The 139,899-nt window shown below is 38.7% G+C and overlaps 9 protein-coding genes and 3 pseudogenes across 18 annotated transcripts; 3 read left to right on the top strand and 9 right to left on the bottom strand.

Annotated features, from left to right (window-relative positions):
* Positions 1 to 933: 933 nt before the first annotated feature.
* Positions 934 to 4,800, bottom strand: LOC104433006 (serine/threonine-protein kinase BRI1-like 2). The gene has a single exon (XM_010045613.3). It carries the CDS (start codon positions 4,570 to 4,572, stop codon positions 1,144 to 1,146), a length of 3,429 nt encoding a protein of 1,142 aa, XP_010043915.1. The 5' UTR covers positions 4,573 to 4,800; the 3' UTR covers positions 934 to 1,143.
* Positions 4,801 to 11,706: 6,906 nt separating this feature from the next.
* LOC104433005 (non-functional NADPH-dependent codeinone reductase 2) lies at positions 11,707 to 18,026 on the bottom strand. Of its 2 annotated transcripts, XM_039306157.1 has the most exons (7): positions 17,988 to 18,026; positions 16,334 to 16,352; positions 14,077 to 14,347; positions 13,965 to 13,981; positions 13,104 to 13,330; positions 12,239 to 12,433; positions 11,707 to 11,931 (listed from the first exon to the last, which is right to left on the bottom strand). In XM_039306157.1, the coding sequence occupies exons 1-7, from the start codon at positions 18,024 to 18,026 to the stop codon at positions 11,707 to 11,709; spliced, it is 993 nt and encodes a 330-aa protein (XP_039162091.1). The 2 variants fall into 2 exon arrangements, with proteins under 2 accessions (XP_039162091.1, XP_010043913.1); XM_010045611.2 differs by lacking the exons at positions 16,334 to 16,352; positions 17,988 to 18,026 and having other exon boundaries at positions 14,077 to 14,414.
* Positions 18,027 to 22,434: 4,408 nt separating this feature from the next.
* LOC104433003 (non-functional NADPH-dependent codeinone reductase 2) lies at positions 22,435 to 25,815 on the bottom strand. The gene is made up of 4 exons (XM_010045610.3): positions 25,460 to 25,815; positions 25,125 to 25,365; positions 24,339 to 24,518; positions 22,435 to 22,908 (listed from the first exon to the last, which is right to left on the bottom strand). Exons 1-4 carry the CDS (start codon positions 25,777 to 25,779, stop codon positions 22,684 to 22,686), a joined length of 966 nt encoding a protein of 321 aa, XP_010043912.1. The 5' UTR covers positions 25,780 to 25,815; the 3' UTR covers positions 22,435 to 22,683.
* An 8,740-nt stretch (positions 25,816 to 34,555) lies between these two features.
* Positions 34,556 to 50,309, bottom strand: LOC104433002 (non-functional NADPH-dependent codeinone reductase 2). 2 transcript variants are annotated; one of them, XM_039306156.1, is made up of 6 exons: positions 50,157 to 50,309; positions 43,843 to 44,099; positions 42,020 to 42,373; positions 41,682 to 41,925; positions 36,255 to 36,434; positions 34,556 to 34,896 (listed from the first exon to the last, which is right to left on the bottom strand). In XM_039306156.1, exons 3-6 carry the CDS (start codon positions 42,337 to 42,339, stop codon positions 34,672 to 34,674), a joined length of 969 nt encoding a protein of 322 aa, XP_039162090.1. In that variant the 5' UTR covers positions 42,340 to 42,373; positions 43,843 to 44,099; positions 50,157 to 50,309; the 3' UTR covers positions 34,556 to 34,671. The 2 variants fall into 2 exon arrangements, with proteins under 2 accessions (XP_039162090.1, XP_010043911.2); XM_010045609.3 differs by lacking the exon at positions 43,843 to 44,099.
* Positions 50,310 to 52,644: 2,335 nt separating this feature from the next.
* Positions 52,645 to 53,420, top strand: LOC120290283 (annotated as a pseudogene).
* A 1,375-nt stretch (positions 53,421 to 54,795) lies between these two features.
* LOC104430919 lies at positions 54,796 to 56,257 on the bottom strand (annotated as a pseudogene).
* A 5,184-nt stretch (positions 56,258 to 61,441) lies between these two features.
* Positions 61,442 to 64,919, bottom strand: LOC104430918 (non-functional NADPH-dependent codeinone reductase 2-like). Its single transcript, XM_010043634.2, has 4 exons — positions 64,556 to 64,919; positions 64,219 to 64,462; positions 62,320 to 62,499; positions 61,442 to 61,784 (listed from the first exon to the last, which is right to left on the bottom strand). Exons 1-4 carry the CDS (start codon positions 64,873 to 64,875, stop codon positions 61,560 to 61,562), a joined length of 969 nt encoding a protein of 322 aa, XP_010041936.1. The 5' UTR covers positions 64,876 to 64,919; the 3' UTR covers positions 61,442 to 61,559.
* A 6,440-nt stretch (positions 64,920 to 71,359) lies between these two features.
* Positions 71,360 to 75,640, bottom strand: LOC104432999 (non-functional NADPH-dependent codeinone reductase 2). 2 transcript variants are annotated; one of them, XM_010045606.3, is made up of 4 exons: positions 75,217 to 75,635; positions 74,880 to 75,123; positions 72,164 to 72,343; positions 71,360 to 71,759 (listed from the first exon to the last, which is right to left on the bottom strand). In XM_010045606.3, the coding sequence occupies exons 1-4, from the start codon at positions 75,570 to 75,572 to the stop codon at positions 71,535 to 71,537; spliced, it is 1,005 nt and encodes a 334-aa protein (XP_010043908.2). In that variant the 5' UTR covers positions 75,573 to 75,635; the 3' UTR covers positions 71,360 to 71,534. The 2 variants fall into 2 exon arrangements, with proteins under 2 accessions (XP_010043908.2, XP_039162160.1); XM_039306226.1 differs by having other exon boundaries at positions 71,655 to 71,794; positions 75,217 to 75,640.
* A 24,407-nt stretch (positions 75,641 to 100,047) lies between these two features.
* Positions 100,048 to 103,011, bottom strand: LOC104432998 (non-functional NADPH-dependent codeinone reductase 2). The gene is made up of 4 exons (XM_010045605.3): positions 102,577 to 103,011; positions 102,220 to 102,460; positions 100,875 to 101,054; positions 100,048 to 100,693 (listed from the first exon to the last, which is right to left on the bottom strand). Exons 1-4 carry the CDS (start codon positions 102,891 to 102,893, stop codon positions 100,469 to 100,471), a joined length of 963 nt encoding a protein of 320 aa, XP_010043907.1. The 5' UTR covers positions 102,894 to 103,011; the 3' UTR covers positions 100,048 to 100,468.
* Positions 103,012 to 103,421: 410 nt separating this feature from the next.
* On the bottom strand, positions 103,422 to 105,157 carry LOC104435399 (annotated as a pseudogene).
* A 5,212-nt stretch (positions 105,158 to 110,369) lies between these two features.
* On the top strand, positions 110,370 to 112,498 carry LOC104432997 (D-galacturonate reductase). Its single transcript, XM_010045604.3, has 4 exons — positions 110,370 to 110,734; positions 110,893 to 111,139; positions 111,351 to 111,530; positions 112,050 to 112,498. Exons 1-4 carry the CDS (start codon positions 110,415 to 110,417, stop codon positions 112,260 to 112,262), a joined length of 960 nt encoding a protein of 319 aa, XP_010043906.1. The 5' UTR covers positions 110,370 to 110,414; the 3' UTR covers positions 112,263 to 112,498.
* A 1,559-nt stretch (positions 112,499 to 114,057) lies between these two features.
* LOC104432996 (sodium/hydrogen exchanger 8) lies at positions 114,058 to 130,569 on the top strand. Of its 7 annotated transcripts, none has more exons than XM_018868905.2 (22): positions 114,058 to 114,325; positions 114,620 to 114,670; positions 114,794 to 114,885; positions 115,703 to 115,780; positions 115,881 to 116,008; positions 116,642 to 116,743; positions 116,821 to 116,938; positions 118,224 to 118,276; positions 118,359 to 118,424; positions 120,861 to 120,905; positions 121,650 to 121,702; positions 122,771 to 122,955; positions 123,609 to 123,656; positions 123,772 to 123,879; positions 125,882 to 126,110; positions 126,338 to 126,640; positions 127,884 to 127,981; positions 128,116 to 128,247; positions 128,717 to 128,935; positions 129,080 to 129,286; positions 129,678 to 129,945; positions 130,179 to 130,569. In XM_018868905.2, the coding sequence occupies exons 1-22, from the start codon at positions 114,181 to 114,183 to the stop codon at positions 130,274 to 130,276; spliced, it is 2,826 nt and encodes a 941-aa protein (XP_018724450.2). In that variant the 5' UTR covers positions 114,058 to 114,180; the 3' UTR covers positions 130,277 to 130,569. The 7 variants fall into 7 exon arrangements, with proteins under 7 accessions (XP_018724450.2, XP_039163601.1, XP_018724449.2 ...); XM_039307667.1 differs by having other exon boundaries at positions 114,059 to 114,325; positions 114,827 to 114,885; positions 115,851 to 116,008; XM_018868904.2 differs by having other exon boundaries at positions 114,059 to 114,325; positions 115,851 to 116,008; positions 118,380 to 118,424.
* Positions 130,570 to 139,899: the final 9,330 nt, after the last annotated feature.

The raw sequence follows: 139,899 nt of genomic DNA, 5'->3' as shown, positions 1-139,899 counted from the left end.
CTTGCTAAATATCCTTATTAAAACACTTAGACTTGAAAGAGCATGAATATCAATTTGACCCAACTCTTAATGAGTTTTCACTTTTACTACAATGAACATTATGAGGTAAAATTTACTTAAATGGAATAGATTGAAATGAAAAGAAATTCTAAAACCATGGTAAAAATAGAATTATAAAAACTTGTGAATAATATCAAAGGAATAATTTGAAATTGTTGTAGGAAATTGATCTATTAGATTGAACTCATGTCCAATGATGAGATTGCAAGTCGGGTCAAAAAAATTTGAAAATTATTAATTTTTCCTTTCTTGATAGCTTGAAACTTTTAGAAAAGACATTTTCGAATCAAATCTTTTTCTATCGATTTGATGATGCTAAATCTATGAGTTCTCTTTTATTGCGTAAAATGAGTTTCCACAAGAATCTCTTGAAATCTTTCCGTGGTACTCTGAAATTGCCTCAAATTCTCTCCTCCTTTTTCCTTCGCGTTTTCCAGCTCTGCTTATGGTTTGGTGCACTTGTTGGCAGCCAAAGCCAGATCAACCCTTTTCGACGAATGCCCGAAACTCTTGCTCCCTCCCAAATCTAGTTAGTTCGCAAGAAAATTGTCGCTCCCGTCTCATTCTACTGCTGATTCCTATTATCCTGATGGAAATTTCAGCTGGACCATCATGTCTATTGTTAAGGTGCAATGTCCTGCTTATCATAACTTACAATTGTTAAAATCTCAACCGGTCATCTTCTTCCAGTCCATATGGGTAATGGGTTAGTGCTCATCGACCTCTTCATGGCGATCCACCAACATATGTTTGTTTGGTTCGAGTGACACCTGCTTTCTCGGCGTGTTACTCTGTGTTCTTGACAATGACCTTCACCTGTTTGAGTGAATGCCGCAACCAAGGGTCCAATCGCCCTTTCACTGAATAGAGGAATTCGTGGAATTTAATCTTTCACTACCCGATCTAGATAAGTACATGACTTGGATGTACAAAGGCACTCAACGTTGATCATCAGATTGGAATTGCTGTGAATTCGATACATAAAAGATCTTATCTTAATTCTTAACATATGAATAAAACATACAGGCGCTATCTTCTTACCATAAACAATAAGAAAGAGAAACATTAACAGTTCATGATGTTTCAGGTGCTGTTGCTGCTTACGGTTGTGGAGCCAGGCACAAGCTCTCTCAACATGGCCACTACCTGCAACATGGTTGGCCTCCTGGAAGGGAAATCATCCACACACTGCAGCGTTATCTCCATGTATCTCACCATCTCCTTCACTACTTCTGCTTCTGCTTCTGCTTCCGCTTCCTCCTGCACTTTGGTTGTCGATAGCATTGCCGGGTCTATGACTTCCATCTGCTTCCCTTCTCTCACCTTCATCTTCACCCACCCCACCAAGTTAGTGTCCCCAAAATCCTCCTTGTCGGTAGGGCGCTTTCCGGTCAATAGTTCCAAGAGGACGACGCCCAAGGAATACACATCCCCTTTTGCTGTGCATCGGAAGCTTTGGTAGTACTCCGGTGGGACATAACCTGGTGTACCGGCTAGCGTGCTTACACTTAGATGCGTGTCGAGAGCACTTATAAGCCGGGCCATTCCGAAATCAGAAACTCTTGCTTCCATATCATGGTCCAGCAATACATTGCTTGATTTCATGTCCCGGTGTATGATGTGGGGGATGCAGTTATGGTGGAGGAAGCACAGTCCTTTCGCTGCCCCTCGAGCTATCTTTTTCCTTTCCTCCCATGTAAGTATTCTCCGATCTTGAGTTTTGACTCTCCCGTGGAGCATCTCTTCAAGGCTACCGTATTCCATAAACTCGTATACTAATAGCCTCTCCTCTCCCACCTTGCAGTAACCCAACAGAGGCACTAGATTTTTGTGATTGATTTTCCCCAATGTCTCCATCTCAGCCATGAATTCTCTGTCGCCCTGGTAACTCAATCTTATGAGTTTTTTTATCGCAACATTTGAGCCATCTTTCAATGTAGCCTTGAACACTTCGCCGAACCCACCGCAACCGATGAGGCTTTCTGCTGAGAAGCCATTAGTGGCTTCAATTAGCTGGGAGAATTTCAGCTTCCTCAGCTGCCTCTGGAAGGTTGCGACATTGATGCTCAGTGGCTCTTTCTCCTTGTCAATTTTCCACGTTGTGGTTGCATGTGCTGCTTGTAAGCTTTTCAGCATCTTCATTTCCTCTGCCTCTTTTCTTCTTGAACGCATTGCTATCCCCCATACAGTCAAAATACAGATGGAAGCAATGGAAAGTAGAATTCCGAGGACGATGCTATTAGCCCATGATGCAGTCCCTGGCTTTGCTCTTCCTTTCGTGCCCATGGCCACGTCTGGGTTTGTTTCTGGTTCGTTATTCCGACATTCGGGTAACGGAACCCCACAAAGTCCTGGATTGTGTTCGTACTGGCTAGCAGGAAGTGTACTTAGTTGCCCTCTCTGTGGGATTTGCCCTGTCAAATCATTGTAGGAGAGATCTATCTGGACCAGGAAAGATAAGTTTGAGAAGGAATCTGGAATTTGGCCTTGCAGTCGATTGTGTGATGCTTCGAACACCCCTAAATCCTTTAGTCTGCCAAGCGATGAAGGGATTTCTCCAGATAGCTGATTGTATGATAACTCGAGAACCTGCAGAGCTACCATGTCCCCAAACTCTTCTGGGATCTTCCCTCGGAGCTGGTTGTCAGAAAGGTCCAAGTATTCCACTGTCTGGTATGTTGTGAACTTGCTAAGGATTGGACCTGAGTACATTCTTGCGAAGTTACAAGTTCTCAATGACGGCACTTGCAACAACCTTTCAGGTCTAATCCCGGCGAATTCCAACAGACCTCCCACACCTTTGCAAGTATTGCCCACATTTCTTACGAACACAAGGGTGTTTCCAGAAGGAATACCAGCCGGTCCTTTTGCTCCAAGCTGCCTCCCCAGTCGCGGCGGTATTTCTCCTGTTAATTTGTTGCTGCTCAAGTCTAACCACATCAAGCTACTGCAATTTCCCAGCTCCCATGGGATCTGGCCGCTCAAACTGTTATTCCCCAGCTGCAGTACAGCCAATCTTGACAAAAGCATGACCTCACGTGGGACTTCACCAGTCAGTTCATTGCTTGTGAGCGATATCCATTCAAGATTGCTGCAGTTGAACAGCTCTGTTGGAATTTCACCCTTAAGATGATTATTGTTAAGGATGAGATTCTTCAAGTTCCTACATTTTCCTAATTCTGGTGGGATTTCGCCTTCCAGGCCATTGAACCATGCAATTAGCTGCTCCAGATTCTCAAGCATCCCAATCTCTGCTGGAATTGAGCCAACTAGATAGTTCAAGCTGAAATCAATCTTCTTGAGTTGTGAGCATTGAGATAATTGAGGTGGGATATTTCCAGTGATGAGATTGTCTGGAGCTCTTAGCTCCTCAAGCAAGGCAGCTCCAAGACATAAATCAGGTGGTATGATACCTGAAAACTGGTTGGAACTGAAATCTATGATTCTCAGCTTTTTGCAATATGAGAGGGAAGCTGGAAATGGCCCTGAGATGGTGTTGTTGCTCAGTAGCAAACTCTCCAGGGAACCAAGATTCCGAAGGATAGAATCTGGAAAGGGGCCTGATATGTTGTTGGTAGACAAATCAATGCTCTGCAACCATGAACATGATGAGAAAGACAATGGAATTGGCCCCGAGATGTTGTTAAAGGAAAGCGTGAGCTCGATTAGCGAGTTGCATGCAGTTCCCAGCTCATCAGGAATCCACCCCGTAAGATGGTTGTGAGAGAGGTCGAGTTTTTGCAAACTAGCAAGTCGCCCAAATGAGTGGGGAATCTCTCCAGTGAACATGTTATTTGCTAAACTCAATGTGTGGAGGTTGGTGCAGTTTGAAAAGGAGGTTGGAATGGACTCGTTGAGCTGGTTGTAGGAAAGATCAAGTTGCAATAGAGAACAAGAATTCTCGATCTTCAGTCCTGAAATTGACCCGCTTAGATTATTATAAGACAGGTCGAGAACCTGAAGCTTATCAGCATTCATAAAGAAATTCTCAGGCAACGAGCTTTTTAGATAATTGAGAGCTAGATTGACATCGACGAGATTGGGGCACTTGGAAAAGAAATTCTCAGGGACCGGGCCAAGGAGGCCTACAAAAGAAAGGTCAAGATGTTTCAAACCATAGGGGAGTTGAAGCAAGGAAGTTGAATTGATGGCGAACGAGTTTGATGACAGATTGAGTACAGTTAACATGTCTAAAGAACTCAAAGGGTCGAAAGACATGGTCGCTTCAAGACTTTGGCCGTGAAGATCGAGTTGAGTGACCCTCCCTGAGTAACATGTGACTCCATACCAAGCGCAGAGATCCTGATCGAGCTGCCACCCAGATAGCACTCCACTCGGGTCCTTCTGGATCATTTTCTTGAACAGGATCAGGGCTTCCGCATCCGTTTTCCTGGAGGAAGCACTCTGTTCGGCTGCAGAAACAGAGACAAGCCCTATGACGATGAAAAATACATGGTAGATTAGATGAATTGGGTTGGTCTCCATTGAAGAAACAACTCTTCTGGAACACATTGAAAGAAGGAGAGTGAGAGTGGCAGAGAAAGCAATGTTGGGTTCTCCGAGAGAGAGCGAGAGAGAGAGAGAGAGAGAGAAGGAGAGGGGAGAGGGGGGGTTAAGAATGATGATACTTTGTTGGTGCAAAGCAGAGGAGGGAAGCTTTAGGAAAAGGAAGGCTTAAGAACCCTTTCTTTCCTCCTTATATTTTTTGCAAATGCAAAAGAAGGGAACGTGCAGAGGAATAAGAAAAAATACTGGGGTTGAAATCTGGTGGGGGATATGTATTCTGAGAGAGAGAGAGAGAGAGAGAGAGAGAAATTTGAGTGAGGAGATCAATCTTGATCTGATTTTTGGTCAAAAGGGTTTGGTGGGCTCCGCAGACAAAGCCTTTTATTCAAGGATCCGTGCCTTCAGGGCTAAACCGAAAGTATGTGGCAGCTTGTAGTGCTTGATCCAAGACTCAAAAAGAGTTATACTCAGTCGGTGTCCTGTCAGCGAGCGTGAGAATGTCTTTCTTTTGTGGGTCTAATCTACCAAGGCGTGAGCGTAAGTGACTGAGCGAAGAGGGAATAAGAATGGGATGCTAGCTACTTCGTGCTCGCCTTTATGCTACAGTGGTCCTCCCCAACTCATATGGAGGAATGAGTTTGTCTCTGATTGGAGACATCAGTCATGCTTGTATACGACAATCCTTCAGCAAAAGCAAAAGGGCCTCTCCATGAAAACGAATATATAGTTAAGAGGGTCATACAACTACTGTGTAGGACAGGGTGGAGAGTGCTGAGGTTTGATTATTATCGGTTCCACGTGAGGATCAACTTTAATTTTGCGATCAGATCATGAACCGATCCACTAGAGACATATGATACTTCCTCAAGCTAGGGCACTGTTGGAGATTATTGGTGAGGGAGATGATGTTTACGGGTGTGGAGCGGAGCCCACATGTTGAAATTGGAGGGGGAATCTATGATCATGGAGTTCAATCAGTAAATCTGAAGCTGGATTGTTTGTCCACTGAAAATTAAAGTGGGAAAAGGTGGGGAAAAAACTAATGGAGAAGAGAATAATAATTATTATAATAATAACGTATTTGGAGGAAAAGGCCCACAAGGAGGAACACCATCAATGAGCTCTGTTGTTAATGGGATGGGGGGTGATGATGCCTCCTCAAATGCTGCCTTTTCCTCTCTGCTCTTGCTCTAAAAGAACTCTTTGGTTCATCCCTATCTTTAAATCTTGACGTGAAAGTTTTCACTTTATAGCTGGTTTTTGGGTCCACCTCCGTTTTTCTTTCTGGGAAACCTCCGATGGAACTCATTGCCTTCTTTGGATATTAACGTTGTAACTCTTTGAATGGTAAATGAACAAACACAATATATCGGTTTGCAAAGTAAAGTCATCCACTTCATGAACTATTTACTTAAGAAGCTTAGCAAAGAAGATTTGAGCCCGAAATCATCGAAATGAGTCATTTCTCCATGTCTGCGGATTGTGCTTAATTTGGGATGAATTGTTAAGAATAGATAGACCAAATTATATTGTCACATCCCTTCTAAATAATTGTTGAACTAGGTTGCCATGTTCATTATCAATCTCACAACTACATTAACTATAGTAGTGGTGTGGGAAAATAACACAAATACTTTCTAGATTTTAGCCCAACATGCAATATCATTTTTTAACTTTTAATTTGTTCATTGTGGTACTAAAACTATTCTTAAATATTGATTTTTCTTTGGTAAGGCTTCTTAAATATTAATTTAGTCTCTAAATTTTCTAATTATTCAATCTAGTCTCTCAAATTTCCATGACAAAGTCAGAAGTTTCTCATAATTAAATTATTGCCTGGATTTGAAATATATCTTGATTCTAATCTATTTCCTAAATCGACAAAAGTATGGCTGTCTTTTCATTACTTTTTTACCTATGGCTATCTTTTCATTACTTTTTAACCTTTTTGGTCTTTAAAAATATTTTGATGATTCCATTTAATAATATTTTAACTTATGATCTCTACAGTAGTAAAAGTAAAACCTTATTAGGAGTTGTATCGATTGACATTCTAGCTATATAAATTTCTAATTACAAATTTAATTAAATTTAATTAAGAAAATATGAAAGACAACAACTCGAAAATTTTATCTATATAAAAAAATTAGGAACAATATTTTGATTAATATAAGTTCGACAAATGTATAGATAGATTGATATCAATATTAGATATACTTACGAAAACACTAATTTTTAAAAATTAAAGGACTATGAATCCAATAAAACTCTAAATGAGGTTGTTTTTTTGCTGTTATAATGATCATAAGTTAAAACATACTTGAGTGGAATTATAGTAATATTTATAAAGCGAAAGATGTAATAGATAGGTAGCATACCTTTTTTTTTCTTCTTTTTTTTAGGGAATTGATTTGAAATGATAGGTGTGTTTGCTTCAAGGAAAATTCCATGGTAAGGGAAAATACTTTCTATGAAATCATTTTTGAGGAAAGTGGATAATTTTCCTTTGTTTGGTGATATGTGATGGAAAATGTTTTATAGTGTTTGGATCTCCATTGGAAAGTAATATTAATCTCATGAGTTTTTCTCATGAAAAAAAAATCGAATTTAAAAAAAAATTATTTTTTCTTATCTTTATCTCATTTTATTCTTCCCCTTTGCCAGTCATCGAGCTCGGCAACTACTTGTTATTGGTCACAAGCATGGGTTGGCGAGCTCGAGCCTTACTTTTGGGCAGTCGCCAATGTCGCCGATGTCGCTGGCCTTTGCCGTGGCTAGCGATTGACAACTAGCCGAAGAAGGAGGAAAATGAAAAAAAAAAAAAAAGGAAAAAAATTAAAATATTCAACATAAACAATTCCATAAAGTGTTTTCATCTCTTTAGATTTAGGGATTTACTTTCCTAAATGTATGCATTAATATTTTCACTGAGCAAAAAGTGTTTTAAGTTGGCTAGTCATTTTCTGCAAACCAAGCAGGTGAAAGTTTAGAATATCAATTCCTAAAAAATACTTTCCTCCGACCAAATGCACTCAAAATGATACTTTAAAATCTAGATGATAGTATAATTATGAAAAATCTTGAATAATATAGAATAACCGATCTGACTTTGTTATGAAAAAATTGAGGGATTAGATTGAACAAATTGAAAAATTATGGACTAGATTGAACATCTAAAAATAATTCAAGAATCACATTTAATGAATTTAAAGGTTAATGATAACGTTGAATATCGAGTCAAAATTTAAAGATTATTTGTGTCATTCTTTCTAACAATATTGTGAAGATCAAGTATTCTTTATCTTCTGTTAAGAAAAGAAAAGAGGAGTTGCTTGAGAACGGTGTAAAAAAGATCAAATATAACTCTCCAGCGGAAGAAAATGATCAAATATGCGCTTGTACGGTCACGTAAATTTCATGGAAATTAACATTAAATTCACTACTTTGCCAACTGCAATTCAGAGCGTCGTATCACTGAAGCTTCTCAGAATTCTTTCCCGGCTATCCACAGTTTAGATGCGCCTTGAGTTGGATTTACGAAAAGCAAACGATCAGATTGGATTGTTCACGTCTAGTTTCTTGGCAATATCGTCGGATGATCAATTGGAACAAAGTACTCGACTGACGATGCTAACGTTATCGAGGAACATAACGACAGCACTTGAGGATCTTTGCAGTTTAGTTGAACAAAAAAACATTCGGCCGAAGCATTGTCATGTACCTAAAGAAAATCACGAAAGTTCTGTTAAAATAAGGAAAAAACTGCGGTACAAATAGGGAAGCTACACGTGCAACAAAAGGCGCGAACTAATTCGTGCTTACATTTGTGTCCTTCCGATTTCTTAAAATACAAGAATGGGAAACTTTTGACTTCAACTTTAGCATCTCTCTGAATGATAAAGCAAAGGATGAGAGGAGAGGAGCGGTGAGAGATATATGAAATGGTTGTTTACCTGCGCACTAATTGAGGTCATAAGTTTCGCAATTATTCTTGTAACGATCTGCCGTTTGACATGGGCCAAGCCCGTTAATTTTCTATTATTATGCATGTTTGGTGACTTCGATATTTGAAATCTCGATTTCCATAATTTTTGTAGTTGTTCATGATGTCATTTAAATAAGTGAAATCATTTCGACGTGTTCAACTTGTCTTCGACTACACTCGTTATATGTCGAGAAAAAATAAATCTGGGACACCTGTTTTTAGGCAAACGACTTAAACCTCGGTATTCGAATGGCAAATGAAGGTGATGTGGTGGGTTTTCGAATCGATCAATCATTTTGTGCTTCATAGAGGAATCTCATTCCCCATGGGTATTCGTGCGATCCAAATCGACTTGGCCTTGTTCACGACATCGACGATTCCCCCAGATTTTTCTCGCTCATTTGCGGAAAAGAGACAAAGAAGATGATTGCAAAACCCGCACTGATTGGGGGCCTCCTCTTATCATGGTGGTGGATTGAACTTTGACCACAACAAAAGTCGTTGCCATCATTCGTTTCGCGTAAGCTTACTTTTCACCATGATGGCCCGGGCTGCCCCTTTCTATGATAATCGAGACCCAGTTAGAGATTTACATAGTTTCCTCGTCTTGAACATTAAAAAAAAAAAAAAAAAAGTTATTGCACCAACAAGTTAGTATGATGTGACAACCGCATTCGGTGAAAGACAAATTAGAAGAGGTGCTAGTGATGGTTGAAGATAAATCAAACCCCAATTGGAATCACGATGGTATCTTTTTGGCCAAAACTATTATGTCTTATTAATTAATTTTTCAGCAAATTTAAAACCTTACGTTTTCCTATTGCAGAAGCCTAAAGATAACGTTTTGCCAGAATTTACTGTGACCTTATAGTTAGAGAGAAGAAAAAAAGTGAAGGAAAATGTGCTCCAAAAGTAGACACCGCCATCTTTTGTCCGAGTTTTTGGTACTTTGCAAAGATGCCAAGTTTAAATATGTCTTAATAAATTTGGGAGTTAAGTACAATTTTAAACCACTATTTTTCCATCATATATGCAATTTGGACTCTTAGCTTTCAAAAAATCAAGTTCTCTATTTGTTTCACTTAATTTGTTCAATCAAATCAAGTTTGTTGGCTAATCCCCATTACAACACTGTTAAATTAATGACATGAAAGTGCTGATGTGGAACATGATGGACGTGTTGTGCTATTATGTCGCCCAATAAGCACCACATTAGCAAACATCAAGAACACAGAAAAAAAGAAAAAGAAAAGAAGGGAGAGGACCTACAAGGTAAGAGAGGAAAGTGGGGCAGTGAGGGAGAGAAGGAGAGAGAGATAGCTTGATCAACGAGCATCTAGCAACCCCTATCATACTCAAGCAAGGTACCGAGGACATTGGACCTTACACATAAGATCGCACACCCGCTAAGGGAGGTAAGACAAGCGGTAAAGCCCCAACGACCGTTGGCAAGGGTCACTTGCTCCTGCAAGAGTTAGGCACACATTATCAGAAGGGGTAACACCCCCAGCTGCCGCCCCTCTCTCGCGGTGCTCCTCTCTCACTAATTGTAATAGTAATTGATGGAAGGACTAGAATGGATAAAGTGAAGGAGGTAGAGGATTTGGTTGTATAAAAATAAATTTAGAGGACCATATTGCACAAGCAGTAAAATTTAGAGGACCAAAACTGTTTTCATCCCTGAAGATGAAAGAATCAGATTCTGAACTTTTCATATTGCGGTGGTCCTAACTTTTAAACCTCTATTTTCAAAACTTGATATAGTCTAAAGCCTTTATGCTTCAAAATATCCTTTGTCGAGCCTTTGCATTTTTATCTACCGGTCAATTGTCCAAAGACAATGGAGTAGATCAAATGGCGAAAAGATTCTTATCCACATTTTTTGGCCGCGTGAGTTTCCCATTGTTTTCGTAAAGGCGAAATCCTATGATTAACTTTTGCAGATTTTTATTCCATGAATTTGGAGAAATGCGAAAGACCGAAAGAAGGGGTGCGACTTTTGAGGCTAAGGAGGAATAAAAAGGTGTGACCAAATTGCCGTCCACGGCACGCCTATAGGCCCCTCTAATATCACAGCCTACTTATTGCAGCATTTTCTGCTTATTCCAAATGATTGGATATGACCCCGAGAACAACAATACCTGCAACTTTTTTGTCCATCAAATTCCGTATTTCCCATCTTGCTTTCTTTCCATTTTGCATAGTTAGAGGCGTCAACGATCTGATTCGATTCAGGTATTTTTGACATCCCTACAAAGCAAATTATTATCTTAACATGGAGTCATTCGTTGCAATGACAAAGGAAGAATTTAGATGAAGGAGTGGAATTTTTTTTAACTTACTTGACTCAGTAATTCGATACACTTTTCTTATTATTGCAAGCAAGAAAGAATGCTGTGTAATATATATTAGTATAAAATGGCAAAATCTCAAATGCCATTCTTTTGCTAAGATGAAAGATTCCATAGTATTTACTACGCTAAAGTGAATTTTTCTAATTAGTTTTAGATAGTGAGTATTTTAAGTATGCTTTATGAAATTTGATTTTCTTTGAACACACTAAAATTTTTAATTTATCAAAGGTCATGATTATTTCTTACTTTTGTGTATTTATAGAATGACAATATTCAGAAAAGAACGTTTTCTTACCCAAAAGTAAATATTTTTTTTATAGAGTAGTATATAAAGACAGATAAGTTATAAGGTAATTAAAGAAAAGGGAAAGGAAGCTGGTATTAGTAGTCGATGGAACTCTATTTAAGGTCTTTTAAGGGTAAATTGAGGTAACTAACTTGTAAAGATATGAAACATTTTCAAGTATTAAAGTCTAGAAGATTAGAATGAATATGAGAAATCCTGACGCCATTGGCTCAAGCATTTGCCACTTAATCATCTACTTATTCCATCCACCAAAATCTGAAAAGAGCAAAAGCCGTCATACACGAGCGTGCATGATGGCTAGTTTATTTTAAGTCAAACAATACACATTGAAACACCTCCCTATTACACAGCTAAAGGAAGGGCGAACATAATTACGTTGTTCTAAAATAGAAGGGAATGGCTTTCATTTGGCATCGAGGTTCAACAATCTAGGAACAATTCATTCAAAACATCTCAAGTTGAATGAACTTATTGGAGAAATTGATAATTCTTGATTAAATCTCCTCATCCCAAAACTCTTCGGGAGACTTGTAAGGACCATCTGGGGATATAAATTCAAGTCCGGGAAATCCTTTCTTTTGTGGGATCTGACGAATTTTGTCTAGCTCTTCAACGCTCAAGCTCCAGTCGAATATGTCAAGGTTCTCTTTCATCCTCTCTATCTTGAAGCTTTTCACTAGCACACTGACTCCTTGTTCATGCACCCACCTTAGACAAATCTTCATGCAAACCAATGATATTGTCAAAATATGAAGTTGACCATTTATATGAAACCCATTCACGTACGTAGGGAGAAAAGAGTAAACATGCTTCCAATTTTAAGGAACAGTTATGTGCTGTATAGAAAGTGAGTACGAGGGATGGTGATTGATACTCATATCTTACATAACCATAACTGATCGCCGCCTAGCTGCATTGATTATGGATTTAACAGGACCGAGTGTCTAAATTAATCATCCTCAATATTTGCACGCATAGCATCATCAAATTTGAGAAGGATAAAGTGCATAGAAGATCGATAACAACCTGGGCAAGCGTCTTCCCTTTGGCTTTGGCAATCTCATGCAGCACCTCGCATTCCATCACTCTATTGGTCCCCCAAAACGATCCTTTGGCGCCTAAGGGAGAGTAGCCTAAGGGAGAGTAGGCGGTGATGTGTATTCCCTTTTCCTTGCAGAATTCCCTAAGCTTCTGTTGCTGCCACAGAGGGTTCATCTCCACCTACACAATCAAATCACACCCATTCAAATCATAATAAAAACTCACACCCCCTTGTTGAAGTCTGAGGAATCACAACTCATCTGATTTAAGATTAAAACTAGCCACTTCGGGAGAAAAATGTTTTTGGTTATTGTATATTTCACATGGGTTCCTGTAAAAAGGTCACGATGATACTTAGCTTTTTTCTGTACCATAATGAATTTTGTCCACCAAATTACCCGTATAATCTCAGTGCCTCCACTTTTTTTCCTTTTCGTGGTATGTTAGAAGATTGCCTGCGGATGACGTTCTTGGGCAGATCTCATGTTACCAATCTTGACTTTATCGATAATTAGAAGACTCGTTCATCCTTCACTATTTGGATTCTTTTGAGGGGCGGCCTAGGAGCCTGGGAGATTAGATTTAGGTTGATCTAGGATTACGGCCGGTACTCCTTTTTTCAACACATAGAGAACTTCAACTATTGAGGGGTCATGCTCGCACATCTGTTGTGGAACGGCGCGAAGACTTAAGGAGCATAAAAAAGGAGCAATGCCAGACTTTCAATAAAAGTGTTTTTTGGAAAACATGTTCTCGGTAGTTTTTCTTTGTTACGACAAACAAGTTTTTTTTTTTTTTCCAGAGTAATTTTAAGAAAACATGAATTCCAAGGAGCCAACAATAAACTCACTTGGTTGACGGCAGGAGGAATCTCAGCGATGCTGAGTAACTTCTCAAGCTTTTTGCATGAGAAATTGCTCACTCCAATTTGTTTGGCCAAGCCCAGCTTGTGACACTCTTCCATGGCCTTCCATACACTGTCATAATCAAACGGAAGCAGATCCTCCTTCAACACTGGAAGCTTACACTCACCTGGCTTCAAGGTCACCGGAAAATGCAACAGATACTGGTCAACATGTTAAGTATAAAGGAACAAAGATGCTCAATGCAGAAAGAAACGAAGATGCTCAATGCAGAAGCAAAAACAGAGGACTTGGATCGCTAGTCATAAAGTCAAATCAGTGGCAAAGATCTTATAAAGAAGATCAACCTGGATCGATGATCAATGAACGAAGATGCTCGAGGGATTAATGACTCGGATCGCCAAAGTCTTAAGCATAGTCAAATAGATTCTTTCTGTTAAAACAGTTACTGTATTCAGTTTTTCCTTTGTAACTAAGTTCTGTTACATAACCGGGTATAAATACTCTGCTTTGCTTTACATAAGAAGAAAGGAAGAAAGATAGAAACAGAGTAAGAGAGAGAAGTCGCAAGAGTTGAGAGAACAAGGTATCAAGGTCATCGACGAATGCAGCAAGGATTGCGATACTAAAGAGAAGAAAGTTTCGGAGGATGAAGAATAGCTCAAATCCGAAACACTGAAGCAAGTTAAGTACATTTGATCTTAGAAGATAGAACAACAGAAGTATATTCAGAATCTATCTTTCAATTGTACTAAGATACAGTGATATGATCATCATTCGGAAATACAAATTGTCTTCAGAGTTGTTCACTTGATCTTGTTTGAAGTTCTTCATCTTTCACACAACATACTCGAGCCCGAGATTCCTACACTCAAAAACCAACCAGCGCCATGAAAATGAGTATAATGAAAACATATAAACATGGTACTACACGATTCATATGTTTAACTGAAATTGTACTTGAGGGATCTCCGGAGCGCAGGGACGACGCGGTCACCATGTGCATCGCTGCACCAGAGTTTCGTGGAGATGAACAGCGCCTCACGCGAGTTTATGAGGCCAAGTTCAAGGGCCTCAGCCACGGCTTTTCCGAGGGGCTCCTCGGATTGGTAAAGTGAGGCCGAGTCGAAGTGTCGAACACCTAATTGGATTGCGTCAAGAAGGCGTTCCTTCACATTCTCAGCGGAGCCAAATGGGTACTCGGCTGTTCCAAAGCCGAGAAGCGGGATCGCTTTGCCGTTTGTAGTGAGTTGAGTCTCGGGAATCATAATATTGGCCATATTTCTCTGTATATTTTCGCGATATAGAGGAGACCTAAGCTTGAGGAATCGATCTTTCTTCATCCCATAAATAGATCCCTGTTGTAACCGTATCTCAATCGGATTCGAACATTTGCACGTGAAGAATCCTTGCATTATGGAAAACTAAATGTACGATGAATGCATGGGAAGTGAGTGGCCACTAGAATATTGGCTTCTGTAATACGTGTGCATTTCAAAGTAAGTAATGCGAGGAATTTGCGCTGTGTAAATAAAATAAAAATACAAGTGAAGAATCCTTGCATTATGTAAAACTAAGTGTAAGATGAATGCATGGGAAGTGAGTGGCCACTAGAATATTTGCTTCAGTAATTACGTGTGCATTTCAAAGTAAAGCGAGGAACTTGCGCTGTGTGAATAGAATATACATGCATGTGAAGACTCCATGTATTATGTAAAACGAAATATACAATGAATGCATGTGAAATGAGAGGCCACTAGAATATTAGCTTCTATGATTACGTGTGCATTTCAAAGTAAGCATTTACGTCAAACAAAACATACAATGCGAGGCACTTGCGCTGTGTAGAATAAAATACACATGCATGTCCTTGCATTATGTAAAATTAAATAAAACAATGAATGGATGTGAAGTGAGTTGCACTAGAATATTAGCTTCTATAATTACGTGTCCATTTCGAAGTAAGTATTTACATCAAACAAAACATACAACACGAGGAACTTGCGCTCTGTAAAATAAAATGCACATGCATGTGAAGAATCTTTGCATTATGTAAAATTAAATATACAGTGAATGGATGTGAAGTGAGTGGCCACTAGAATTTTAGCTTCTATAATTACGTGGGCATTTCAAAGTAAGTATTTACATGAACAAGATATACAACGCGAGGAACTTGCCCTCTGTAATATAAAGTACACATGTAATTATATTGGCCATATTTCTCTTTATTTTTTTTGCAATACATAGGGAACCTAAACTTAAGGAATCAATCTTCCTTCATTCGCTAAACTTAAGTTATAAGAAAGTTCTTTTTTCGGTTGAAAAGTTATAAGAAAGTTAAAAATGAAGAAAAGGGTGCTGGTATAGCTATTCAACATGAAATTTAAGGGGTTAAACTCAATCGGCTCCTTGAACTTGGAAGGGCTTGGCGTATGGTCCAGTCTCAAGGTTTCAACAATTGGCCGTTTCAAATGGGCCATTGTTCAGCTAAACGAGATGCACGTACTCTCAAGTGTTCAGTTTAAAACGGCGTGATCGCCCAGCTGCACGGTTTCTTGTGGTCCAACGTTGAGTACAGGGCAAAGGAGTAGGCATGGAAGGTGGGAGGCGGTTGTAATGGATAAATGTACATGATATTTTGGGATAAGAATCAGCAACATCGAAGTCACCTGGTAGGGAATGGTCTCTTCAGTTTGATATAGTTGGGACGAATCATTTGGGCTAGAGCCTAAACTCAAAGCATTTCATCCCGCTATGCAGATGTCTTGAATAAAATATTTCGCCCTGTTATCATGCATGCACCATCCCTAAAAGAAAGGCATTCTATGCAACCATTGCATTACTATTCTAACGTGAAATGGCTACTCAATCCTTACGAATATTATGATAAAAATTATTTGACTGGTGCTGTCAAATAATTATTAGTCATGTATACATTTTAGAACACCTCTCTATTACAGTTTGAATCACCTTTCATTGCATTGCTCAATGACGGATGAGCACTGGAAAATAGAAGGGACTAGCGTTCCTTTAGGATTAGGGCTCAACTATCTTGGGATAGATAATTCATTCAATAAGTCTCAAGTTGAATGGACTAAATGAAGCAATTAATGATTCTTGATCAAATCTCCTCGTCCTAGAGCTCTTCAGGTGACCTGTAAGCTTCTATAATTACGTGGGCATTTCAAAGTAAGTATTTACATGAAACAAGATATACAATGTGAGGAACTTGCGCTCTGTAATATAAAGTACACATGTAATTATATTGGCCATATTTCTCTTTATTTTTTTGCGATACTTAGTAGACCTAAACTTAAGGAATCAATCTTTCTTCATTCGCTAAACTGAAGTTATAAGAAAGTTCTTTTTTTGGTTGAAAAGCTATAAGAAAGTTTAAAATGAAGAAAAGGGAGCTGGTATAGCTATTCAACATGAAATTTAAGGGGTTAAGCTCAATCGGCTCCTTGAACTGTTAGCTGGGTTCACTCCTATGTGGAGGAGGCCCAATGAGTTGCAAGCCCAAAAAGGGCTTGAGCGCATATGATAAGTTATATGAGGGAAATATGGTTTCTCACTATCTATATAAAGTGATAGTTGCAAAAGGAAATAGTAACAAGAGAAAAAAGAGAAAGCAGAAAATCTGGGGTTTTGAGCAATATCTGATTTACATCAAGCTGTCATTGAAAGTCAATTCGTGGTCCGATTAAGCTGAAATTTTGTCAGCATGTTCATGGTGCAATTTTCTCAAATCTAAACGGTTTAATTTTCGTTTGAAGCTCCCTACATTAGGTTTTTCGTGGATTGATCAAAACCTGCGTTTTTGGTCAGATTTATTCTTGATCTGTTGTGAAGTTTATGTGTATTGCCAAGAATTATGTTCTTGAGGTCTTTACTGCTATATACCACTAGTATTTGCTAGAGAAGAACAATGTTGTTGATAGTGAAGAATTTTGGGTGGACTCTAGTCTCGTGGTTTTTGATCTCCTCACATTGAGGAGGTTTTCCAAGTAAAAAAATCGTCTTGTGTTCGCGTGATTGGTATTTATTTTACTCTACTATATCGATTCCTATTAGGTTTATATAAGAGGGGAGATTATTTTATTCCGCTGCGTTGATTCGATATTGTTCGAATTGTTACTGTTCTCCCATCAGAGTGGTATCAAAGCTTCTGGTTATTGTTTGATTTTTCTACCTTGTGTTAAACAATGTAAACGAATATGAGTAGAATGGTTACACTGAATGGTTCGAATTATCATATTTAGAAAGGGAAGATGGAAGATCTTTTATATGTGAAAGATTTTTATTTGCCCGTATTTGCTGAGGAGAAACCAGAGAATAAAACTGATGCTAAATGGTCTATATTTCATCGTCAAGTGTGTGGTTATATCAGGCAGTGGGTAGATGATAATGTTTTGAACCATATTATTAAAGAAACACATGCACACAGTTTATGGGATAAGCTTGAACAGTTATATGCTCGAAAGACTGGGAATAATAAGTTATTTTTGATAAAATAGATGATGGCTCTGAGATATCAAGATGGTACTCGTTTGACTGATCATTTAAATTCTTTTCAAGCAATTATAAATCAGTTGGCTCCGATGGGAATCGAGTTTGATGATGAGATACAAACACTATGGTTGCTTGGTACTTTGCCGGACTCCTGGGAGACGTTTCGAACATCTTTGTCTAATTCTGCCTTAGATGGTACAATTACCATGGATTTGGCCAAGAGTAGTATTTTGAATGAAGAGATGAGAAGGAAGACACAAGGATTGTCCTCTTCACATTCTGATACCTTGGTTGTCGAGAAAATGGGGAGAAGTGAGTCTCGAGGTCTGAGAAATAGAGATAAAAGTCGAGATAAAAGCAGAGGTAAGTATAATAAATTTGCTAATGTTGAGTGCCATTATTGTCATCAGAAGGGACGTATTCAGAGGTTTTGTCGCCAGTTAAAAAGGGAGAAACAAAAGGAGAAAGGTAAAGAGAAGAAAAGTGATAATGATAGTGATGACAATCGTGTTGCTGCCCTTAAAGAAGACTTTCTCACTATTTTTAATGGTGATGTGGTGAATTTTGTATCTCATGAGACCAATTGGGTAATTAATAGTGGTGCATCCGTTCATACTTCTTTACATCATACAGGTTAGGTGACTTCGGATCTATGAAGATGGGAAACAATGGACTAGCTCAAGCTGTAGGCATCGGTGATGTGTGCCTAGAAACTAGCAATAGCACAAGGTTAGTATTAAATAATGTTAAACATATACCTGATATCCGCTTGAATTTGATTTCTACATGCAAGTTGGATGATGAGGGGTATTGCAGCACCTTCAGTAATGGTCAATGGAAGCTCACCAAAGGTTCTCTTGTTGTGGCTAGAGGTGAAAAATATTCTTTATTGTATATTATGCAGGCAAAGTTGTCCACAGACAAAATTAATGCAGTAGACAACAAAGATGCAGCTGAATTATGACATAAGAGGCTCAGCCACATCAGTGAGAAGGGTTTGTCAATATTGGCTAAGAAGAAGCTTCTTTCAGGATTGAAAAGTTCAGCGCTAAAAAAATGTGCTCACTATTTAGCAGGAAAACATAACAGAGTTGCATTTAAAAGCTCCCCTTCTTCAAAAAAGTAAGGTATATTGGATTTAGTGCATTCTGATGTTTGCGGTCATATAAAAACAAAATCACTTGGTAGCTCTCTTTATTTTGTTACCTTCGTAAATGATTTTTCAAGGAAAATTTGGATTCATACCTTGAAAACTAAAGATCAAGTGTTAGATACTTTTTAAGCAATTTCAGGCTTCAGTTGAGAGACAGATTAGAAAGAAATTGAAATGCATCAGAACTGATAACGTGGGAGAGTATATTGGACATTTTGATAAATATTGCAGACAACAAGATATTCGACATCAAAAGACACCTCCCAAGACGCCTCAGTTAAATGGCTTAGCTGAGAGAATGAACAGAATACTGGTTGAAAGGGTAAGATGCTTACTTTCACAGTCAAAGTTACCTGGATCCTTTTGGGGTGAGGCTTTAAGTACAGTTGTGCATGTATTAAATCTTACTCCATGCGTTCCTTTAGAGTTTGATGTTCCTAATAGAGTTTGAACAGGCAAAGATGTTTCTTGTGATTATTTGCGTGTCTTTGGATGCAAAGCATTTGTGCATATTCCCAAAGATGAGAGGTCTAAACTTGATGTGAAAACACGACAGTGCATATTTATTAGTTATGGACAGGATATGCTTGGCTACAAATTTTATGATTCGGTTGAAAAGAAAATTGTAAGAAGCAGAGACATTATGTTTATGGAAGATCAAACAATAGAGGATATTAAGAAAGCAGAGATGATTTAAGCACCACAGGTTAGTGATAATTTGGTTGATTTGGATCCAGTTCCTCTTATAAATATCCCTACACAGGTTGATGAAGAGCAGCAGGAAGTCAATGTTCCAAATAACGCACAAATTTCCTGAACATGTTGAAACATATAACTATTCCTGAACCAGAGGCTCAATTAGATGTTCCATTGGATGTTCCAATCCGGAAATCTGTTAGAGACCGACGACCTTCCACCAGGTATTCTAAAGATGAGTATATATTATTGACTGATGCAGGTGAACCAGAGTGCTATGCAGAAGTAATAGAAGATGAGTACAAAAATAATTGGTTCGATGCTATGCGAGATGAGATGCAATCACTTTATTATAATCATACTTTTAAGTTGGTGAAGTTACCTAAAGGTAAAAGAGCTTTAAAGAACAAGTGGGTATATAGGTTGAAGCAAGATGAACATACTTCACAACCACGGTACAAAGGTAAATTAGTTGTTAAGGGATTCAGTCAGAGAAAGGGTATTGATTTTGATGATATATTTTCTCCGGTAGTGAAAATGTCTTCTATCCGTGTGGTACTAGGCTTAGCAGCTACTCTAGATTTGGAAATTGAGCAAATGGATGTTAAAACAGCCTTCCTAGATGGTGACTTGGAGGAAGAGATATACATGGAACAACTTGAGGGTTTCAAAGTGAAAGCGAAAGAGGATCATGTGTGCAAATTGAAGAAAAGTCTTTATAGCCTAAAACAAGCACCAATGCAGTGGTACAAAAATTTTGCGTCAGTTATGACAGAACATGGCTATAAAAAGACTTCATCGGATAACTGTGTGTTTGTCCAAAAATTTTCTGATAATGACTTTATTATTTTCTTGCTTTATGTTGATGATATGTTGATGATATGTTGATTGTTGGCAGGAATGCTTCAAGAATTGAGTTATTGAAGAAACAGTTGAGCAAGTCTTTTGCCATGAAAGACTTTGGGCTCGGCGAAGCAGATTCTTGGCATTAGAATTACCCGAGACAGAGATGCTAAGAAGTTGTTTTTGTCGTAAGAGAAATATATCGAGAAGATCCTTAAGAAATTTTACATGGACAAAGCTAAAGTGGTTAGTACTCCTCTTACTGCTCACTTTAAGTTAAATATGAAACAAAGTCCTATGACTGATAAAGAGAAGAAAGATATGGAAAGTGTTCCATATGCCTCAGCTGTAGGAAGCTTAATGTATGCGATGGTATGTACAAGCCCAGACTTGGCGCACGCAGTTGGCGTTGTTAGTCGCTATTTGTCAAATCCAAGCAGAGAGCATTGGAATGCAGTGAAGTGGATTATGAGGTATCTTCGGGGAACTTCAAATTTGAAAGTCAGTTTCGAGACCGAGAAACTTGAGTTAGTTGGATACACAGATTCCGACTTGGCAGGAGATATTGATACTCGTAAATCTACTTATGATTATTTGATTTCTTTTACGGGTGGAGCTATGTCATGGAAGTCAAGATTGTAGAAGTGTGTTGCACTTTCTACAACCGAAGCTGAATTTATTGCAGCCACTAAAACTAGTAAAGAGATGCTATGGATGAAGAAGTTCTTAGAAGAACTTGGGTTCAAGCAAAATAGGTATGTGCTATTTTGTGATAATCAAAGCGCAATTCATCTTGGTAAGAATTCATCTTTTCATTCTAGATCGAAATATATTGATGTTAGATATCATTGGATAAGAGATGTTCTAGATGAAAAGTTGTTGGAACTTGAGAAAATTCATACGGATCATAATAGCTCTGATATGATGACGAAGACTCTACCAAGAGAGAAGCTTGAACATTGCCAATTGATAGCAGGGATGGTGAATCCCTCCACATTGTCATGAGGAGGTGATTTGTTAGCTGGATTCACTCCTATGTGGAGGAGGCCCAATGAGTTGCAAGCCCAAAAAGGGCTTGAGCCCATATGATAAGTTATATGAGCAAATATAAGCAAATATGGTTTCTCACTATCTATATAAAGTGATAGCCGCAAAAGGAAATAGTAACAAGAGAAAAAAGAGAAAGCAGAAAATTTGGAGTTTGGGGCAATATCTGATTTACATCAAACTGGCATCGGAGGTCGATTCGTGGTCCGATTAAGCTGAAATTTTGTCAGCATGTTTGTTGTGTAATTTTCTCGAATCTAAACGGTTTGATTTTCATTTGAAGCGATGTTTTTCGTGGATTGATCAAAACTTGCGTATTGCCAAGAATTATGTTCTTAAGGTCTTTGCTGCTATGTACCTCTAGTATTTGCTAAAAAAGAACAATGTTGTTGATAGTGAAGAATTTCGGGTGGACTCTAGTCTCGTGGTTTTTGATCTCCTCACATCGAGGAGGTTTTCCACGTAAAAAAACCGTCTTGTGTTCGTGTGATTGGTATTTATTTTACTCTACTATATTGATTCCTACTAGGTTTACATAAGAGGGAAGATTATTTTATTCCGCTGCGTTGATTCGATATTGTTTGAATTGTTACTATTCTCCCATAATGAACTTGGAAGGGCTTGGCGTATGGTCCAGTCTCAAGGTTTCAACAATTGGCCGTTTCAAATGGGCCATTGTTCAGCTAAACGAGATGCACGTACTCTCAAGTGTTCAGTTTAAAACGGGGTGATCGCCCAGCTGCACGGTTTCTTGTTGTCCAACGTTGAGTACAGGGCAAAGGAGTAGGCGTGGAAGGTGGGAGGTGGTTGTAATGAATAAATGTACATGATATTTTGGGATAAGAATCAGCAACATCGAAGTCACTTGGTAGGGAATGGTCTCTTCATTTGATATAGTCTGGACAAATCGTTTGGGCTAGAGCCTAAACTCAAAGCATTTCATCCCGCTGTGCAGATGTCTTGAATAAAATATTTCGCCCTGTTATCATGCATGCACCATCCCTAAAAGAAAGACATTCTATGCAACTGTTGCATTACTATTCTAACGTGAAATGGCTACTCAATCCTTACGAATATTATGATAAAAATTATTTGACTGGTGCTGTCAAATAATTATTAGTCATGTATACATTTTAAAACACCTCTCTATTACAGTTTGAATCACCTTTCATTGCACTGCTCAATGACGGATGAGCACTGGAAAATAGAAGGGACTAGCGTTCCTTTAGGATTAAGGCTCAACTATCTTGGGATAGATAATTCATTCAATAAGTCTCAAGTTGAATGGACTAAATGAAGCAATTAATGGTTCTTGATCAAATCTCCTCGTCCCAGAACTCTTCAGGTGACCTGTAAGGACCATTTGGGGACACAAATTGAAGTCCGGCGTATCCTTTCTTTTGTGAAATTTGACTAATTTTGTTCAATTCTTCAAGGCTCAAGCTCCAGTCGAATATGTCGAGGTTCTCTTTCATCCTCTCTTTGTTGAAGCTTTTCACTAGCACACTAACTCCTTGTTCATATGCCCACCTTAAACAAACCTTCATGCAAACCAATAATATAGCCAACATATAATCTTAACCATTCGTCAGAATCATCTCCATGTAGGAAAAGTGACACAAATAGTTCTTAAACTCTGGTCCAATATGTAATGTGCTTTTTTAACTTTTAATTTGTTTAGTATGATCCTCGAATAATTCCTACATGTTCAATCTAGTCCATAGACTTTCAATTTGTTCAATCTAGTCCCTCAATTTTTCATAACAATATCAAGTCAATCATTTGGTAATATTCACGAGTTTTCATAATTACAATATTGCCTAAATTTCCAAATATTATGTCGTTTCAATCCATTTCCTAGATCAACAAAAAATATGGATTTCTTTTTATTACTATTTATCATAAATATTACTATAGTTCCATTTAAGTATAATTTAAATTATGAACTCTATTAAAGTAAAAGTAGAATCTCATTTAGAGTTGTGTTGGATTGAAAATCTTGCTATTTTTAATTTTTTAAGTTATATATTTAGCTAAACATATTTTAAGAAAATGAAACTTAAAAACTTGAAGATTTTATCTATCTAAGAAATTAGGAACTAAAATTTAAATTTATATAAGTACGATAAATTTAGAGATAAATAAATATCATTATCGAATATGCTTATGAAAACACTTATCAGCAAAGTAAAAGAAATATGAATTCGATATAACTATAAATGATGTTATATTTTACTAATATAGAGACCATCAGTTAAAAACATTTGAATGGAACTATAATATTATTTACAAAGAACAGATTACAAAAAAAAAAGAATATTAAAAAATAGCATTTTTTTTGGTCGATTTAGAAAATGGATTGAAAAAAAAAAGACATTCTAATATTCGGGTAATAGTGTAATTATGAAAAATTTTGGACTATCTTCTAGAAAGTTGAGAGACTAGTTGAACAAATTGAAAGTTTAGGCTAGATTGAACATTCATAAATAGTTCAAGAGTCACATTTAACAAGTTAATAGATCAAGGATGACATGACACGTTAGGCTAAAGTTGAAGGATTGTTTGTAATATTTTTCCATTAAATGATGAGTAAAGCGTAAAGTTGCTTACATATGTGCAAGGATAATAACCTGAGAGATAATAATAGAAATAAGTAATGTTCTAACATTTTACTTAGTTCTAACTCAATTGTTGGACTTGGTCAACTAATCCGCTAAATCTCTTATAATGTGATGGAGTGATCCAATATTAAGGAGTATTTATGTATTGTAAGGGTTTATATCTTTCCCCTAACCAAATTGATTAATTCTTTAGGATTAATGTCTTACATAACTATAATTAACTGGAGCCTAGCTGCATAGAATTTTGATTTAAGAGGACCAAGTTTCTAAATTAATCATCAGAATCAATATTTATATGCACAGCATCATCGAATTCGAGAAGAATAGGGTGGATAGAAATTGATGACAACCTGGGCAAGTGTCCTTCCTTTGGCTTTGCCAATCTCTTGGAGCACCTCGGCTTCCATCACTCTGTTGGTCCCCCAAAGTGTTCCTTTGGCACCTAGAGGAGAGTAAGCAGTGATGTGTATTCCCTTTTCCTTGCAAAATTCTCTTAGCTTTTGTTGCTGCCACAGAGGGTTCATCTCCACCTTCATCGTTAAATCACACTCATATAAATCGTTAAAAAAAAAAAAAAAAAAAAAATCACACCCTTCTCATGTCAAATCAGATAGATGAGTTTTTTTTTTTTTTTTTTTTGGGGGTGGAATCCCACAAAGCAGGGCTTGGGTCAAAGGAAATTTCTATCTCATGCCATAGGACAACATGACCCAATTTAAGAACAGCTTTTTCCCCTGAACATGTTTATTTTCTTTTTTTTAGTTGATTTCCTGAACATGTTAACGCATTGGAATTCAGATTATCCTCTTCCTGTTTTGGCTGAAGCATCAAAATGACTTCAGTCATGGTATTTCCCATCTCTTCCAAAAAAAATATAGAAAAATAAAAAAAGTTTTACCTCCAAACTCAGCAGCTCCTACTCAACATATAATGCGAACTTGAACTATGTTGAAGTCAAAATCGTACACGAAGACTGAATGAACATATAAAAGAGGAGCAACCTAGACTTGAATTAAACATTTCTTTTGGAAAATATTTTTTTGGTAGCTTTTCTTTGTTATGAGAAACATGCTTTTTTATTTTCCTAGAACAATTTTAAGGAAACATGAATTCCAAGGGACCAACAAAAAACTCACTTGGTTGACTGCGGGAGCAATCTCAGCGATGCTCAGTAACTTCTCAAGCTTTTTGCTTGAAAAATTGCTCACTCCTATGTTTTTGGCCAGGCCCTGCTTCTGGCACTCTTCCATGGCTTTCCACACACCCTCATAATCAAACTGAAGCAGATCCTCCTTCACTGGAATCTCACACTCTCCTGGCTTCGAGCTCAACGGAAAATGTACCAGATACAGGTCCACATACTCGAGCCTGAGATTCCTACACACAAGAACCGACCGACGGAGTGAAAACAAGGATCACGAAACACACGAACATGGTACTTGTATGACTCATCTGTTAACTGAGATTGTACTTGAGGGATCTCTGGAGCGCAGGGACAACGCGGTCGCCATGCGCATCGCTGCACCAGAGCTTCGTGGTGATGAACAGCTCGTCCCTCGAGTTTAGGAGGCCGACCTCGAGAGCATCGGCCATGGCTTCTCCAAGGGGCTGCTCGGACAGGTAAATCGAGGCTGAGTCGAAGTGCCGGTAACCCAATTGGATCGCTTGGAGAAGGTGTTCCTTCACGTTGTCAGAGGAGCCAAACGGGAACTCGGCTGTTCCGAAGCCAAGAAGCGGGATCGGTTTGCCGCTTGTGTTGAGCGTAGTCTCTGGAATAGTAACATTGGCCATGTTTGGCCGTACTTTTTTGTAATACAGGCCAGACCTTACTATGGGAATGAATCTCTTTTCAGTGCATTTATAGACCCCGTTGTAACAATATTCTATTCGGCATGGAATAAAATATATCAAGCAAAAATACTATATCCAATGTAAGGAACTTGAATCGTGCTAAAAAATATATCAAGGAAAAATACGGAAGAAGTACAAAAAAATTCTTAAGCATATTTTATTAGTACAAATTCAGTCATAAAATCTTCATTTGAATCAATTTAGTTATAAACATTTTCACATTAATATCAATTAAATCCATTCCATCAATATGGGTCAGCAATTACCAACGTGGACACTAACCGTCCTACATGACTTGGAGTGTGGACTTTTTAAAAAATTTTAAATTTTTTTTTTTTTGAAGTTTTTGTTAATTTTATCTTTTCTTTTTCCTTTTATTTTTCTTCTCTTATCCTTCTTTTTATAAAATATTAAAAATTATTAAAAAATTATTAAAAAATATCCTTAGCGTCGGTTATGCAAGGGACTCGTATCAGAGGTAGTCGCCTCCTACAGAATAATGCAAGGAACTCACGTCTTGCGGAAGAGAAACGTCAACACGTAGTTCCAAATCAAACGAAGGGAGCTGTTTCGTCTCATGTGCATTTGGATTGGACACGAAGAGTCCTTTAACTTCACGCAAAGTTATAGCCATTCGCATCCACAATCTAAAGTCAACAAAAAGACAAATTAGTCGATCAATTTCGATTGTTAAAGTGTTATTTGCTCAACAGCAAAAGAAAAATCTTAGGGCCTGCATGGTTATGTTCTTTTCTTTTTTTTTTTTTATGAATAAAAATCATGTTATTTTGTTCCGGGAACATTTGAAATAGAAACAAGAAACAAAAAAAACTTATTTCTTGTTTTTGGAACAATTTTTAAGAACAAATTTTCTCTCTCCTATTTTTTTCTTCTTCTTTTTTCTTTGGTCGGTTGCCGGCCTTGGCCATGGTCGGCGACCTCGCCGGAGCGTCGCCGGCCCCTAGTGAGGCTCGGCCTCGCCTTGGCCGGCGAGCTTGAGGGCCCCAGTCGGCGGGCGAGCTCTCCCGGCCACCGGCGAGGCTCGGTGTCGCCGGACCATCGCCCAGTCGGTGTCGCCGACGGTGGCCCGGCCGAGCCTCACCGCGCCGGCGACGCTCGGCCTCACCTTGGCTAGGCGAGCCAGGCGACTGGTGGCTGGGCGAGCTCGGCCTCGCCAGGGGCTGGCAAGCCTCACCGTGGCTGGGCGAGGCCGGCCCTCGTCGTGGGTCGCCCGCCATGGGCGAGGGCCGGCGACTAGCCAAAAGAAGAAAAAAAGAAAAAAAGAAAGAAAAAAGGAAAAATAAAATAAAAAAATTAAAAGAAAAAAAAGAACATAAATTTACCAAACGTGTTTCGGTTCTTTTTTTATTTCCGGAATAAGTTTACCAAATGCGTTTTTCTGTAAAAAATTGTTCTCCGGAACAGAAATAATTTTTTCTATTTCATTCTGGAACAATTTTTGAACAAAAAACGTACAAACGCACCCTTAGATGCTATCTTAATGCTCGAAAAATGTGATATGTTTAGAAAATATTTTCCGTTGTTTGGTATTTGATTTGGTTTTCTAGGAAAAATTACGGAAAAAATTCGAATTTTTTAATTATTTTTATTTTAAAATTATATTTCTTTTCTTTTCTTTTTCTCATTCCTTGACTAATTGCCCGCCATCCACAGACAAGCTCAAGTCTCACCACAAGCCGGTGAGGATCAAGCTCACCGAGCCTTGTTGTCAACACCATATACCAGCGAGGCTTGAAGTCGTAGGAATTTGGCTAGTTCAAGCCTCACCGAAATTTTATTTTGTTATGTAAGCTAGTGAATATCACCTGGATTTTGCTCCAGCTCATCGATAAAGATCAAGTAGAAATATACAATTAATTTACTTGTAAAAAGAAGTTGTCTAGCTAGAACATATAATTAATTCACTTGCAAAATAGTCTTACCAAAACATTCAACGATTCACTAGTTTATGTAGGAATATTTCAAATAATAAAATGTTCAAATAATTCCATGAAAATGATGAGGAATTTTTAGTAAGAGATCTTAGTTAAGCTTTTATCAAATTTTTAAATGAAAAAGGATAAGACAACCATTTAAAAAATTGATTAATATCCTGAAAAATCTCAAACTAGTACACATGTGACAAATTTACCAAAAACTAATTTTTTAACCACCAAAAACCCCAAACTATTACATCTTTGACAAATTTACCCCAAACTAAAATACTTATAACAAATTTATCCTCTGTTAATTTCTGTTAAATTTTACTGTCAAATTACTAAGTTGGATGAAATATGACAGTTAACTAGTGTACCCGTTTAAGATTTTATTCTCTGTTTATCATAGTTATACAATTTTGTGGTTTTTTGTGGTATTAATTCAATTTAACATAAGGCATATTTGTCATAACGTACTAATTTTGGGGTTTTGGGGGGTCAAACAATTAGTTTGGGGTAAATTTATCACAAATTTGCAAGGTCGTGAAATCAGTCAATCCATCACCTAATTATACCTAAATCACTAGGGGTGGCGGGTGTTTGAGGCTGATAAAAGGGGCTGTGGTCAAGTGGGATAAATTTTTCATAGGAGTATCAGTTTGGGGTTTTTCATGATCAAAAAATTAGTTTTGGATAATTTTGTCATAGGGGTTTTTTAGGGCATTAACCATTTAAAAAATAACATTGTTCCATAAAATTAACTCTAAGTGCATCACTTGCAACATCCAAACAAAAACTCGAAAAAAAAGGGGCCTATATCCTTTAAAAGACCAACTTTAGGTTAATAACCAATTATGCGTCAATATTCTTGCCTTAAAAAAACCTTCAACTTTCATCCTAATCCCAAATTTGTCCACACATCTAAAAATTATCATTGACTTCTTTCAGATTATTAACATCAAGAGACTATTGTTCTTCTATACAAAGGTGAGGAGGCTACTATTTTTTCATATGAAGATGACAATGCTAATGAAAGCCCATAGTTTAATAATGACCCTCTAATTGATCTTGATGTTGATAATCTTAGAGAAATTAATGGAAATTTTTGGAAATATGACTATATATTTGAGATTAGGGTGAAAGTTAGGGACTTTAACTTTTAATTGAGTTACCATAATACCATCGCCGTTCAGAGTAACAAGATTGAACGAGTATAAATCCGATACTTGTGAGAGCAATACCTTCACAAAACTCCTATGATCTCTCTCATAAAAGGACTTGTATATCAACGAAATCCAAGGGAAGCGAAACCTGAAATCATACACGCAAAAATCTTGAAACTTAAAATATACTAGAGTAGAATCCTCCCTAAAACAGAACAGGGAAGTTTCAGTGGGGGAAAACCTCCACAAAACAGAAGAAAAGTGAGTTTAAGAAAATAGATATCTAAATCAGCCCCCAAAAAAAAATGAAAAATGAAGGAAAGGGAGAGATCTAATTCAAAGCCTCCCCTCCATGGAGGTTGAAGAAGATAGTTGTGTAAAGACAAGAAGAAGAGGAGAAAACCCTAGAAAGGGGAGAGAAAAAAATCCAATTTCGGAAACAAATGAAGTGGCCATGTCTCTGTGTGTGTATATATATATATTCCTTTTGTGATATAGACGAGACCTAAACTAAAGGAATCAATCTATTTTCCAACCCATATATAGATCCCCGCTATAACCCTATTCCAATTAGCACGGAAGATTTGCAATGTTAGATAAATGGATTCTCCTTGTACATTTGTCAATCATGTGAGATTTTGGGAATACTCTATTCCTCGTAACTCAGGTAGTCTTACAATATTGGCCCATAAATGTCAAAATACACTACATGCCACGGTACTAGAAGGGACCATTCGTAATCACGATGAGAGTAATGTTGCAATATGGCCAATACCTACCTAAATGCTACTAGACACCATTAGTAATGACGGCCTATTCCATACGGGCTAAATCCACAAAAGAAGTACTCAAGTGATGATGATTCGAGGTTGGGCCACTACTAATGTATCACTCAACCAACTTTCTCCCGCTCCACATGAGACTTCAGAATCATACTCTAAGGCCAACAAGGCTAAATTATAAATGAGTGTAGCAAATTCGAAGGTGACATAGTGTCGAGACCTACCTTTTTCCATTCGGAGAAGAAAAGACACAAGTGTAAGGATATTGCCTTAAAGGTGGGTCTATAGCCCTTGTTTTAGATGTGACTTCTTTCAAATCCATACCTCGCACGATATTGAGTTATTCGAATTGACGCTATAAGAAATTTTTAAATGAGACATCACCACTAGCTTATTGGGGTTGGTTAGAAATCAAGTAAGGCACAAGAATATATCTTACTTCTTATGTAATAAGAGAATATAGGATCATGGATTTATATTTATTAATTAATCAACTAGTGCCATTTTAGTACATAATCTTATTGATTAAAGAAATGTTTGTTAGTAAATTGATTTTAAACCTATCCACTAACATATGAGATGATCATATAGGTACGCAATCGTTAAACTAACAATCAACAACCAATAAAGCTTAAATATTGCAAGGAAAAACAAGAATCTAACCCTAATAAATAATTCAAATGTCATTCATATTCCTAACTGGACTAAAAGGAAACCACAATCAACATATTGAAGGTGCACAATCACATAATAGTAGAAATGGAATTGCGCAAACGACAACCTATCATTTATATCTAAGAATACTCAAATCGTAAGGTCCCAAAAGCTCGCTCAATTTTGAGCATAATTTTTTATCAGGGATTTTCACATATTTTAAGTGAAAACTTCTCAAAAACTAATTTTTAAGCTTTTTCATAATCTTTAGAAAAAAAATAAAAAATTTGGAATTTTTTAATTTTAAATAATTTTTAAAAGGATTCAATCCGAAAATTAGACCCGGTCGGGCTCTGGGTCCGGTCCGAACATGGGCTGCGATCTGGTCTTTCCAATGTGGCCTAAGGGCGCGAAATGGGCTTTACGCATCAGGAGGCCTTAGGCTGTAGACCATGGACACAGATGGGCCTATTCATTTTAAAACCAAAATCTTCCAGCGCTATTATTACTGGAGCTGAGCCCAAGCCCAACAAACTGATCACCCTTGGATTTCACTGGACTGGAGATACAAGACTCAACGTTTCTTACTCACCCACCATCCACATTAATCCTCTACGAGACCGGCGGTCGGCCATCATCCATCACCGGGACGATGAACGCATAACACACCACGCACACGAAAGGAACCATGATAAAGAAAAGAAGGGAGGAATCATGACAATGACATATAAAACCAACAAAATGTGAACAGGGGGGTCTACGGTTTCAGCAAGACTGAGATAACTTTCGTGGGCGTCGACTGAGAGGAGGACCAAGATTCATTGAAGAGTCGAGCTCGCACCCGGATTCACAAAAATGGGCCGAAAACGCTCAAAACCAGTAGAGCACAGACGGACGAGGCCGGAACACGGGTGAACCGGACAACGACGAGAGCCCGTAACGGGACAAAACAAGACACAAACAAGGGGTGGGCCGAGGGTCCCTAACGTACTCAGCGGCGGCGAATGGAGGGCGAGTTCGATAGATCGGACCACCTCCGGTCACCTCGCACGCCTCCGATGGGCCTATTGCCGGAGGCTTCGTCGCTCTCAAACTCTCTCTCTCTCTCTCTCTCTCTCTCTCGGGGTTGCTCTCACGGTCTTTCCACTCTGTCTCTCTCTCTCCCTCTCCGAAATTCCACAGACGAGCAAGCCCCATCCTCGGTCTCTTCCTCTCTCCCTTTGACCTCTCAAGCCGGCGGCGCGCGCGGCCTCCTCCTTTGCCAGCCGTCGCTGCTGGCCTGGCCCGTCCCCGACCACCAAACCGGTGAGACGCTCGCTCTCTCTGCTCTCTGTCCTCCTCCTCGCGCAAGCCTCCATTTTCTCTTTCCATGCAGAGTCCGCGAGAGCGTGAGGGAGAGGCTGGGCTTGGGGGAAAAGAAAAGGAAAAATGGGCTGGGCCCAAAAGGGAAAGAGGAAGAAAAATGGAAAAGAAGGAAGGCCAGGCCGGCCTGCCCCTGGCCTGGTCTCGCTAAAAATAAAATAATTTTTTACAAGCTTCTTTAAAAAAAAAAAAATTAATGTTAGTTATGCAAATGCTCCTAATGCCTATATGCAATGCAATTAATGGAATTATTTTTGCTAGGATGGGAATTAAAATTAATCCATAATTTTCAATCCAATTAATAAATAATGAAATGGACCCACCAAAATTTAGGTGTCAACACATAACTCTATAACTAATTGAATTTAGGTGTGTGAGAGAAAGAATCTTGCTTTTTTTTTATATATATATTTTTAATTGGGGAAGTTTTCTTTTGTTTGTAGACCATGTATAAACGAAAGATTTCTATTACATACATCGCTAGTGTATGAATTAGGGGCCATATTTTCCTTCCTTCATTAGACTTTAATAAGTTTTTGTTTGATTGATTACCAATATAAACATCACTTGCATGCAAACTTAACAAAAAGTAAGTGTGAGTTATAACCTTGCACACTAACCAAAAAGATAATTTCCTCCAACCAGATTTGAAAGAAACCATGACCCTTATTTATTTTACACAAACAATCTTAGAATGGAAATATAAACTTACTTATGTAAATCTATTTGGTGAAAATACAAAAAGAATGACCATCTTTATTTAGATTATTTATGCAAATTGATTTTGAAAAGTAAATAATTTATGTATACAAGACGGTAACTCAATTGAAAAGTTGGTAAATATAATAAATTATAAATAACTATTGGTAAGCAACTCAAGAGATTTGGTAACGAAACTAATAAGTAACTTTGTTGGAGAAAAACTGATCACTCAAATGAAGTTTGTAATTGTAGATGATAGTTAGAAAATTTAAGCTTTTGGACAGAAAGACAAATAAGATGTTGTAATTATAAAAATTAACGATGCATTGGTAATTTACAATTAAGATGGTTATGGAAAACTAGTCAATAACTTGATTGTGAAAAAAATTGGTAAATACTCTAAATAAGAGAAAATTGTTTAAAAAGTTTTAAATCTATTGCATTTTTGTTAATTCAATCATAAACCTTAAAATTTTGCTAATTGAGTTATAAACAATTTCACATTACCAATTGAGTCCATCCAACTAACTTTGTTTGAAAATATCTCCCATGGATATTAGCTATCTTACATGGCGAGACAAATGCCAATATTGATAATTTTTATTAATATTTTGATTTTTTGTATTATTTATTTATTATCTTATTTTTCTTTATAAAAAAAAAATTATGACTGCCTAGGGTCATCGGGCCTTCATTAGCCGTAGACCAAGGTGGTCCTTGCTAGCTATGGCGAGGCCAATTTTGATATAATGCGAGAGATTGTTATCTGATTGTTCCATTTGTACTCTAATATGAAACAACCAGTCAATCCTTATAAATATTTTATGATTAGTTATGTAATTGAGTTTAGAACAGCTCTCTATTACAATTTGAAGCACCTTTTTATTACACTGCACGATGACTGATGAACACTGGAAATTAGAAGGGACAAGCGTTCCTTTAAGATTAAGGCTCAACTATTTTGGGATAATTTATTCAGTAAGTCTCAAGTTGAATGAACTAAGTGAAGCAAATAATGCTTCTTGATTAAATCTTCTCATCCCAAAGCTCTTCGGGAGACTTGTATAGACCATCTGGGAATACTACTTCAAGTCTGGCCAATCCTTTATTTTGTGGAATTTGACTAATTTTGTTCAATTCTTCAAGGCTCAAGCTCTAGTCGAAAATGTCAAAGTTCTCTTTCATCGTCTCTATGTTGAAGCTTTTCAATAGTACATTGACTTCTTGTTTATATGCCCACCTTAAACAAACGTTCATGCAAACTAGTAATATAGCCAAAATATGAGTTTAATCATTCATTTGAAACATTTCCGTGTAAGAAAAGTGACACAAATAATCCCTAAACTATGGCTTAATGTGTAAAGTCATCCTTGGATTTTTAATTTGTTTAATATGGTATTTGAACTATTCCTAAATGTTCAATCTAGTCCTTAGACTTTATAATCTAGTTGCTCAACTTTCCATAAAAACATCAAGTTAGTCATTTGGTAATATTCACGACTTTTCATAATTACAATATTGGCTAAAATTTCAAAATATTATGTCATTTCAATCCATTTCCTAAATCAACAAAAAAAAAATGTGGCTTTATTATTATTATTATTACTTGATGATTGTATCTATCCAAAAAGTTAGGAACTAAAATTATTTTAAGAAAAAGAATGTTTTCTTACCCTAAAGTAATTATTTTTCTTTTTAGAGTTGTATATAAAGAGAGATAAGTTATAAGATAGTTAAAAAAAAGGGAAAGGAAGCTGGTATTATCAATTGGTGGAACTATATTTAAGGTCTTTTACAAGTAAATTGAGGTAATTAATTTGTAAAGATACGAAACATTTTGAAGTATTTAAGTCTAGAAGATTAGCATAAATATGAGAAATCAGTTTAAGCATTTGCCGTTTAATCATCTACTTATACCATCCACAAAATTTGAACAAAGCAAAAGCTGTCATGTATGAGCATGCATGATAGCTAGTTTATTATTGGAATTTACTAACATAACAGATTTTGAGTTGTTGTGAGAATAACAATATATTGTAAGTCAAAATTTCTTAAATGAGTGGACTCCACAATTCCATTCAAAATACTAAAAGGAAGGGGGAACATAATTATGCTATTCTAAAATAGAAGGGACTGACATTCATTTGGCATTAAGGTCCAACAATCTCTGAACAAGTCATTCAATACTTCTCGAGTTGAATGAACTTATTGAATGAATATAATGATTCTTGATTAAATCTCCTCATCCCAAAGCTCTTCAGGAGACTTGTAAGGACCATTTGGGGATACTATTTCAAGTCCGACAAATCCTTTCTTTTGTGGAATTTGACTAATTTTGTTCAATTCTTCAAGGCTCAAGCTCCAGTCGAATATGTCAAGGTTCTCTTTCATCCTCTCTTTGTTGAAGCTTTTCACCAGCACGCTGACTCCTTGTTCATACACCCACCTTAAACAAACCTTCATGTAAACCAATAATATAGCCAAAATATGAGTTTAACCATTATTTGAAACATATCCATGTAGGAAAAGGGATACAAATAATCTCTAAACTTTGGCCCTGTATGCAATGTTATCCTTGAATTTTTAATTCGTTTCATATGATCCTCAAATTATTCTAGTCCCTAAATTTTCATTTTGTTCAATCTAGTTTCTTAACTATCCCTAACAAAAAGTTAGTCACTCAGTAATATTCATAAGTTTTCACAATTGCAGTATTGGCTAAATTTCAGAATATCTTGTCATTTTAATCCATTTCCTTAATCAACAAAAAAATATGGCTTTATTTTTATTTTTAACTTCCTTTTGTCTTTATAATTATCACAATTTTTTTATTCAAGTAAAATTTAACTTAGATCTCTATTATAGTAAAATTTAAATCCTCATTTGCAATTGTATTAGATTGAAAATCTTGCTATTTTTAATTTTTAATTTATAGATTTAGCTAAAATTAATTAAAAAAACACTAACACAAGAAAAATTGATGATTTTATCTATCAAAAAAATTAGGAATTCAAATTTAAATTTATATAAGTACAATTATTCCAGAGATTAATAAATATCACTATTATATTTTCTTATGAAAAAATATAAATGTAAATGATGTTATATTTTTATTAATATAGAGATCATTAGATAAAAATATTGAATAGAACTATAATAATATTAACAAAGACCAGAAAAAAAAAGAAAAAAAAATAGCATATTTTTTTGGTTAGTTTTGGAAATGTTTTGAAATTTAAAAATATTTTACCATTTGAGCAATAGTATAATTATGGAAACATTCGGACTATCTTATCTAAAGTTAAGGGAAAAGATTGAAGATTTAGCAATAGTTCAAAGATTATATTAAACAAACTAAAAGTTCAATGATGACATTACATATTAAGCCAAAGTTTAGAGACTATTTGTATCATTTTCCCATCATATAAGGAGTAAAGAGTAAACTTGCTTATATATGTGCAATGATAATAACTAGATAGATATTAATAAAAATAAGTAATGTTCTAACATTTTACTTAGTTCTAGCTCAATTAATGGACTTGGTCAACAAATGCGCTAAATATCTTACAATGCGATAAAGTGATCCAATGGTAAGGAATATTCATGTGTTGTAAGGCTTTATATCTTTCCCTTAACCAAATTTGATTAATTCTATAGGATTTATATTTTACGTAATTATAACTGACCGTAGCCTAGCTACATAGAATTTTGACTTGAGAGGACCAAGTGTCTAAATTAATCATCTGAATCAATATATGAATGCATAGCATCATCCAATTCGAGAATGATAAAGTGCATAGGAGATTGATGACAACCTGGGCATGCGTCTTCCCTTTGCCTTTGGCAATCTCTTGTAGCACCTCGCATTCCATCACTCTATTGGTCCCCCAAAAAGTTCCTTTGGCGCCTAACGGAGAGAAGGCGGTAATGTGTACTCCCTTTTCCTTGCAGAATTTCCTTAGCTTTTGTTGTTGCCACAAAGGGTTCATCTCCACCTACATGATCAACCACACCCATTTAAATCATATAATAAAAATTATACCCTTTTGTAAGAGTCCAAGGAATTAAGACTCATCTTATTTAAGATTGAAACTAGTCACTTTGAAGAAAAAATGTTATCTCATTATAGTAAGTTTCACGCTTATTCCTACAAAAAATATCATGATGATATTAACATATTTTCCATACTGTAATGAATGTTGTCCACCAATCTCAACGCCTCCAATATTTTTTTAGGCTAATATCATGAAATACCTTAAATTTGTACCTTTGTGATAATTTTACCCCAAACTAATTTTTTGATAACCAAAAACTTCAAATTGGTACACTCGTGACATATTTACCCTTCATTAGGTTACATAAATTTTATTATGGAATTGCTAAACTGGATGACACATGGCAATAAATCAATTGACATAGCAAATTTACGTAAAAATCTATATTAACATGGTGAATTTGTCACAAGTGTAGTGAGATTTTTGGTGATCCAATAATTAGTCTAGTACAAATCCAATTTGAGATTTTGTTTATAATATTGACCCTTTTATATATGAGATTTCCTACGTATGATGTTCTAGCATAGCTCAAGTTACCCTTTTTGACTTTATTGATAATTAAATGATGCATTAATTCTTCAAGACTTATGAGGGCTTGGCCCCTTGCCCATATTTGGTCAAGGCCATGATACCCTCGCCTGTTATGGCCGAGGCCGCAATGCCCAAATCTGGCGAGGATGTCTCGGCCCTCTCCTCTGGTTGTCGAGCCTTCTCGGCCTTTAGTCCCAAAAAAGTCAATGAAAAGAAAAGAAAAAAACAAAACAAAAAAAAAATCAGTTTCGGTTAGTGTTCATATAAGTAATATTGAAAATATTTAGGATTAAATTAGCACTATTAAAAGACTTAAAGCTGAATTGTCACAAATATAATAGGTTGATGGGTTTTTTTGTAATATTCCCAATTTTAGGAGATTTGACATTGTTGCCTTTGCCATCCATGTAGGCCTTAGATGTACCTTAAAACTTATGCACGAAAAAGTTAGAGGGTTGTGTGTTCGTTGGATGTTTTCTCCAACCAATCATTTTTGTTGATGAGTTATGCGAGTTATATCATACACTTGTAAATCCAGAACAAAGCACAAGAACAGAGAAAGAGAAAATAATAATAATAATAATCCAAAACCTGACCCTCTCCTCCCTTTCCCTCACATGTGCATGCAATTGCATGAAGCCTCATTGGCCTCGCTGACCGTGATGTCCTAAATTAACTCATTAAAATATTATCCGCTTTGCCATGTCTCATATTAAGCATCATAGTTTAGTCCTTTGATGTAAAGGAGGGTACCTTTTTAGAAGGTCAACTATCCTAGGAGTGATTTTTGCTCCAAAAAAAAAAAAAAAACTATCCTAGGAGTGATTCTTTAGCATTGCTATTACGTGAAAAGACAACTCTATGAATTAATTCCAATTTTCACATGCGTCCACACACATCTCGAAATCACTCCTCTTATTCGGTGCACAGTTCAATTCATTTTAACCCCGTTCAAAATCATAGATGCATGCTAGGAAGTGCTCCTTGTCCAGGCCCTCAGGCCCTAATGACTACTCCCCTCCCTCGTTTGATTGGGTCGTTATAAGCTTACCGACTTCTGCATGGTTCGTTCCCGAACTATACACCTACTGGAGGGGGATCCCACTTAGATACCATATCGCAGCACTCCGGATTAACTCACTAACATATTGTCCACTCTGACTTGTCTGATAGTGAGCTTTACAATTTTGTTATTTGGCATACAAGTGGACATTTTCTAAAAGGTCACCCATCGTAAGAGTGTTTCCCATCTGAGCATGCTTACTTCTAGAGTTCCAATGTTAAGCATTGTCATTATGTCAATTATTTTTGTAAGTTCTAGTTTTCATATATATCTCAAAATTGCTCTCCTCATATTTAGTGCACAGTTCAATTTATTTCTACTCTTTCACTATCTTAAAAGCATATCAAGAATTACTCCTTGTTTAGGCTCTCTGGTCTTGAGGACCACTCCCTATCATTGTTGGACCGGTCGTTACACTGACATCATCCCTTCCTTGGTGCGCCTCCATTGACATCTCGAGGCCACCATGAAGCCTCTCTCTTTAACTCACAGCAAAGGTCATGACCTTCCCACGAGTTCTAGAGGGGATGGGATGACATGGGCGTTGCCAGCTCGACTGACAGCGGCGGCAGCAAGCTCAGTGAGGGCAACGGCTCAGGCTTGGTGAGTGTGTTGAGAGCATTCTTGAGTCTGAGGTTGTAAAGGAAATTCAATCACAATAGGTTTCCTAGTATGACTAGGTTTTTTAGTATGAGTGCTTTCCTCGTTTCAGTAAGATATCTAAAAGTCGTTTTCTAATATGTACAATTTATTTTCATTTTGTAGTTATTTTATTGATCAATCATTTGTTTTTTTTGCAGCAGGATGGACACTGGACAGTGAGGCCGCGGTATTCATGGACACTGTAGCTCGTCGGAAACGAGGGGGAAAGGAGAGAAACAGAAAGAGAGAGGATGGGATTTTTAGGGCCTGCATGTTTTTATTTCTAGGATCTGTTTATGAACAATTTTTTTGTTCCCGGGACCAAAAAAAGAACAGAAACGCGTTTGGTTGCGTTTCTGTTCTTTTTTTGTTTTTTTGTTCCCAGAACTCAAAAATAACATAAATGAGAAACAAAAAAAAATTGTTTATTGTTCCAGAAACAATTTTGAAGAAACGCTTCCTTCTTTTTCTCTTTTCTTCTTCTTTTATTCTTCTTTTTTCTTTGGCCGGTCGCCGATCTCGGCCATGGCCAGCGACCGGCCGTCGAGGGTCGGCGACCTCGCCGAAGTGTCGCCGCCCCGGCGAGCCTCGCCGTGGCTGGGCGAGGCTGCCGGCCCCATCGGCTGGTCGCCGGAGGCCGGCGACCGGCCGAAAGAAGAAAAAAATAAAAAAAAGGAAAAAAATGAAAAATAAAATAAAAATATTAAATAATTAAAAGAAACAAAAAAGAACATAAATTTACCAAACGTGTTTCTATTCATTTTTATTCCCGAACAAGTTTACCAAACGCATGTTTTTGGTCAAAAATTGTTCCTCGAAACAGAAACACTTTTTCATTTCTGTTCTTCCTAAGCAGGTTTTGAACAGAAACGTTATCAAACGCGCCCTTATCTTTTTAGCACAATCCCACGAACCAAGGCTTGAGGGTGAGAGGAAATTTGGTATTATGCTGGTGGACGACATGACCCAATTCAATTACAATTTTTTTCAACCGAATATGTTAAACGCATCGGAATTCAGAGTGATCCTTTCCCTCTTTTGGGTGAAGCATCAAAATGACTTGGGCCGTGGTATTTCTCATCTCTTCCAAAATAAATAAATGAAATAAAATATCAATCTCCAAACTCCGCAGCTCCTACTCAACACACACATAGTGAACTTGAACTATTTTGAAGTCAAAATCGCACACAGACTAAATAAACCGGAAATGATTAATTCCTGATCTAGTCCACTTCTAAGATAAAATCGGAAATTGCATCGAGTGGACTAGTTCCCAAAATTGGGAACTTGGGACCGAACTGGTCCAATGAAACTAGTCAAATCTTTAAACACTGAAGAGAGCAGCATGGTCTCCACTTCTAAGCCATATGATGTCCTTGTCTATTACATTTAGGGTGGATTTGGTTTAGATTTGCAAATAAGCCCTTAGAAAATGCAAATGCTTTTGGCCTAAAGCTCACAGGGGAAATGTAAATTGCGTTTCGTAATTTTTTATTTTTTTGTAAAGCTATTTCATCCTAAATAGTGTTTAACAAATATTTTTTTGCAAAGGCTTTTGGGTCTAATTTTTTTTTAATTAAAAAAAAATCAAACCCTTTTAACGAAGGGCTAAGGTCGTTGGCGAGCCAGAATTGACGCCAATTGCCATCGTCCAAGGTTGTGTGACCCTTGGTGAGGGTTGCGCGACCCTAAGCGTCGCAACCCAAGCAATCGGCCGAGGGCATGTGACTTGAAACCTCATCGCTTGGGGTCACGCAACCTCAAATGGTTTTCTCCAAGGTCTCATGACCCAAGCAACCGACCTAATCTAGCCTCACCGACCCCTTGCCAACCTGATCTATTCTTGTCAGCCCCTCGCGACTTCTTGCAAACCCAATCTAACCTTGTCAGCTGCCCTTGCTGATTACCCTTGCTCAAAAAAGATGAACAGTAACAATGGACAAAATTGGAAAATTGATAAATTAGCGAGAGTTGTTTTAATATAATAAAAATTAGTTGTAGCATGTGGTTAAATGCTGAAAGCTCAATGCTAATTCCTACTAGCATTGGGTTTTCAGCATTTCCAATGTCAACTTTCAACCTAAAGCTTCTTGGGAGAATAGTTGTTAGACACTTCAAATTTTCCTTTAAGGAACTTTCAAAATACTGAACCAAATACAGCCCTAGTTTTCTTCCTTAGAAGTCTCTATCGAATTAAAGGCATTTATTTTTGTTCTCTCTCTCATCCGTCGTGTCCCATCTCCATCTCTCTCTCTTCTCTACACAAACCCCCTTCCCCTTCTCCTTCCACAAAAACCATTGTGACAAGTCCTCCATTTTTGAGAGATAAGGAAGAGACTCTACACCTCCAATTCGCTCCGAGCTCGCACTCGAGCACTTTTGAATCCTCATGTTTGTTGTCTCTCCTCCCTCCTCTCTCCTCTCTCCTCTGCATTGCCCCATTGCCATTGCCCCCCCCCCAAAACTCAATAGTGGTCAGATCAACTCCGCCTCTGTCCCCATCACCCTCCTCGACTCCCACTACACCCGGCTTGTCGAGAATGCCGTCGGCCGCCATGAAGAGAGGGAAAGAGATGTGAGAGTCAAGAAGGAAGAGCAAGCGCGAGAGGCTGCTGTTCTTTGAAGATTTTTAAGGGAAAAAAAAGTCGGTCAAGGTAGTTCCACCTCTGGAACCAGTCCAAAAATCATTAGTTCCAATTTATGAAACCACGAATCAGACTGGCCCCTTGAGAACCACCCAGAACTGGCCGGTTCAGTTCAGGCGGTCCTTGTTGCTCACCTAGAATGAATATATAAAAGAGGTGCGTGCAATTCTAGACTTGAAATAAACAATTTTTTTTTTTTTTGGAAAGTATGTTTTTGGTAGCTTTTCTTTGTTCTGAGAAACAATTTTTTTTTTCTGGAGCAATTTTAAGGAAATATGAATTCGAATGGACCAACGATAAACTCACTTGGTTGACAGCAGGAGGAATCTCAGCAATGCTCAGCAACTTCTCCAGCTTTTTGCATGAGAAATTGGTCACTCCTATGCTTTTGGTCAAGCCCAGCTTCTGACACTCTTCCATGGCCTTCCACACACTTTCGTAATCAAACGGAAGCAGATCCTCCTTCTTCACCGGAAATTCACACTCCCCTGCCTTCAAGCTCACCGGAAGATGCACAAGATACAGGTCCACGAATTGGAGCCCAAGATTCCTACTCACAAGAACCGATCGATGTAGTGAAAACGAGGATAATGAAGCGCACAAACTTGGTACTAGTATCATTCATATGTTAACTGAGATTGTACTTGAGGGATCTCTGAAGCGCAGGGACAACGCGGTCACCATGCGCGTCACCACACCAGAGCTTCGTGGCGATGAACAGCTCCTCACGTGAGTTTATGAGGCCGAGCTTGAGGGCATCAGCCACGGCTTCTCCAAGGGGCTGCTCAGACAGGTAAATTGAGGCCGAGTCAAAGCGCCGGTAGCCCAATTGGATCGCATGGAGAATGTGTTCCTTTACGTTGTCATTGGAGCCAAACGGGAACTCGGCTGTTCCAAAGCCAAGAAGCGGGATCGCTTTGCCGTTTGTGTTGACCTGAGTCGCAGGAACAATAACATTGGCCATGCTTGTCCGTACTTTTTCGTGATGCGGGGGAGACCTAAAATATAGGAATGAATCTCTTTTTAACGCATACATAGATCCCGTTGTAACCATATTCTATTCGGCATGAAAATAAATTAAATCAAGGAAAAGTACTATATCCATGTCGCGAACTTCCCCAAGATAAATTGTCAAAAGGAAAGCAAATTGATTACTTAGCCAAAGACTTAGTGTGAACTCTTTTAATCTCATACCGATTGGAGTTTTGAGGTTTTGATTTAATGAATTTAACATGTAATTTAATTCAATTAGGAGTTGCTACTAAAATATTACGGGTCAAATAGAAACTCAAGTAAAGTGTGGGAAAATATCTTTCTTTTTATTTCAAAAACATTTTGTGGATAGTCCTGGTCAATTTTGATCATAAACCACTAACATGCAATAGGTGTGCATCAATCCACAAATCAAAGTAATAAATAACTTGCTAGAAAAAGAGCAACCATAAATGCATTAAGCAAAGTAAAAGCTCATTTTATGTCCAAAACATTGAGTATTTCGCAGGATGGTCACTACAATATGCATGCCCTAACCATAATTTCTAAATGCAATGATATTTTTTTCTTTTTGGATTTTTCTTCTTGTGGATGCAATTATAATCTAAGTCCCGTGATTACATGAATTCTAATTTAACATTCACAAATCATTAGACTAATGACATGTGTTATATAGATGCAATTTATATGTAACCTAATTCTAATATGACATGCAATTTAATTTATAGGGGGCCTAAACATGCAATAATTAAATAATATTGATATGATGACATGACATAACAATGATGACATGAGAACAATTACGCGAGATCAATGATACAATTAATTCTATATAATATATGCATGCTATTTCTTTGAATTTTCTTTATGCTAGAATATGATACCAACTAATATATGTGATTACCTTACTTAAATTTAGAAATGATTTATATTAAATCTTATTCAACATTAGGCAATTTCCTAAATTACTACATGGCTCCTACATATGCGATTCTAAATTAGAAAACTGATATAAATCCAATCTATCCTATCATGCAATGCAATTTTTGTATTTTTCATAACATGAAAATTTATGGAATTAAAAACATGCGATGCAAGCCCGTATAATTCAAATATTAATCGTAACCCAAATTAGGAAATAAAAGTCATCTATAATCTGATCTTTATTCTTAAAGATCAAAATCTCGATAATGTGCGCAACTCAAACAGGAAATTTCCTAAACGGGGTAACCCTAAATTCTCAAAGAGAAATGATTGGGTGACAATCTTTAATCTAACGTGAGAATTACTACAAAAAAACCACATAACTAATAACTATAAATTGTTATGAGGTGTACTATTTCAATAATTAGTAACTCACAAGAAGTTATTATTTTCACGGTAATCCAAACATTGTTATGTTAGCAAATCTCAAAACCAATCACGGTTAGAATCAAACAAGCCCAATTAGATTGGATTTGGTTTAGGGAAATACCTAATTTGTATTATCGACTCGAATGGACTGGTGGTGAAGCTATGGATCCTAGCAAAAAGGGCAGCCGTTGAGTGCGGTGGTCACCGGCAAGGCTTGTTTACAGCAACGGGAAGCCACCGGCGGGAGGACTGATGTGGCGACTTGGTGAAGGATTGTTCAAGGCACAGGAAGGGCAATTGGCAAAGCTTTGTTGGGCTAGCACGAGATCTGGTGAAGACGAACGGGTGCAAACGTAACTGAGGTTGCTGGTGGCGGTACTGCAGGGGCAGAGGATGCGTTGGAAATTATTCGGGAACTAAAGTGAGGCCGGGACAATTTTCTCAATCATCAAAAAGTGATTCCACTTCAAATGAAGGGAGCTGTTTCGTCACACATGGACTGTAAATGATTGAGAAGAGTCCTGTTATCTTCACGCGTATCTTGATAGCCCATTCGTATCCACAATCTAAAGTCGACGACAGCACAATACAAGAAGAAATGGGACAAATTTCTCAATCGTCAACAAGTGGTTCCAATATGGAAGGAGGAAGTGAGGGGTTCGAATCCCCACTTTCTCAAAAGGGTTGGGGTGGGATGATTTCATTTTAGGAGTGGGTTTTGACTCCCACGTAAAAGTCTGAGAGTGAAGGTTAAAATAGAAATAAAGTAGAACCGATTAAAAAAAAAAAAACAAGTGGTTCCACTTCAAATGAAGGGAGCTGTTTCGTCACACATGGACTGTACATGGTTGAGAAGAGTCCTGTTATCTTCACACGTATCTTGATAGCCCATTCGTATCCACAATCTAAAGTCGACAACAACACAATACAAGAAGAAATGGACCCACGACCATTAACTAGTGAAATCAAATTACCCCACATATTTCGATAGTTAAAGTCCGATATGCTTGACAACAAATAACATTGTTCCGTAAAAGAACTTTGATTGCGCCACTCGCAGTTGCAGTACACATGTGAACTAGGCACACTAAACAAAACCTTAAAAAAAAAGGGGATAATTTTCTTTTAAAAAATGCTAACTTTAGGTCAAATCCCATTTTTGCCTCACGTTTTATTTTCTCTAAACAATATCCTCAACTTTCACTTTAATCCTAAATCTGCCTAAACTCCCAAGAATTGCCACTAGTTTCTTCAATATTAATGACATTAAGAGATTGTTATTATTTTATACGAAGGTGAGGGGGCTATTATTGTGTTTAACAATGTTGATGAAGTTACTTATTTTAATAACCTCATGTTGATAATTTCCAAGAAATTAGTGGTAATTTTTAGAGATGTGGCCAAATATGAGACTAGAGTGAAAATTAGGACTTTTTTAGGCAACTAAAAGTTTGGAAAAATTATGATTGAACCTAAAGTTGAGGTCTTCTTATGGAATTAGGCTGAAAAAATACATATACATATATATATATATTATATATATTAGCGTGGAGCCCACTTGGCGGAGTCAAAATCTAATGCAAAGTCCTCATGTAAAATCACCAAAGGAGTTATAAACTTATTTCACTTATTAACAATTCAATCTTAAATATTTTAATTTGGCCAATTTAGTCCTAAAACTATTAAAAATTTGATTTTGACCGGAAATTATTGACATGACACCACTAGTGCTGGTGTTGACATGCTATGCTGGCAGTGCCACATAAAACGACCGACATCAACATTAGCGATTTTCAATTAAAATTATTTGGATAGTCTGAATTGACAAATTTTCAAAAGGTTTATGACTAAGTTAGCTAAATTGAAAAGTCTAGAATTGTATTGAGATAAGTACAATATGCATAGGATTTCTTCTTCTTTTTTTAATAACTTCCTAGGTCCGAGTGAGATTAAGTTAATTCAAGTTAACTTTCCTTAATCTATTGGGCACACAAGCCCATGCTAATGGAATTGGGTGGGGATGGGGATTCCAATACATTAAGGAAATTGCGTGGCCCATTAATTTATTTCCTTTTAAATTTCCCAATTCAGATGTCGGAAATTAGAAGTTTCGCCTATAAGTCTAAACTCGAGTCTTATTCTAACAAATTGAGTTTGGGAGATGCTAGCCTAATGGCCACCGTTATCCAAGATGATGATGGTGGATTGTGGGCCGCAATCTCCATTTCAAAGGAATGGACAACCGATTGAAATCTAAACAATATATTATTATATTTGCTAACCTTAATTAATTCAAAAAGGAAACTAGATAAAAAAAAAAAAAAAACACTACAGATGATGAAATGAAGGTTTTGTTTTCTTATTTTATTTATGGAATAATATAACCATTATTCCTTTGTTTTTATCCGAAAATCAAAATCAAAATCATTCTTCTATCTTTAATTTTTTTTATATTAAAAAATGACCCTCAACCTTTTAGAAAATGTCATGGATTACAGAATTAATGATATAGACATTGGTGATATACGTGTCACATTGAAATACATATGTCATGTCATGATTCATTGAAAAGTATTATGAGTCAAAAAGGCACCACATCAAACAATATTAAAAAATAAATAAACAAAATTGAGAGAGAGAAAGAGAAGGAGGATCATTGTGACCGTTGTAGTCATGAGCTCTAGCTCTAAGCTTGCAACAACCATGAGCGTGGCAGCCACAACCATTGGAGTTTCGATTTGCAAAGCTCAAGATCATGGCTGATCATGGCTGCTCGAGATAAGCTCATGGTCATGGTGGCTCAATTGGTGATCACAAATGATTACAAATCATAGTTTTTGAATTATTATGGATGTTTTGTAGGTTTTCTTCAAGTTTATCATTTCTCTTATCTTATTTTTATTGTACTCACATTTAAGCAATTCCACTTAGAGGGATTAAAGGAAATCCCGATAATTGAGATTTCATTCCAAATTTCCCAAAGAAATTGGATGAATAATTTATCTTGTTCCCTTCGCTTATATTATTAACTTATTTGTTCTTTTAAAGAACTTTTTATAGCACTTTATGCTTCATATTTGACGAAGTGGCATGTCATATAATGCTTAAGCATATATAAATTACTTCACCTTTCACCTGGCCTTAAGACTTACCTTAACACTTTTTCTCTCATGCAGATTTCTAGAGAATTATGGTTCTTGAAATATAAAGAGAATGTTTAGGAAATTCCTATCATTTCCAGCAATTAAAAAACAATTTGTATTTCTGAAAATTATGTTAGAACTTTAGCTGAAGAAATTTTCTTTTTTTTCTTTTTTTTTTTTTTTTGTCCTTTTTAGGAAGCTTCAGCCTTCTCTCTAAATAGACTCGTGAAGTGGAAAAACCGGATCCAACCCCCAAAGAAAAAAAAAGTGGAAAAACCTGCTACTCAAGTTTGTGGGTTACTCGATTTAAATTGCGCGGTGGAAGACAATCCGTCATTTGATTGTAGATAACGGTGCCATTATGGTCGCTTTTCTCTTTAATGAGATACCAAACCATTATCCAAAAGTTAAAAAAAAAAATTGTACACTACAATGAATCTTGTTGTGGCATTTGTTGAACTTGGACACAATATGTACTTATCTAATTAAGATATGTTAAATTGAAATTTGGCTAGCACAGTGAAAAAGTTGGGTTATACAAAATACAAAAAAAGGAAGTGAGGCAAAAGATTTAATCAAACAAATTCAACATACTATAAATTTGTAAATAAATTTCATTTTTGGATAGCAAATTGATCATGATTTTGGTTTTTGAGTTAAGTTGGATTGCTTTGGCTCAAATTGAAGTTGTATAAATAAGAGTTCAAGTGTTAATTTTGATAATTGTATTCATTTTTTAATGATGAATATATTTTTTTACAACTACAAATATGAAAAATGTTTTACATAGTGGTGTTGTCAATAAAAATCCGAAATTTAATTGTCTTATAAAAAAATATTTTAACTAGTCTTTCTATATGAAATTTAAAATATTTCACTTGGATAATGATTTCCATAAAATTCTTTTCAATTCCTTAATATTTTTATATTTTCATTTTTATTTAATCTATTTTTGTAATGTAAAGAATCCCACTAAGTTGTCTGTTTCCTTGAAAAATTTTGTGGTTGGAGAGCACCGTTACTTTCCAAGGAGTAAGGAGTAACGAGTAACGTTGCCGTCACCTCATCAGTATTCATTGAGTTTTGGGAACGATAAAATTTGTCATGTTTCTTTATATTTTTTTGTGATACAGACGAGGCTTAAACTAAAGGAGTCACTCTTTTTTCCATCCCATATATAGATTTCTATTGTAACCCTATTCCAATCAACATGGAACGTTTGCACGCGGATAATAAGATATGCAAGGTATGGAACCTTACGTTGTGTAAAATTAGATGAACAATGCATGTGATTGTCGCAACCTATCCATCGAGGAAGGGAATATAGATTTAGGAGTATTACTTAAAAGACGAGCTTATAACCCATGATTAAGCATGAGCTCTTCCAAGCTCATACCTCACGCGAGAATTTGAGGATTTATAGGAATTTTGTAATAAAGAGTCGCCACTAGTCTATTGGGGTCGGCTAAAAATTAAGTGAGGTATGAGAGTATACTTCACTTTAGAGAGTTTAGGTTTTGGGATTTGATTACACTAATTAACAAATTAGTGCCATTTCAATACCTAATCTTTTTCATTTAAAAAAAAAGATGTTTTTGTCAGGCAATCTAGACTGATCTTATACCTATCTATTAACATGCGAAGTGATCATACGAGTGCACAATCATTAAAATAACAATTAACAATAAAAAAAGCGTTTAAATAAATTGCATGGGAGAGCAAAAATTTAACATCAAAGAAAAGATAAATACTAATCCTAATTAGACTAAATGGAAGCCAAAATCAAAGTGTCAAAATTGCACAATCAAGGGTATTCATTTTTAAGGACAACTAAAACCTTTTGAACAGGATTCTAAATTGAAATACTTCCATTTTTTTTTTTAAAGAGAAAATAAACTAAGAGATTAATTTTTAACGTTTTGAAGATTTAAAAAAAAAAAGAAGAAGAATTTTTTGGATTTTTTTAGAAAAGTTGAATTTTTTAATATTTTGATTTTTTTTTTGTCTATCTAATTACTACGGAAATTTTTAGACTTTTCCGAATTTTGGAATTTTCTGAGAATTTTTAATTTTTCTTAATTTTCTAATTTTTTTAATTAATCTTTAAAAAAACTCGAATTTTCAATATTTTCTGAAATTTTTTTTTTTTTGTTCTTTGAAAGTTGTTGAATTATCGGAATTTTTTTGAATTTTTGTTATTTTTGAAATTTTTAAAAATAATTGAAATTTTTTTAATATCATTATATTATGGTAAATGTGTGACGCAGCAGAAGTTCAATGTTTTTGAATCACAAAAAAAGTTTGAGTGGCAAAATTTAAGGTTTTTCACGTTACAAAAAAAGTTTAGGATTTTTCGTGATTTTTTCTTTCTTTTTATTTTGTTCTCTCTCCTCCCTGCTCCCTCTTTCTCTTTCCCGAAGGTTGTCTTCTCCTTCCTCGCGACGCTCTTCCTCCGAGTCCTCCCGAAGCCACGCCTACAACTTTTTCCAGAACAAGGGAAACTCGACACAACGTCTCTTCGGCCGCCGTCCATCACCACCACAGAAACACGTCCACCCACCGGTCACCCATTCCCGGCCCCAACCCAAAAAGAAAATACCGAAATGACATTTTTTTTGAAAAAAAAAACAAGTAACCTAGTGAACAACAAGCACGGATACATAACAATAGATAAGAGCAGCCTAACTAATGCGGCCTCAAACCGTTGGCATGCCGTGAGAGATGGGTTTCCGACAGGGAGCTTTCCGACGCGAAAAATGCATATGCGACCGACTCGAGTGGGATTTTTCCATCAAGTTGCGTGGAAACACAGAGAAAATACTAATATTAAATCAAATCCAACCAATACAGGACAAAATGTGAATTGATCTTGAGCTCTAACATGCATAGATATTTCGGCCTTCTCTCAGGCATTCTATCGACCGGCTAACACGCGATTTAACAAACATGTTCCAGAGTGAATTTATTGCAATCTTCGAGCCAGAGATGATGCATACAAGCTTAAATAGACATGTTTCATGCCAGATCTGTCTTATTTTGCGACGATTCACTTAATAATACTCAAGTTCGGTGTTCCTAGATGTTTAACGCTTCATCCAAGCAAAGCGTCGAGCAGTTGGTATGCGTTCATGAACTCGAGTAATGGGTTCAAACCGGATGCATTCCTCAACCTAAGCATGATGCATTAGCTTCAAAACATCATGAACCGTCTTAAACTCACTTCCGCTTGTCAAGATTTTGGTCAAAAAGTTCTAACGGTTCGAGCAAGTTCCAACGGGAGAAGCGCTCCTACCTGGCTTAATGGGAAAGGGCTGCGGCGAACGGCGGCTCTCGGGCGGATGACTGACGACGGCGAAGCTTTCCTACGAGCTCCCTCTCTCCCTTTGGCTAGTCCTCTCCTTCTCTCTTGCTCTCTCTCTACCCCAAAAAGCCAGCCGAGAACCCCCTTTTTCTCACCCATCTTCTCCCTATTTTGAGGGCCACCGACCGGCGCGCATGGGCTTCTGCCAAGCCAGCTATTGCTGCCGGTCTGTCCCCCGACCACCAACTCCGGTACGAGGCTCGTGCCTGTCCCATCAACTTCTGTACCTCCTCTTGCTTGCGTACGTTCGCCTCTTTTCTGCAGAATGCGTGAAGGACAATATGAGGGAGGGGAAAAGAAGGCTGGGCTCATTTTGGGCAAAATAAAAGAAAAGTGGACCGGCCCAGGCTAAGAAAAAGAAAAGGGAAAGAGAGGCCGGGCTGACCTGCCCCGGCCCGGTCTCATTTTTTTTTCCATTTTCTTTTCTTTTTCTTTTCTCTTTTTATTTTTGTAATTAATTTCTTTAAATAATTTTTTTTATCTTTTTTTTTTGATGACTTTTTTGGAAAAAATTATAAAAGACCATTCAATATGCGGTACAATACCTTTTAATGATTTTTTTTTTTTACTTTTCTTTCTTTCTTTTACTTTACCTTTTTTAAAATTTTCGATTCTTTTTTAAATTTTTTAAATTTTAATAATTAGTGATGGTTATGTAAATGCTCTTAATGTCTACGCATAATAGATTTTGATGAAAACATACACGATGCATTTTAATGAAAATTATTTAGTTTACTCTTTACTTCCTATTTTTCTTTGTCTCTTTTTAGTGATTAATTCCTAATTTTGTATGCGATTAAGTCCTAAATAAAATGATAAAATTTAGGTGTTAATAGTAATTTGATGTGAGGGCCACATCAAAGGCGTGAAAAAATGAAGCATCTTGCTAATGATGAGAGCACGCCCATAGTGAGAACCAATTTTGCAAATATATATATAAGATATGGTTCAAATCAAGTTTTTGATTTGACTGGTTACCAACATAGCCATCACTTATTTGCAAACTCAACAAAAAAATAAACATGGGTTACTTGAATTTAAGGTTTTGGAAAGAAAGACAAATAAAAAGTTGTCATTTTAAAAGTAAATGACACATCAATAACTTATAGATAAGAGTTGGTTATGGAAAACTACAAGTAACTTAACTGCAGAAAAAATTGATATATACTTTAATTAAGGTTGTTAATTTCTGAAAATAGTTGATTTTTAATGGGTTGGTAAGTTTATATCTCAATAGGAAAGTTGAAAATTTTTAAGGAAAAAAAAAAGGCAACGGTAAACAACTCAAAATAAGAGTTGTGGGCAGACGAAAGTTAATTGGTATCCAACGGGAGAAAAGCTAATAAATTAAAAAAATACGTCTTGTAAGTTCGTTTAAGATTAATAAATTTAAGGCTTTTATAAGAAGACAAATAAAAGTTGTCTAACGACAATAACTAATAATTTTTTTAAAAAAAAGGCAAAATAAAAAATGTTTACGAGGATGTTCTGTGACATTGAGGTTAGCTGTCTAAGCATCGTTTCTTTCTAACAGTAGTATCTTCCTCAACAAACCAATGCATACTCGCTTGATGCAACCAATTTGAACTTTGAAGTCCTCTTTCAAATGTGGGAAAATTTTAATTCGATTTGAACTTTAAAAGAAATGATGTTTACCTCTCTATAACATCTTTTCCTTTAAAAAAAGCCTCAATACACTTTATCAAATAATTGTATCAATTGAAATATCTTGGACGATTATTCGGTTCCTATTTTGAGCGTGATTGTGTATGAAAATTTCAAGCAAATCTGTTCACTTGAATTGCTTTGGAAGATCATCACGTGGGTGTTAAGTCACGGTGTAAATGGTGTTCGTGTTTCCATGCATAATTAGTGAACTATCTATTTTTGTGTATGACCTATGCGGAAATTACAACAAAAGTAAAATTGGGAAGAAAAAAAACACATAGATTTACGTGAAAAAACTTATGAGAAAAACCACAAAGAGTAGAGAAGCAAACTTCAATATGTAAATTCAAGTACTAAAAAGTTGGCTCAAAAAACCTTAAGACTCCTTATGTTTTTTCTTAAAACCTAATAACTTTAGAAAATAATATGTATACTGCTCCGTACCATGAGGCACAGCCCTTGCACCCCCGCCATGGATTGGTGTTGGGCTACGAGCTTGGGCAGCCCAAGCCATCCGCTACCAACGCTAAATATCCATTTTTTTTCTTAAGTTGGGTCACTTCAAAATTCAATTTGAGTATGAAAACTCAATTGGAGTCGAATATTTGAGACAAAATTAAAGAGACACTCAACAATTTTAGATATTATGTTGACATTTCCTCTAGATATTTAATTTCCATATGCCACGCTATTTTCGATATTTGTCTCTCTAGAATCTACTCGCTCCATCCAAAATTTAAACAGCGCACAATTCGTCGAAAAAGTAGTGGGTATTCCCGGATGACCACGTCAGTGTAGTTCCAGTCATTCAGTGATCAACACGTGGCTCGGATGGGGTTTCAATTGGACAAATCCGAGGATTCACTCCCTGTGGAATTTTCAATTATTCTCCATCGGTCATCATTCTCCTCTGAAGAAACCAAGCTTCGATCATGGAGGTTGCTTCAGCAACAGAGGCCAACAACGCCGTCTTCTCGCCATCCAGCACAAAGTGCCAAGTCCGCCTCCTTCCGTCTGCACTCCCCGAGCCTCAACTCCCTTCGCCTTTGCCGCATCTTCAACCTCCTTGACAAGAACGACGACGGCCTCATCACCCTTAAAGGAGCTCTCTCGAGCTCTCGCCCTCCTCGGCCTTGACGCTGATCACTCTGACCTCGAGTCCATTCTCCAGTCCTACATCAAGCTGGGGAGCAACGGCCTCTGGTTTGACGATTTCGTACCGCCACAACCCAATCGATCGACGAGGCCTTCTTTGGAGGGAGGAGGTGCAGGATCGCCGTTGCGGGAGGATGCGGATTTGAGCGAGGCCTTCAAGGTGTTCGACGGGACGGCAGTGGGTTCATCTGCACCTGGGAGCCGCAAGCAGTGTTGGCGAAACTGGAGATGTCGGAGTGGGAGGAGATGACGCATTGGACACAAAGTAGGAAAATTAAAAAACATATATCATAAACATATTGCATTTATACCAATTTAGTTTAATCCTTTCGATTTCACCAATTTATTCGTAAACATTTTCATAATTTGCAAATTCACTCCTCAACATTTTAATTATGTCAATTCAATTTTAAAAGTTGTGACAATTTGTCAATTTAGTCATTTTATCCAACTTTGGCTAAAAACACGCTAACATAATAGTTTAGTCAATATCGACTATTTTATGTGACACAACTAACGTTAAGTAGACAATTTAAGAATTTTTTTATTATATCTTTTTTCTTTTCCTTTCCAACCTTGGGCTAGTGAAATTGCCAATCGACCCTTGCTTGCCACGGGCAAAAGCCTTTGCGCCCTTGCTGGCTATGGGTGAGGGCCACAACCATCACCCAAGTTAGTGAGTGCCAGCAAGGCCATCCCTCACTAGATCGGGCGAGGTGCTCTCCCTAGGCGAGGTTAGCTCTTGCCTAGGGTTGGCAAGGGCACAGAGGCCCTCACCCATGGCTATTGAGGCTTGCGATGCTGTCACCCAAACTAGGTGAGGGTTGTTGTCCCAAGGTTGGAAAGAAAAAAGAAAAAAAATAATTAAAAGATTCTATAAAGATATTAAAAAAATTAGAGAGTACAAAAATTATCCATGTCAATGCGTAGGATAATGAATGTCATCTAGATCGCCATGTCAGTAATTTCTAACCAAAATTAGTTAAAAGAATTAAATTGATAAATCGCCAAAAGGTCCGGGCCATCGACAATGGCCCTAGCCAACAAGCCACTCCCCCAGCCCCTCAGTTTGGCAACTCTCTCTCTCTCTCTCTCTCTCTCTCTCTCTCTCTCTCTCAAGAAGGAGGAATGACATAGGGGCTTGCTGGCTCGAGGATAGCGGCTACAGGCTCAGTGAGGGTGGTGGCTTGGGCATGGTGGGGTGGACAATGTGGTGGTGGCCTTCACCAGCGCTATAACTTGCAGGAGTAGAGGGGAAGAGAGGAAGAGAGAGAATGAGAGGCTTTGCCAATATAATCTTTTTTGGGCTACCGCAAGAATAATAACTTATTATAAGCCACAAATTCTTGAAAGAGTGAACATAATAATAATTTATAATTATTTGTTATTTTATTTTTTATAGTTCACAACACACTGTTATTCTCACAATAAATTAAAAATTGCCACTAATTTATTTCTCAAAAACCCATGAGCTAGGACTTGGTCGGACTGGAAATTTCCCGTTCAGCCCAAATGGGAAATTTCGGCTGAAACATTAAGGTGACTTGAGCAATGGTTTTTACCGATCTCTAAAACAAATTAGGAGATGAAAACGTTTAGCTCTAAACTCAGCAGCTCCTACTCAACACATAGCGAACTTGAACTATTTTGAAGTCAAAATCGCACATCCTTCGTTGAACTACCTGAAGACTGAATTAAAATGTTGAAAAAGAGCAACGCTAGACTTGCAATGAACTTGATTTTTGGAAAACATGTTTTTGGTAGCTTTTCTTTGTTATGAAAAACATATATTTTTTTTCCTAGAGCAATTTTAAGGAAACATCAATTCCGATGGACCGACAATAAACTCACTTGGTTGACAGCAGGAGGAATCTCAGCGAGGCTGAGTAGCTTCTCAAGCTTTTTGCATGAGAAATTGCTCACTCCTATGCTTCTGGCCAAGCCCAGCTTCTGACACTCTTCCATGGCCTTCCACACACTCTCATGATCTAAGGGAAGCAGATCCTCCTCCTTCACTGGAAACTTACAAACACCTGCCTTCGCGCTCACCGGCCAATGCACCAGATACAGGTCCACTTAATCGAGCCTGAGGATTCTACGCACAAGAACCGACCAACGCAGTGAAAACGTGGTTAATGAAAAGTATAAACACGGTGCTATGTAATTCATATGTCAACTGAAATTATACTTGAGGGATCTCTGGAGCGCAGGAACAACAGTCACCATGGGCGTCGCTGCACCAGAGCTCTGTGGTGATGAACAGCTCCTCACGCGAGTTTATGAGGCCGACCTTGAGGGCTTCAGCCACAGCTTCTCCGAGGGGCTGCTCGGACAGGTAAAGCGTGGCCGAGTCGAAGTGCCGGTAACCCAATCGGATCGCATCAACAAAGTGTTCCTTCAGGTTGTCAGAGAAGCCTAATGGGTACTAGGCTGTTGCGAAGCCAAGAAGAGGGATCGCTTTGCCGTTTTTGTTGAGTCCTGGGAACAGTAATCTTGGCCATGTTTCTCTGTATTTTTTCCTGACACAGACCAGACATAAACTAAAGGAATCAATCTCTTTTCATCCCGTGAACAGATCCCTGTTGCAACCATATTCCAATCGGCATTGAAGATTTTCATGTGAAGAAACCTTGCATCGTGTGAAATAAAATATTCAATGCACGTGAAGAATCATGGTTTAATGCATGAGAAAATTGTCTAAAAAGTTCTAAATCTGTTGCACTTTACCAATTAAATCCCGAACTTTTCAATTTTGCTAATTCAGTTTCAAATATTTTTATTTCTTATTAATTAAGTCCATCTAGCCAATTGGGGTAAAAATTGCTAATATGAATGACTGTCACTAATATGACACTTTTTAATAATATTTAAATAATATTTTGATTTTTTTCGGATTCAAATCTAGCAGGCAAGGGTTGCTAGCCAACCCTCGCCAACCATAGGCGAGAACTGGCCAACCCTCGCTGGCAAAGATAAGGGCATGTGAGCCCTCACCTAGGAAGGGGGAGGGCCACAACACCCTTGCCAAATCTAAAAAATAGCCCTTGCTTGCCCTAGACAAGCACCTCGAGTGAGGTTGTCACCCTCACTTGGGGCCGAGGGTCGCCAAGCCCGCACTTGGCTATATCTAGCGAGGGCTTGTGCGCCCTCGCCCAGGGCCGACGAGGGCCACCAAGCCCTCACTTGGCAAGATCTGGCGAGGGCGTCATAGCCCTTGCTGTTTTTGGGCGAGAGTCACCAAAAAGCAAAATAAGTTAAGAGCTATGCAAATAAATATGCAAAAAATATTATTAAAAAAGTGCTCCATCAACGGTGGTCGTTCAATCAATAATTTTCAACAAAAATTGGTCAAATGGATTAAAATAGTAAGAAATAAAAAAGTTTAGAATTGAGTTGATAAAATTAAAACGTTTATGATCGAATTAATAAAAGTATAATAGGTTTAGAATTATTTGGACAATTTTCCCTATAATACACAATGCATGTGAAGAACCTTGCATTCTGTGAAATGAAATATGTGATGCATGCGAAGAACCCTTGGCCTTGGGTAAAATAAAATATGCATGCGTCTGATGAATCGTGTAAAATAAAATATTCAGTGCATGTGAAGAATCCTGGCAATGTGTACTGTGAACCGTACCATTCTGAAGTGAGTGGCCAATATAATACATGCCTCGATAAATGCGTGGGAGAGTGAAGCACTTTGCTGTGGCTGGCCATGATGAGAGTACGCCCATAGCCAGAACTATTTTGCAAAGAAGATCACCAAACAAGGTCCCAAATTGTATCAAACCAAATCTTGGAGGACCCAAAGGGTGGGCAGTGGTTCTCTACAGGCTCAGCACGGCAATTCTCGACAATCTTTGAATCTCGATAAGAGAATTTCATTTTAGTATGTAAGCTCACAATAACCCCATGTATTCCCCTGCTCATCAATAAGAATAGTGGAAAGTTTTAAATAAATATCTGATATGAGACTGTTTTCTCGAAAAAAAGGTTTAGAATGAATTTTGTCTTAAAAAAAAGGTTTAAAGTGATTAACTTAGTCTCTAATAAGGATTCGAGCTCACTAATTGGCCAAATCTTCAATGGCATGCTCATTTTAGCGGCTAGAGCAAGGGCGATTTGGTTCAAGAAATTTTTGCTTTGACCTAATTTGAAGAATTCCAAAATTAAAGTTAGGGTTGTTGAATTGATAGACTCCCGGAAGCTATAAATACATGTATAACATTAGTTCATCACAAACATCAAATGTGTGAAAGTAGTGAAGTCGTGTATCCTCTCGCATCTTTGTGAAGCTGATGAGGCCAACATGTATTTCAATAAATACTGCATGATTGAGTTTCAGATAAATGCCTACAAGTTGAAATCAAGTCAGATGTTCCGTCTCTCGAACGAATTCAGAATTGAAAATTCCCTCCAATAGTGAGTAATAAAGGATAAGTTGACTATTTAAAAAATAACATTATGTAAAATTAACCCTGAAATTGGGTTTAAAATGTGAACCGTCGCATAAAAAAGCATTTTAAATAACCTTTAATTACATGCGCATGTCAAAATAAGTTAGTATTCGTATCACATTAGATAGGTAAAAAGATCTAAAATGCATAGATTTTCAAATCATGACTTAGTTTAAGATAATGTGCTTCCATGCTTTCATTTCTGAATCTATATATCAAAAAGTGCTTTCTATAGTCGGTGACATATGCGAACTTTATCTCACAGATTAAGGAGGAGAATGTATGAAGCTGACACTCACCTTACCGGCTAATGCACCAAATGGAAGTCCGCGTGCTCGAGCTGGAGTTTCCTATGCTCAAGAACCAACCACCACATTGAAAAGTCGAAAATGAGGATAATGGAACTAAACATGATACGACATGATTCACATGTTAACTAAAATTGTACTTAAGATGCACTGAAGTTTCGTGGTGATGAATAACTCCTCATTGTTAACCCCTAAATTTTAGCCATTCTATATAATCATTGAAAATCAAGCATCAACCTCTAAATCAAAATGTCATTAACATGCATATTTATCATCATAAACTATCATACGCATGATTGAAAGAGCTCCATAAAGATGTGTTTGGTAATTAACGTATTTGATTTTTAGAGTGTAGATTGAGTTGGGTAATTTCATAATCAAAGAGGAAATGAGAAAAATCAGGAGATAATGAGGTCGGATTGTCGGAAGGGGTTAAAAGATACAACTCACCTCCGGAACCACTCAACAAGAGGGAGAGGGAGAGGGAGAGTAAAAAAGGGCAAGGGGGTTCTGTTGGAAATTAATCCAGAGAAAGCAAACTGTTTGTTGTAATCAGAACATCAATGTAAAAAAAGATGATAACAACTTTATAATATTCTTTCTTTTACCAATCTTGAAGAAGAAGAAAATAATATATCACTGAAAAATAACATATAAAATTGAAGGTGAGGTACGGATAACTGAATCTCCTTAAGGCTTGGAAGAAAATAAGATATCACTGAAAAATAACATATAAAATTGAAGGTGAGGTACGGATAACCGAATCTCCTTAAGGCTTGGAGGTGAGGTACGGATAATCGAATCTTAGTTCCTGCCAATGGTGCTCCGCAGATTCACAAACTATGCCTCCCAAGATACAACACCTCGAACCTGTTTGGATTAGCACTATACAAAGAAATAACACCTCGAATCATTTCGAACCTGTTTGGATTAGCACTATACAAAGAAGATCGATCAAACCATTCAATTGAACCAGCACACCAAAAAAAAAAATCGAGTTGAGAAATCCAAAAAAAAATTATAAATGAAGCTCTATGCTCCTATCTATTTATAGAGCTTTTTAGTTCATGTACTGAAGAGATACATGAAATAAATAAACGTATGTATCCACGAGATTCATGAATAAACAGATACGTGAATCCAAGAGATTCATAAATCCAAAAATACGTGAATTCAAGAAATTCATAAACTCAATAAATACATGAACTAAAAGATACATGGATCTAAGAAATTCATGAATCCAAAAAAGATACGTGAATAGAAAAAAAACGTATATTAATTTATTGGCTTTCGTTAATTCATAAACCATAATTATAACCATAATTACAATAGGTTCACAAGCGACAAAGGCTATTTTCAAACTTCACATGTTGACCACTCTTTACTGTGACCTCACATCACTTACATATTGTACTTCAACTGCTGCTTCTATTGAGATGTTGCTCTCACGCGGCTTAACACCATAGCCGCCGCACACCGGCAAACCAGACAAGTTGCCGCCTTCCCCGACACTGGCTCGACACCATAAGTTCCAGACGGTCCCAGCGGGTTCGTGCCACTAGCGGCTGCACCTCTCTTCAGCTGAGCACCTGGACCAACCGCCTCTCCAGCCTGCACGTCGTGCTTAGCCGAGTGACATTTCTCTCTGGCGAGCACTGGAACCAACCCGACGAGTCCAGTTTTCAATAGTCCCCGACGCTCCCTCAGCACTTCAGCCACTCCAGTCCTTACCGCGCATCCTGATTGTTTCTTTGCATAAGTCAAGAATATATTAAGGCCTTAGACCTTTAGACACTAACGTCCAACCCTTTGATATTGCTAGTATGAGTACCTAGAGGGGGGTGAATAGGTATATAAAGAATTTTTCTCAATCAATTGCACAATACTAATCAAAGTAAGACTGAGAGAAGAGAAAATTGAACACGCGGTTTATAGTGGTTCGAAGCATATCAAACCTACGTCCACTCTTCTTCACCGACCTATTGGCTGGATTCCACTATGAACAAGAGAGAGGTTACAGCACAGCTTTGCCTTGATTCCACAGTGTAAATGTTCTACCACACCTCCTCAAGATTTCTCACAAATATAGACTCTCTCTTTCGTATACAAGTATTCGCTCAAAGGATTTGTCTAAACAAAAAGAGCTTCAGACTTTGGAATTCTTCTATCGCGCACACCTTGAACAACTAAGACAAAGTCTTCCTTATATACTCCTTTATGCCATCATACCCGTTGGCACTTACCAAAGGAATTCCTCCAATCTACCCGTTGGACGGAATCAATTAGGAAGATTATCCAAGCTATTAAAGGAACGTGTTGATAGCCCATCAATCTGTTCGCCCATACAATCGGGATCTTGGTTTCCATAAGCGAACCTTCCAATAATATTTAGGCAATCACCGGATCTTCAATTTATCGAGTCAATCTTCGATCAATCAAAGGACTCCGTTATGTCTTCTCCCGGCCACGAGATCTTCTCCGGTTGATAAGGTTAAATCCTCAACGGAACATCCAGTTCTGGATAACCTTTCTACAACGGATTAGAGACTGTCAATGAGGATAGACTTTGAGTCTTGAGTCTGGCTGTTCGGAGGTCTTCAGACTTTGAACAGCAGAGTCTGCAAGCCTTCAAACTAGACTGATAGAAACGTTTTGTCAACTTCAAAACACTTCAAGAAGATTTCTCCAACACCCTTACTATCATCTAGGTGTATATTGTTTTATATAAATCGTCATGCGTGATGTATCATCAATCTTGGTTGCTTGGAATGGCATGTCTTGAAATATAATGATAAGTTTTGTGAATGATATACATTTTAAAATTCCATCAATTTCACGTGAATTTTACATGTTGCATGTCACATTATTAGGGTACATTCATAGTTCATATTTAAGGGCTTCGATAGTTGGGTAAATGCATGCTAATTAGGATGCATACAAATTTAAGGCAATTTGTAGTTCTCATTAAACAAAAACCAAATAAAAAATATCATTAGAATAATATAAATTGCACGTAAATTTAAAAGTAATTAGTCTCATATCATGCACATCATTTAGAATCAATTTTTAGAAGTCATACCATGTAGATAATATTATTTATCAATTAAATTAAATGCATTGCATAAGATGTAAATGTTAAAAAGAAAAAAAAAAAAAGAACTAGAGTTGCATCATATAATTAATATTAATCAAATAAGTTTCAAGGTAAGTTCATTAGGTCAAGTCCTAAGGTTTGGGAGAATCTACCCTAAACGACCTGAGCAAAATGCGTGGGACTTTTGAAAGGCCAAAACTCATCGCCCAAAATCCACGGTATTCATAATTTTTCCGTGCCATGAAAGAAAGGGCTCCTCCTCTGTGCGTCCCCTTTCGTTTTGCTTTTGTGCGGCTACAACTGGAGGACTTCCTTGTGTTTGTACCAGAAAAGGAAGAAACCCGCGGGATTTTTAAAGGCTTGGCAAGAAGTCCAATTCTTGATCAACTAGTCAACCTTGGATATTTGTTTTCCTTATTTTTTAACAAATCGATCAAGCTCAAAATTGAGATATAATTTAATATGGTTAGATAATACACTTTGAAACACCTTTCTATTGCGTTGCTGAAGGGCGGATGAACAGAATTACACTGTTCAAATACAAAAGGGACTAGCATTCATTTGGCATTAAGGTTCAACACACATGGAATAATTCATTGGATAAGTCTCAAAGTTGAAAGAACTAATTGAAGCAACTAATGCTTCTTACTTAAATCTCCCCATCCCAGAGCTCTACGGTAGACTTGTAAGGTCCATCTGCGGATACAAATTCAACTCCAGGGAATCCTTTCTTCTGCGGAATCTGACTTATTTTGTTCAATTCGTCAGGACTCAAGCTCCAGTCGAATATGTCAAGGTTTGCTTTCATCCTCTCTGTATTAAAGCTTTTCACTAGCATGCTGACTCCTTGTTCATGTGTCCACCTAAGACAAACCTTCATGCAAACCACTCATGTAGCCAAAATTGGAGCTAAACCGTGTATGAAACATATTCAGGTATGTAAAGAGTAATGTACACATATAATAACCAGAGAGATGTCAACAGAGATGAGTAGTGTTCTAGCAGTTCACTTGGTTCCGTGTATGAAACATATTCAGGTATGTAAAGAGTAATGTACACATATAATAACCAGAGAGATGTCAACAGAGATGAGTAGTGTTCTAGCAGTTCACTTGGTTCTAGCTTTAAGTGTTGGACTGTGGTCAACTGATCCGAATCTCTTACAGTGATCTAATATTAACGAATGGTTATGTGTTGTGTAGGAAGCTTGTACAAGGCATACGGCAGTAAATTTTAGTTTCTTTCTCCAAACCAAATTGGTTAATTCTTTAGGATTCATATTTTATTTTACGTGACGATCATGTAGAATATTGATTTAAGATGATCAAGTGTCTAAATCTCAATCAATGTTCGTATGCATAGCATCATCGAATTCGAGAAGGATAAGGTCCATAGACACTGATAACAACCTGAGCAAGTGTCTTCCCTTTGGCTTTGGCAATCTCTTGCAGCACCTCGGATTCCATCACTCTATCGGAACCCCAAAGGGTTCCTCTTGCTCCTAACGGAGAGTAGGCAGTGATGTGTATTCCCTTTTCCTTGCAGAATTCCCTTAGCTCCTGTTGCTGCCACAGAGGGTTCACCTCCACCTTCACGGTCAAATCGCTCCCGTTTAAATCATACATAGAAGAATCACACCCTTCATGTAAAGATATTAAAAGTTGATGTGGAATGATGTGAAAACTAATGAATCTTGCAAATCAAGTCAAATGCGAGAGAATGAAATTATTTGTGAAATCAACGGGATCAATAGTGAACACAAGAGATTTGCGTTATTTAGATCGAGTGTCCATACCTATTATATAGAGAGAGCCAACAATAAAGAATCCCAATCAATTGAAGAATCACAAAATTATTATCAGTCACATATTAGAATCTTTCCAACCCCGGATTATTAGCCTCACGTAATTGCTCAAACGTCGTGGCCACTTCTCGATTATCTGCGGGCAAATCACATCGACAACTGAAGCCAAATTCACGAGTAAAGTCAGTCTGACCAGCACCTAAATCTACGAGTGCAGTGCTCTTCTTCTTCAGACTAAAACCAAAGATCCATAATTCATTCATATATATAAAGAAAGTGAGTCCCAGTAGGAAAGTGGCCGAGTCTTGAATGAACCTCCTGTGTTATATTCTAAATGTACGGCCGACCGTCATTGCCTCATCAAGGACAACGGTAACTTCCTTTTTTTGCGAGCAAAAGAGAGGCAACAATTCATAATTTACTAATTGATTTGCTTGTTCCCTCAAATTCGAGACATATATTTTAATAAAGCTGGTCACTAAATGAAAAAAATATCTATTTGCTTATAGTAAGTTTTTTTTTTTTTTTGGTAAGGAATTTGCTTATAGTAAGTTTCATGCTTGTTCCTGCCAAAAAAGCTCCTAATAAAACTTACATGTTTCTGCACTATAATTGATTTTGTCCTCCAGATTATCTATATAACCTCAGTGGTTTTTCTTTTTCTTTATATGATGTAAATGCGTGTATGACGTTCTTAAGCAGAACTCATGTTGCCAATTTTGACTCCGGCGATTATAAAATGATGCGTTTATACTTCAAGAGTTGGATTCTTTTGAGGGGTGCCAGGAGCCTCAGAGATTAGATTGCGTTGTCTATGCCATCCACATTGGTTTAAAACGTGCCTAATGGATGAAAATTTCAGAGGGCTGTGTTTTGATGGGAGGAAACTTCCTCCTATCTTTTTTGTTGATGGGTTACGTGAGTTGCATAACACACAGTCAAATCCAACATGAAAAATCACGAAAAGGAGAGAGAGAAAAAAAAAAATCCCAAAACTTAATCCTCTCTCTGTCTCTATTGCTCCAGTCGGGTTGGGTTGTGGAAGGCTTAAAAAGTTGCCGTTACGACCTTGGTTTGGCCGTCCTCGTCCTCGACCTCGAGCGGTCTCCATAGCACAGGTTGTGACATCCCCATGAGTTGTAGAGGGGAGGGAAGACATGGGAGCTCACTGGCTCGACGACAGCGGCTGCAGGCTCTGTGAGGGTGGCAGCTGGAACATGGTGGGGATGGACAATACAGTGGCGGCGTTCATGGGCACTGTATCTCGTGAGAATAGAGGGGAAGGGAAAGGCGGAAGAGGGAGAATGAGAGGAGAGAGGTTCTTGTTTTGTCAAAAGTGAATAACCTAGAATGAAGTTTTTCGGAACTACAAGAAGACTGAATTCAAAGCTTGACTTGCAATAAACATGTTTTGGGTAGCTTTTCTTTGTTATGACAAGCACATTTATCTTTCTAGAGCAATTTAAAGAAAACTTGATTTCCAAGGGACCGACAGTAAACTCACTTGGTTGACAGCAGGAGGAATCTTGGAGATGCTGAGCAGCTTCTCAAGCTTTTTACATGAGAAATTGCTCACTCCTATGCTTTTGGCCAAGCCCAGCTTCTGACACTCTTCCATGGCCTTCCACACACCCTCGTAATCAAACGGAAGCAGATCCTCCTTTTTCACCGGAAGCTCATACTCACCTGCCTTCACGCACACCGGCCAATGCACCAGATACAGGTCCACGTACTCGAGTCCAAGACTCCTACACACAAGAACCGTCCGATGCGGTGAATATGAGGATAATGAAACATACAAACACGGTACTGTATGAATTTGAGGTTAACTGAAACTGTACTTGAGGGATGTCTGGAGAGCGGGGACGACGCGAACGCCATGCGCGTCACTGCACCAGAGCTTTGTGGTGATGAACAGCTCCTCACGTGAGTTTACAAGGCCAAGCTCGAGAGCTTCAGCCACGGCTTCTCCAAGAGGCTGCTCAGACTGGTAAAGCACGGCCGAGTCGAAGTGTCGGTAACCCAATCGGATTGCATCAAGGAGGCATTCCTTCACGTTGTCGGAGGACCCAAATGGGTACTCGGCTGTTCCGAAGCCAAGAAGCGGGATCGCTTTGCCGTTTTTGTTGAGTTGAGTCCCAGGAACAGTAATCTTGGTCATGTTTCTCTGTATTTTTTACTGATACAGACGAGACCTAAACTAAAGGAATCAATCTCTTTTCATCCCATCAATAGATCCCTGTTGCAACCATATTCCGATCGGCATGGAAAATTTGCATGTGAACAATCATTGCATCGTGTGAACTAAAATATTCAATGCACGTGAAGAATCGTCGTTTTGCGTACCATATAATACACAATGCACGTGAAGGACCTTGCGTTCTGTGAAATGAAAAATGTAATGCATTCGAAGAACCCCAGGCCTTGGGTGAAATAAAATATGCATGCATGTGCTGAATCGTGTAAAACAAAATATTCAGTGCACGTGAAGAATCCTGGCAATGTGTATTATGAGCCGTACCATTTTGAAGTGGGTGGCCAATAGAATACTAACTCTGATAAATGGGTGGGAAAATGAAGCATTTTGCTGTGGCCGGCCATGATGAGAGTACACCCATAGTCAGAACCATTTTGGGAAGAAAATCATCAAACAAGGTTCCAAATTATATTAAACCAAATCTTGGAGGACACAAAGGGTGGGTGATGGTTCTCTACAGACTCAACATTGCAATTCTCGACAATCTTTGAATCTCGATAAGAGAATTCCATATTAGTATGTAAGCTCCCTGACTTATCAATAAGAATAATGGAAAGTTCAAATAAAGACTTGATATGAGACTCGAGATTTCCATATTAGTATGTAAGCTCCCCTATAGCACCATGTATTCCCTGACTTATCAATAAGAATAATGGAAAGTTCAAATAAAGACCTGATATGAGATTGTTTTCTCAAAAGAAAGCTTAGAGTGAATTTTGTATCAAATAAAGATCTAAAATGGTTAACTTAGTCTCAAATAAGAGCTCAAGCTCATCTTCACCAGCATGTTTATTTTGGCAGCTAAAGCAGGGGTAATTTGGTTCAAAAAATTTCTACTTTGACCTAATTTGAAGAATTCCCAAATTAAAGGTAGGGTTGTTGAACTAATAGACTCCTGCAAGCTGTAAGCACATGTATAATATATATTTCATCACAAACATCAAATGTGTGAAAGTAGTGAAGTCGTGTATCCTCCCGCATCTTTGTGAAGTTGACGAGGCCAATATGTATTTCAATAAATACTGCATGATTAAGTTTCAGATAAATGCCTACAAGTTGAAATCAAGTCAGATGTTCCGGCTCTTGAACAAATTTATAGTGAGAATTGAAAATTCCCCCCAATAGTGAGCAACTGAGGATAAGTTGAATATTTAAGAAATAACATTATGTAAAATTAACCCTGAAACTGGGTTTAAAATGTGAACCGTCACATGAAAGAAAAATTAAATAGCCTTTAATTACATGCGCATGTCAAAATAAGTCAGTATTTGTATCACATTAGATAGGTAAAAATATCTAAAATGCATAGGTTTACAAATCATGAATTAGTTTAAGATAATGTGCTTCCATGCTTTCATTTCTGAATATATATATATATCAAAAAGTGCTTTCTATAGTCGGTGACATATTCGAACTCAACAAGGTACATATTGTACATTGTACTTCAACTGCGGAGAATTACCAAAAAGTCATAAACCTATTGCAATTGTGACATGATTCAGTCCTAAACTTTTTTTTTTTTCATGGCCAATTTAGCCCTAAACCTTTTACTTTTGTTCCAGTTTAGTCCATCCGGCCAAAATTGGTCGGCAGGTGCCGACGTGGCAGCCTGGCCAAAGCGTCGGCGTGATTTTTTAATAATATTTTATTTTCAACATTTTTTATTAATTTTTTTTTCCTTTTTCCTTTTTTTTTTTTTGCCTCCTCTTTCTTCCTTCTTCCTTGTACTCTCGCGCGGCCGCCGGCCGGCCGGTCGTCGGAGGCGATCCAGCCGGGCGAGCCCCGCCCGGATCTCAGCGAGGAGGCCTCGCGCACGCGAGGGCGAGCCCCCTCGCTGGATTCGGCGAGGCTCGCCTCGCCCGGCCACCGCGAGTCGAGCCCTCGCCCGATCCGGCGAGGGGGCTTCGCCGTCGCCGGAAGCGAGCTCGCCTCGCGGTCGGCCGGGCGAGGCGAGCCCTCGCCGGACGCGACAGAGCCCCCTCACGGATCCGGCGAGGCTCGCCTCGCCCAACGACCGTGAGTCGAGCCCTCGCCGGATCCGGCGAGGGGCCTCGCCGTCCCCGGGCGTGAGCTCGCCTCGCGGTCGCCGGCGAGGCGAGCCCTCGCTAGACATGACGGCGAGCCCCCCTCGCCGGATTCGCGAGGGCTCGCCTCGCGCAAGCTCGCGCCCACGCGGCAGGGTGAGGCAAGCCCTCCACGACGCGACGGAGCTCCCCGCGATCGCCGGGCGGGAGCTCGCCTCACGACATTGCTTTGCGCGAGGCGAGCTCGCGCCCTTACTATCATCGGCGAGGAGGGCTCACCGTCGCGTCGCGGCGAGGCCTCCTTGCCCCCGCCGGATCGCCTTAGTCCGGCGACGGAGCCCAAGGAAGGAGGAGGGAGGAGGGAAAAAAAAAAAAAAAATTAATAAAAATAATAAATATTATTAAAAAAAAACTCGCCAAGACCGGCCCAAGCACGTCTCATATCGTGCCATTTAGAATCAATTTTGGCCGGATGGACTCAACTGGAACAAAAATAAAAGGTTTAGGATTAAATTTGCCAAAAAAAAAAAGTTTAGACCGAATTGACACAATTACAATAGGTTTAAGACTTTTTAGGTAATTCTCCATTGCATATTAGCATTATGAGTATTTACATCATTAATGGTAATTTCTAAATTTTTCCCCAAAAAAAAAACCGTCATAAAAAAGAACAGGAAAAAAAAGAAGGAAAAGAGAATAAGAAAAGATATTATCGAAAATTATGATCATAAAAACAAAAAGAAAAAAAAAAGAGAAAGAAAATAGAATAGGGCCGGGTAGGGGCTGGGCTGGCCCGGCCCTCCTTCTCCTCCTCCTCTTCTTCTTTTTTCCATTCTCGTTTCTTTGCGTGGGCCGGCCCACCTCTCTCTTTTCTCCTTCTTTTTTTTTTTTTTTTTTTTTGCGCGCTTGAGCTGGCCTATCTCCCCTTATTTCAGCCCGGCCCGCACGCAGGTCATCTTCCTCCTCGCGCTAGCCACGCTTCTGACAAAGAGGGAGGAAAAGCAGAGTACGAGCCAGAGGAGCAGGGAATCGCGAGGAGCAGATGGCAGCGTAATCCGCGGGTCGGGATCAGTCCGGCCGGTAAGCTGGCGGTGGCAGAGGCCATGCGTGCCTGCTGGTCACCCTTAAAAGTGAAAGGGCTCGCTCATTTGCAGGAGGAGAGGTCTTCGGCTAGGAGAGAGAGACCGAGAAGGAGGGTGAGCGAGAGAGCGACCCAGAGAGAGAGCAAGCTCGAGAGAGTGGTTGGTCGTCGCCGGAGGTCCGTTCGTCAGCCGCCATTCGCCGCAGCCCTCCTCTCGAACCAGGTAGGCTTTGTTTCAACCGTGTGTCCCTTGTTTCTCGGGAGGCGTCGGGCCGGAGCTCGTGCCGACTAGTTCGCGCAAGTCTGGGTCCGAGCCGGTCCTCCCTGAAAGCTGCTAGCTGTTCTAGAATGCGTCGTAGGGGGTTTAGATTTGTGCTCGCGTCTCTATCAAGTGGAAAATTCCCCGTGTCAGTAGCGCGCACACCAAATGCTTGTGAAAATGCCTAAACGATATCTGAGTTCTGTAAGCTTGTTGAGGCCGGAGATAGTTGTTCTTCGTTCATATCTATTCCGACTGTGATTAACGTGTCTCTGAGCGGATCTTGAGTATTGCTTGTGCATGCTGTGTTGATTGCCCAAATCTATGTCCCAAGTGAGCATAGGTCCTCCATGCACCTGTTTGGCAAAATGTCCTAGAGAGAACCGAGAAACAACCCTGGTTTAAACTCAGTCTGATTCGCGCTTGCTCATATATTTGTTGGACCGTGCTTGTCTTTTATGTTTTCATTGCGATTTCATGCGATTTTCGTGGAGTAATCATGTATGTTTGAGCCGGGATGTTTGCATCCGAAAATGGTTTAGCCGCCGTCGGAGTTAGGTGGCCGGCGGCGGTCTGCGCCAGTCGGAGTGGTTTGGTGTTGGAAAGGACGCCGGGTGCTTCGGCTGGTGCTGTTGTTCGGATGAGTTTCGGCAAGGAGGGTCGCGAGGAAGAAGAAGACCCGCCTCGGGAAGAGAAAGAGAAAGCAGGGAGGAGAGAGAACAAAAAAAAGGAAAAAAAAAGAAAAAGAAATAAAAAGGGGTAATGAAAAGAAAAGAAAAAAAGACAAAACGGAGGAAAAGAGGTCGGAGGGGGACGTTCTGTGAAGAATGCATGAAGAAGAAGAGGGAGCAGCAGAAAAAGACAAAATGAAAAAGACAAGAGAGAAAATCGGTTTTATATCGGACGCGGGACGGATCCGGGTTTGGGTCGGGTCAATGGCCGGATTGGGTTTTACTCGGTCCGAACTCGTTTTCACGAATATAATAATATTAAATATTTAAAATGTAAAAAATTTAATTTCAAAAAAAGTTCAAAAAAAAACTTAAAAAAAAAAAAATTCAGTAAACATTCAAAAAAAAAAATGTTTAAAAATTTCCAAAAAAGATTATAAAATCCAGAAAATTAAAAAAATCAAGTTTAAAAAAAAAGTGGAAGTTTTTACACTAAAGAAATATTTAATATTATTATATTATGTTGATTTTTACTTCTCTTTAGTTTAATTAGGATTAATTTAAGTCTTTGTTATCCTATGAAATATATTTGATGCTTTCCTTGGTTGCTAATTGTTACATTAATGATTGTGTACCTAGATGATCACCTGTTAGTGGATAAATCTAAAATTAATCAAAACTACATGAAAAAAATCGTTTTTTTTAAAATAAACAAAATTAGGTATCGAAACAACACTAATTGGTTAATTAGTGTAATCAAGTCCTTAACTTAGATTTTTTGGTTGTGTAAGAATTGAGTTATACTATCGTGCACACTTAGTTTTTAATTGACTCTAAGAAGCTAGTGGGGACTTCTTCTTTCGAAAATTTTTATGGCATCAATTGGAATACTCAATGTCGCGTGAAGTGTGGGTTTGGGAGAAAGAAAAAGGGTGCCATGAAACTATACTCGTTAAATGGGTGGGTCGGGTCGGGTTTGGATTGGGTCATAAATGGTCCAAAAAACCCATAAACGGTATTGCTAAAATAATTTTATACAACGTAAATTTAATGGACAATTTTTATAATTTAAAAAAAATATTTTAAAAAATCAATTTTAATTTTTTTAAATTATTTTTTAATTATTTTTATTTTTAAATATATTTTTTTTTTTCTTTTTTCTTTTTGTTCTTCTTCTTTGGCCGGCTGCCAACGACGGGCGACTTTCGAGGCTCACCAGGGAGCTCGAGCTTGCCCAAATCGAGTCTCGCTAGATTTGGTGAGCTTCTCCCCCTCGTCGGATCAGACGAGCTTGAGGCTCGCTGCGGTGTCGGGCAAGCTCGAGGTCGCCCCTTGATTGGGGGCAAGCTCGAGGCTCGCATGGCTGGTCGCCGCCATCGCTATCTTATGAAAAAAATAATAATAATAATAATAAAGAAAAAAGAAAATAAAAATAAAATAAAATAATTATAATTTAGGTTTTTTTAAAAAAATATTTTTTTAAAGTTAAAGAGAGAAGAGAGATATTGTGAGGTTTTGGGTGAAAATAAATGGGTTCCATTTATTTTCACCCAAAACCTCACAATCTCTCTTCTCTCTTTAACTTTACCTAAATTATAATTATTTTTATTTTAATTTTCTTTTCTTTTTTTTTTTTTTCTTTCTTCTTCCTCCGATTGCCGGACGGCGATGGCCTAAGTGACCGAGCCTCGAGCTCACCCGTTAGTGAGCTCGAGCTCACCGGGATCTGAGGCGAAGGCCTCGCCGACGCCTCGTTAAACAAGTATAGTCGAGCTCTCGAGCTCATTAAAATCTAATAAAATTATATTAAAATTCGATTTTTTTAAATATTTTTTTTGTAAATTATAAAAATTGTCCATGAAAGTTATATATATACTTTCTTAAATTTAGTTAAATGGGTAAGGAATGGATGGGGTATGGGTTGGGTAAGGTATGGGTTAAAAATTTGTATTGTAATAAATGGGTCAATTTTAACCCGACGGTTTTGATCCAATAAAATCCTTATGGGTGCTTTAGAAAATAGGCTTAACTAATTAGCGACTCATTTAAACATAAGTGGTTCATAAATGGGTCAATGATTGATTTTAACACCTCTACATGAAACAAAGGGCTCCTCCTCCATGCGTCCCCTTTCATTTTGCTTTTGTGCGTCTACAACTGGAGGACTTCCTTGTGTTTGTACCAGAAAACAAAGAAACCTACGGGAATTTTAAAGGCCCAAGATGGCGTCCACTGTACAGTTTTAGCAAGAAGTTCAATTCTTATCAACCAGTCAACCTTAGATATTTGTTTTCCTTATTTTTTAACAAATTGATCGCTCAAAATCGAGATATAATTTAACATAGTTAGATGATACACTTTGAAACACCTTTCTATTCTGTTGTTGAAGAGCGGATGAATAGATTTACACTGTTCTAATACAAAAGGGACTAGCATTCATTTGGTATAAAGGTTCAACACACATGGAATAATTCACTGGATAAGTCTCAAAGTTGAAAGAACTAATCGAAGCAACTAATGCTTCTTAATTAAATCTCCCCATCCCAAAGCTCTTCGGTAGACTTGTAAGGTCCATCTGGGGAGACAAATTCAACTCCAGGGAATCCTTTCTTCTGCGGAATCTGACTTATTTTATTCAATTCATCACGGCTCAAGCTCCAGTCAAATATGTCACGGTTTTCTTTCATCCTCTCTGTATTGAAGCTCTTCGCTAGCACGCTGACTCCTTGTTCATATGCCCACCTAAGACAAACCTTCATGCAAACCACTTATGTAGCCAAAATTGGAGCTAAACCATGTATGAAACATATTCAGGTATGTAAAGAGTAATGTACAAAATAATAGCCAGAGAGATGTTAACAAAGATGAGTAGTGTCGCAGCAGTTCACTTGGTTCTAGCTTTAAGTGTTGGACCATGGTTATGTGTTGTATAGGAAGCTTGTATGAGGCATATAACAGTAAATTTTAGTTTCTTTCTCCAAACAAAATTGATTAATTCTTTAGGATTCATATATTATTTTCATGACGTTCACTGACCTTAGCCTAGTTACATAGAATATTGGTTTAAGAGGATCAAGTGTCTAAATATCAATCAATTTTTGTGTGCATAGTATCATCGAATTCGAGAAGGAGAAGGTGCATGAACATTGATAACAACCTGAGCGAGTGTCTTCCCTTTGGCTTTGGCAATCTCTTGCAGCACCTCGGATTCCATCACTCTATCGGAACCCCAAAGGGTTCCTTTAGCGCCTAACGGAGAGTAGGCAGTGATGTGTATTCCCTTTTCGTTGCAGAATTGCCTTAGCTTTTGTTGCTGCCACAGAGGGTTCACTTCCACCTTCACAGTCAAATCGCACCCACTTAAATCAGACATAAAAAAAATTACACCCTTCCTGTAAAGTCTGATAATCCAGATTCATTTTACTCAACATTAAAACTTAGATGTGGAATGATTGAAAACGAATCTGGCAAATCAAGTCAGATCAATTATGAAATTATTCATGAAACCAATCGGATCAATAATGAACATGAGAGATTTACATTATTCGAACAAGTGTCCATACCTATTATATAGATTCCTAATCAATGGGAGAATAACAAAATTATAATCTTTCCAACCCTGGATTATTAGCCTCACGCAATTGCTCAAACGTCGTGGCCACTTCTCGATTAGCTGCAGGCACATCGCATCGACAACTGAAGCCAAATTCACGGCTAAAGTCGTCTGATCAGCACCGAAATCTACGAGTGCAGTGCTCTTCTTCTTCAGACTAAAACCAAAGATCCATAATTCATTTTTTCGTATGAAGAAAGTGAGTCCCAGTAGGAAGGTGGCCGAGTATTGAATGAAACTCGTAAGTCATATTCTAAATGTACGGCCGATTGTCATTACCCCATTAAGGACAACCGTAACTTCCTTTTTTGGCGAGCCGAAAAGGCAGGCAACAATTTAGACTTTACTAATTAAGTTGTAGGCTCGCTCAAATTTGAGACATATATTAATAAAACCGGTCACTTAAGAGAAAAATTTATATTTGTTTAAAGCAAGTTTCATGTTTGTTCCTGCCAAAAAGCTCACGATAAAACTTACATGTTTTCTGCACCATAATTGATTTTTTCCTCCGAATTATCTATACAACCTCATGGGAAAAATGTTAAAAAAGTTCTAAACCTTTTGCATTTGTACTAATTTAGTCTTAAATATTTTCACTTAATACTAATTCGGTCCTTTTCGGCTAATTTTGGCTGGATTTTGCTGACCGAGCACTGGCCAGCCCGGTCAGCTGTCGTGGCATGAGCGTTGGCATGTATAACTTTTAATAATATTTTAACATTTTTGAATTTTCTTTTTCTTTTTCCTTTCTCCTCCTTCCTCCAGCCTATCACCGGACCTCGGTGACCGGCCAAAGGTGACGACCGGCGAGGTTTAGGTCAACCTCGCCGGCCTCTGGGAAGCCTCACGGCCATTGGCATGGCTCGAAGCCTCGCCAATGGCTACGAGGGCGGCCTCACACGGGCGGTGAGGCTCACCCTCCTAGATCTAGCGAGGGTCAGCCTCGTCGGCCATGGGCGAGGCCTTGGCCATGAGTGTGGCCTTGCGCCAAGCTAGCGAGGCTCAACCTCATCGGATCTGGGGAGGTCAAGTGACACCCATGGCCGACGAGGCTTGACCCTTGCTAGATCCGGTAAGGGCGAGCCTCGTCGCCCCGCATAAGGCCGCCTTCGCGAGGTGGCGGGCCTCACCCTCGCGACCACTAGCAAGGCTTCCCAAAGGTCGGCAACTGGTTGCCGAGGTCTGGTGATCAGCTCGAGGAAGGAGGAGGAGAAAAAAAGAAAATAAAAAAATATTAAAATATCATTAAAAGTTGTACATGCTAGTACCGATCATGCTATGTCATCTGACCAGTGCCTAGTTAGCAACGTTCGGTCAAAATTAGCCAGAATTGACCGAATTGACACCAAGTGAAAATGTTTATGATTAAATTGGCACAAATACAAAAGGTTTAGAACTTTTTTAACACTTTTCCCACAACCTCAGTGCCTCTAGTATTTTTCTTTTTCGTGATATGATGTAAACGCGTGTATAACGTTCTTGAGCAGAACTCAAGTTGCCAATTTTGACTTCTAGGAGACTCAAGAGATTAGATTTTGTTGTCTATGCCTTCCACATTGGTTTTAAAAGTGCCTAACACTTACGGATGAAAATTCCAGAGGGCTGTGTTTTGGCGGGAGGAAATTTCCTCCGATTTTTTTTTTCATTGGTGGGTTACGTGAGTTATACAACCCACATGCAAATCTAACGTGAACAAATCATGAAAAGGGAAAAAAAAATTCCCAAAACCTAACCCTCTCTCTCTCTGTCTCCACTGTGCGGGTCGGATAGGGTTGTAGAAGGCTTGAAAAGCCACCGCGACGACCTTGGTTTGGTGGTCCTCTACCTCGAGCGGTCTTCATAGCACAGGTCGCGACTTTCCCGTGGGTCGTAGAAGGGGAGAAGACATGGGGGCTGCCTGGCTCGACGACAGCAGCTGCTAGCTCAGTGAGGGTGGCAGCTGGGGAATGGTGGGGTGGACAGTGCAGTGGCGGCATTCATGGGCACTGTAGCTCTTGAGAATAGAGGGGAAGATAAAGGTGGAAGAGGGAGAAATAGAGGAGAGAAGTTCTTGTCAAAAGTGAATAACCTAGATAAAGTTTTTCGGAACTACACGAAGACTAAATTGAACATATATAAAAAGAGCAATGGCAGACTTGCAATAAACATGTTTTCGTGTTTTGGGTAGCTTTTCTTTGTTATGACAAACATGTTTTTTTTTTAAATTTTCTAGAGCAATTTTAAGAAAACATGAATTCCAAGGGACCAACAATAAACTCACTTGGTTGACAGCAGGAGGAATCTCGGAGATGCTGAGTAACTTCTCAAGCTTTTTGCATGAGAAATTGCTCACTCCTATGCTTTTGGCCAAGCCGAGCTGCTGACACTCTTCCATGGCCTTCCACACACCCTCGTAATCAAACGGAAGCAGATCCTCCTTTTTCACCGGAAGCTCATACTCACCTGCCTTCACGCACACCGGCCAATGCACCAAATACAGGTCCACGTACTCGAGTCCAAGATTCCTACACATAAGAACCGTCCGATGCGGTGAAAATGAAGACAATGAAACGTCCAGACACGGTACTGTATGAATTTGAGGTTAACTGAAACTGTACTTGAGGGATGTCTGGAGCGCAGGGACGACGCGGTCACCATGCGCGTCGCTGCACCAGAGCTTTGTGGTGATGAAAAGCTCCTCACGTGAGTTTACAAGGCCGAGCTCAAGAGCTTCAGCCACGGCTTCTCCAAGAGGCTGCTCGGACTGGTAAAGCACAGCCGAGTCGAAGTGTCGGTAACCCAATCGGATCGCATCGAGGAGGCATTCCCTCACGTTGTCGGAGGACCCAAATGGGTACTCGGCTGTTCCAAAGCCAAGAAGCGGGATCGCTTTGCTGTTTGTATTGAGTTGAGTGTTAGGAACAGTAATATTGGCCATGCTTCTCTGTATCGTTTCGGCTAGACCTGACCTCATTTTCTTTTTTTTTTGTTCTTATTGTTTTTGCTTTTTTGTTCTTTTGAAGTTTGTGCAAGTAATTGGTACCACTTGGCCCTTTGCATTTGCAGCGAACTCGCGGCTCAGAACGTTTCTTCAGTCCATGGATGGATAAGTTTTTGAAATGCGTGATCCCTGAGAACCAATAGCCTGTGTAGATGGATCCCACTTTCTCTTCCACTTGGCAGATTTTTCAAGATACCCTCTGTTCCGTCTCGGTTACTCTCTCTCTCTCCCTCTCGCTTTCCGTCTCCGTTTGTGACGCCCGCTCTCTTTTCCTCTCTCCGGTTTCTCCTTTCTTCTTCTTCGTTCAAAGAGCGAACTTCTTCTCCATCCGAAGGCGTCTCTCTTCGTTCCAACCACGCCTCCACCGTCGCCACACCGATTCGTTGTCTGCCCTCTCCGTTACCTGTCTCGGTTCCAACCGGTGGAGTGGACAATGGCTGACATGGCCATTGCAACGTCGCTTTGATAGGATCGTGTCAAAGTTTGAGGATAAGCTAAGAAGATGATAAATGACTTATAATTTCTGTATATTCAGTCATATGTTTTACATTGTACAAGCTCCTATTTATAGTACAATGAATATCTAACTGGGAAAAAATAAACGAAGATACATTAAATTAAATCAAATCTCGGATTGATATAATCTATCAGTTATAATTGCTTCCAATCTTGGATTGATATCAATCACAATCTTCTCAGTCTAATCACAATCTCAGGTCCGATCCTCGCATATCTCCAACACTTCCCCTCAAGCTAATGGCTGATATATATCCAAAACGTCAAACTTGTTTAGCAGATATGTATGATGTCTTTGATATAATGACTTGGTAAAGATGTTTGTAGACTATTCTGTGGTTCCAATTCAATTTGTCTTGATTACTCATTCTTGGATCTTATCTCGAGTGTAGTGACAATCCACTTCAATATGTTTCATTTGATATTGCTAGTATGAGTACCTAGAGGGGGGTGAATAGGTATATAAAAGATTTTTCTTCAACAATTGCACAATACTAGACAGTTGAAGGAAACGATAATTAAAGTAAGACTGAGAGAAGAGAAAATTGAACAAGCGGTTTATAGTGGTTCGGCTTATATCAAGCCTACGTCCACTCTTCTTCACTGACAGCTTATTGGCTGGATTCCACTATGAACAAAAGAGAAGTTACGACACGACTTTGCCTTGATTCCACAAAGTGTAGATGTTTTACCACACCTCCTCAAGATTTCTCACAAATATAGACTCTCTTTTGTATACAAGTATTCGCTCAAAGGAATTGTCTAAACAAAAAGGAGCTTTCGGACTTTGGAATTCTTCTATCGCGCACACCTTGAACAACTAAGACAGTCTTCCTTATATACTCCTTTATGTCATCATACCCGTTGGCACTTACCAAAGGAATTCCTCCAATCTACCCGTTGGACGGAATCAATTAAGAAGATTGTTCAAGCTATTAAAGGAAAGTGTTGATAGCCCATTAATCTTGTTCGCCCATACAATCAGGATCTCGGTTTCCATAAGCAGAACCTTCCAATAATATTTAGGCAATCACCGGATCTTCAATTATCGAGTCAATCTTCGATCAATCAAAGGACTCCGTTATGTCTTCTCCAGCCACAAGATCTTCTCCAGTTGATAAGGTTAAATCCTTAACGAAACATACGAGTTCGGATAACCTTTCTTCAACGGATTAGAGAGATCTGTCAATGAGGATAGACTTTGAGTCTTGAGTCTCGGCTGTCCTGGAGGTCTTCGGACTTTAAATAGCGAGTGCAAGCCTTCGACTAGACGATAGAAACGTTTTGTCAACTTCAAAACACTTCAAGAAGATTTCTCCAACAATCTCCCCCTTTTTGATGGTGACAAAACTTTACTGCAGATTTGGATATCTTTGACCTACAAAACATTTCTCAAACACATATGCATATCTTATAGAGATAAATGGCTAACAGAATATTACTAGAATCTGCAACCACTCTGCAACCACAGAAAATAGGTTAGTCTAGTATATGATGAAGCCATTCATAAGATATAAATATTGGTTAATAGAAGCAGTCAAGTCCAAGTCTAGTTCAGTTCTCATCTAGACACAAAACAAAGTCAAACAGGTTCAAACCACAAAACAATCCAACAAACAATTAAAAGTTTAATGAATGAAAAGTTTTTGATCAAATATTGCATCTCTCCCCCTCTTTGTCATCATTAAAAAGGATGAGATGAAGTCAAGATTGCTTGGGAACGCGGACAAGCTAGAAATCTTCCATAGACGAACGATGCCTTCCAGGCCTTTTAAAGTCTTCCTTTAGTTGTGCAATCTCCTCACTCTTGGCATTGGCCTGATTACGAACAGAGAGGACTTGCATTTTATCATTCAATGAACAGGAAGAAGCTTGACCTTCATTCTTCAAGCTTTGAACTTCGCATCCCAAGGCATAAATTTGACCTCGCATCTCTAAGAGAATATCCATGATTCTCGCGAAAATCTGCTCCATTATCGGTCCAGTACTTGCTTCGGCTCGATCGATGGAGTAAATGCGACGATGGTAGATCAACATAATCTCGCAGGTTTGGTGATGAAACTTCATGACCTTCTTCCGGAAACCGAGATGCATAAACATCCTCTGGGTCCGCCGGGTGAGCGATCGACTCATTCACTTGCATCGGGACATGAAGTCTTCACTCCTTTCTCCCGATCTCCCCTGTTTCCATGCCTACGGGTGGAGAAGAGTGTTCATCGAGTTCTCATTCTTCTCTTCTTTCTTCTTCGGTCTTTCCTCCTCTCGTTTCTTTTCAGCTTCTATTTCTTCTTCTTCCTTCTCCTCTGCTTCTTTTGTCATTTGTTCCGATTCTTTACGTGGAATAGGACGACTTAAATTCTTCAAAGCCAATGCGAGATGGTGATGTCTTCCTCATCATCTTCATCCTCAACGAGGAGAGCTCTTCTTCTCTTGGATGGAGCAACCATGGGCTCCTTCCCTTTTCTTTTAGCTACAGAAGAGATTTGATGAGATTTTGCAAGAGTCTTTTCCTTGAATTTCTCCAACTCCTTGCTCAGTTCCTTCAAACGCATTTTGGTCACCATTTTCAGTCCTACCACCATATTATCGAATGGTCGAACACAAAAGATTTGTGGAGGCTGAATATTCAGATGTCTTAATAACTTCGTAACAAGGCTTGGGTAAGGGAGTTGACCTCTGTCCTTCATCATTGCTCTATACATGTGAAACATCACAGTGTGAGGGAGAAAACCTTTTTCCAAAGATAATGGCATACATCGCTTGGCCTCTCCGAACTTGAAACATCGAGTCTTGGAAGTTGATTTCGGTCGGAGGCAATTAATCACAATCTTGTGAAGCAAGATGTTGAATGCACCCATCCTTAAGTAGGTGATCTTTTCATCTGTTCTCTGTCCTTCACCGGTTCAAGTGTGGCCCGAGCAATGGAAACTTTGATTGGTTGATATCTTCCTCTTTCGACTTCTAACACATCTGCCAAAGATATTCATATCCACAACATAGTCTTGGTCTTTAACGCTGAAAGAGAATCTATTCGCATCCAAAAAGCTTAGATTTGAATAGAAATATGCAAGTTAATTCAGCATATGCCTCTGTAGAGTCGAGCGGAACTTTTCAAGTTGAAGATAACTGAACTTTTCCCTCAAGTTCATATTCACAGCATCCGGAAAATCGAAATCAACACTCCTAGGGTTTATTACCCCACGCTTCAGCAATTTCGAGTACAGATCCTTTTGTTCCTTCGATCTGAACAAATCTCCCATTTTTCCTTGATTTTCAACCGCAACACCCATTTTTGGTTGAAATTGACTGTATAATTTGTCAACATCATTCCCATCCGCGGATTCGGCCCCGATCACGAGGATCACTTGGGATATTTGCAAGGGTTTCCTCAGCCACCCCTTTTCGAGCAATTCCCAAACTTTCCATTTTTCGCAGAAAAATATATTCGTTCCCATGTCCTTTGTCTTTAAGAAACTCATCAATGTAGTTCAAAGGAGTACGAATTCTTTTTAAGGCACGATATAACAGGTAAATATAAGCGGGCTTTTGAACTCTTACAGGGTCTGCTTCCTCGATGATTTCTTCCTGTTGTTGTTGATCAACGCCTTTAGGACTAGATGGAGGAGAATGACGCTGCTGAGAATGTTGTGGGCTCGCTTGCTGTTCTGAGGGTCACTTCTTCTTGATGAAGATCGAAGTGCGTAGGCCCCTCACTCATCCGCCGTGGTCCCCTGCTTGCGATTCTTGAAGACTTTCTTGAAGATGACATCTTTCTCAGTTTTTGGAAGATTCCTTGCTTGACTTTCCTAGGAAAGATGACAACTTTTTGAGGATTAAACGAAGAAGACAAACGGGAATGGAGGATCGATGCTTTCTAGGGTTTTTTGAGAGAAAGTGAAGAGGAATCGACGGTGCACGATCGGTTAAAAGAGGGATAAACGAACCGTCACAAAGGAAATAAAAATATGCCTTTTCAAAATAACTGTCTTTTTCCGCAAAAATAGCCATTTCAAAAATAACTTTCTTTTGAAAATGAAACGATGCAATATTTACGTCAATTAAATATAGCAACAATTTAAACATAGTCGACGATCGTACCTTTTAAGATGAGATTCAAGAGAGAAAGACTTACGGTCGACGGACGTACCAAGACTGTCTTTCGGATAAAGTCTTGTAAGTCTCGAGTCCGAAAGTCTTTAGACTTTGATATCTTCATACCTCAAAATGTTGAGTCTAGAACGTATAGACTCAAATTGATTTTTCTCCAAAGGCTTTGTGAATATATCCGCCGTTGATTCTTTGAGTCAACAAATTGAATTGAAACATCTCCATTTTGAACATGGTCTCTAATAAAGTGATGTCGAATCTCTATATGCTTTGCTCTTGAGTGGAGAATTGGATTTTTGGTGAGGTTGATAGCGCTGGTGTTGTCGCAATTAATCTCCGTGCATGAGTCTTCAATTTCAAAGTCTCTTAGATGCTGTTTTATCCATAGAATTTGCGAACAGCAGCTTCCAAGGGCTATATACTCTGCTTCTGTTGTTGAAAGGGACACAGTGCTTTGTTTCCTTGAAAACCAAGACACTGTCCTGCTTCCAAGTAACTGGCAGGTTCTTGAAGTGCTTTTTCTATCAACTCTGCAACCGGCCAGATCTGCGTCTAAATATCCCAGAAGATTAAAGTCTCCCTTCTTAGGATACCAAAGACCGATGCTTGATGATGAAGCAACGTATTTAATGATGCGTTTCGCAGCACGAGATGTGATTCTCTAGGATCGATTGAAACCTAGCACGAGATGCAAACACTTAACAAAATGTCGAGTCTAGAAGCGGTAAGATAAAGAAGTGAACCAATGATGCTCTGTACAGCTTTTGATCAACTTTCTTCCCGTCTTCATCTTTGTCTATCTTCAAAGAACTTGACATTGGTATGTCGGTCTTTTTGCACTTTTCTAGTCCAAACCTTTTGACAAGATCATTAACATATTTTTCTTGATAAATAAAAGTTCTTTCCTTCAATTGTTTTACTTGAAGACCAAGAAAGAATGTTAACTCTCACATCATACTCATTTCAAATTCATCTTGCATAGACTTAGAAAATTTCTTGCACAGAGGATCCGAAAATAATGTCATCCACATATATTTGAACAAGTAAGAAACTTTTGTTTTCCTTTTTGATAAATAAAGTTGTATCTACTTTACCTTTGACAAAACCATTTTGTATTAAAAAGGGATAAATGCACCAGAAGTCCTAAAACTTGTCACGAAAGTGCAATTGAGTCCTAAAACTTGCAAAAAATGCAATTGAGTCCTAAAATTTGTCACGAAAGTGCAATTAAGTCTCTCCGTTAGTTCCGTCCAATTACACAAACGGTAAAAAGCTGAGCTGGCTTATTTTAACAATTTTTCTCTTAAGGTAAATAACTTAAAGCCCAAATTCCACGTGCGCAAAACGAGAACGTTTTGGACATTTACTAATCATCATCATTCTTCTCTTGCACGAAGCCCTCATTCTCTCTTCGTCCTCTCCCCTCTTTGTTTTCCCAAATCCAAGTTCTGAGCCCTAAATCCCAAGCGAGTTCGTGCGAGCCCCAGATCGAAGCTACGAGTTACCTTCTTTGTCGATCGCGAGTTCACACAAGCCCTAAATCAATGGTCTGAGATATCTTCATCATCGATCACCGGTCCTTGCGAGTCATCCCTCCTCATGGTGTCGCGATGGCAAATCGAAGGCTCGCATCAAACCTCTTCTTGTTGCGTGCGAGTCATCCTGCGGAAGCGAGCCCGTGCAAATCGTAAGTCGTGCAAACCCTAAATTGTCATTTTGTTGTGTGGTGGTGCCAAATCGAAGGTCCGCGTTCAATCTCATGCATCCATGCCATTTTCCAGAATGACTACGCTATTCCCACTTACATGCATCCACTGAACAAACATAAGCCCATTAATACTGTGCTCGAGTTTCTCCTTCTGTTGTTGATCAAGTTTACATATAATTTTTCTATGACTGGCTTTATTCACGAAAGAAATTCCGTCATAAAGCCAAGTTTCACTTGTAAAAGGCCCTAAAAATGTTTCGAGTAGAGTCGACTAGAGAAAGAAAAATGGGAGAGTTAGAGCTTGAGCATGACGATGTGTAGACGAGGAGAGATGGAGCGAGCAGCATGATTACAGCAAGTCGTATTGCTAGAGCGAATTTGTGCGAGTTGTTTATTCTCATTTTGTGGTGCCAAATTGAAGGTCCATCTTCAATCTCATGTATTCATGTCATTTTCCAGAATGACTACGCTATTCCCACTTACATGCATCCACTGAACAAACATAAGCCCATTAATATTGTCCTCGAGTTTCTCCTTCTTTTGTTAATTAAGTTTGCATATTATTTTTTTCTATGACTGCCTTTATTCACGAAAGAAATTGCGTCATATAGCCAAGTTTCACTTGTAAAAGGCCCTGAAAATGTTTCGAGTAGAGTCGACTAGAGAAAGAAAAGTGGGAGAGTTAGAGCTTGAGCATGATGATGTGTAGACGAGGAGAGATGGAGAGAGCAACGTGACCAGAGCAAGTCGTATCGCTAGAGTGAATCCGTGCGAGTTGTTCATTCTTATTTTGTGGTGTCAAATCCCTTCTCATTGCTGCTTCTCTGTTTTTCGGAAATTGCAGGTAAGGAAATTGGTGAATATCTTTGTCGAACATTGGCTTCATAGAGGATTGAAATCAACTAGTCACCGAATACTTCGAGATGGCAATGGTTGTGTGAAAGAACCAGCATTCTTGTAAGAATCTGTTATGGATATATAATTCGACAATGTTACCGATAGAAATGCAACTTTTTCAATATAGCATTTTTTTTAGGGTTGTCCACAATCTGAAACCAAAAGATTGGTGCCAAAAAGAGATAGCTACTTAGAATCTATTTGGACACTTTCTCTGTATTTATTTAATAGAATGCACACAGCCAGAGAACATTGTTATGGTGTAAAATGCCTAGATTGGTAGGAAATGTTGGTTACCTTTATATATAATTTACTATTTAATTGACCATCATGCTGGGGATTGAAGTATTCTTTACTTGATATTAATCTGAAGACTTTGTTCCAACTATACAAGTATAGTCTTTAATATTCTTAGAATCTTGATTTGCTTTCTCCAATTTGGGCAATCCCTTTGTTGCATACACAAATGAAAAGATTGCCGAGGCATGAGTCAAGGTCTCTATTGTTCCATAAGATTTGTTTTTTTTATGGTACTATTCAATCAGTCAACTTATGTCTATTCTTCTGATTTATGGTGGTTAGTTTGTCAGAATCTTCAATTGCTAAATCAAAGAATGGCGACTAGAAGATTGAGGCCGACAACATCTGAATCAAGTGGGGTAAATTCTAAGGAGGTTGAGTCGGAGCTAACCTGCTATTGTGGTCTTAAATCACCAATTCTCATAGCAAAGACAAGGAAAAATGCAGGAAGAAGGTTCCGTGGATGTGCTAAGTTCGATAGTCCAAGTTGCTGCAACTTCTTCATGTGGGTTGATCCGAAGATACCAGATCAAGTAAGGGACATGATAGTCGACCTCCTCGAAAGGAATCAAGCATTATGTGAATCAAGTCAATCGAGGCGTGATGAGGTCGAAGTGAGCTCATTGTTAGCTGAAATTAAGACTCAAAAGGCGAAGAATAGATGTTTAAAGGAGGAACTCACACAAGTGAAGAAAGAAAAGATGCTATATCAAATGGCATTTGTTTTGTGCATGTGTTGTATCTTTGTGTTCGTTATGTGTAACATGAGACTTGGTGGGAAGTTTCTTAGTCTTCCATAGAACCCTGTTTCTTCTAAGTTTGTAAGTCTGGTTTTGGATTAATAACATGAATGTGTGCTATTTAGATTTATGGTGCTCCCTATCATGTTCCCATTAAGTTGCTTCACGTTTGGAAGAACTCATTCTGCACAACTTAGTAAAGAATCCACTGAGATTTGCATATATGTTTTTACGTAAAAGAACTTATTCTACAAGTTTATATATCAATTGTTTTTGTATAAAGCTTAAGGTCTGAAACTAACCCATTTAAATGAGCACCTTAAATACATAGTAACTTAAAGAGACATAAGTAATCAATATTTAGCATAATATTTATATTAGTGATCAATATGTGGTGCATCACTTAGCCAACAAATACGGCCAGTAAGTATCAAGTGTATTGTGACTTAAAAGCCACTAAAATGCATGGGGATTGAGGCATTACAATGAAGCAATTAAACTGATTGCTTAGATATCAAAATGATCATTCCTCCATCATCTTACGGGGACACCAAATCCCATATTTACATCATCATAAATGGGGAATCTATAGAAACAAAAATTTCCCAAAAACAAGCTTGCTCAACAAAAAAATGCAGAAAATATATTAATCCAAGTTTATGAACTCTGATGGTCCTGCAGGTTTGGCCTTCACTTGATTCAAAAGTCTAGAGCTTTTCCTTGTATATGGTGCCTTTACCTTTGTAGCAACACTTTTATGAGGAAAAGTTGTTAATGACTGAGGCTTGGAACTAGCTTGAGGCTGTGATGGCACCTTTGCCTTTGTAGCAACATGTTTTTGAGAAGAATTTCTTAATGATTGAGGCTGTGATGGCACCTTCGCCTTTGTAGCAACATGCTTTCGAGGAAAATTTGTTAATGATTGAGGTTGGGAAGTGGCTTGAGACTGTGATGGCGCCTTCGCCTTTGTAGCAACATGCTCTTGAGGAAAATTTGTTAAAAATTGAGGTTGTGCGTTGACTTGGGATTGTGATGGTGCCTTTGTATTGAAGGCTCTTGTAATTACTCCTTTGTTTGGTAGGCTCAATAATCTTGCACCAGAGTACCGGGCTGCATTATAATGGACATATTTTAGCTCAATGAGACAGTGACTTATCATTATAAAATGTTAAAACATTACTCACATTGAGAGTTTGAAGGTTTGTCCTAGGGTTTGTGTAACAACCAAATCCTACCATTTTCTTCTTCTTTGATTGTGATTGCCCTTGCATCTTTTCCTTTTCGATTGCGGGTCTCTTAAACTGGAAAAAGCATTTGACATGAGAATAAATGACAACATATAAATACATGGGGATTGAGGTATTACTCACTGGAATTTTTTGTGGTCCATCATGTGCTATTACACTTGCTTGAGCAGAATAAATTCCTTGTCTTTGATCAATAGTGACTTCAGCAAAAGCATTGGCCCCGCTACAAGCTTGAGCTGAAGCATTGGCTTGCCCACCACATTCTGCGCTTGCCTCCACAAAAGTAATATCTTGACCTTTAGATCCTCCTTCACTTGTACTTGGCATCGCTTTAGCTTTGGCCTAATTTTATGGTCATTATCATTAAATGTACTATTGACGTATTCATATATTGCATATCAAGATTAGAATAACTTACTTGTTCTCTTTTATTCGCAGATTCGGGTGCATTGACATCGGCACTTGATGTATGTACATTGACTTGAGCATTAGCCTGAGAAGCACATGACAAGTATTAATTGACGGCATATTAAGATAATAAACTTAGTATCGACATGAAGATATACCTTTTTCAATAGACATCCCTTGCTGTTATGTCCAATGATATTGCAAGTAGAACAAGTCATTTGTCTACCTTCTTTAGTCATTCTGTCACCTTTTACAAGCTCAATTGATTGCTTTTTTCTGCTCCTTTTTGGCCTTCCGGCATCTTCTTGACCGGTGGGGTTGAAGAGCATCTTTGTTGGTTTTTTTCCAAAACTTTTGTCCCCTCACAGGTAGGCATCATGAATTGATAAGTACTCGGTATTTATCCTTGCTGAAGCACTCAGCTAGGTAGTCACCTGGATCATTTTGCTTATGATGTATTGCACATATTGCATGACAACATGGAATTCCACTTAAGTCCCAACTTCTGCAAGAACAAGTCTTCAAATTTAAGTCAACCACATATTTGTCACCACCTTCCATAATCTCATATCCTTGTTCTCCATTCCATATCAAATGGCAATACCTACTAGCGGTTGTATGCTTTGATGTAACTTATGCATAATTCTTGGACCATAATTTCTTTTCCACCTAGCACATGCATCTCTCCGATTTGTGCATTCTATTCATGACCATGATTCTAATATCTTCCAGCATATTCACAATGGCTTTGCACCTAGCTTCAACACATCTACCATTAAAAGCTTCACAAAGATTATTATCAATGACATCGCATTTTATGTTGGTGTCAAAGAAGGCTTTGCACCAGTGTTTCGGATCAGTTTGGAATAGATCATCATGACCTTGTGGAGTCATTTCCTTCAATCTCTGTCTATGGACCTCAAAATCTGCCATATTAGTACTCTTGGCACATTTCCAGAACTGTTTCACCAATTGTTTTCCTTTATATTTTTTACCCCAATTGGAATATATATGCCTTGCACACATCCTGTGTTACCGCCCTTGGTAAAAGTTCAGCAACCGAAGGGATTAGACCACGACAAATACATAAAACGGAAAAAAAAATATTAAAACTAATAAACATTATGTAAAGTGTCACAAACAATTTCAAGATGAGTGACAACAAAGTATTACATACCTTTTGTTGGTCACTTATTAAAGCCCAACCACTACCATTATCCATATCGAGCTCTAACCTCAACAAGTCGATAAACCATGTCCATGTGTCCTTATTCTCAATTCTTACCACTGCCCATGCCACTGGATACATTTGGTTATTGGCATCCCTCCCTACAGCACACAACAACTCACCCTTGATTAAGCCTCTCAAGAAACATCCATCTAGTCCAATGACCTTTCTACATCCTGTCAAAAACCCTTTCTTGCAAGAGTCGAAGCAAATATAAACCCTATCAAATAATGGAAGGGAATCTGGTAATGGCCTTTCAACTTTCAATTTAAAAATGCTTGCGGGGCTTGCAGTGTAAAGCTCCATCAAGTAGTCCCACATTTGTGCATACTCCTTACTATAATTGCCTTCCAATGCCTTCAACACTTTTAGTTTTGTTCTCCTACATTGACTCACGGTAACATTCACCCCTAGTTGTTCCCTAACTAGTTTCTTCAATTCCGGTGCCTTAATTTTAGGCATTGCAGAAATTAGAGTCATGAAATGTTTGGCTAAGTAAGCACTAGTTACTCTCTTGTTCTCAAAAGTGATACTACATATATGCTCATCCACATATTTTTCAAATGAAATGATCCGGTGTTGTTATCAAGAGCGCCATAAATCATCCACTTACAATTGGTTTGCGCACACCTCGCTCTCACAAATCTGCTAGTATTCTTTGTGTACTTAATTGCCCTTTGCTCAGCCACTGAATATCTCAAAATTGCATCTTTGAACTCAATTGCATCCTCGAATGTCATGCCAACAACGAATACTTTGGATTAGTATCATTTCGAATATATGATGGGAACCTACTTCCCTTCCTTGAAAGAACAACATCTTCCTCCTCTTCACCCTCATCATTGGAACTCAAATGAAAACTTTCTTCATCATCTGAATTATAGTATTATGTTTCATACCCAGATTCATCCACAGACTGAGGACAAGTTACTATTGGTAAGTTAACATTTGATTGGGAAGTACCAACTGGTTCAATGCTAACCCCGGTCATGAGCTTATGTACAGTTGAATATTCCTTTAACTTTGTCCTTGCTTCAATCAGTTCAAGATGATCATCATCACTTGAGTGTTCCGTATCCACCAAATTAAATGTATCATCATCATCATCATTTTGATCTTCATTAGCAACCTCAACCTGATTCTTGCCATCATTAGCATTCCCACTCACATTTTCGAAGACATTACCAGCATTCTCATTATCATCTAGTTCCCCATCACCAACTTCAACCCAATTCATGTCATCATTAGGATTACCAATCACATTTTCGAACACTTTACTAGTCACCTTATGAACTCTTTCCACATCCACATCATACAGACCTTCATTTTCTATCTCAAATAGCTTGTCTCTTTATCATCAACATACTCCACATATAGTTCAATAATTTCATAATATAGATGATGATAGAAGAGATCTATCACAGCAGAATCATCCCATAAATATCTAAGACAATTTTCAACAATACTACTTCGGGAACTCGTAATAGAGTTTCTCTATTTTGCACCCACCCAAAGCCTCAATAACTCTAGTTACATTAGACAATGAACCATCACTTAAGTCAATTTCGACAACATTGACCTTTACACCTATGTATTCCAATGGTGGTCCTACTTGAAATTTACCTCCAAAGAAAACAGTAACAGGGGCTTTATTGTTGGCCATCGAACCTGCAAGGGATAAAAATAAATAGTTTCATTTATTATGATGACCATAATTATTTCTAATCTTAATAAAGCAGTACCAACTGATTTTGATTAAAAGGGCTAAGTGTGATACCTACACAAAGGAGAGAGTCAGCCGTTGATTTGCCACTTTACAAAACACTACATGGAAAAAGTTGCAATTCCATCCAGCAACAATGTCGAATTATATATCCACGATAGATTCTTACAAGAATGCTGGTTCTTTCACACAACCAATGCCATCTCGAAGTATTCGGTGACTGGTCGATTTCAATCCTCTATGAAGCCAATGTTTGACAAAGATATTTGCCAATTTCCTTACCTGCAATTTCCGAAAAATAGAGAAGCAACAATCAGAAGAGAATGAACAACTCGCACAAATTCGCTCTAGCAATACGACTTGCTCTAATCATGATGCCCTCTCCATCTCTCCTCGTCTACACATCGTCATGCTCAAGCTCTAACTCTCCCATTTTTCTTTCTCTAGTCGACTCTACTCGAAACATTTTTAGGGCCTTTTACAAGTGAAACTTGGCTTTATGACGGAATTTCTTTCGTGAATAAAGCCAGTCATAGAAAAATTATATGTAAACTTGATCAACAACAGAAGGAGAAACTCGAGCACGGTATTAATGGGCTTATGTTTGTTCAGAGGATGCATGTAAGTGGGAATAGCGTAGTCATTCTGGAAAATGGCATGGATGCATGAGATTGAACGCGGACCTTCGATTTGGCACCACCACACAACGAAATGACAATTTAGGGTTTGTACGACTTACGATTTGCACGGGCTCGCTTCCGCAGGATGACTCGCACGCAACAAGAAGAGGTTTGATGCGAGCCTTCGATTTGCCATCGCGACACCATGAGGAGGGATGACTCGCAAGGACCGGTGATCGATGATGAAGATATCTCGAGACCATTGATTTAGGGCTTGTGTGAACTCGCGATCGACAAAGAAGGTAACCCGTAGCTTCGATCTCGGGGCTCGCACGAACTCGCTTGGGATTTAGGGCTCGGAACTTGGATTTGGGAAAACAAAGAGGGGAGAGGACGAAGAGAGAATGAGGGCTTCGTGCAAGAGAAGAATGATGATGATTAGTAAATGTCCAAAACGTTCTCGTTTTGCGCACGTGGAATTTGGGCTTTAAGTTATTTACCTTAAGAGAGAAAAATTGTTAAAATAAGCCAGCTCAGCTTTTACCGTTTGTGTAATTGGACGGAACTAACGGAGAGACTTAATTGCACTTTCGTGACAAATTTTAGGACTCAATTGCATTTTTTGCAAGTTTTAGGACTCAATTGCACTTTCGTGACAAGTTTTAGGACTTCTGGTGCATTTATCTCTATTAAAAACTTACTTAATCTGTCGTACCAAGCTCGAGGTGCTTGCTTTAAACCATACAAAGCATTTTTCAGTCTAAAGACGAGTCCGGCTTCTTTGGGTCTTCAAACCCTGTGGTTGTTCCACATAAACTTCCTCATGGATAAATCCATTTAGGAAGGCGCTTTTGACGTCCATTTGGAATAACCTGAAATTCTTATAACAAGCAAACGCAAGTAATAGTCGAATAGCTTCTAACCTTGCTACTTGGAGCGTAAGTCTCATCATAGTCTATTCCTTCTTCTTGCGTATATCCCTTGGCCACGAGTCTTGCTTTGTTTCGTACGACTTTTCCTTTCTCATTCATCTTGTTTCGAACACCCATTTAGCTCCAATAACAGTTTTACCTTTTGGTTTGGATGTCAATTCCCGGACATCATTAATGCTGAACTATCGAGCTCTTCTTGCATAGCTTCAATCCAGCTTTCATCAGATAAAGCTTCTTCTATGCTTTTTGGTTCAATTTCAAAAACGAGAGCCACAGCACTAGACTCTTCTCGCCTTTTGGATCTGGTGCGAATTCCTTCATTAATTTCGCCGATTATAAGATCTTTGGGATGACTGGACTTATGCTTCCAGTTACTTGTTGATTTGTCTGGTTGATGATCTCTCTCTTTGTTTGGATCTTTACGAACATCCCGATGCTGATTTTCCAGAGTCTGAGATGCTTCTTGAGTTGTAAGCTTTGGAAGGTTTGGAGCAGGTTCAAACTCTTCTTGATGAGTCTGACTTGATTTATCTTGCGTTGAGTCTTGAAATTTGACATTCATTGACTCCTCCACAGACTAGCTCTTCTTGTTATAGACTCTAAAGGCTTTGCTTGATGTAGAATATCCAAGGAAGATACCTTCATTTGATCTTTCTTCAAACTTACCAACTCGATCTTTTGCATTTTTCAATATAAAACATTTGCAACCGAATACATGAAAGTATGAAACAATAGGCTTCTTATCTTTGAACAACTCATAAGGGTTTTCTCTAGAATAGGTCTTAAGAAGACTCTATTGATGATATAACATGCTGTTGAAACGGCTTCAGCCCAAAATCGTGAAGAAATCTTGCTTTCAATTAAAAGAGTTCTAGCCATTTCTTGAAGAGATCTGTTCTTTCTTTCCACAACTCCATTTTGCTGAGGAGTATATGGAGAGGAGAACATATGATTAAAGCTAGATTCATCACAAAATTTTGTAAAATCTTGATTTTCAAATTCACCTCCATGATCTGTTCTTATACAGATAACACATCCTTTTTCATTTTGAACCTTTTTAGCAAACTTTTCAAAATACGAGAAGATTTCGGACTTACTTGCAAGGAAATATACCCAAGTAAAACGGGAGTAATCGTCCACAATTACTAGGCAATATTTCTTACCTCCAATACTCTGTGTTCTGGTTGGTCCGAAGAGATCCATATGCAGCAACCGTAGCACATGATTAGTAGAGACATGATTTATTGGCTTAAATGAATTTCTTACCCTTTCCCGGAATACATGGAGTGCATGGATCAGTCTTTTGATAAGGTAATTTGGGTAGTCCTCGAACAAGCTGCTTTGATGAGATTTTGGCTAATTGCTTCATGTTGACATGACCAAGCTTTATGTGCCATAAGCTTGCTTCGTCTTGAATCGAGATAAAACATTGCGATTCATTTGGTTTCACATCCAGAAGATAGATGTTTCCATGTCTACGACCCATGAAAGATCGAGTAGAGTCTTTGCGATTCCGAACATATTCCTTCTTGAAAGAAGATCTTGAAACCAAAAGTATCACACAATTGACTAATCTTTGAGAAGATTGTAATTGAGTCCTTCCACTAAGGAAACATTACTTATTGTGAGATTTCCAATTTTCACAGTTCCAAATCCCACAATACTTCATTTGCTGTTTCCTCCAAATGAAACTTTTCCACCATTTACTTGAGCAAGCTTTATAAAACAATTTGAGTCTCCATGTGTCTTGAGCATCCACTGTCAAGATACCACTTTATCTTTTTCTTGACGGTGACCTGCATTTAAAAAAGAGTCTCAAGCTTTCTTTGGTACCCAAACTTTCTTGGGTCCTTTGGTGTTAGTAACATAAGTAGTATTAGCCCATATTTTCTTAACGGGTTTCCAAACCATAGGACACTCTTTTTCAAAGTGATCCTGGACTGTTGCATTTTGAACATCTTAGAGCATTTCTACCTACAGATTTTACAAAAACTTTCTTGAAGTGATTTTTGTAAACCTCTCTCGAGAGTCTTTTCTTAATTCTTTCTTTTACTTTAGGAAAATCAATCAAGGGAATTGTTTCTTCTAACATACCTAGACCGGACTTATTGAAGTAAGGTCTTTGAGCTGAGAGAATTTTCTCAAGTTTTTCAGACCCTATTGAAAATTTCTTTGATATATTTGATAAGTCTGTTTTTAAAAAAGCATTTTCTTTTAAAAGATTATCTTCATTTTCTTTAAGATTGGAAACAGTCAAGTCTAGACTTTTAACTCTTTCTACTAAAACATTTTCCTTTTGTTTTAGAGCTGAGTTTTCCTTTTTCAGTTCGGAAATTCTTTTGAGAGAATTCTTAAGACTAAAACATAGTTCATCAATGTATTTAGAAACTTTGACAGGAATTTTAAAATTACTTGCCTCAAATTAACTATCTGAGTCTGATCCAGAGTCTGAATCTGATTGTGCCATCAGACATAGATTGGCATATTCATTATCACTTTCTTCACACTCTGTATCACTCCAGGTTTCGGCTTTGAGAGCTTTTCGAAATTTTTCAGCTTTTCCTTTCTTCTTCTTCGAAGAGGACGGTTGGGTCCGATGTGTCCCTTTTTCTTACATTCAAAGCGGACTACGTCTTTGTTTGGTTCCTCATCATCAGACTTGGTCTGCTGTCTTTGAAAGCTTTGTTTCTTTGAGTTGAACCTTCTTCCTTTTCTATTCAGTTTTCTGAATCTTCTTATCATGAGAGCAAGCTCCTCATCGTCCATATCATCTTCGAATCTGTATCATCGAATCATCATTTGATTTTAATGCAATGGATTTCTTACCTTTTGGATCTTCATCTTCATTGATCCGTTCCACTTCATAAGACTGAAGAGTTCCAATTAGCTCGTCGACGATAGTGGCATAATTCTTTGCGTCTCTCTTATCAAAGTCTTTATGTGATTCCAATCCTGGAGAGTCCACGTAGTAGCTTGTTTACCTTCATGGGATCGAAGTTGGTTGACCTTGATTTTCAAGACCATTCACAATATCTCGTAAAACGACTAAACATGTCGGATATAGATTCTCCCTGGTTTCATTACGAAGGCTTCGTATTGTCCGAGAAGAATGTTGATTCTTGTTTCCTTCACTCGATCTGTTCCTTCATAGGTGATATGCAATCTGTCCCAAACTTCTTTTGCTGTACCACAAGAAGATATTCTATTATATTCAGTTGGTGATAAAGCACAATATAAGGAGTAAATTGCTTTTGCATCGAGTGCTTGTCTCTTGATTATTTCTTCCCCGAGACATTCCGCTGGTTTCATCGGTTTCTTTTCCTCTTTCGGACTCGATGCGGACCGATGCGGTGGTAGGAGTAATTCCTTTTTCTACAACGTCCCATTCCGAGAGGATCCTTTGATCGTAGGAAAGCTTTCATCTTGTTCTTCCAGATGTTGTAATCCTTTCCATCAAAGTAGGGTGGTCTGGTATTGCTTTGCCCTTCCATCAGCCCGGTGCTAGCATACTAGCCATGGATCTTTTACTACGAAGTAAAACACTTCAAATAAAGTAAGTACATAGGCTCTGATACCAATTGATATTGCTAGTATGAGTACCTAGAGGGGGGTGAATAGGTATATAAAAGATTTTTCTTCAACAATTGCACAATACTAGACATTTGAAGGAAACGATAATTAAAGTAAGACGAGAGAAGAGAAAAATTGAACAAGCGGTTTATAGTGGTTCGGCATATCAAGCCTACGTCCACTCTTCTTCACTGACAGCCTATTGGCTGGATTCCACTATGAACAAAAGAGAAGTTACAGCACAGCTTTGCCTTGATTCCACAGTGTAGATGTTCTACCACACCTCCTCAAGATTTCTCACAAATATAGACTCTCTTTTATATACAAGTATTCTCTCAAAGGAATTGTCTAAACAAAAAGGAGCTTCAGACTTTGGAATTCTTCTATCGCGCACACCTTGAACAACTAAGACAGTCTTCCTTATATACTCCTTTATGCCATCATACCCGTTGGCACTTACCAAAGGAATTCCTCCAATCTACCCGTTGGACGGAATCAATTAAGAAGATTGTTCAAGCTATTAAAGGAAAGTGTTGATAGTCCATCAATCATGTTCGCCCATACAATCAGGATCTCGGTTTCCATAAGCAGAACCTTCCAATAATATTTAGGCAATCACCGGATCTTCAATTATCGAGTCAATCTTCGATCAATCAAATGACTCCGTTATGTCTTCTCCAGCCACAAGATCTTCTCCAGTTGATAAGGTTAAATCCTTAACGAAACATACAGTTCTGGATAATCTTTCTTCAACGGATTAGAGACTGTCAATGAGGATAGACTTTGAGTCTTGAGTCTGGCTGTCCGGAGGTCTTCAGACTTTAAATAGCAGAGTCTGCAAGCCTTCAGACTAGACTGATAGAAACGTTTTGTCAACTTCAAAACACTTCAAGAAGATTTCTCCAACATCATTCTCTCATGAAATATGGGATTCCCCGTGAGTTTGATTGCTACATCATTGTCACAAAATAAGTTTGTTGATCCTTTGACCCGTATCCCAAGGTTTGAAAGGAAGCCTTGTATCCAAATTATTTCACAAACGGCTTTGGTCATGGCAAGGTATTCGGCTTTAACAAATGATAATGATACAGTTGATTGCTTTTTCGTTTTCCATGAAAGTAAAGACTTTCCCAATTTAATGCAAAAACCAGTTATTGATCTTCGGCTCCTGGGACACGTGACATAGTCTGTATCATAATAAGCATTCATTTCCAAATTGCGATCTCGAGAGAAGAATATTCCAAATCATGGACATCTCTTTAAATATTTTACAACCTTCAAGGCTACATTACGTGAGATTCCTTTGGATTATGCATAAATTGATTGAGTGTCTACACTGCATAATATATATATGGCCGATATCTGGCCTTGTCATGGTGAGATATATGAGTTTCCCCATAAGCCTTTGATTGTGAGATAGATCTTCAAGTAGTGGGTCATCAATCTTAGAAGATGATCCAGTGTCAAAATCAATGGTAGTTAACTTGATGTTCTGATCGATAGGGATGGTAGCCGGTTTACATCCTGATAAGCTTGCTTCAGAGATGATTTCTAACACAAATTTCTGTTGGCTTAGAAAGATTCTCAAGTCTGAGCAAGCAATTACAAAAACAAGAAAATACTTTAGAGGTCCCAAGTCCTTAATGCGAAAAGTAGAATGCAAATATTCTTTGAAAATCTTGATGGCCAATCCATCGTTTCTCATAATAAGTATATCATCAACATATATTATCGGGTAGATTGATGACATACCTTTTGTCCAAGTGAAGAGGGCATAGCCATGCTTTGATTGCTTGAAACCAATGGCTGTAAGAGTTGTAGTAAACTTTGCATACCATTGTCAAGAAGCTTGCTTAAGCTCATAAAGGGACTCACGAAGACGATATACTCCAAGCTCCCCCTGTCGCTGTAATCCTAGTGGAAGGTCCATATAGATTTATTCATCGAAATTGCCATGAAGGAAGGTATTGTGAACATTCATTTGATGTAAGTCCCAATTTGGGAAAGCAGCAATGAAAATAAATGAGTGAACAATAACGTCCCATGCGACTAGAGAGAACGTCTCCTGATAATCGAAACCCTCATGTTGTGTAAAGCCTTTGGCCACTATGAGGGCCTTATACCGTTCAACTAATCCATCAGCCTTGTACTTGATCTTATATACCCATTTGTAGCCAATGGGTTCCCGATGAGCAGGTAATGGAACTATATCCCATGTGTGATTTTCTATTAAAGCATGTAGCTCTGCTTCCATGGCCTTTTGCTATTGTGGATCACGAACTACTTTGTCGTAGGATGATGACTCTATCTCCTTGGAAATACGACTAATGGAGCACAAATGTTCCATAGACAGGTGATCAAACAAAACATAAGAAAAGATAGGATATAAGGTACCTATTGAGTTGAGGGATGCACAAACATAGTCCTTCGTCCACATAGGAGGGCAAGTAATCCGTCCTGAACATCATGGGGAAACACGATCAGCTGTAGGAGATGATAACTTCGAAGTGGACTATGAAGATAATTGGTCTGAATTAGAACTTGCTTCGATGTGCACCGTAGATTCTACAATTGACTCCCACAAAGGCCCTTCCATTTTGTTTCTTTTTCATGGAGTATTTAACTTCCTGCGTCATTACTGAGTTCTCCCATGTACTTCTATTAGGAACAAAAGTCGATTGTTGAGGTAAAATAATACGGCTAAGAAACCCTTTTAGTCTATTAGCTAACAACTTAGAAAAAAGTTTGTAGCTCACATTATACAAATTTATGAGACGAAACTAGGTAAAAGTATGTGCATTATATGTTCTGGGAATAAGTACTATGAAAGTATGATTATTGTGGTAAGGCAAACTTGTGTGGAAAAAGTGCTGTACAATTTGAACAACCTAGGCCTTCACCACTTTCTAGCATTTCACATAGAAGATGGCATGAAATTTGTCTAGGCCTGGTGATTTTAGAGGGGCCATCGCTTTAAGAAAGTTATAGATTTCATCATCCGTTAGAATCGCCAGAAGTTCAAAGTTCTCCTCTTTAGAAATAGCCTTAGGAAATAATTCCCCTATAAAGGGGTGTGGATCAAGTGTGGGTCCTAAGAAAAGCTCTGTATACTTGGTTAGAAAAAAACCTTTAATCTCATCTATATTCGTGATCCATTAGCCTCTATCTGACTGCACTGCCAAAATATAATTTTTGCGCCTCCTAATAGTGGTAGAGTGATGAAAAAATTTAGTATTTCAATCACCTTCTTACGGCTATGATTGTCTTAATTTTTGCTTCCAGATCTTCTCCAATCTCTCCCATTGCTCATTAATAGCCTCCTTGATGTCCTTCTCTCTTGTTATTCTCTTCTGGAGGATCATCCCTTTGAATGGAATCAGGTGACGAGTTCAAAACCTTGAGGCGCTGTTGGTAAATGCCAAAATGTTCCTTGTTCCACCTTTTCAAAGCTATCGTTGGGAATTTTAATTTCCTAAGCCATGAGGCCCTTGAATTGTCTACCACCTCGTTGTTCCATGCCTTTTCCATTACCTTAATACAAGTTGAGTCCTGCAACTAAGTAGCTTCAAATTTAAAAGGGCGTCCCGACTTGTTGTCAACAGAAATAGAATTCAACCAAGTAGGAGAATGATCTAAATTGATGACCGGTAAGTGGACAACCCCTGCCCGGGGGAATTTCTCACACCATGAGGTCGAATAGATCACTCGATCTAGTGCTTGCAAAGCCCCCTCTGCCATTTGTCCATGTATAAGGCTTGCCTTTAAACCCAAGATTGACATAGCCCATTAGATCCATAAAATCTGCTGGGCAGCAACGACATGGGCCTGGGCCCAATCTGTTGGATGCCGCCGAGTCGTAGATAGTCTCATTGAAATCTCCAATACCAACCCAGTCCTCTCCCAAGTTCCAAACCCAACTAGTGAAACCATCCCAATATAATTGCTTAGGGCCAAAATAAAGAGGTGCATTGCCAATGAAAGCCGCCACATTTGATCAAGATTTTCTATGTTAGAGACTTCTGCATGAATTCGGTTTTTGTCTGCAAAGGAAATGGATAAGGCTACAGGATCTTTCCAAATGATGGCTAATCCTCCGGCTGTATTATCCGTAGGAATTGAGAAGGAGTGGATAAATCTAATCCATCTTTTAAAAGCCTCTACCCGACTAGTATCACATTCTGTCTCTGATAGAAACACAATATCAAGGTTAAGAAAAGGGCAATTAGCCTTCAGCTCACTTACGGAGGAGTTTCCCACGATGCCTCGACAGTTCCAGGCTATAACATTCATTGTAACGATGGGGCAAAGATTTGCTTGCCTCCCCTATCCACTAAACGCAGAAACAGACATACTCCTCAAACGGAGCACCACCAAAGCCACAAATCTCAAGACAGCTTTCCACTGGGCAATTGAACAACCACATGGGTGGGCACTCGCTTTAACATAACTTGTAGAAACAACAAAGACCTCACCTTGGGACCGTTGTATAAACTTATTTGCTAAGCTCATCCAGCAATCCCATGACAACACCAAAGCAAGCACCATACTCCAGTTCAAAGAAAAATAGGGGTGTGCAACCGGACCGGGTTTACCCAATTCCTGGTTTGGCCCATCCGGAAAACAGTGTCAAGAACCGATTACAATTGAAACTGGTCTGGGAATCGGTTCCCAAAATTCAGACCTTGTTTGAATTGGTCCGGGAACCAGTTTCGAGGGATTATCCACCCGGGAACCAGATTGACCGAACTGGTTTGAGAACCGGTTTTTAAGGCAACCCAAAAGTCCAAAAGGACCAAAACCCTAATTTATTCTCGGTGTTTTCCTTTGACAAGCTCCCCCCAATTGTTTCTTTCTTTACCCCTCACACCCGCAGACTTCACAGTTCACAGCGTTTTCCTTCGTTGCGCCATTGCCAGATCTAGCTCCCTGTCATGCTGCTTCGTCATCTGTGTTCATTTGCATTCATCTGCTTCCTCGTCGCGCCATCGGCAGCTCCTCGTCGCATCGCGCCATCACCAGCTCCTCGTTGCTCTATTTCATCCATCGCCGGCTTCCTCATCGTCTCTCCCACCTCCGCTTGCTCTCGATTCGCGGTATGAGGGTCATGGGTACGGCGGGGTCCAAGCTCGAGAAGGCCCTCGACGACTAGTTCCCTGAGAGCGCGCGCTACTTCGGCCTCGAGAACTTCAACAACACCTGCTATTGCAATAGAGTCTTGCAAGTCCGATTGTTGTTTTCCATCCCCCTCTGTCTTTCTTCTCACTCAATCTAATGATGGTCGCCGCCGCCGCCTCGGCGGATGATGATGATGATGATGTCGGAATCGGGTTGTTTCGGATCAATTATGAAATGGGTTTTGTTTGGTTTTTGTTGATTTGAGTCTAGTTTGACTTTCTTTGTTTGCAAAGTCGATTGTTTGTGGGGAGGTTCTTTTTATGTTGCAGAGATGTGAAGGGTGGTCATAGAGTTGATTGCTGGTTAGGATGGATTTTGAGCTGAGCTTGTGGTGGTATTACATATTCCGCCTGATCATTTGGCTCTTCTGATGGTTGGATGATCACCCTATTGGAAATTTTTCAAAAGGCAGCCGCATGTTGTTCTGTTTGGTCATTTGATGTGCATTCCGCAAGTTATCTGTTGTGGGGAAGTAGATTTGGAGGGGGGTGTTCATTAGATTACGACAGACTTTTGTTGTGGAGTTTGATCATTAGATTTTCTAAATTTCCGTTCACGGTGATTTTGCTTATGTTGTTTTGCCGATTCCTAGGTAGGCTCTCTATTTTTGCGTGCCCTTTCGAGACCAACTGCTTGATTACTATGCAAATAACAAAAGTGTTGGAGATGAAGATAACCTGTTAGCGTGCCTTGCAGACCTATTTAGTATTTACGCAGGTGTGAAATTCTCCTAGCTTTATTTTCTTACCTGCTGCGTTGTTGTAGTTTTATTAGGGTAATTGTTTGTTCTACTATTGGTGTACATTTGAAACTTTGTGTTGCTATTGGTGCTCAGACAATGATCAATTGTGTATGTGCTGTGCTAATCACTTATGGATATAGTTTTACTTTGTGGCATGTGTTTTTATGCAAAAAATAGGTTCCAATATAAAGAGGGTTAACCCGGTTCCCAAATTGGAAAAACAGGGTGGGTCGGGTACATGGTCCAAAAAAAGGGAATCTGTTATAACAAGATCGGGTACAGCGTCCAGGTTTGGACCCTACCCACCCTGGACCCGATCATCCCTAGAGACGAAATCAGGGACTAACCTCACCAATCAAGGTACAGACAGGGAACCACTCAAGCAACGGCACTCCAAGCCCCAACGGAATCACAAGAATAACAACAATTCGCTGTTGAAGGAGCATCTCGTTCACTGGCTCACACTCAAAACGGAACACGACAGCATGGAGAAAATAGATCGTCCCGAAGTCAGACCTTAAATGAGAAATGGACGAAGAAAAAGGTAAGGTGATGCGATTAAGAAGGGGAGAACCCCAAAGTGGAGGGATAGACTCCGACAAAGGGAGAGGAAGACTCCCACAAGAGGGAGATGGTAGTTCTCACGAAGAAGAGACTTCAGTAGCGTGGGAGTTGTGCTATTCTATCTAATACGTCAAAATCTTTGACATTGCCACATAAGATGAGTATAGATTGAATGATTCTTCATGTTCTTGCTTTTTCGGTTCATCCTCAAGATCAAGCCGGTCTTTAAAAACCACATGACACAATGACAAATATCTTCTAACTATCAATCTCTTCGCAACAAGTTGGCTTCCAAGCCAAGGCCTTCTGTTGAACAATCATCAATAGCGACAGGATGAGCATAGCAGTCCTGCTATACATCGAACGATGTTGTCATTATCTGTCATGTGATGTTAGATTTCGCCGTCCCAGAACTCTTCAAGGGACTTGTAAGGCCCCTTATCCGAGAAGAATCCCAACGGGTGACACCCTCTAATTTGTGGAATTCGACTAATCTTTTGCAACTCCTCGGGGCTGAGACTCCAGTCAAATATGCGGAGGTTCTGCTCCATTCTCTCATGATTGAAGCTCTTCATGATGACGCTTACTCCTTGCTCGTACACCCATCTCAAGCAAACCTTCAGATATTCCACCCAAAAAGTAGACAAGCTTATATGCTATGTTATATGGCATGAGATCTCATCATATACTTCTACAAGTGAATTGGAAAAGATGGGACACGTTTCGATAATTAATCATAGAATCCTTGGTGAATTTATGGGAATTAGGTACGGAGTGAAAAGGTAGAGAGAGTTGTACCTGGGCAATGGTTTTTCCTTTGGAGGTGGCGATTTGGTGGAGCACCTCGCAGTCCATCACCCGGTTGGATCCCCATGCGGTTCCCCGTCCTCCCAAAGGTGAGTAGGCGCTCACGTGTACGCCCTTCTCCATGCAAAACTCCCTCAGCTTCTTTTGTTGCCACAGAGGGTTCATTTCCACCTTCCAATCATGCAAAGTTAAAATATTACATTCTATTCTTGTCTTCCGAATATATATGACGTTCTCGTAGTGGTGGCCGTTCCTACGGCGACTGGCAATTGATGATGGTGAAGATTGAAGACTCTTTCTCGGTAGACATGTCAGAATTATATATAGTAAATACGGAATATTTGGTCCCAAAATTCAATTTTTATTAGTAATTTCATTCAATGTAGCGCTAGGTATTTGGATGGATGATCTCTGCTCACATTTCACAATCATATCCTCCCCACACCCCACACACCCCCCCCGGTTTCTCCCCCTCTCTCCCCCTCCCTCTCTCGGACGGGTAATCGCTGCTCACATTTCACAATCATCTCTCTCTCTCTCTCTCTCTCTCTCTCGGACCGGTCATCGCTGCTCACATTTCACAATCACATCCTCCCTCCCTCCTCCCCCTCTCGACTAACATTAATTACATGTTTGAAGTACCAATTACAGAAAAACATTAATTACTATAGTTGAAAGCACCACGAGTCAAGGAACTTTGCCTAGATGCAAAGTCTCAAAATCAAAGTACAGCTAAACTTTCCCTTAATCATCTCTCTCTTGTACATACCACAGCAGAAAAATCCCTCCTAATAAGATGAGCATATGATTTGGAATCTCTTGGTCGGACCATCACCCGCTCCTTTTATTATAACCCTTAGCTCCACTTCTTTTGCACATAAATCCACCAAAGTCAAATCAGAAACATGAAGAGGAAAATAGAAAAGAACTCTTTGCTAGATATCAATGATGTTGTCTAATTTATCTTTGAAATGGCTCATCTTACTAAAGTTCGAGTATTTTCTTTGAATCCTACATGGTGACTATGCTTTTAAGATTCCAAAATAAATAAATAAAAAGAAAGTTATACATGAAATTTAATTTCTCTTTAAATATTCTTCTTTCGATGGACTTTCCTCTTTCGTTAGAGTAAATAGAATTTTCTTAAGTTCTAGGTGCAGAAAAAGACAAAAAAAAAAAAAAAAAAAAACGAAATTAAGGTTGGGAAGTGACGGTCAATTATTTGTGGCTTTGCACTAAAAAGGTCGCAATGAATAGTGATCCGTGATTTGCTTAATGGGCTTTTAGAGAGTAATATGTGAAAACAGACCCATCTTAGTGCAATGGACGAACTTACTTGATTGACGAGGGGTGGGATTTTTGCCGTGGCGAGCAGCTTGTCAAGTTTTTTGCAGGAGAAATTGCTGACGCCGATGCATCTAGTGAGGCCCAGCTTCACGCACTCTTCCATGCCTTCCCACACAGACTCCATCTCGAATGGAAGCATATCCTCCTCCTTTGGATGGAGCTCAGCCTCTGGTCTCAATCTCATTGGCCAGTGTACAAGGTAGAGATCCAGATACTCCAATTGAAGATTCCTGTGTTAAAGTTTACGAACTATTAAATACAAATCACACCTACATACCATGTATTTATATCCCGCCATGGACTGAACTAGAGAAGCTAGGAATGGAGTGTGATTTTAGGGGGTCACCTGAGCGAATTCCGTAGCGCGGGGACGACGAGCTCCTTATGTGCATCGTTGCACCAGAGCTTGGAAGTGATGAACAGGTCGTCTCGGGACTTGACAAGGCCGAGCTTGAGGGCTTCGGCGATGGCCTCTCCGAGAGGCTTCTCGGACTGATACGCGGCTGCCGTGTCGAAGTGCCTGTAGCCGAGCTCTATCGCACGGAGGACGATTTCTTTGAGGTTCTCGGTGTTGCCCAAAGGGTATTCAGCCGTTCCAAACCCTAACAGCGGGATCGATTTCCCGTTCGAACCGATCGGAAGCTGTGGAATATCGTAAGCCATTATGCACCAGTCTAAGGACGTCGGAGCTCAGGGATGAGAGTAGATTATTTATTAAGTATTTTTGGTATGAGCTTTCATATGGTCCAGGATAAGTAGGTACAAGAGTAGCGGCTATTCCCAGATGACCAGGTTACAGTCGCTGGCCAACCACGCCGATCTACACCTCTATATTGTCTGTAGTGATAAGGATCTTTCCCTTGGAAAATATTCTCTGTCTGGATTTTTTTCCAGTTTTAGAAATGGAAAAAATATTGAAAAAGTTCTAAATTAAATTTTATTAATTAAATCGTAAATTTTTTTTAGATTTTATTGAATGAGTTCTAAACTTTTTTCATATTTTATTAATTAATTTTATATAATTAAAATCAGAAATCATTAATTCTTAAATAATATAATTAATACAGACGTGAATAATTTTAAATAATATTTTAATATCAAATTGGTCTTTGAAAACTGCACGGCACCATGACTAATTCTGTTGAACAATTATCAATAGCGACAGGATGAGCAGAGCGGTCCTGCTGGACATTAAATGATATTGTCGTTATCCGAGATGAATCCCGACCTGACACACCCTCTAATTTGAGGAATTCGACTGATCTTTTGCTACTCCTCAGGGCTGAGTCTCCAGTCAAATATGCGGTGGTTCTGCTCCATTCTCTCATGGTTGAAGCCTTCATGATGACGCTCGCTCCTTGCTCGTACACCCACTTAAGCAAACCTTCATGATGACATGACATTTCATCTTATTTTTTACATGTGAATCGGAAAAGATGGGACATGTTTCAGTAATTAATCATAGAATCCTTGGTGAATTTATGGGAATTAGGTATGGAGTGAAAGGGTAGAGAGCTGTACCTGGGCAATGGTTTTTCCTTTGGAGGTGGCGATTTGGTGGAGCACCTCACAATTCATCACTCGGTTGGATCCCCATGCGGTTCCATGTCCTCCCGAAGGTGAGTGGGCGCCTACGTGTATGCCCTTCTTTATGCAGAACTTCCTCAGCTTCTTTTGTTGCCACAGAGGGTTCATTTCCGTCCTTTAATCATGCAACGTTACCTTGTTACATTCTACCATTGTCTTCCGAAAATATTGTCATTATTCAAAAATGTCAAATTTTTCACAAAATAAATAGAGTCTAATTTATCTTGAATTGGCTGGCTCATTTCACTCAAGTTCTAGTTTTTTTTTTTTGAATTACCGACCAAAAAAAGTATTTTTTTAATCCCACATGGTGACTATGCTTTTAAGATTCCAAATAAACAAACATGTTAAATATAACATTTAATTTCTCTTCAAATATTCTTCTTTCCATGGACTTTCCTCTTTCGTTAGAGTAAATAGAATTTTCTTTCTTTCCAGGTGCAGAAAAAGACGAAAAAGAAAAAAATTAACCTAAACTAAGGTATGGAAGTAGCGATCAATCATTTATGACTTTACACTAAAAAGGTCCCAATGAATACTGATCCGTCCCTGACTTGATGGCGCTTTTAGAGTGTAATAGAGGGTATGCTTTAATCAGGGGAAAAAAAAGTGAATTTAAACCCATCTGAGTAACAATAATGATTATGCAATCGACGAACTTACTTGATTGACGACGGGTGGGATTTTTGCCGTGGCGAGCAACTTGCCGAGTTTTTCGCAAGAGAAATTGCTGACGCCGATGCATTTAGCGAGGCCCAGCTTTCCGCACTCTTCCATGCCTTCCCACACAGACTCCATCTCAAATGGAAGCATATCCTCCTCCTTTGGTTGGAGCTCAGCCTCCGGTCTCAATCTCATCGGCCAGTGCACGAGATAGAGATCCAGATACTCCAATTGAAGATTCCTGTATTATAAAGTTTACGCACACATTGAATGCAAATCATATATACAGTACATGTATTTATATCCTGCCGTGGACTGAATTAGATAAGCTAGGAATGGAATGGGATTGTGGGGGGTCACCTGAGCGAATTCCGTAGCACAGGGATGATGCGCTCCCTATGAGCATTGTTGCACCAGAGCTTGGAAGTGATGAACAAGTCGTCTCAGGACTTGACAAGGCTGAGCTCGAGGGATTCGGCAATGGCTTCTCCGAGACGCTTCTCGGACAGGTACACGGCCGCCATGTCAAAGTGCCTGTAGACAAGCTCTATCGCACGGAGGACGATTCCTTTGAGGTTCTCTGTGTTGCCCAAAGGGTATTCAGCTGTTCCAAACCTCATTAATGGGATTGATTTCCTGTTCAAACCCATTGAAAGCTGTGGAATGTTGCAAGACATTGGTCACCAATTTAAGGTGTCGCGACCTTCCCGAAGGTGAATTGCCCAAGAGGAAGCTAATGGATTTCTAAGTCCGTAGACTTGGTATTAACCCTCCCAAGTCCTACCAATCGCGACTTGATACTAAGAAATTAATCAATTTAAACATGCAATTATACTTAATTTGGAGCTGCCACTTTGATTAGAAACCAAGGAGAGAATACTTTACTTTTGCAAATCAAATCCGGGGACATGGTTACGCAAAGTTAATCTAACGCCATTTCAGTACATTTTTATTTTAATTTCAAAAATATTTTGCAAGCGGTCTTGATTAATTTTAACCTAAGCTACTAACATGCAAATAGTGGTCAATCAATGAAATAACATTCAACAAACCGAAGTGATAGATTGTAAGACATTATGACTAACATTAAACATAATAAATTACAACTTTATTAAGGTTTACTCTCTAAAAAAACTTACAAAAATTTTGATTAAAAATGCATGCCACGACATGATTTCTAAATGACATGACACCTAATTTTTTTATTTTTCTTAAAAATGTCAATTATATGCAATCTTAATCTAAATTTAATATGCATGATTTTAACTTTAATGACATGTGAGATGGGATTCATATGACATAACTTGAACCATCATGATATGTGTGCAATCTAATTTACATGATCCTAAATGTGCATGTGCTATATGATACGGAATGGATGACGAGGTAAATCTATATACATGTTCTTTTTATGATTTTTTTTAAATAATGCAACTCTGATAAATTATATTTTTGTATATATATGCAACCTACACTAAATAACAATAACATGAAATGGGATTAATTATGAATTAACCCTATTGACTAACCAAGCAAATGACGTTTGTGTTTTCTTTTTTTAAGTGACTTAATAATTTTTATTGAAAATAAAGATGATGCAACGCTAATCTTTTGGCTACATGATGGGAATACTAAGACATTAAATCTAAAACGTACGACTCACTAACTAAAGCGCAACATATGGTGTGCATATTATAACATCTATATGACCTAAATAACTTTGTTCTTTTTTTGGTTTTATTAAAGGAAAATTATCTTGACATTATTCAAATATTAAAAATCAAGGTGCATTGCTTTAAACATGAAATATGTATGGACCTAAATTATAGATATGACATATGATGCATGATATGTGATGTGCACTCGAATTCGAAATATATGTCCTATAGATAATCTACCAATACAAATCAATGACATATTATCTTAAAGCGAATCAATTACACAAAGCAATCCGTAAATTTGCCATGAAAAGTTGAAATGATAAAAAAAAAAAAGTTGAAATAATCAAAAATCTAACCCGCCGTCTCGCTGCTCTGCTCAATATTTTTTTATTATTATGGCTTAATATGCCAAATTTCCTAATCGGATAACGATTAAATATGACAAAACAAATTAAGTCGGAATCACAAGCTAGGAAACCGAATATTTGAATTAATTTAGTCTAAAGAGATTACCTTGTCCAGGGAACGGCTTTCTCGAGGGGCGGCGGCAAGGCTTGCGGATCGACGAATAAGGATATGACAAAGCCTTCACTGATGCTTGATGAGTAGCCGGTGGTTGAGGGTTGGTAATCTAGCAACGATTACGCCACCTTGGGGTCTAGCCAATGCACCGAGAACCTGCACAGAAAAGAATCGAGACACCACGTTGATTGGATGTTGGCTGAAACATGCTGGAGGCTTCATTGGAGGTACAATTGCTGCTGGAATGTCTTTTGGAGTTGACCCTTCAATGCTGGACTTGCTGGACAGATTCGGATGAAAGATGATGATGCTTGACCGGGAATTCGTCGGGAAGCAGCAAGTGTTTCGGAGGATAAATGCTAGCGTCAATGGAATCGGTTCATTTCAAGGAGCAATAGGCTCCATCGTCGGGACTCCAAACTGACAGCGAACAATATCGATCTTTGAGAGAAATCGGCTGGTCGTGTGGGCAAGATGACAATTGTTCAAGCAACGTGAACACAATGGCATTGAAGGTTTGAAAATTAGGGAACTAGTAACAAATATGGTGGTAATGTGAAGCCATAGCTATTGTGGGAGAAGAGTAGTGGACAAAGTATGCTCTTTGACTTGCGAACCCTCCAACTCTAAAGAAGATAAATTCTTTCTATTTCTCTCGTGCTTTTCTCCCCACACTTTGAACGAAACCTCTTCAGCGCTTTGGCCACTCCTTTCCCCTCAAATGAAAACCTTTCACTCCCTATTTATAGACAAAAAAAGTTTGTTTCCTAAGTGAAGATTTTCCAAGATAATTCCATATATTCACTCAATTGCCGACGATCATCTTTCGAAAATAGGGGATACGCTCAACAAGAAAATGATTCCAAAATCTAAAATCTTTTGTGAAGATTTTCCAAAATAATTCATTCAACCATTGAAGATTGTCTTCTGATAAGGCTCCATTATCCAAATCTAAAATCTTTCAAAATCTCCCTCCACAACCAAATATTTTATTTTATAGATTATATCTTATCCTCTCTTTTTTTTTTCCATTTTTTTAGAACAACTTTTTAAAGATAAGTTAAATATGATTGTTACCTAAATGTAAATGTTATGAAATGCTTTATATGACGAAGAAGTAAATAAAATAGTCAACATTTAGGTGTGAGCAAAAAGAATTCGGATCTCAATCCGAATTCTTTTTGCTCACACCTAAATAGCATGAGCTTTCATATGATCCCCTAGATGTCCAAGTCCTAATCACTGGCTGACCGCACTTATCAAACATATATATTGTCTGTAGTGATGAGGATCTTTTCCATGGAAAATGCTCATCCCAACACATGGATATTGTCTCTAATGAGTCTATAGTGATGAGGATCCTTTCCTCGGAAAATACTCATCCAAACACATATATATTGTCAGTCGTGATGAGGTTCTTTTCCTTGGAAAAATATTCTTTTCCTAATCTGCATGGATTTTCTCCTACATTAGTAATGGGGAAAATTTTCCAAAAAGTCATAAACTTATTGTGCTTTTATGAATTCAATACTAAATCTTTTAATCTTATCAATTAAGACTTAAATATTTTCACATTTTATCAATTAAATTGATCCAACAAATTTTTATTAAAAATCACTAACGTAGACATCAACCGTCTTACGTAGCATTGTTAGCACTAACATAGATAATTTTAAATAACATTTTAATATTTTTTTCCTTTGTTATACTTTTTTTTTTCTTCTTTACTTTTTTCATTGTTAAGGGCTAACAGGGAGTTGTCGACCACCGGCAAAGGCCCAGCAACCCCAACTAACCACTAGGGGAGGACTCACAACCTTCACTCATAGCTGGGCAAGGGGTCATGAACCCTCCCCTAGTGGTTACCGAGGCTTGCTGCCCTCACTCACAGCAAGGGGAGGGCCACTGTGGTAGCTATGAGGGAGGGCTTGTGGCCCTCGCTCAACTTTGGGTGAGGGTTTGTGGCCCTTGTTAGCAATTGGGCAAGGGTCTTGACCCTCACTAGCATTGGACAAAGGCTCGTAACCTTCGGTGGTTACATGTAAGGGCCACGAGCCCTCACGTGAGGCCAATGCTGGCTGGTAGAGGGGAAAAGAAAAAAAAAACAAAAATCTAAAATTTGAAAAATATTAAAAATTATTATTAAAAATTATCAAAATTATTTACATCACCACCGGCCATGGCACATATGACAATTATTGTTCATGTCAACAACTTCCGGCCAAAATTGATCAGATAAACTTAATTAGCAAAACATGAAAATATTTATGATTCAATTGACACAATTAAAATATTTATGATAAAATTGACAAAAGTGCACTAGATTTAAGACTTTTTGAATAATTTTCCCACGTACAGGTCTAATTCATTTAATCTCCTCTTATAAATCTTTCACATGGTAACTAATTTTCTTTTTTGGTTCATCCAAAAATGTCGTGACCCTGCTTCAATATGATTCTTAATTAGATTTCAAGGCTCCTTTATGGTCACCGCCCATTTACTTTATTCCTCGCACTGAGTCTAATTCCATGGGTCTAGCAAAGATCAGTCACTCTATGTTTGAACTTGAACTGATGGGTTAAATTCCACCCCTCGACATGTGATTAATGGGATCAGCATGACATACTGTTCTGCAAACTAAATCGTTCCCCCACTAATATAAGTGGACAAAGAAGAAAACAAGTAACGCCACCATATTCTTTTCTTTTCCAGTGGGCTCATTGGCGTGTATATCCTAATGTTTCTTTTGGGAGCACGTGGTTAACTTGATCATATTAAAATTGATTGAAGAAACTCTGCTCCACTCAAGAAATTGTGATGTCGATATCACATCAGTACACCCAATCAATCCCATATGATAGCCGGTTTAACATGAATGGCTCATAACACATGTAACAAGAGAGTTGTGTATTCCCACAACATACATAAAAGTTTCTTGATATTACTGAGCATCGCTCCTTTTATATATATTCTTGTTCTTCATTCCTTTTTTGGTTTACAGAGCATAAATTGAAAAGTTATAAGACGAGTGAGGTATGTATGTACTAAAGTGAGTTCGAGCCATCAAAGATGATGGGTGCCTTTAGCTATGACAATCCGGATTGAGTTTATACTATATTCACGAAATACTTCGTGCATTTGAGACTCCGTGCGTGTCCATAAGAGTCGCCATCCCAAATATTATACGGCGTCGCGTTCCACGAGTCATTTTCGTTGGTCAAAGATCAACCGTGGCTGCAATGCCAAAGCCAAAGCCTGGGCGTCGGCAGCGGACTTCCATCTGTCTTTCCCGGAGAAAAGGTCAATCTTGGGCTGCTGCGTCCTAAATCGGGAAGTCACGATCCCCATCCAGAAGGTCCAAATTGTCCGCCCGTGACTTTCAAGAGCACCCATTAAATCTCGTCTAGGCTCTCGCGAGTTGTCCTGAGCTCATGCTGAGGTCCACTTCGCTCCTATGTGCCGACAAATGTGCTGAAAAGGACCCGAAGCCGGCCCAATCTTCAAAGAAATAGCAGTCAGATTGGACATTTGAGTGCGTGGTCAAATGTGTTTAAATAGACGCTTAAAAACGTCTTCTATTGACAATTTTACCTAACTAAAACCACCAGTCACAACGAAAAATTAGTGGAAGGCCATGCGGGTCAGCTGAGCTTAGTCAACAAACCTCGACGTTAAGAGCAGGTTCCGTTTCTATATAAGCGAAGCATACGTGATCGAAGGAAACACCGCACGGGCCCGCTACGTTCAGAAAATGGGAGTGACTCAAATTCCGGAGATCAGCGTGGGCTCCTGCGACCGGACCATGCCGGTCATCGGCATGGGGACGTCAGCAGACCCTCCGGCCGACCTGGAGACCGCCAAGGCCGCCATACTCGAGGCCATCGGAGCTGGGTACCGCCACTTTGACACTGCCTTTGCGTACGGCTCCGAGAAGCCGCTTGGGGAGGCGATCGCAGAGGCCTTGCGCCTCGGCCTGGTGAAGTCCCGGGACGAGCTCTTCATCACCACCAAGCTGTGGAGCAGCTTTGCGGAGAAGGACATGATCGTGCCCGCCATGAAGATGAGCTTAAGGTCGGTATAACGTGAAACCAGTCGGTCCTCTCCTTTGTGCTGTGTGATAGTCCAAATTGGCGACTGCAGAAACAGAGAGAAAACGATAGCGCAAAAGCCATGATTGTTCGATTTTCCATGATTATAAAATTGACTTGGGTCAGCTGCTGCCGTTGCAGTAACCTCCAACTAGAGTATGTTGATATGTACCTGATCCACTGGCCGGTGAGACTGAGCAAAGAGGTGAAGAAAATGCCAGTTGAGAAGAGGGAGTACATACTTCCCCTGGACCTTAAGTCGGTCTGGGAAGCCATGGAAGAGTGCAAGAACCTGGGTCTCACCAAAGGCATTGGAGTCAGCAACTTCTCCTGCAAGAAGCTGGAAGAGCTGCTCGCGACTGCCAAAATCCCTCCCGCAGTTAATCAGGTGAGACCCACATAATCAAATCACTGATTCATCGCCCGTACGTGTCATAAATTGTTCTACGACCGATATAATCATTATCAGCAGGTTTGGCTAACATAGTTTGGTAAAGTTGGTGAGTTATGAAATGGACAGGTCGGTTCCGTAAATCGTTTTACACCATTATGCTGTGTAAATCAGAGGCTAACCTCTGGAGACGTGGGTAAATATGTAGGTGGAGATGAACCCCATTTGGCAGCAGAAGCAATTGAGGGAGTACTGCAATGCAAAGGGCATCCACATCAGCGCCTACTCTCCCTTGGGTGCTAACAACACCAAGTGGGGAGACAATAGAGTCATCGGATGTAATGTCTTGGAAGAGATCGCCAAATCTAGAGGCAAGACATCTGCTCAGGTAAATATAACTCTCGAGAAAAATTCCATTTCCTGTCCATGTACTTTCATGTTCTTTCTAGTCAAGCCTGCGTATTTTTCATTTACCGAATCAAGCCACAAACTTTCTAATTAGATTCCTTCGACATCAAATCCTGCCAAATCCAACTGGCGTGACCTCGTAACATGTGATTGTCTGACGTGAATAAAATCTCGTCAACGTGAAACCACATATCTTATTAGCATCATACTTTGGCATCGTTCGATAGCCAAGCCAGCTGAATTTGGCTGGAGTTGATACCGAAAGGATCTGATTAGAAAATTGACGAATGAATAATGAAGAACTCAATCAAAATGACGAATAAAAGAATCACTTAGTGCCTGGCAAAGGCCAATGACAACTAAAGAAGCTATATATCATACAATTAGATTGCGGATTGGAGTCGAACCCAATATTCACTCAGGCAAATCATCGACATATCTTGATGATGTTATTGCGAAGTAATAAACCAAATAATCTCCCATGAATAAAATGTTGTAGGTTTCCCTGAGATGGTTGTATGAGCAAGGAGTGAGCATCGTGACAAAGAGCTACAACAAGCAGAGGATGAGGGAAAACGTTGACATCTTCGACTGGTCTCTCACCGAGGAGGAATCCAAAAGGATCGCTCAGCTTCCTCAGAAGAAGGGAGTTCTGTACGCTAATATCATTGGACCCTATGATATTTGTCTGGAGATTGATGCCGAAATATGAGGCTGGGCCCTTTTTCTTATTAGTCTGCATCTCGCCCTTTTGTAACGTTTGTGTCAAAGGAATAAAGCCATGTATGATCTCTCCTCTCTCTTCCTTAATCATGAGCTATGAAATGCGAAACCAATTTATGAACCTACGTATATTGTAGCTCATGATCTTTATAATTGTAATAGTAGAACATCATTTAGCTGGTGGATTTCCAACATGTAGCTCCAATGTGGACTTTTCCAAGCCCACGATTCGGCTAATGTGGCAAATGATTGGGCCATCTCTATCTAAATAAACAATATCTCTGTCCTTTTTTTTAAGCAAATTGTCCCGAATCGGATTCAAAAGCTTCAAATCACACAAACCCAAATCCTAAAAAGACCACAGTGGAGTTTTTGGGTTTTGATGTAACCAAGAAAGTTGCCTAGTACGGACACCCTTCGGAGAGCACTCGATTAGTTTCCCCTGGAGATCTGGGCCTTTTAATACCAACATAGATTATGCGGAAGAGAATTAAGTAACTTTAATGTATTTAGTAGGGAAGAGTACACGAATTACTTATAAAATGCAGAAGGTGAACTGTTTAAGGCGATAAAGTATGTAGATTATTACAAATTGATTTCTGGTATTAATTACAACCAATGGAGAAACACACAATGAATAGAGAGACATGAAGAGATGGGACGAATCTCTTAAAAATATCTCTTTAGCTTGCAAAAACTTCAACAGTGCATGAGAACTTCCTTCCATCCGAAAGAAGAAAAAGCTGAGGCAGGGAGACATTGAGGGGGCGTTCAATCAACAATTGAAAGGGTGAAGGGAGATCGAAGGTTGGGCAGCATTGACAATCACTGGCTTTTATTAAGAAATTTAAACCATACCTTTTCCTTTAACATAAAGAGCAGTCAATAAAATAAAATAAAATAAAGAAGAAAAGCACGAAATAGTTACCAAAGTAATTTTGGCCGACGGTTATAAAATTGAGAGGAGAAGGATTAGAACAATACAAGATAGGATAGGATAGCATAAGAAAATATGAGGGACTTGTGATGTTTTATCTTTTATTTTTGGATATCACAATAGATACAATTATAAAAATATTGTAAAAAAAAATTAAAAAGGGGTCAGAGACTTTGGAAATTCCGAGAGCACTCGCCACCATGTGCCCTCAGTGTTGTGATGGTCAGCCCAATGACTGCCACCATGGTGGCCATGTCTATAGTGGTGGTTGCATAAGACCACTGTGACAAGAAATTGAGCATCCAAGTTCATATCCAAATATAGGTATGACTTGATCTCCATAGGTAATCACTATCATGGTGGTTGCTGATTATCGTCACCATGGATCACTTGTTAAGGACAAACACCACAAAGGTGGTCTCATTTGGTGGTCAATCACCATGATGATATAATATGAACATGGCAAGAGAAAAATCTCCAAAACCCTCAATTTTAAAAAAGAATTAGAGCCTTGTTGGCTTGTAGCGAGGCTGGAGTTCGCCAATGTTGAAGAAGAAGAGAAGGAAATAAAGAAATAAAAAGAATTAAATATTTAAAAATAAAATAATAAAAAATTGAAAATGATTGTATACAAAAATATTTTTTTATTGAATAGTGAAAAATATTTTTTAATTTTTTCCGTAGGGAGTCGAATCACTGCTCGCTTTTTCCCGGCTCCTGATACCGGGTCGACCCGTTTCGGCCCGTTCCGGTTCCGGACGCTGCCTCGTTTCCCGCGATCGCTCGTGACGTCAAACTCTAAAAAGAGCAAAAATTTTCCTTCCAGTTACAGCGACCGGCGAGCAGATTTTGATCACGCATTCACTCCCGCAACGCCATTACATCAGTGGCCGAATCCCGCGCCCGCGGCGGCGGCGGCGGCGGCGGCGGCGGCATGCGAGCGTGAGCACTTCCTCTTTGCCTCGTGACGATGGCGAAGCCCGCACCGACGGACGCAGTGCTGTTCGCCGGCCTGAGCTGCGTCGCCGGCGTCGCTTGCCGGCACCTCCTCCGGGGCACCCGCGTCCCTTACACCGTCGCCTTGCTCCTCCTCGGCCTCGCCGTCGGCTCTCTGGGTCTCTCTCTTCCTCCCTCCAGCCACGTCCTTTCGTGGGCTTCCGGGAATTTGGCTTCGCCAGTCTCCGTTCGTTCGTCTAGTCTTCCAGAACACTCGTCGCATGAAGTTGTCGAATATTTTTGTCGCATGTTGGTTGCTCTGCTGGTTTTTTCTCGCTTGCATTGTTCAGCTACCGTGGCCTTTAACCGTTGACGGGTTATCTCAAAAGCTTTAAGCTAAACTGGATCGAATTTCCGTGTATCGTATATGTGATTCTTTTAATATAGTTTTGTTTTAATCTGATGAAATGCAGAGTTTGGTACCAGTCTACCGTTAGGGTCACTGGGGAGTGCAATCCGCCTTTGTGAGTTTTCCCTCGTCGTCAAGCATCATCAATTCAAAGGACACAACTTTTTTGGGAGATACGTGCATTAGATGGTTTTTGATCAGGTCTTGAATTAACTTGTTAGCTGCAAAATTTTTGTAGGGGCGGATATTGATCCTGATCTTTTGTTGGCAGTCTTTCTCCCCCCTCTTCTTTTTGAGGGCTCGTTTTCTATGGACAGCCACCAAATTAAGGTTCTTTTTTTCTCAATATCTGCGTCTCCTTTGTAACTTCGGTTCACAGATATGGGTTTGCTGAGATTGGCCCTTTTGTTTTTTTTTTTTTTTTGTCTTCTGAAAAGGGTTGCCCTGACACTGATTCTGTCTATGCTTGTGCGTTTTACTTGAATTAACTGGGCCCTGATGTTATCTTGTACATTGTTTAAAGCTATTGGGAAAAAAGAAAAAGAAATACTCCTTACCTGATGTTTTTGAGGGAGACACAGACTCATTTGGAATCCATACAAGAAGGGCCAACTTTAATAGGACTAGGGAAGGACAACTCTATCATATTCAAATTTGTCGTGCGATGTTTTTCTTTTTTTCACTCTCAAGAGGTCTGAAATTATGAGTATGTCATGTAAAATTGCAGAGAGCATAGGTTTTACCTTCAACCTAAACAATGAGTGTCGAAGTGAAATTTGGAACAATTACCATAAAGTTTTAAGCCTTGAGTTTTGTGCAACAAAGTGACGTGTGATTAGTTTTCCTGGAATTACTTGCTGGTAATTCTTACAAGACTTGAATTGCTATCGCTAGCTATGCACAGATTACTCTGAAAAAGTCTTTGGCAGACGAATGGTCTGCCGATGCTGTACATTATAAATGTAAATCTTTTGAAGCATCTGTACAGTCTAAAGAAAAACTGGTGGACACAAACTCTTCTTTCCGGTGTTATTGGTTTTTCTTTCATTAGGAAAGAGAGAATGAAGAGCCATTTAGACCTGGAAGTTGATAATTGATTGTTTAAACCGAATGCACTTGTTCTCCTGATGCTGAACCGTCTATGCAGAAATGTATGGTACAGATGCTTTTCCTCGCAGGCCCTGGTGTCATTATTTCAACATTTTGCATTGGATGTGCTCTGAAGGTATAGATGGAATTTGATTATCTTTGTAAGCTTTTGATTCTGTAACTATACTCAATTTTACTTTTGGCAGCTTACTTTTCCATATGAATGGAGTTGGCAGACATCTTTACTGCTGGGGGCAGTTTTGAGTGCAACTGATCCTGTGGCTATTGTGGCCTCATTGAAAGAACTTGGAACAAGCAGAAAATTGAGTACAATCATTGAGGGAGAATCAATGATGAATGATGGGTGAGCCTTGCCTTTCATCTTCAGATTTCATTGTTTCTATGTTGGCATTGATCTTTTAGCCTAGTGATAATTATGCTTTAGTGTGCAAATGGAATAAGAGGATCGACTTTGTAGTTTTGGTCACTGAATTTCGTCCAAGGTCATACTCCATGTTTTGTAAGTTTATTTCCAGATCAATTTTGATGATCTTCCCCTTGAAAGTATGAGCTTGAGGACATGTCGTCTCTCAAGAGTATTTTCTGGAGGGCATTGCGGTGATGTAATTGATATGGGTCTTGTGATTTAAAGTTTCAGTATGATTCTTTCTGTCACCAAGAAATCCTTGTCACAATGAATTTTCTGATTAACTGTCACTTAAAGAGATTTCTGGAAGCTCCATGGAATGAAGAGGATGCATTCTCTATCTGACATGACCTTATGTGAGAAATATGAAATGATCATGTAAGGAGTATGATACCCAAGACTGACCATCCTCCACATGTTATAAAGCAACTTTAGTTTGGATTAAGAATGTTAACATTTGTAGCTGTGGCATTAATATAGATCCTCGATTTTGGGGACCAAATATTCTTAGTTATATAAGTCTGAAATGCCTGCATTAATATACTGTACATTCGTTGACTACTTATTCAGGGCATCAGTTGTGTTATATCAGTTGTTCTACAAAATGGTGCTTGGCTGGCACTTGAAATGGGGGGATATATTCAAGTTCTTGACTGAGGCAACAGTTGGAGCGTATGTGTCTTACTTATCACCAGATAGTAACTAGTTGTCAAAGCATAATTTACTCATGACAATCCTTTTTAATTCAGTCTTGGCTTGGGTATAGCTTTCGGCATTGTGTCAGTATATTTGCTGGGGTTTATGCACCATGATCCTGAGATAAATCTGGCTTTGACGCTTTCTGTGAGCTACATTTGTTACTTTACGGTAAGGTACTTCCAACTCAAAGATGCCATAACTATTCTGCTACTTAGATTGTGAAATTAGTTCTTGTTACCTTACTAATATTTTCCTCTTTTCTGTTGTTACCTTACACTTTATGTGGTAGTTTGGTTGAAAACATTGACCAACCACCCATGTTAAAGTCAAGGGTGCATTTAGTTCTGAAAAGCTCTTCAATTCATATCTCACTGAACTTAGTAAGCACTCCAGTTTACTGCTACTGTGTGATTTTTATGCTTTGTTGGTCATCTTCCTATGTTGATAAGTTCTTTATATGTTTCACTTTTCTTCTCATTATGATTGCTAGGACGAAAAATGTTAGTTGTTTTCTAGTTCTCCACATTGTTTTTAGAAAATTGTGAAAAAGAGAGCCTATCGAATTTGCTTTCACTATGCCATCCAATCAATGTTCTGTTTTCACTGATAATGGAATAAAAACAGTTGCCCTGATACTTATAAAGTTTCTTCTGCAAGTGGATTGCGCAAGGATTATATCTCAATTGCATTTCAAACATGTTGTCTTAAGCAGGCATTCAAGCTGGTTCTCCTTCCATTTCTTTCCTTTCTTTATCCAAAAAAAAAAAAAAAAAAAAAAGGGGAATGGTGGGGTTTGGAATTGATGGAATCCATATCTTTCCATCAATTTAAAGGCAATGACTGCTAATGAGTTGCAAGAGCTCTAATTTTGTTTTACTGGCTTTTGTTTACTCTTTCTAGTCTCTTTTCCCCTTTGAATTGAGAACTTTTTACCTTTAGTCCGTTTCATGCTGAAAGGTAAGTGAAGGAGCATGACTCTTCATAAGTGGAAATCATTACTTATACTCGCCTTATTCTTTTTCTAGCCCTGTATCTTCTTATCTCTAGAAATCGCCTAGTTCTGAGACCGATATTATTCTTTCACTTTCATGCTATGTTGGTTGGTAGTTCCCTCATCGTCCACATTTTCTTAATCCATGGCAACACGAAGTGTAACAGTGTTGACGTTGAAAGGCATCATTGACCAGTGATGTGAAGCTCATAGGTGTCCATTCTTTTTAAGACTGTTACTATAAACTTCACCTATGAAGGTAAATTCTCCGTTAGTAAAAGCTATTTGAAATGAAAATATACACATATAATTAGTTGCTCTTAAACAGGTGAAGTGGTTATAGTTTATTTATGAACTTATGGTTGTTTAAACGTGTATGGGATTTTCTTCAATCGTAAAGCACATGTACAAGTTCGACAATTACTCAACTTTAAACATGGATGTGTTGCTTGTATTTTATAGGCTCAGGAAGTTGCTGACAGTTCTGGCATCTTGACAGTGGTCACTTTAGGAATGTAAGTATAGTTAATTTCTTTTTGATGTGCTATATGTTTGTCCTTCGGAAGACATATTCCTGAGTATGCAAATGATAAACAGGGTTTTTGCTGCTGTTGGTAGGACTACTTTCAAAGGTAATTGTCAACAGAGCTTGCATAACTTTTGGTGAGTCCTTTTTCTTCCTTTTTCCATTTCCATTCTTTTCAGTATCTGGTGTTCTTAAAGATCTACATTTGTCTTGGTATTTAGAGGAGATATTGTAATCGATTTATGTCAATGCTAACTGCACTTTTAATCTCCACAATTTGGTTTGTGTTAGATGTTATTCCATTCAACAAAATTCTTCTTTTGTTATCCAGCATAGATGTGGATGCTCTTCAGATTAGCACTAGCTTTCTACCCATGGATGCCTGTGCTTTTATGTGTAAAAAAGGACTATTTCTTCTTCTGCTTCTGAGAGTATTTAAACAGCCATCTCATACTACCAGAGTGAACTTGTTCTGGAATTTTCAAGGGCCAGAGAGAGTTATTAAGGGCGCATTTGGTAACATTTCTATTTAAAAATTGTTTCAGGGAACAGAAATAGAAAAAAATGTTTCTGTTCCGATGAACAATTTTTGAATAAAAAAACGCGCTTGATAAACTTGTTCCGGGAATAAAAAATGAATAGAAACACGTTTGGTAAATTTGTGTGCTTTTTTTGTTTCTTTTAATTTTTTTAATATTTTTATTTTATTTTTCTTATTTTCTTTCTTTTTTCTTTTTTTCTTCTTTTGGCCGGTTGCCGGCCGGCGACAGCCGATGAGGGCCGGCGGCCTCGCCCAGCCACGGCGAGTCACCGTGGTTGGGTGAGGCTTGGCCTCGCTTTGGCTAGCGAGCTCGAGCTCGCCCGATCCGGCGAGCCTAAGCTTGCCCAGCCTTGCCCCACGCCGGCAAGGCTCGGCCTCGCCCGGGGCCGGCGACGCTCCGGCGAGGTTGCTGGCCCTCATTGGCTGATCGCCGGCCATAGCCGAGGCCGGCAACCGGCCAAAGAAAAAAGAAAAAGAAAAGAAGAAAAGAAAGAGAAGAAAAAGAGAGGAGAGAGAATTTGTTCTTAAAAATTGTTCCGAAACAAGAAACGCGTTTTTCTTATTTCTTGTTTCTATTCCAAATGTGTTCCTGGGAACAAAAAAATAGATTTGGAACAAAAACACAAACAAACACGTTTCTGTTCTTTTTTTGTTCCCCGGAAAAAAAAAACAGAAATTTTGTTCATAAACAGAAACAAAGAACATTAACAGCCATCTCGTACTACCAGAGTGAACTTGTTCTGGAATTTTCAAGGGCCATTTGTTTCATCTTTTATTAAGCATAATACTTGTTGACTTCCCTTCCAAAATGATAAAGAATTGCTTTACTTCTGAAAAATCATGAAAAGATTTTGCATGGTTAAAGAACCTCATAATACATGTCCATAATGTTTGTTTAAAGATTCGAGAATTTAGTATCATTAATAAAACTCAAATTTCGAAGGCTAAAAGCAAAAACAAAAGCAAATCGTTAAATTGCAAAGCCAAAATGAAGGTTGCCCCAACAGTCCAAACAGAGTCTAAACTCAGCCACAGTGACCATGATCAACAAATAAACTTTAATTGCATTGGGAAACAGAGAGTGGTAGATGAGCAATTACTGAAGTAGTCTTCTCATTCAACCATAGTACAGAAGCCAATTTTGCTGCTTTTAAGACTTAAAGAAGTAACTTATTATTGTTTCAACAAAAGAGATAATAACAAGGATAAATTCAAATTCTTTTGGTTTTTTGTTAATTTTTTCTGCCTTACATTTTATTTTCCTGGAAGTGGACTCCTAATATTTTATTTTCCTGGGGAACTCCAGTTGTTTTGTCACAATATGTGGTACTTCTGTCATTCTCTTTTTCCTTTTGTATTGCTTTTCTTTTTCCTGTTTATGCTAAAAGTAAAACTCTCAACCTGCAACATATTATTTGTTCTCTAATTTAAACACCTGGTGGCTGCTTTTTATCTGGCAAGGAAAGTTCCTTCACTGGGGTAACATCCAACCATTTTCTCCTCCTGATTTCTGCTGCTTCCGTTATTGCTTCAAGTAATAACATTTTGCTTGTATGAAATGCTGTATTATATAGAAAATTCCCTTCCATAGGATGGCTAATAGTTTGTATCAATTATTTAAAGAAAAGAAATCTAGTTTATGAGAAGTGATTTTTACTTTTCATTTTGTGTCCTATATCAACCCATGACTCTTCTTTCTTGCCTGTCAATGCGAAAGTTGACATCAGGGCACAGCCTAGTAGTCATATCTAGTCAGCCGGTATTTGTTGGTAGCCAAAAAAGATTGATTTTAGGAGGTATCCTTTTGCTTTTTGTATCTAGTGAATTTGATACTTTACTCTGTGCTTTGAATACATCCTTTTCTGTTTACCTGAAACATTTTGACAATGCTGATGCACGGAATTGTTCCCCTTCTACATCTTCGATGGATCTTCATTTGTGTAGCATCCTGCATCGAATGTTTCTTTACCTTATGTTCAATCGTCAGCATTTTGGCTCAAAATGTGTAATTCTCTCTCTCTCTCTCTCTCAGGGAGGGGACTGCCTACATTGCTAATACGTTGATTTTCATACTGAGGTAACTGCATTGGCCTTCTATTTGTTGAGTTGTTGCTACAGTTTCTATAACTGTGAAGCACATTTGGAAGAATGTTTTCCTTTTTTACCTTTGCTAATTCAAGGCATCATGTTTAAAGGAAGTCTGGCAAATTTGATGGAAGATGATGGTCAGAGTTAGAGCAATCTTTCTTGGATTTGCTTCCACATAAAAAAATTAGACGGGTTTTTGCTTTTTCCAAGGATTAGTTCAAAATTGTTTTTGGGAACAGAGGAAGTAGGAAGAGGAAAGGAGAATTTAGATAGGTTTGTATGAAAGTGTGACATTATTAGCGGGAACAACCTCCCCCCCCCCAAAAAAAAATAAAAAAAAGTCTGTGAGATTAGTTTAAACATCAGTCCTAAATTAATTGGCTATGCAAAATGCTCTTACTGTGACTGAAAAGTTCTAAAACATTCATGGAAAAGCTGATTAAACAGTGACTGAGATCTGTTTCTCTTCTCTTTGGCTCAATACTTCCATGATTTTTTTTTCTTTTCCCTTTGCATGTCTTTAAGTTTTGATGGTCACAAGTGGAAGCTGCCATATTTTGGGTTTAGTAGGACTTTCAAAAGGGATGGCGAGTGGATTTGGTGAAAGTAAAAAAGGTAGGCGACTGAAGGGGAATGACTGTGCCATGTTATTCTCTGTGCAGAGTTATTTTCCTATTGATAAAATCAAATGGTCAAAACATTTATTCATCCATTGAAAGAAACTTTCTTGCAGTGGGGTGATCATGGCAAAAGGTTTTTTCTGCTCCGACAATATTGCCAAAGCTGGTACTGTTGATTTTCCATTGTTCATTTCATCTTTGCTGTTGTAAATCATCTGTTAAATCATAAGACTTATTTCCTATGTTTATAAAGCAAATACTGACAATTTTCCTTGATCAGATGCCTGCTGTAAGATAGTTTTTCCCACAAGGGACAGAAATAGTTTGGATAGAGTAATGTCACATTGATAGTTTAAGTTTAGTTAATCTGGCATTCTGCTTTCAGATACACTTATGTCCATTTTTCTTGATCAGGTAAGTTCTTTGCTAAGATTGGGTTTGCACAGACTAGTGTTGGATAAGTCTAGGTTGACTCTATGGCTTGATCTCGCCAGTTTACTCTTCCAAGTCTCAGCCTTTTCTTATTTTCTTTCCCCCATATTTTGGGGTGTATGTGTGACATTTTTCTTTGCTAGAGTCGTTCAAAGCACTTTGTTAGTTCTTGCTATATTATTAGTATTCTTTTCTTGCTCTGTTGTGGCTGACATGCCAAGACTGGAAAAGAGAGGCCTTAAAGAGGAGGTTGGACACCTATATCATCTCCGGTAGATGGGTGCGTCCATATGGCGAACTTTGCAGATGAGGCAGAAGACTAAGTAAAATTTTTGCCTCAAACCTTGATGAATTTGAAGATGCTATGGGACTTTTGTGAAATTATTGAGAAAAATATTGACCCAAGCAACTGATTTAAGTGTCTTGTTGGCAAGTCTAGCATATTGTGGTGGCACTCAACTGAACACATAATTTTCTTGATTTACATTTCTAGCTTTAGGACCATTTATATATTTTGTAGTCAAGATAGAGGAGATAACCAACAATGACATTCAATTTTGCTTTCGAAGCTAAAGTTGCTAAACATGTCTTTGTCATGAACCAGTAAAAGTTGTTACTCTGTTCAATATGGGGAAGACCACATAGTGTTTTGGGCTTAGCTGTTGGCTGTGGTCGGGTGAATATGTCCGACTTGGTCTTTGGAGTTTGGACTGCCGACATTTTACTTCGATTTCAGCATTGTTGCACCTAATTGTCCAACTTCTTCACTGATCCACAGAGTCATTTAAACTGCTTCTTTCAGGGAGCTCCTGGGGCTATCTCTTTCTTCTTTATGTCTTTACTCAAGTAGCAAGAGCGCTGGTTGTGGTTATTCTGTATCCTCTTCTACAGTATTTTGGATATGGTTTGAGCTGGAAAGAAGCTGTCATGGTCTTTTGGTCTGGTCTGAGAGGAGCAGTTGCATTATCAATGGCCTTATCAATTAAAGTAATATTGTTTAACCCCATTTGGAGTCATCAGTAGACTAATGTGTGCTTCATCAGGACTGTCCATTACATAATTCTTTATTCTCCAGAATTGTATACTGTGATTTGCTAGTGCATCAATAATTTGGAAGCTTTATGTTTCTTTAGTTAACTGGTATGTCAAAGTGAAGTTAGTGGAAACGTGGGTGAACTTCATGTTGCCTAATAACTACATTCATTTGGCTGCCGGTGATCTTCTCTCTCACTAGGTTAAGGTGCTGTGATGAATGTAGCACTGCTGAATATGAGGAATAGGTTCCTTTTCCCCCTTTTTTTATGTGAACTTGATCACCAGATACAAATGAGTCACAAAGTCAAGGCTTATTAGCTCTGATTAGCACAAACTGAAAAAAGATCTTGGATATTGATTATCATAGTTCATTTTAAATTCGGGACAGTGCAATTGCATCCCAAAAACTCTGTACATAGATATGTGAAAATAAGATAGTCTGTGGCTTAATGATTAAGTACGTACAAGGTGATGGATATTATTGTGAGAAAGATGAGAGATTTGTCTGGATTGAGTGCGTTCTTTTAGCCTATATGGATGCTAGAGAAATCCTGGATGAATCTTCTTTCGCATTCCAATCTGCATTATTTTTGTTCGTCTTCCAGGATGCCAGCAGTGCCACACCATACATAAGTTCAGAAACAGGAAACCTGGTATTTAATTCCCAATAAATATGCATGTCGGTTGATTTTTAAGTAATTATTCTCCTTATGATAAAAGTGGTTTACTTCCACTAAAGCTGAAAGTTAATGCACATGCTTTTGACAGTTCCTTTTTCTCACTGCCGGCACTGTGTTTCTGACACTTGTTGTCAATGGGTCTACTGCGCAATTCTTGCTTAGTCTCTTTGGCATGGATGAGCTATCAGAGTTGGAGGTCAGACTCCACTGACTTCTGCCATTCCATCGATCAGGAACTTTTCTTTTTTTTGCTTTTTTGTTTTAAAGCAACAGCCAATTATGAAGTTCCTAATTCAGCTTTGAAGAACTGCAATGAAACATAGTTAACATAGACTAAAGTAGGATCCAGAATAGTACCTCTATTTCCTTGCTATGACCAAAACTGGAGCAGATGATGTTGAAAATATTCATGTCAGGCTTTGATTAAACTTGTGAAGATGTGCTTGGTATATATTGTGGGATGTTTCCTGAAAACTTAAGCTTTTGGGAGAAACAGCATAGTAAAAAGCTTCAGGTCAAAGGTCCAAATCTTGGCACTAGTTGTTATTATCTCCATTACTCCTGTTTGTCCTTCGGTTGTTGTTTAATGTGGTAACATCCGTTCTATGTCCATGTGGAACTACCATTAAAGCGCTACCAACAAAGAAACTGACTTATGAATTTTTGGGCAATTGCTGTATGTTCATCTATTGTAACTGCAACAAAAGCTGCTCTCCCCATCCTTGTGGTTCGTGGGACTATTGTCTTTGGTATGGCACTTGATGACTGATTTCACTCAATGCATTTAGATTTAACTGCCTAAGTGAAGATCATGCTTTCAGACCAGGTTGTGGCCTTTAATTTGCAGGTGAAACCGTAAGCTAATGGTATGATTGTATACTTGATGTTTTACAAGGTGGTTGCTTCTGACACATCAAGCAATTTGTCTATCAAATGATAATGTAAGGATAATTGTTGTTAGATGAGTGGGGTCATCTGTCACATTTTATGCTTTGTCTAGTGGCTCCTAGTGAATTAGGTTAGAATCAATGGCTTAAAAGAAAGGGTTGGAGTCAATCGATTGATTTTGACTCTTGCAAAGGCTTATGTCAATATTGTTGCTGATCCTTTAAGATTGTAATGAGTTTTCCTAGAAAGTAGCATATATTTCTGTGTTAAACAAGGGATAACCTAGTATGGAATTGAAAGATACATATCGGGAAAGAATGTAACTGCCAAGGGAAAGCATTTCATCAAATGGTGAGATGTGTCCTATTGACATAGTATCATCCCACTAATCTCATTTCTTAGATGTTTTGAGATGACTTCTTTTGATAATGACCATATTTTGAATTCTGAACAATCATCTGGCAGATGATGCTTTCTTCACTGCCAGGTAATAATATACCTTAGAATGGTGGAGTTATTGATAATGGAGTCTTTCAGCACCTTTTAATGGTTAGTGCCTTGAGAGACGGCATGAGGAAAATTACTTTGGCTTTCGACGTGCATCTCCTCACACACGGATCATCCTATGCCTTATAGTAACCTTGGTCCTGATGATACATATCAACAAAAACCACATGCATTAAGAAATATTAGATGGAGCATGAATAATTCAAAATTTAGCTTGATACCATATCAGGAATTCTGAACCAAAAGTTTTAAGTCATTAGGAGCAGGAGAGTAGCATTGTAAGCTCTGGAAAGCCCCATAAACAAGTAATGTGGAATATTAAATGCTGTTAAGCCTGTAATCATAGATTAAAAACTGTAGATTAATATTCTGGTATAAGTCAAAGTACAGCGTGTGGCTCAATTCCTCCTAACTAGTTTGGGATACACTTGCTTTTAAATGTTTAGCATTTCATAGTTGCTCATAATTAGACTTTCAATCGCTAAATAAATTCTGAGGAATCAAAAATTGAGAAGTTAACATTAAAAAAACATAGATATTTTCTCAATGGATTTGAATCTCTGTCTGAGGTAAAGTTTCAATGCATGAGCATCTTAACGTGAAAATCAAATGAAGAGTTCTTGTTTCCTAAAATGGATAAAATGTTGGTAGTATGTCAGCCCATATCCTCCCTGGTCTACAAGACAAGCAATATTCTTGATGAGCGACTGATGTTTCTGGCGTGTCTTGTGGTCTAATTATGGTTCGGTGTACAGTTGAAGCTTCATTAGTTCTCATGTTTCTCATGGTCAATATTGTCACAGAAACTCACATTGGACCACACAAAGTACAAAATGATGGATGTGGTTCTAGAGGCTTGTGAAAATCTTCAAAATGATGATTTGGGGCCTTTTGATTGGTGCGCTGTCAAAAGTTACATGATGTCCTTAAATAAAATGGACCTGGAAGGGGTGGACCCTCACAGTGTTTCTACCTGCAGCAGTAACCTGGCCAAGATAAATTTACAAGCAACTCGAGTATGCTTTTTAAGGGGTGAGTCACATGTATCTATCATCCGGTCGTTAATATTTGATTTTTTTTTTTAATGTTCATTTTATACAACATGTATTGCCACTGGTAAGTAAAATTTTCTTTCAAGATCTGCTACTTCAAAATTTTAAGCCCATCTATACAGTGGGTCCTGATATGTAGTGTTGCAGCCAAACTGGAAAGACTGTCTGTGGGTATTTCATTAAAGTTGACTTAGGTTGTTTTCCCAGCTGCTCAGGCTGCTTACAAGAGGATGCTTGATGATGGATGGGTAACTCAAATTACAGCATATCTTTTGATGGGCTCAGTTGATAATGCAATGGATTTAGTTTCAAGAGAGCCTTTGTGTGACTGGAAAGGCTTGAAAGTTCATATTGATTTTCGGAATGACTATAGGTGCTTTGGCATACGCATTTTCCCACAAAAGATGGTCAACTATTTGACCCTAAAGAAGCTGAAGTTCGCATGTAGTGCCTGCAGTGCATTTCTTCAAGCCCACAAGATTGCAAGAAGAAAAATCCATGAATATATGGGTATATACTTGATTATCTTTATCATCATGCTTCAACTATTTATCTGCTGTACTTTGTGTGATCATAGATCTTTTTCTTTAACAATTGCATTGGGTTGTCGATCCTGTGAAATTAGACTCATTTTCTGTCATCCTATAGTAGTGATGATTGACTGAAATTAAAGACACATCCTAGGCATGCTGGGTGGAAATTTGGTTTGTCGATGGAAATATACCTCACTCCATGTGAAAGCACTGCCAAGACTATTGCTTCTCTGATTGTCCACCGAAGGTGCCCAAGAATGCAAGTATAATTCACACTTGGAATATGCATTGGCTTATTGATCATTCCCTTCTTTGATGGAAATGAACCAACTTTTTTGTACAGTTGTTTCAGATTCCATGCTTCGTGATTGTCCTATAGAAAGAATAGGTTTTTTAATTCTGCCGATGTTAGTTGGTTGGGCCCGTGTGCAAATGGCCTTGCTGAATATTTTTCAGATTGGGCAGGGTCAATTGAATGTAGACTCCATGACCTAGAAATGAGGGTTTATGTTGTTTCACCAGAACGAGGGACAGCATCTGCAGAATTGAGTTCATTATAAGCATTGGTTGTGCTTTTGCCAAGCTGCTTTCTGTAGAGTTTATGGAAATTGAGTTCTGCGCACAAGTAACTTCCAAAACCATGGCCCAGAACTTCTGATATTTTTTATTCACTTTATATCTTTGAATGTTCAGGATGAAGGTTCTTCTTTTTAATTTTTGTAAGGACATATCACTTGTTAAGATACATGCTTTATATTCATCATGGGCACATCAAGCTTTTGATAAAAAAAAGGTTGTTCAACATGGTATAACAGCTTCAAGTGGAGGGATTGTATCCTATTCATCCTTGCATTGGATGTGGTACGTCTAAATTGTAGATTTCACATGTAGGTCCAACTTACAAGCAATGGGGGTTGTTAAGAGATATGCTTGATTTACATTGGATGCATGTTGCCTGATGGCTCAACATTGAGAGAAATGGTTAATTCATGCCTCTAAGTAGCTGAAGGATGGGCACAATTAGTTCATTACCTCATTACACTGCAGAATGCTTCTGCTGTTGATATGCGATACAAGAGACCCATAGTTACTGGCCCTTTTTCCCCCTGAAGTTAACTTAATATGTCTCCTTTTGCAGTGGATGTTCTTGTAGGAACAACCTCTTTTTCACTACCGACTTATCTCTCTCTCTCTCTCTCTCTCTCTCTCTCTCTCTCTAGGTGAAAGTAACATTATAGCTAATGTCATCAGTGAAAGTGAAGCAGAAGAAAAGGAAGCCAGAAAGCTTTTAGAAGACATTCTTCTCGCATTTCCTGAGGTTCTGAAACATGAACTTTATTCTCTAGATTTCATGTATGGTGCTATATGCAGATTTTCCTTTGCTACCATACGAGCTCTTCCTCTATCTTAAGAAGTGATAGTAGATCAATGCTTATTGGAGGAAGTTCTCAGGTTTTACAAATTGTGAGAACAAGTCAAGTTATGTACTCACTGCTGAATGATTTAGAAGATTACATTCAGAATCTTGGCAAAGATGGTGTGTTGGAAGATAAATTGTCGCTCCATCTTCATGAGCTTGTCCAGGTAGTTGCTTCTGCAGCACCATCCTCTTCTCTTTTTTCTCACTCGGTAAAGACCAAAAATCCAGATAAACATTTTTTGGTATGCAGAGTGCTGGCCATCATAGAAATGGCTCTTAACAGGAGAAAACTAACATAGTTCACAGAAGTTGGGTTGAATTACCAATTTGTTATTCTTTAGTTTGAGAGGCCGATGAGGAGAATTTAATATAAGATGACTCTAGCGACTAATTGTTGCTACTAAACACACCATTTCAGTTATTTTTTAGAAAGGGGCAAAGAAAGTATCTAGGGATCTGAATTTTTTTAGACATCTGTTAAGTTATTAGTCATTATACACAATGGAAACATATTCATCTAACTATAAGTGGAATGGAAGGCTGGGTTCTTCAGTATTTGTTTGTTTGACACCTGTCAGTGTGCTCATGCTGTCATTCTGTGTAATCTTAAAGAACTCATTTCTCTGCCGGCAGAGTGATTACAAGAAACTGTTAAGGTCTCCTCCTCGCATAAAGGTTCCCACGGCAAGAGACGTGATAAGGCAGCATCCTTGTCTTGGTATCCTTCCATATGAGGTTCGCCAGGCTCTAGAAAATTCTGTGAAGGAAATACTCAAACCCCAGGGAATGGTACTTTCCGAGAAGGGATGCTTGCCAAGGTCTTTGTTTCTAATAGCAAATGGTCTAGTTAAGGTAAGCATATGTCAACTAAAGCAAGGTCTTTTCGAGACTGTACATTATGTATTAGACTGATTGGACCACTCAATAGGACCCCTTTTGCTTCCTGCAACTTTTTTCTAATGGCAAGTACTGCTTCTTATGCTCCTCTTATGGCAGTCTGAAGTGAGGTGTCCCAATAGCCCCCATGGTTTATGTGCGACATTTCCTGAAGGATGTGTCATGGGCCTCTATGAATTGCTGTCTGGGAAAAATGATTTCTGTGATTTGACTTCAGATACTGTGGTACTCTGTTACGTGATCGAAGTCAAAGTATTACTTCCAGTAGTGAGATTGATTCCTGAAGTGAAGAATATACTCTGGCAGGTAGAGTTGCTCTGAGTGCGACTTGTTGATGCAAGAGTAAATTAGTATCTTGAGGGTCTTATTTCTTTATGGTCTACAGAGAGTAATATTTCAACTGTAGGTCAGTGCAAAAGTGCAGGAGAATGAAGAGTCCTACTGTGTCTATCTGTTTCTTGCTTGTGAGTCGCATGGAGGTGTAAATTGGTAGTTCTTTAACCCATACTCAAATGGATGGCAGGAATATCATTACTTCAAATAGGTGGTGCACTGGTCAGATAGCAACGTTGTCTGTACTTTAAACTAGTGTAAAGGCAAGAGAGGGGGAGAGAGAAAAGGGTTGATGCTGCTGTTATCTTGGAAGCCTTACATAAATCTAAAGAGTAGTTGCTCTGCTTTTGTTATTGATTTGCAGGAGTGCATTGTAGTTTTGGCCAAACTTTTGCTTCCCCAAGAGTTTGAGAAGACATCAATACCTGAGCTAAGAACTTTTCTTCTGGAAAGATCTTCACTGATCACCTACATAGCAGGAGAAGCTGTGGAAATTTGGAACGAGTCAGTTGGCTTCCTATTGGAAGGATTTTTGCGAACTCCAGATCTCCCTTCGGTGGTAACTGTGGAATCTCCAGCTGTGCTGTTGCCCTCACAGGAGAGTCCAAATTCTTCCACACCAGAAGCACCAGGTAATTCTGTTACCTTGTTTGATACCAACTCAAGCAGCTTGCATGTAACAACGAGTCGATCGCTGTAGATTGAGTAATGGCAAGCGAAGAATGTAAAGAAACGGGGGGTTTCATCTCTAGCAAACTTAACTTTAAATTTGTAAACAGAGAGTTTAGCCCAAGGAGAACATGTCTGGTCTAAGCGTAAAGTATAGCAGCAATGACTGATGTCGATGTGGTTTTCTGACTGGCAGGCTCTATGGTGCCTGGCTTTCGTCATTACGGATCGCGGTATCAAGTTGAGGAAATAGCGACGATAGCGCATGTGGATCTATCGGGTTGGTGCTTTTGATGGTCCAATTTTTGGGCACATTAAGGATGAGTTCCCAGCAGCAGCAGTGCTTGGGAATATGCTCAGAGCAAGTTAAATTCTTTTTACTATATTATATTTTATGGGAAATTACTAAAAAAGTCATAAATCTATTGCACTTTAATCCTAAACTTATCAATCATGAGACATAAATCTTTTTGTCAATTTAATCATTTCAGCTAATTTTGATCGTAAATTGCTAATGTGAACAATGCCCATTCTTTGCGTGTATAATGTCACTATGAGATATAATGATCAAATCACTCATGTCTTTCGATCTTGTGTACTTTTGTCAAATATTCTGCCCGATTGGCACGCACTTCGTGTAGTTTCGACAGACAACAAACGACACAACGTAAGCAAAAAATCGGATGGTCGGCATTTCGTGATGTTTATGTCACTCTCACCGACAAACATTCAAGTAACTTACTCAAATTGCAAAAAAGATTAATCCTCGGTTTATCGCTTTTTCTTAAAGTAAAATAGAATCTACGAGGGGGGGTTCGGGTTCAACTTTTGGCGTCTAACTTTGAGCGTTCGCTCCGTTTTGGTCCTTTTTCATCTTTCGTGCAACTAGATTCTCTTATTCGTACGATTTGTGCCATGGAAATGGATCGAGAGAGACATAAAGACTCGATTTCACTAGTTACGAAAGTGCCACAACATGATATAGATGCTAATCCTAGGGAATGGGAGAATTCGATTGCACAAAGTCCAACAAGCTAATATTAACTAGCAAATCTGTTAAAAAGGTAACATTTTTCACGACTGCGCACGCGCCGAACAATCTAACTTGTTAGAGAAAAAAACACAGAGAAAAGAAATTGGAGGTGCCAAAGGGCAATTCGAAGTGTAATTGGTACTCACCAGCGAAAATAGAGAGAGGGAGGGAGAGGAAAATTCAAAGGGCCCAAGAAGAAGCGGCAAAAGATGGCAATGGCAACGCCCACAGAGGAACCCGTCAAGGCAAACGGAAAAATAAACGCTTCCAGCAACTCCCAAGCCCGAGACGCGTCGCGTGGATGGAACAGTAGGGAGACCGACCGGTTCAACCCCACTCCCTTCCCCCCTTGGAAATCCAACCGATCTCTCCCGGACTCGATCGCGTCGACCCCGGGGCGTTGACATCAGTCGCAAAGCGGAATCTAGAGAGAAAAAAAAGCAATAAGATACAGAGAGAGAGAGAGAGAGAGAGAGAGAGATCCCCGATACCGTATCCCACCACCCGCCATCTCTTAAAACTCTTCCCCCCCTCCCTCTCTCCCCGAACGCGGTCCCTTCGGTCCTTCGCCAACACGCTTACGCGGCTTCCGACACTCCCCCAGCCTTATATTTACTGGCTCCCGTGTCGGTACTCCCACTCACCACCTTCCAACTCGCTTCGGCCTCCGTGTCCTCTCCTCGTCTCTCTCTCCCCCTCTGCCTCTCTTTCCGTGCTCCAACTGTCGCCCAGCTGCTTTCTAGGATTTTGGAGTGCAGACAATGGCCGACCTCAGCACCGCCCACCCTCAGGAACGGACGCCACGCGTCGTCCCCCCTCCTGGCTTCGTGTTCGACCCTTCTTCCTCCTCCACCCCTCGTCTGGTCCCTCCACGCGGCCGCGTCCTGAAGAGCGTCCTCCGGGCCCTGCTCTCCCCGCTGCTCTGTTGCAAGAAGCGGGGCGCGGGCCGCAGACCCTCCGCCGTTCGGCCGTCCTGACGCCGATGCCCGACTTCTGGTCGGATTCCATAGGAGCTCCCTCATTCCATTCGTTCTATTTAGCTCAGAAACGCCTCTGCTTCTGCTTCTGCTTCTGCTCTGCGCAGTCCCGTCTTCCTGGAATTTCTTGTGGACACCCCGCGGCGACCCCGTCTGATCAAAACCGCCCGGTTCTTGGCTGACGATGGGTTGCTGTCTCCGGCTCATCCAAACTGCGAATGGTGGATTTTCTTGAAATTTTGTCTAGCTTAAGTTATAGGCTCTGTTGTTCATTTTACGCTCTTTTTTTTGTCGATTCTCTTCGCTTGTTTCGTTAGCACACTTGTAGACTTTGTAAGGCTAGTTTTGACCTTCAATATGATCGTTCTCTCGATCGAAAAATGGTGCAGCGTTTCTCCTACTTCTCTTAAGGTTTCCAGAGAGGCGACTGAGTCCCCCGCAATATAATGAGAATCGAGCTGACATGTGTGACGAGCGCAGCAGGCGATGCCTGCGCTACTCGAACTGCCCCCGCTCCGGAATCTAATGGAATAGTAGGCATTTCCAAAAGTAATTGAATCCCGGGGGGTCTGAAAAGCCCCGGAAAGGAGGAACCCCCATCAAGGTCATGAAGCACTTTTCATCTTTGTGATGATGGACACGTTTATGGCTGAACAGAGAATCGTACTTGGGACAGTGTCAGACGCAAAAGCCGGTTCAAGATTCAAGTTGCAAAGCTGCATGGTTGCAATAGAGTGATGGGATATCCAATCTAGCATCTAGATTCGGTAAAAAAGAACCCCGAAAGTTGAACCTACAAAATTTTGTGGATTGCTGTATTTCATTTTTTGTGTAGGGGATTTCGAGATGACAAATTACTCGGGAGAGAAAAACCCATTTGAGAACAACTATGGAGAGGGAGAAAGTGTGGAAACGAAAATTTCTAAAATTGTGGAGAACGTTATTTTAGGGTTTAGCCGGTAAAGCTCTATTTACAAATGTCATTTGTCAATACTTTCTTTATAAGTTAATCTTATGTAACCCATTTTAATATCCTTGAATTGCTACTTACTCTCTTCCTTCACGCACGCGTGTATAGATATATGTATATAAAATAGGGTTAAATAAACAATACGGGCATGATTGCGATTTGGTTAATGAAAGAACGTCCTCTTGAACATGAGCCCTAATGGATGCACAGTTGATGAAAAAGATGCGGGGGTTGGTCATGGCATTGACGCGTAAAAAAATAGAATCTGTTTCCTTCCCCCACAAAAGTCCGATAGAAGACAAAAATCTATTAATGTCTAAACTGATTTGTGGGGGGTGATGTAGACATGCATTAAAAAAAACATTCACTGTCCATTCAGAGGGAAACGTCCACATGAGCGATAAAAGTAAATATCGTGAAATCCGTTCTCCCATGAGAAACTCAAAAAGTTTATAATCCTCTCATTGAAAAATGCCAAGCGCGACAGGTAAAAATGGAAGCACGGAAAAAAATAATTACAATCCGACATCTCATTTTATGCTTCCGCTTCTTGTGAGGTCTCCAGGACATTTACCATTTAAAATCTCAAGCTGGCACCATTACTTATATTTGTCCCAACGCATCATGTGCCTCCCCGTCCTTTTACTGTCAAAACTAATTTATGGGTAATGTTGACATGCAGTAGCTAGTGATAAATATCATCCGTCATCAAATCAGAGAGAAACGGACGCATGCGAAGCATAAGTGCATTTCATAAAAAGTTAATACTATGAAAAATCTCTAATTGATATATATATATATATGGTTACCTTAAATTAATTTTTTACCATTAAAATCCTAAATTAATATATTTATGACAAATTAACCCAACATAAATTTTCATTAAATTTTATCATCAAATTATTAAATTGAATGATGACACGTGATAGTTACTAGTTAGTGTTTATACTAGATTTACCCTTTGTGTTATCACAATGTATCAATTTGTGATTTTTCTTGATATTAATCTAATTTAACGAGAATTATAAAGAGTAAGTTTGTCACAAATATATTAATTTGAATTTTTTTATAATAAAAAATTAATCTAAAATAATTTTATTATATATATTAATTTGGAGTTTTTCATAATACTAATCATTTCATAAAATAGTTTCTAAAATCTGTTCTCATGTACAAAACTTGAAACAGTCCATTAAAAAATGCAGGGCACGATGAAGATAAAAATGTAAACACGGAGTAAAATATTAAAAACTTGACATCCAATTTTACGTGTCCGTTTCTTGGGATATCTTTGGGACATTTACCATCAAAAGGATGCAATATATCATGAATTCCCCGGTACTTTTCTCGGTCAAGTAAACGTAATCACTCGAATCAAGAAAAATCACACATCGGTTGAACTGTTCTCCGCCAGTCTGACCGATTGATTGAGTCCTGTTCCCTCATCCGCGTGGTGGTACGGATGTCCGGAAGCGATGAACAAGGGGGATCGTCAAGCTGCACGGTTCAACCTTGTCTTTTGACTAAACCCACATGATTACTTTATCTGAAAATGCCAAATTGAGGATACACCGCGACTGGGAATCTGGATTTCGACGCTGGTCAACGCGTTTTAGATGGCGTTCCTCACTGCTGTTCATCGTTAATCTTCTCTCCTCTCTCCTTTTTTTTCCCTTTTTTATGGGTAAGTCAAGCTTCTATTCATTAACAAAAGAAGGGGATGCGTACGCTTTGCGCGTCTTGTCGCTCCTGCGCTCGATGCGATTCTTGGACAGCACACACGGTCTGCTCGAAAGTTTTGATTCACAGGAACAGCAGCAAGAAATCGACAATGCTGTTATTATCATATCATTATCTGCCGAAGTAGAATCATAGCGGACAAATCACATCGAACGGTTTGGGGCTATTTGGCTGTTCTTCATCCACATTATATCTACCTCCGAACATCATGATTCCGCCATCAACCACAAGAAAATTACGTTTAGGGCTCATATCATCAAATTATCAACAAAGGTGGGAAAATTATTCAAAAGTTCATAAACTTACTTAAAAGTTACCAATTTAGTCATAAATCTTTCAATGTTATCGATTTAGTCCAAAAACCTTTTGATAACTTATCATTTCAATTATAAACATTTTGATAAATTATTACTTTAATCCTAAATCTTTTAATGATTTGGCATTTTTAGTTGAAAATTGCTGACATAACAGTCTATTTGGCATTGACAATTCAATATGGCACAACTAATATGTACAATATGATTTTTTTTTAATTTTATGATTTTTTTTCTTTGTTCTCCTTTTCTTTATAATATTTTTCTCTTTCTTTTTTTTTTCTTTTTTTCTTTTTTTCTTCTGTTGGCCTCAGGTGAAGGTCGTTGCTAGCTTCGAGCAAGGGACAAGAGACTTGATCTGGCGAGGGCGTCCCTCTCTGGTTATCAAGGAACAAATTATATTTAGGGTTCATATTGTCTAGTTATCAACGAATGTGCCTCGTATATAATGGAGAATTAGTCGTTGCTAACTGATGAAGCACGAGGCTTGACTCACGAGCACTAGCGGACCCATTCAAGAAACGCCAATAGTTTCATTGTCAAGGGAGAAAAAGGATATTTCAATGCCACCAGTTGACTTTACGGCCGGGTGTTCTTTTACGTGTCTTTGTTGTATCCTCCAACAATTTCTCATTCCAAAAGCTGGGTCCGCGCTTAGGAATCTTGTATCGGGGGAAGAAACAAAAAATGAAATTCAGATTATATTCTTAACTTTTTGAGAAAAGAAGAAGGAGATAATTGTCTTAAATCCTAATCTATTGCCATACAGCCCATTCGGCCTTAAACTTTTTAATCTTATCAGCTTATTCCTAGTATTATTGATAATTTATCAATATTATTATTCCGACAAATTTTGTTCAAAAATTACTAGCATAGACGTTGGCAGTCCTCCTACATAGAATGACCAACACCGACATGAATAATTTTTTAAGAAATTGTAATGGTAATTTGAGTGTCCAATATTTCTATTTACAATATCAAAATCGAAGCTTCGATGTCATGGAGATAAATTCATCCTTTAATGGAAATGAAGTTCGTCCATTGCCATCATTTTGATATTCATAGTAATCTTCATAGCTCTGTTTGTTTTGCAAAAAATAAATAATTTGAAAAATAATTTTTCTCAAAAAATATTATTTGTCACTTGTAATAATTAGTTAACGAAAAATGTTTTCATGTCGACAATAAAAATTCACGTCAAAGCAGTTTTATGATCAATGAAAACATTATTCTTTCATTCATTTTTGTAGGCAAAAAAGAAAGTCGGAAGGAAGATCAAATGCATAAGAAATGATAAAGGGTTGGAATTCTATTATGAGGACTTTAGCTAATATTGTGCATAGGAAGGCATAGTGAAACACCGCACAGTTGCCGACACCACAGCCAAATGGAGTCACGGAACTAATGAATAAAATTATATTGGAGAGAGCTCGCTCTTTATTCTCCAATGTTGGATTTAGTGAAGATTTCTAAGCCAAAGCCATGAATACCGCTTGTTGGTTAGTGAATAGATCACCATCTCCAGCAGTTCATTATAAAACTCTTGATAAAATATGGTCAAGTAAATTTGCTAATTACACCGAACTAAGAGTGTTCAGTTTCCCTATTTATGCTTGTGTAAGTGATGGCACATTGGAGCCGAGGGATAAGAAAGTGCATATTCTCATGCTATGCACATGGTGTGAACAAATACATGTTGTGGTGCACTAAGGAAGACTCATCCACTTTTATATTCAGAAAAGAGCTGCCTTTGACAAATTTTTCTCTGTTTCATGAGAGGAGGAGGGATTAATTGTGGAGAAAGATCCGAACAGCGTTCAAAAGCAAGTGGAGCTTAAAAAAAAGCCTAGAAATGTTCCAAGTGTGGTAGATGTGGCAATGTTTGCAAAGTCGCCAATTTCTATTGTAGTTGACAATTGTTTCAAGGCCATAGTTAATGAAACTTTGAGGTGGTTAACAGTAGAGGTGGATGCAATAGAGTGACAGTTGTATGCAAATAATAAAGGAGATAATTTGGGTAAAGTAGAGACGACTTCAAGCGTGTAGATGTAGAGAGGTGAAGACTACTGGAATGTTGCAAGTGAATCGGAGGAATTATGTCAGGAAAGTGTTAAGATGCTTCAATAGGCAGTTAAGAAATTCTATAAGTACCCCACTTGCTACATATTATAATTTGTCTAGTCTCTCATCGTGTGCTTGGATGGAGGTGGAACAATTGTCCCATGTTTCACATTCTAGTACCGTTGGTTGTCTGAGTTATGTAGTAGATAAATTAAGTTTGATATATCACATGCAGTTAGAAAAATGTAAACAATTAATTTAGGTGTACACTGTGATGCTATGAAGTGGATCATCCTAGTTTTGTGAGTACCACACTTGGTACATATTATAAACTGCCTAGTCTGTCATCGTGTACTCAAAAGGAGGTGGAGTAAATGTCTCATGTTTCACATTCCAGTACCGTTAGTTGTTTACGCAGTTGATAAAATTAAGCGTGATATATCACAGGTAGTTAGAAGAATGTATACGATTAATTCAGATGTACATTGTGATGCTATAAAGTGGATTCTTTTGGTTTTGTTAGGGATAACAGATGTTCGGGTACATTTTGAAGGATGTAATTCGGGTAGTGTAGTTGTGACTAGGTTTGAGCATGTGAGTCATGTAGAACCTAAAAGATGGTCGATTTCTGAGCAGTTGTGCCTTCACAATAGTTTCATTGACAACTAAGGTTGGAAATATTGTAACAATGAAATGAGTTGAAGAGGTAGTGTGGTCTAATGATTCGGTTAGTGATGTTGATGGGGGTACATTGGGCTGATGAGATGTTTAGTGAAAGCTAGATATATCAGCACATAAGCGAGTCAATTGTGAGTCGAAATTGCTGCCCTGGATTTAGCATTTCAAGAGAAGATGTGACCATAAAGAAGCTTCTTGCAGTAGAGAACTTTGCAGACATGTGGATTGAGTTTATTACGTTAGACAAGCTTAAGCTCAACTTGATCTTGATAAACATATTGCAATAGTTGTGTGCCAATTTGGGAATTGGGAGAGCCAATATGGATGATGAGTTTTTCTTCCGTTTGGACTGTACTTATAGTTTCGACTGTGTTTGTGGAAGTGAAAAAGAAAGGTCTATGCTTCTGCTTTTGCTTCTACTTCTGCTTCCACTTCTACTTGGCCAAGACAAAAAGCTCTCATCTTCCTGAAATTTCTCCTCAATGCCTCACAATGACTCCGTCTGATCAAAGCCCCTGGTTCTTGGTTGATGATGGGGATGCTAGCTCTAGCTCTGTCTCTTCCAAACAGCAAGTGAAGGATTTTCTTTAAGCTTTGTCTAGCTCAAGTTGTTAAACTTTGTTCTTCATTTTTCGTCGTTTCTTTCGATTCTTTTTGCTCGTCTCATTAGCACACTTACAAACTTTGTAAGGTGCGCATTGGACTCGCCACATTAAAGGTAGTTTGTATTGGAAAATGTAGAGGAGAAGAAGAAGAAAAAGAAACATATTGGGAGAAGAATACATAACATTGTTTGCTATAATCAAAAAATTAATTTGAGAAACAGATAACAAAAATAAATAAATATTGAAGGTGAGATATGGCTAACCAAATCTTCTTAAGGTGATTAGTTCCCACCAACGATACTAAGCAGCTTCACGTACTTCGCCTTCCAAATACAACACCTTGAACCTGTTGATATCTACACTATACGAATAGGACTGTCGAATATTTCTTGAAACCAGCAAACTCAGAAAATCTTTAAGAGAGGAGATGTAGGTGTTTTCACTTCTCCTTTGAATGAAGAATTTCATATCTATTTATAAAGTTTTGGAATTCCTATACATAAGGGGTACATGAATCATGAATTAAATGAATATAAAAATCCAAGAGATACATGAATTAAGAATAAAGTAGATGCACGAATCCAACAGATACATAAACTCAATATATACTTAAATTAATGAGATACATGAACGGAAACTAAAATTCACTTACTTTCATTGATTCATTAACCTGCCTAATTACAAAAGTTTAATCTTTAATATAATCGCTCTCTCGGTCGAAAAGTTCCCCGGGGACTTGATGGTGCAGTGTTCTTGTTCTTCTCTAAGGTTTCCAAAGAGGTGAGCGAGTCCCCCGCGACATGATGAGAATGTGAATGGGGCAGGCGATGCCAGCGCTTGTCGAATTGTCCCCGCTTTAGAAGCCAATGTAACTGAACGCTTTTCCATTTGAAGGGTTGAATCTCGGGTGTCCAAAACCCTGAAAAGAGGAACCCCATCAAGGTCGTCCGATGAGAATCTTCTCCGCGTCTAAACGGACAGATGCGGAAGCACTTTTGATCTTTATGATGATGGACACGTTTATGGCTGAACAGAAAGATGGTACTTGGAACAATTGTCAGACGCAAAAACTGGTTCGAGATGATTAAGTCGCAAAGCTGTAGAGTTGTAAGAAAGTGATGGAATATCTAATCTAGCAGCTAAATAGGTAAAAAGAACCTGAAAAGTTGAATTTACAATTTTGCGGATTGCTCTAATTTTTTTTCTTTTATATATAGAATTTCGAGATGACAAATTAGTAGGAAGGGAAAACCCATTTGAGAAACTATTATTTTTAGAATTATGGAGAAAAAAAATGAAAAGGTGTTGTTTAGGGTTTAGTTGGTGCAATTCTACTTGTAAATGTCGTTTGTCAATATCTTTTTTTATCTCTTTATAAGTTAACTTTATATAACTAATTTTAAAATCCCTAAACGGCTACTCTCTCTCTCTCTCTCTCTCTCTCTCTCTCTCTCTCTCTCTCTCTCTCTCTTCCTATATATAGCGTTAAATAAACAACACAATCGTGATAGCGATTTGTAAATTAAAGAACATCCTCTT

This window comes from Eucalyptus grandis, chromosome 2 (genome assembly GCF_016545825.1).
Source record: "Eucalyptus grandis isolate ANBG69807.140 chromosome 2, ASM1654582v1, whole genome shotgun sequence".
NCBI lineage: Eukaryota > Viridiplantae > Streptophyta > Magnoliopsida > Myrtales > Myrtaceae > Eucalyptus > Eucalyptus grandis.
The sequence above is the reverse complement of the archived record's forward strand: the minus strand, read 5'-3'. Positions and strand labels throughout refer to the sequence as shown.

Coding starts and splice junctions, on each gene's coding strand:
- LOC104433006 (XM_010045613.3), bottom strand. CDS start 4,572: ATGTGTTCCAGAAGAGTTGTTTCTTCAATGGAGACCAACCCAATTCAT.
- LOC104433005 (XM_039306157.1), bottom strand. CDS start 18,026: ATGGCACTCAACATTAGCAAATTTATTATACTTACCTCT. Junction 12,434..13,103: donor TTCCTCCTGCCGTCAACCAA/GTGAGTTTATTG, acceptor TTGATTGTGTAG/GTGGAGATGAACCCTCTGTG. Junction 11,932..12,238: donor AAGGGAAGACGCTTGCCCAG/GTTGTTATCGAT, acceptor GTTTGCATGAAG/ATTTGTCTAAGGTGGGTGCA.
- LOC104433003 (XM_010045610.3), bottom strand. CDS start 25,779: ATGGCCAATGTTACTATTCCAGAGACTACGCTCAACACAAGCGGCAAA. Junction 24,519..25,124: donor TTGCTCCCGCAGTCAACCAA/GTGAGTTTTTTG, acceptor TTAACGATGAAG/GTGGAGATGAACCCTCTGTG. Junction 22,909..24,338: donor AAGGAAGGACACTTGCCCAG/GTTGTCATCAAT, acceptor GTTTGCATGAAG/GTTTGTTTAAGGTGGGCATA.
- LOC104433002 (XM_039306156.1), bottom strand. CDS start 42,339: ATGGCCAATGTTATTGTTCCTGCGACTCAGGTCAACACAAACGGCAAA. Junction 41,926..42,019: donor GCGCTTCAGAGATCCCTCAA/GTACAATCTCAG, acceptor TCTTGTGAGTAG/GAATCTTGGGCTCCAATTCG. Junction 34,897..36,254: donor AAGGGAAGACGCATGCCCAG/GTTGTCATCAAT, acceptor GTTTACATGAAG/GTTTGTTTAAGGTGGGTGTA.
- LOC104430918 (XM_010043634.2), bottom strand. CDS start 64,875: ATGACCAAGATTACTGTTCCTGGGACTCAACTCAACAAAAACGGCAAA. Junction 62,500..64,218: donor TTCCTCCTGCTGTCAACCAA/GTGAGTTTACTG, acceptor TTGACCGTGAAG/GTGGAGGTGAACCCTCTGTG. Junction 61,785..62,319: donor AAGGGAAGACACTTGCTCAG/GTTGTTATCAGT, acceptor GTTTGCATGAAG/GTTTGTCTTAGGTGGACACA.
- LOC104432999 (XM_010045606.3), bottom strand. CDS start 75,572: ATGAGGTCAGGTCTAGCCGAAACGATACAGAGAAGCATGGCCAATATT. Junction 72,344..74,879: donor TTCCTCCTGCTGTCAACCAA/GTGAGTTTATTG, acceptor TTGACTGTGAAG/GTGGAAGTGAACCCTCTGTG. Junction 71,760..72,163: donor AAGGGAAGACACTCGCTCAG/GTTGTTATCAAT, acceptor GTTTGCATGAAG/GTTTGTCTTAGGTGGGCATA.
- LOC104432998 (XM_010045605.3), bottom strand. CDS start 102,893: ATGGCTTACGATATTCCACAGCTTCCGATCGGTTCGAACGGGAAATCG. Junction 102,461..102,576: donor GCGCTACGGAATTCGCTCAG/GTGACCCCCTAA, acceptor ACTTTAACACAG/GAATCTTCAATTGGAGTATC. Junction 100,694..100,874: donor AAGGAAAAACCATTGCCCAG/GTACAACTCTCT, acceptor GAATATCTGAAG/GTTTGCTTGAGATGGGTGTA.
- LOC104432997 (XM_010045604.3), top strand. CDS start 110,415: ATGGGAGTGACTCAAATTCCGGAGATCAGCGTGGGCTCCTGCGACCGG. Junction 110,735..110,892: donor GCCATGAAGATGAGCTTAAG/GTCGGTATAACG, acceptor CTGCCGTTGCAG/TAACCTCCAACTAGAGTATG. Junction 111,531..112,049: donor GAGGCAAGACATCTGCTCAG/GTAAATATAACT, acceptor AAAATGTTGTAG/GTTTCCCTGAGATGGTTGTA.
- LOC104432996 (XM_010045602.3), top strand. CDS start 114,181: ATGGCGAAGCCCGCACCGACGGACGCAGTGCTGTTCGCCGGCCTGAGC. Junction 118,277..118,358: donor ACAGTGGTCACTTTAGGAAT/GTAAGTATAGTT, acceptor AATGATAAACAG/GGTTTTTGCTGCTGTTGGTA. Junction 128,248..128,716: donor ATCTTCATGAGCTTGTCCAG/GTAGTTGCTTCT, acceptor CTCTGCCGGCAG/AGTGATTACAAGAAACTGTT.